The sequence below is a fragment of the Festucalex cinctus genome, chromosome 5 (genome assembly GCF_051991245.1).
Source record: "Festucalex cinctus isolate MCC-2025b chromosome 5, RoL_Fcin_1.0, whole genome shotgun sequence".
In the NCBI taxonomy this organism is placed as follows: domain Eukaryota; kingdom Metazoa; phylum Chordata; class Actinopteri; order Syngnathiformes; family Syngnathidae; genus Festucalex; species Festucalex cinctus.
In genome coordinates, this window is record NC_135415.1 from 26838134 (window position 1) to 26960029 (window position 121896).

General features: G+C 38.5%; 2 protein-coding genes across 4 annotated transcripts; one reads left to right on the top strand and one right to left on the bottom strand.

Moving 5' to 3' along the window:
* Positions 1–52388: 52388 nt before the first annotated feature.
* Positions 52389–84473, top strand: adgrd2 (adhesion G protein-coupled receptor D2). Of its 3 annotated transcripts, none has more exons than XM_077522245.1 (26): positions 52389–52408; positions 53384–53494; positions 53675–53732; positions 53830–54069; positions 54167–54790; positions 56822–56944; positions 57493–57587; positions 59299–59586; positions 63183–63294; positions 65184–65321; positions 65669–65777; positions 66851–66956; positions 67040–67095; positions 67273–67399; positions 67553–67656; positions 68416–68518; positions 69873–70026; positions 71763–71896; positions 73104–73219; positions 76324–76444; positions 80061–80102; positions 80223–80276; positions 81515–81662; positions 82000–82058; positions 82157–82187; positions 83801–84473. In XM_077522245.1, the coding sequence occupies exons 2-26, from the start codon at positions 53450–53452 to the stop codon at positions 83806–83808; spliced, it is 3195 nt and encodes a 1064-aa protein (XP_077378371.1). In that variant the 5' UTR covers positions 52389–52408; positions 53384–53449; the 3' UTR covers positions 83809–84473. The 3 variants fall into 3 exon arrangements, with proteins under 3 accessions (XP_077378371.1, XP_077378370.1, XP_077378369.1); XM_077522244.1 differs by lacking the exon at positions 52389–52408 and adding an exon at positions 52797–52866; XM_077522243.1 differs by lacking the exon at positions 52389–52408 and having other exon boundaries at positions 53036–53494.
* Positions 84474–88115: 3642 nt separating this feature from the next.
* Positions 88116–109703, bottom strand: nr5a1a (nuclear receptor subfamily 5, group A, member 1a). The gene is made up of 7 exons (XM_077522620.1): positions 109527–109703; positions 108665–108783; positions 108081–108222; positions 106740–107389; positions 94977–95096; positions 93853–94000; positions 88116–90464 (listed from the first exon to the last, which is right to left on the bottom strand). Exons 1-7 carry the CDS (start codon positions 109624–109626, stop codon positions 90211–90213), a joined length of 1533 nt encoding a protein of 510 aa, XP_077378746.1. The 5' UTR covers positions 109627–109703; the 3' UTR covers positions 88116–90210.
* Positions 109704–121896: the final 12193 nt, after the last annotated feature.

A 121896-nucleotide genomic window follows, 5' to 3' on the forward strand; every position in this document is an offset into this window, starting at 1 on the left:
TACGTTTTAAATATGGTCACAAACAACTGTGCAATCTAGATCTGATGGTGTCCCAAACTATAAAAGAGCAGCACAGATATATGTTATGATGGTTTAATAGAGCATGCAGCACGAAGTCTGTAATGACCAGAACCGAAAAAAAAACAAAAACAAACTACCGTATACCCCTCGAGCTTCCAATATAGACAATCAGCAGATATGTAAATTATGTATGATTTAGCAATAACTTTTTATTCATCATCCACACTAAAATGTAATTTTTTAAAAACATTTTTGGTAATGAATTAATTTAACTCGTTCACTCCCAAAAACGTATTTATACGTTTTGTGTTTTGTTTTTTAGGTTTTTGTATGCTAGAGTTTTTGTATGAAGGTTTTGATGCAGTTTCTGACCTGAAGCGGCCGCTTAAAGCGATGGTACTTATTATAAAAAACAAAAACAAAAAAAACAAAAAAAAAAACGGCCAGCAGGTGGCAGCAAAGTATAAGAGATCAACCAGGTCCATGTTGCAACAAGCTCTTTTTCCCAGTATTTTCAACAGGATTGTGAATAATGATGAAACTTAGCTAATTCTAATGCTAATTGATACAAAACATAAAAACAGATAAAAATATACCGTACTTTTTTTTTTTTTCTCTCCCTCCTGATGAAAGAAGATACACATTTTTCTTTTGGTAGGTTCCATGTTTTGATAGCAATATAGCATGAAAATGGCTGGGAGTGAATGAATTAAACACATTTTACCGTGTAATAAACCAATTCCTCTACTTGAGAAAGGTTCTTGGTGATTCAACTGTCACTCATGAGCGGCCAAAGGCTTGGTGAAAGGCTCTGTGCCGGCTGAGTGGGGAGCGTCTCTGAGGCCCGAGCGGGAGGAGAAGAAAAGCCTTTGTTCAGGGCTTCCCTCTCTACTAGGCTTGGTTTTTGGCTCTCTGGAAATGGGGCCACAGTAAACAAACAATACATCCTGATGAATGGATAATGATGCGCATGTTTACTGAGTGGGATTTCAGCGGTGCATTCTCTTTTCACTCAGCAAAAAAACAAAAAAAGTGGTGTACAGATCAGAGATGCTTCAATTCATTCATCTTTTGTTTGTTTAAAAGAGGAAATTAAGGTTTAAATCAACATAGTTTAGTAGTGTTGTTCCGATACCGTTTTTTGGCCCCCAATACCGATTCCGATACCCAGCTTTGCAGTATCGGCCGATACCGATACCATACCGATACCTAAGGTTTTTTTTTTCCTTAAAATGAAAGAGCTGTCCTGCCATTGGTTCAGAGCATTCAAGGGCCAATAGGATATCTTAGATCGGCATGGAGTGAACGTGTCACATATTAGTGAATGTCGTGCACGAGCAAGACACAAGATGCTGCATCCAAAATTCTATATTAGTGTTGGAATTAATGGTATCGGCATGTTACTTGTGAGTACTCACCGATACCGATACCACTGTTTTAATGCAGTATCGGTATCGGAACAACACTATAGTTTAGTAAAGGGTTAACTTCTACTCTTCATTATTACGATCATTATTAGCATTGCTGCTGCTACTACTATCACCACCTCGGTAATATTTTTATGTCACTGTGAGGCGTGACATCATTGACAGACACCAGTAGCATGTAGTCAGTTCTTTGGGGGGGTCAGAATAAGGGAAGTTCCCAGTTTATTGGGTGTATCAAAATACAGACAACATACGTAGACTTTGATGGACAAAAAGACAATTCCATTTGTCTCAGACAGGCTGGAAAAAAAAAAAAAAAAAAGTAGCGTTGGTTGTAACGTCCTATGGGTAGTACTTTGGGATGCTGTGGGTCTTTGGCATGCCAGAAGAGGGACTCGAAACAAAAGCTGTGCTCAAATCCCACTCTTCACATCACAAGGACCCCTATCTGACATTCCCATGCCAGAGAAGTTTTGGGCTCTCGGGGCAGCCCATCAAAGTCACTTGACTCAGGAGAGCCTCTCTCACAGCAGTTGGGGGCAATATCCTCTCTGGAGCTATTGAGCACAAGCACCACACAGGGTACTTGCTCCAGTTTTGAAGCACTCTGTCAGCTCGTTAAATTCTGGCCTCCCTACAATTCTTCTCATTCAATAACTAGAAACATTTCTTTTCCAGAGGAAAGGCTATCTCTGATGCTAAAAAAAAAAAAAAAAAAAAAGACCAAATCTTGGGCCAGTGATTCAATGCAAATTCAACAAAGGCAAAATCAAAAATGTTTACAACAGACATAAGGGAAAACAGCAAACCTAAGCTGACAAATACACCTACCAATCAGTTGTGAATGCATCATTGTTATATATGTACAGTACTTAAACTTAAGAGCACGCCTTTATACAAACCCTTTTGGGAGATTTGAAGTTTGAAGTTTATTGAACATGTAAACATAACATATAAACATAAACAAATAGCTAGATTAGATTTAAATGGATATCACATATACTTTTAAAGCTCAATAAAATTGTGGCATAGATTCAAAGTTCATAAAATTGTATTTGATTAATGTAACAATGGGGGAAAGTTATTTCCACAACAGAAATTTTATTTTGTGGCATAATGTCAGCTTTTGTAATAGCATGACAGAGTGTCACCAGCCAAAAACATAACAATATCTACCTATCTATCTATCTATCTATCTATCTATCTATCTATCTATCTATCTATCTATCTATCTATCTATCTATCTATCTATCTATATATATATATATATATATATATATATATATATATATATATATATATATATATATATATATATATATATATATATATATATATATATATATATATATATATCCTTTTTGTTTTTTGAGTTTTCAGGATTTTCTGAATGTCTAAAATGTCAGAATTGTGCCAGAAAACAAATAATTACAACAAAATTATTACAAATAATTTGAATAAATTAAACAGAAAAGTCTGCGATTGGCTGGCAACCAGTCCAGGGTGTCCCCCGCCTACTGCCCAGAGCCAGCTGAGATAGGCGCCAGCACCCCCCGCGACCCTTGTGAGTAATAAGCGGTCAAGAAAATGGATGGATAAACAGAAAAGTTTTTTGCATTAAGTTGTCTTTTATACATTGGAAAGTACCCAAAAATAGTTGTGCTACAATGACCAAAGCTTAATTAATACAACCTAAATATACTCAACTAAAACAATAAAATAAAAAAATCATATTACCGATGGGTCAAATTAATTGCTCCATGTTGTGTTGTTATTTATTGTCCAATATGCCCCATTCATGATATTGTGTCAAACCCGATAGAAGCTGGGGAGTGCGCCACTATGGGGTGTGGGTATATTATTCACGTGAAAACACAGTATCACAGAAACAATTTAATCTACCTGAGCTTCTCCCAAAGGGTATGAATTATGAAGGCATTTATGGCGCCCCATATAGCTGTGTTTATTCTCAATTTATGGCTGACAGAATTGTGAGCAGAAAAGCCACTTTGAAACCCTTAAAAAAAGGCCTGTATTTTATTGTGCCACCTCCACTGAGCAGTTACAGTCGGCGCACAAATGACTCCCTATGGACTTGCCTCCACAGCCCTCCATACATTCTTAATTTCTCAGGCATAATTCTTTTGAGGAAGACTCAGCTGCAAAAGAAGACCATGTTTGTAAAAAATGTGATGAATTACCCTCATAACGGTAGCCCTATTTCTCTCAGTGAAGACAGAGGCTGGAAATGCCTGTTTTCAAATGAAGAGTATACCTGGAATATGCATTAATATGCTGGAGGGAAGGAGGAATATTTCAAATGAAATGTACACAGTGAGTTGCATATATGTTATATAAGAGAAAATATGCATTATTGTCATGGTTCTTGTATACAAAACAATTGTGACATCAGCTCTTGTAGACGTATACAAGATTATTATTATCATTATTATTATTATTATAAATTCAACTCAACTTTATTGCAGTGAGCAACAAAAGGGACCCGATTGTTGCCTTGTGCGCAAAAATCCAGAAAAGTGTCATAATTTTCATTCTTTTCTCCTGCATCTTCTCTTTTCATGACAATTTCAAGTCCTTTGTGGTACCTGCTGATCTTGCAATTAACTCATTTGCTCCCAATAACATGTAAATAAGTTTTTTTTAATGTTCTAAAAGACGCTCCCAAAGACGTATTTATACGTTTTTCTTTGGTTTGTTTTTTTATGCTAAAGCATACAGAAGGCTTTGATTCAGCCTCTCAACTGCAAAGAAGGGTTGCAGAAATGGTAGTTATTACACAAACGGCCAGCAGGTGGTAGCACAGCAAAGGAGATCAACCAGGGCCATGTAGAAAAAAAAGCTCAATTACTTACAATTTTAAACAGATTTGTGAAAAGTGATGAAACTTAGCTCTCTTCTAATTGCTGCAAAATGGAAACAGATAGAAACATACTTATTAAGAAGAGACTTTAATCTGTCTTTTGATAGGTTCCATGCTTTTATAGCAATAGAACACAATATTCTGTGGGCCTTGCAAAATCAGTCAAAATCCAGTAAAACAGCTGGTAGCGAACGGGATTGCTTCTGTGAAAATGGCTGGGAGTGAATGAGTTAAAGTCATCCATGACCAAGAAGATATTTTTCATGATAATTTACACTCCTGCCGCTACTTACAGGCAGACCAACGAACTCTACATTGACTTTGTGAGCAAAGACAACTTGACTTCGACCCCTGAGAACCAGGATGTCCATTATACTTGCCCTTTGTCCTTCCACTAGAGTCGAGGGGGTGCTTGAGCATATTCTAACAGACTTTGGGTAGTAGATGGGGTACTCCCTGAACTGGTTGCCAGTCAATCGTGGGCCACACATAGATGCATCCTTTTTTAATCGGCTGTAATTTAAGATCCATTGTGATGATATGTAAAATACTGGATCTAACTGCATTTCACTGGTGTCTTGACCGAAACCTGGTACCTCCAAAATGGTCACTTTTCACGAAACCCCAAAAATGGCATGCTTGTTCAACCGTTAACATTAATTAAAACAAGCCATTTTCAACCCTACATTAACTGCCAGCCCAGCAAAAAAAAATTATCATTTGACGTCTTTTTCCGTCAATGGCAGTGAATGAGTTAAATTGGTCAGTAATTTGTCAAAATAAGACCCACACGTTGACTGACCAATAGCATACATCTTTGAAAAATATAACATTTGCCTAATTGTGACTTATGAGCTTTCGGCCTGACGCTATAGCACTGTTACTTGATGCATCATGTACAATAGCTGCAGGTAATGTGCAACAATCTGTGATAAATTTTTCATTGCATGTGCGCTTCAGAACTGGTCTGTGTCTTCACCATGGGGAACACTGTTTTTCTCCACAATTCACTTTCTATCATAGATGACTTCAGTTCTCCTGGGGAATAAGAGCACAGAGACACCCTTTGGAGAAAATTTGCGGCTTCTTTGCTGTGATTTAAGAGAGTAGTTGAGAAGATCAAAGCTTCTTTCACAGTGATTTTTTTTTTCTTCTGTTTTGGGGGAGTCGAAGGTTGGGAGGCTGAGAGTTTGATGATGATGGTGATGATGATAATCCCAGGCAATTGCCTAATAAATATATAGCAGTGCTCTCAAATATACACTTTGCTCATAACTTCACATACCCCTGGAAGTATTTGTGAAATATTGGCACTCATGTATATATATATATTTTTTTTTTTTATTGCTCCAGTTTATTTGATGATTGTGCTATTCTGAAATGCCTAGTTTATATGGCTCCCATTAAAATAATATAAATGGGCTTTGCCTGATCACTCATGTATTTTAAAGAATGGTGCACATTTTATGAATTACGCGCAGAAGATCCCGCCAACTTGGATCGCTAGCTAATAGTAATACTTTACCTCAGAGAAAATAATAGAACAGCTGTTTTTTTTCCATTTTGGGAGTGAATGGAGTTGTCAGAAAGCTAGTTTTTAATCTATTAATAAAGTTTGACTGACCTATCTGACTGTTTTGTTGACATTCCCTTTAGCGCAGCACCATCTAATGGATGCATAGCGTAACCCCAGCCTCTACTATTTCGCCATATATATGGAAAAAGTTTTAAAATATGTCATTGTTTGAACGTGTGCCTTATAATGCGGAAAATGTTAATGCATCTTCATTATTCCTGAGGGGTCAATTTGTAGTCATTCGCTGTGCTATTATGCAGCATATTTTTATATATTTGTTTTAGGCCTACTGCTGAATTAAAATGTTTCAATAATTGTTGTATCATATTTTTCATTTTGCTTTAAAAAAAAATGTACAAAATATTTTAGTCAGATGAATAATTACACTGTACTAGTTACCTCAACCTAATGTAATATTGTGATTACCCTCGTTTTTTTAAATCGGACTTCCTCCCTTGCGATGCCGTGTGATTACAAAAAGCAGCAAAGAGTCAAGGTTGTTGGCCTAGCAACAATAACTAGCCCGTTGGCCTTCTCACTGGTGGATAGAAACGAATCAGATACAGCCTTCAGTGGATGGAGACTGACGGTGCCTGATGATTGTGTGTGCATAGTGTAGTAACGCGTACAACATTTTTTTTTTTTTTTTTTTTTAAGTCGGGTTTTCCCTTAGAAGTATAGTGGTATAAAATTTAATGCAGAGGTCTTGGGGAGTAAATATTGAATAAGTGCAGCTCAATGGAGCTGAAAATCAAAAGCACCTCCTCGGGAGTCGTTGGCTTCCAAAAGCCTTGCACTTGTTTGCTGACCTCCGCATTAGCATTATTTTAACAAAGATGCGATGGGAGGTTTGTCGGGAGAAGAGCGGAAGGGTTGATGATGGGCGCGTTGTGAACACTAACAGACAGGAGCAAACTCTGCAATGTGGAGGTCCTTCTACTCTGCTGCAAAGATTAGGAAGGGTGAGTAGCATCAGCCGCCATCAGGACTGCCAAGGCCTCAGGCCATGATGAGCAGATACACAGAGTAAACCTTGACTCCATGCACTAAGCCCACACTCTGGATGGATTACTTGACCTACAACAATTATTTGGCAGAGTTCTGGTTTTAGTTAGAATGCTTTTTGCACCTTTAACCCTGTACACATGGCTTTCAACTTTAGATACCACTCTTAAAGATACTATGCTCAAAGTGCATGGTTTTCCATATCACATTTCTGTCATCATCAATTAATGACCAGAAAACCGCGTTTGTCCTGAAGGCAAGTTATGCCAAATAATAACATTCATTTTGTGATTTATTACTTTTCTGTTGTGTGATTCTTATACAGTACACCGAAGCCCATGCAAATGTCAGTTTGAGTTAAATTTGCTATCATTTAGCAAAAACTGTGAAGTTTGGATTATGAATTTGGACCTGGCTTCACATTCGCACTGGGTTTTAGGGATGTCACGATAAGGGCAATATCGTGATATCGTGATATTAAAACTGACACAATATCGTCGTCGTCATGTTCACAATATTTAAAAGGAACACATCTGTCAAAAAAGTCAGGTTGATTTCCATTTGTGCAGTTCTAGCACCCTCTAGTGGCTATTTTATTAGTGCAATTTAATTTTGATTAGGCATGTTTTGGCCTTCTATGTTTAAAATTACGCTAATTGTCAGATGAAGGGGAACCAGATTTGCTTGTGAAGCGATCAATGTGTGCTTGCATTAGCAAATAAGTGCCTCCATATTATTAGAGATTGTAGGTGGCCATTGTATGTTTATTTTTCTCTAACCACCAATTTTGTTCACATGTATGCTGAGGCCAATTGAGAGATGGGGTGTGTGCGTGTGTGTGTGTGTGTGTGTGTGTGTGTGTGTGTGTGTGATGGCGGTTCAATGTTCAAGTTTTGACTTTTAAGGAATATTTTGCCAGAAATACTTGGTCGAATTCCATGTTTATAGTGTTTGAGGCATTCATTTTGACTCTCCTCTGTTATAGTTATGTTTCTGTAACCTTTTTGCTAAAAAGGGCAAATCATTTCAGTTAAAAGTGTGTCTGTGGATTTGCACTATAAAGTGTAGTAAAACATGGCTATGAGTTTCATCAACTTGGAGGGTGGTCCTGCACTGATCATGCTGGTCATTTCATTCATGCACAGAAGCGGCCATGTTTTAATTAGCCAAAGAAGGATAGTTCCTTTAAAACAGATGAAAGGAGAGCTATGCAAGACTGTTTAAAATTTCATGGTGGATTTATAGACTTAGGCCTTTTCTTTCATGTATTAATAAACCTACTGAACATCTGAGCTGAGATATTATGGACTGAAATCAGTCTAAATGTGAATAAGTCAGCTGGTGTTAAAATGATTTGGATCTCTGCTTTTCATCTTCTTAAGTGTTACAGCAGGAGTGAAGGGATCATTATAGTTACTGGGCAATGTGCTTTTGCTATTTCAATCAAACCCCCCTCCTGGCTTCTGTTTTATAAGTCCTGACAATCATTTACATGGCAGAAGAAAGTAGATTTCTATTTTTCTGTCAGTTTTTTTGCATTATTACACACACCTGGAGCAAGCAGCAAAGGTTTGAGTAAGAATGATCAGTGTTGACAACAGTAGCAATGGCGTCAGGACTGGCCAAAGCGATGACGAAGACTTAAAGCTGTACTGCTTTTCTTTCTACGGAAAAACAGAAAAGTTTCACTGTTTCAAAATTTTTCTTTCAAGGCCCTAAACAACACTCAAAATGACAATTTGGTGAAAATTACGTGTCAGCGTGGCACAGTGGACATGCACCGACAAGGGAAATGTGAGACCCCTTCAAAATCTCTACGTGGAAGAACTTTCATAATCGCAGGGTGGTCAAATATTTATTAACTCATTCACTCCCAGCCATCTTCATTGAAGCAACTCCCTTCACTCCCGGCCGTTTGACTGGATTTTGACTGATTTTGCAAGGCCCACAGAATTTTGTGTTCTACTGCTATAAAAACATGGAACCATGGAACATAGAAAGATTAAAGTGTCTTCTTTCGTCAGAAAAAAAAGTAAATTTCTATTTGTTTCCGTTTTGCAGCACAGTTTCATCATTATTCACAAATCTATTTAGAATTTTGAATAATTGAGATTTTTTTTTATCATGACCCTGGTTGAGCTCTTTTACTCTGCTGCCACCTGCTGGCCGTTTGTGTAATAACTACCATTGAGAGGCTGCATCAAAACCTTCTGTAAGCTCTAGTATAAAAAACATTTTAAAAAACAAAACAAAAACGTATAAATACGTCTTCGGTACACGTAAAACATTTAACACAGAACGTATTTATACGTTTTTGGGAGCAAATGAGTTAACCTTACTGTGCATGTGTGTTTTCCCGAGTTAAATACCAATGTGGGGACCGACCAACTTGTCCTTGTAGGGACATTTTGGTGGGCCCCTTTTTGAGGGTCAAGACTTGGTTTTAGAGTTTAGCTTTGAATTGGATTCTGGCTGTGGTTAAGGTTAGGCAGTCAGTTGTGATGGTTAAAGTTAGGGTCAGGTTGCTAGCTAATGCATTATGTCAATGGGAAGTCCCAACTAAGATACAAAGACAAACGTGTGTGTGTGCGTTAACATTCATGAGGACACAGGTTATGCTAAAATTCTCAAAATTATGTCAAGTTTGGCCACTTTTTATTCAAAAGTATGGAAGATGAGCGTTTCTAAAAATCCCCCATAATGTTGGTTAAAGCTTTACTAAGATTCTTGCTTCCGTTGCAGGGCAGGAACTTCAACAACAACAGCAACAACAACAACCTTGTGGATCGATAATGAAAGTGTTGGTCGATGAGCGAATCTGACAGTCAATCGCAGTCTTTTGAGAATGCTCCAGACCCACACATGTACAGTATGTACTCTCTCATTTAACACACCCTATTGGGACTACAAACTGAGCGATGGAGTTTGAATTCCTGAATAGCCGCCAGTCAGTCAGTAAGCACTACGTAAACTTGTGCGGTAATTCGTTTTGATTGTGTGCGATTCGGCAAACCTTGTTGTGGGTACTTTTCAAATGCCCCGTCATCCCTGAAGGAATTCTTATGCAACCTCACTTCACCCCATATCTTCAATAGTCCTACCAAGTCCCACAGGAGGCTTCTGTTGGACATGAACAGCGATAGCGATTTCATTCATGGATCTGAGTGGTGTTAAATGGAGAGAGCGCCTCTGGCTCAATTACTGTTAAATAGAAAGTGGATGAGTCATAATTGAAAGTGACACAAGCAAGCTGTGTGCACTTGGCTGTGGAGGAGAATCACGCAGTCAGAAAACAGATCTGGTTGAGGTGTTATCTACTCATCCGTCCGTGTGCTGTCAAAACAACTCCCCGTGCTTACGATCCCGTCTCTGGCTGTTTTGTATCGGGCATGATTGGAACCACGCTCCAATTACAGTTGCAACACAACAACAAAAGTCTATTTGAATCAATGCATAGTATAAAATAAAAGTGATGAATGACTGCTTTCACTGCGGCAGGTGTCGGTCTGACAGCTGTTTGATGAGATGAGCCCGGCATTGAGCTCGCCTAAGCCCAGTGACTGGCCTCACTCTCTATCCCATAAGATGCTCGGGGTCTTCCAGAGTGATCCGGAGTCCCCCACCAGCCTGCGCCTTTGACTGAACTAGCAGCTTGAATACTAAATACGGAATAACTCTGTCCCTCATAAATTGTGCTCCTTGCCATCCATGCATATTTGATGTCTTTCACAACTTTAGGCATAATTCAACCCTTGAAATAAAATATTGGTATCCCATTATATGGGCGGCACGGTTGGTGAGTGGTTAGCACGTCCGCCTCCCAGTTCTGAGGACTCGGGTTCGAGTCCAGGCTCCAGCCTTCCTGGGTGGAGTTTGCATGTTCTCCCCGTGCCTGTGTGGGTCTTCTCCGGGTACTCCGGTCTCCTCCCACATTTCAAGGACATGCATGGCAGGTTAATTGCAAATTTAAACAAATGTAACGGTGTCTTTTCCACAACACTTATCCATCGACAGCAACAGCAGTTTCTTTCCGACGCTCTGTAAAGCAAGTATATGCAGTTCTCCTTTAGAGAATAAATTAGCCCTCAACCCCAATTACACCTCTGTACACTTGTGGCTATGTGTATGCAAAGCACAGCATATCTTTTGGCGCGTTCTAACAATAAGAAAATGCTGCATTCACAGTCTGAACAATAGCAGGGAACATAGTGAGTTTGAGAAATGTTTATTCAGCATCTAAACGTAATGAGTAGCCTCCTCCAATGACTGAGACCACATTACTAGCATGCTGTTAGTTAAAGCAGACTCCCGCTCAGGTTTAATAGGTTACTTGAGCAAACATAAACAACATCATAATGAGCCAAGAAAGTATTTTCCACATTTTCCGTCTGAAACAAAAATATCTCTGGTAAGCAAAATTAGCTCCTTCCATCTCGAGGCAAAATATGTACACATTGCTTATGCACACGCACAAAACATTCATTGCATATAATTAGAATCTTTACCAAAAATAATTAACATCTCAATGAATGCACATGTTGTCACTTCTTTCCACTTTTGTAATTTGTTCCCCTCCAGTTTTGGAAGTAGTATATAAAGGGAAGTGGGGCTTAAGTGATGCTCATGTGATGATTCTATTTACTGCATAATAATATAAAAGTTAACAAGGATCAACTTGTATCAGCATTATATGCACTGCCAAGAAAGAAGCATTTTTTCTAAGATGTACGTAGCAATTATTGTCACGGTGTGTTTGAGAATAGCGCGTAAAATTCCCAGCCTCCTGCTAGAAAATGTGATAAACTTGACATATAAACGCAAAGATTTACTGATGAGCATTTTTTATTTGTTTACCACTAGACAGGACCGGAGTCTGACTGGAGAGATCTGCTCCAGGAATCAGCAGCCGTAAGAAAAATGCCATTTTCGATGCTTGACCAATTTATCATGTAATGACACTTGGTCATATCCACTTTGCAGTAATTCATTCACTGCTGATGGCCTGATGCTGTTTGTAAATTAGATGACATCTCCTTATTCAGCTACCAGTGGTGTCCAAACTCAGCCCTCGAGGGCCGGAGTCCAGCAGGTTTTGGATTTTTCTCTTCTCCAACACACCTGAAGCTCATCACCAAGCTCTGCATAAGCCTGATCATGATCCTGTTCATTGAAACAGGTGCTTTGGAGCAGGGAAAGATCCAAAACCTGCAGGACTCCAGAGTTTGGACACCACTAATAAGCCGATGTGCCACAGCTTACTTTTTCTTCATAACACAAGTAAATAACCTGCTGTCAATGTCAGCTGAGGAGAATGCAATGGGGAAAAAGTGACACGAGTGACACTTTTTATCATATAGATGGGTGTATGAAAGGGTTCATCATTTGACGTCTTTTTCCGTCAATGGCAGTGAATGAGTTAATTCTGATCACTTCCAATAAGAGTTGAGATGATTCAATTGTTACATAATACTCGAAAATGATTTACAATACGCTATGCAGGTCAGTAAATAGAATTTTTCCAAATTCTCTTTTTAGTTAATAATCAAAATTAATACTTAACATTTTTGGGCATAAATATTCGCTGGACAGGGGAAAGGAGAACGTTACACTATGCCATACTGTCAATGTTTAGGTCTCATATTGTGCTGAGAACAAAGTTAAAATAAAAACTGACAATTGCACAAAATAATTTTCTCCGACAATTGACTGAACAATGAAATTAAAGTCAAAAACAAGATCTTAAAAAAAAAAAAAATGCATGTCATTGGTTTTGAAAATGAGCTTTTTAATTAATCTTTCACCTACTTTGCTGCCATTGTCAAGTCAGTGAGCAATCATATTGAGATGGTACACAAACACCCAGCGAGCTTGCTCAGGTCTCAGCGACACGCCGGACAACCGTTACTTTTAACGGGGCTTGCCTAATCAGTGTTGATGGAGTGTGAGGAAGGATGCTAATCTGGGTCATTGCATATGTAAATGCACAGCTGGGATCTTCGCAGTGCCAAAACACATCAGCCAGGGTGTCTGAGTGTCACCCAACATTAGCTCCAACACGGCGGGTGGAATGGAGTGATCTGCACACCCAACAGTGTGCTGAGGGGGGATTTGCGCGATCACCACTGGTGTCAATATCAAACTTGCCATCAGCCTCACTCAACTAAAATGGGAGCAGCATTTACTGTGTACATATTTTAGTTTAGTAAATTCCCTCCAATGGTAGATATGTTCAAGTTTTTATATTGAGAGGAACAGGAATGTAATCACGATGTATATCGCCATGAACGTTAAGTGACGTCAACTACGTTTCTTTCTTTAAAAAAAATCAATAAATCAACCAATGGGCAGTGCAAGGTCAATGCGCTGCCTGGTCAATGGGTTGTGGAATCAAAAACAGCGACCAACTATGGCCAGCAGATGGCAGCATTGTATCTCTTTTCAATGGGGTGCCTGTGTATGAAATTACAATGAAACATTGTAAATCTGATGAAATAGAATGTTTTCCAGGATGATATGAATGATCAAAGCCTTTGACCTATTAAGTTTTTTTTTTGGTAGCGTGTGGCAGTGAAAGAGTTAAGAAGTTATAGTTTAAATGGGCGGCATGGCACGGTGCTCGAGTGGTTAGCACGTTCGCCTCCCAATACTGAGGACGGAAGATCGAGTCCAAGCTCCGGCCTTCCTGGATGGAGTTTGCATGTTCTCCCTGTGGCCGCGTGGGTCTTCTCCGGGTGCTCCGGTCTCCTCCCACATTCCAAAGACATGCATGGCAGGTTAATTGGGCGCTCAGAATTGTCCCGAGGTGTGCTTGTGAGTGTGGATGGTTGTTCTTCTCTGTGTGCCCTGTGATTGGCTGGCAACCAGTCCAGGGTGTCCCCCGATCCTGAGATAGGCGCCAGCACCCCCCGCGACCCTTGTAAGAAATAAGCGGTCAAGAAAATGGATGGATGGATGGTGTGAGTGGGTGTTCCCTTCTGTGCCGCATCTGTGCTGCATCTCTAATCAAGGACTTTAAAAGGGACTGCTGAGTCAACACACCTTGTCTGATTAGTTCTTGCTCGCTGTTCAGCCTCAAGTTGTTTTCTCGACCTTCTTGTTCCACAGCCACGAAGTATTGTCAAGTCCTGTTCTGTGTTGATGGCGTATAAGTTTTTCCCACGTCATTTTTGGTTCTACTTTGATGTTTGTTTCCTGCGCTTCATAGCCAGCGATCTCGTTTTAATTTCGGTTTTATTTGCATGTTGCAAGCTCTTTATGTTATACGTTTTTTTTTTTTCCCTGGCTTTCTGTTCCAGCGATTTGAGTTGTGAATTTCTTACATTTTTGTGTAAATAAATTGGTGTACTTATCTTTATCTCGGTCTGCATTTTTGGGATTCACCCCTCATCCGCGACAAGCTATACATCTATTAGTGGCTTTTATCTAAGCATCCATCCATTTTTCTGTTTTTTAGGGCTGGGTCAAAGGGAAAGAAGGGATCTTGTGGGTGAATGCCAAGTCACCGAAACGAAGCCACCAAGCCCCCTGGCTCGAGGGTGGGCCTAATCCCCAATGTCCTGGTGGCGCATACTTCCATTGTGATGTAATATTAATAGGGGTCTAGAGGGTCGGGGTGTTCAGTAGTACATAAATACTACTTGAAGCCAAATTGGCAATTAATGCAATTATATCTTTAACTCCAACCTTTCACTCTAACCTGCACTCCGTCCTCTCTCCTACACACCCCAGAGTTTTACGTCCTTTCAGTCCCATACTCTGACAGCGTGGATCTGTCTAGTTGATGACGGAACGTCGGGTGATGATCAGAGCCAGTGTTGCCCTTTACTTCTGATCGCACATTACTTTGTAACAGGCCAGTGTCAGAACAGCAATACGGCCGAGATCTCCACAAAGGCCAGTGTCAATCAAATGGGCAACTGCAGCTGCTGTCTGACAGCGGTATGTACAGGGTGGCCACAGTCAGGAAAAATATGCCTATACTGTTCTAAATGGCTTACAAATATTTTTTTTTTTAATAAATGAATGAATAACTAATTAAAGCAAAGGGGAAATAAATGTCTCCACACAGTGCGAAGGTGGGTTTCAAATAAGTCCATAGAGGATCTTGAACTACCAAGCAGGTGTAAATAAGGAATCCAATACAAAGAAGACTATACAGGACTGTCTCAGAAAATTAGAATATTGTGGTAAAGTCCATTATTATTATTATGGCATTTTTTTTACTTGGTCTGAGGAAATATTCTAATATTTTGAGATAAGATATTTGGCTGAAAATGCCATAATCAGCAATATTAAAACAATAAAATGCTAGCAATATTTCAGTTGATTAGTAATGAATCCAGAATGTATGGCATTTTTTCTTATTTAATTGCATTACAGAAAATAATGGACTTTACCACAATATTCTGATTTTCTGAGAGAGTCCTGTATAGTCTGTGCTCAAACGCAACAATTACCTTGTAACATATTGCTCTCTGGTCTTCCTAGTATTAAAAGTCTACAGTTAGTACAAAATTCTGCAGCTAGACTCCCAAATGGCATTGGTTACTGGTCCACTTGAGATGTGATGTTAAAATTATGTTACTTATATACATATACAAATATTACACATCTTCCCATTTTGTAGATTTAGTGGCCGTGTATGTTCCGACCCGAAACCTTCATTTACAACACGCTGGTCTTTTGGTGGTCCCGACAGCCGAAAAGTAGTCTGCAGGTTCTAGAGCTTCGTGTTCTTCAGTTCTCTTCGTGATCCAGTGCCTGAAATGTCCTACCAACAGAAATCACAGCTCTACCTCATTAGAAATGTTTAAATCTCACCTTGACCTATTTTTTATACTCTTACATTTGGTTGAATTATATAGACCTGCTTGACTGCTGCTTCTCCTCTTTTTCCGAAAGGGGGTTAGGTGGCAATGACCCAACTGGATGTTGCTGTACCGAATTTGCACCAACGTACCGGGATAAGATGTCAGGTAGGCCACCACCTCGTTGCCACTGCTAAGATTTCCACATTGACCAACCGGGCCAAGTTTGGAGGAGGACCCACTTCTCCAAAAGGTGTCTTCTTTCTCCGGTGTTTCATTCTATAAGACCCTCACAGTAGTTTAGCACTACATTATGTGTAAATTTCTGCCCACTCAGCACGCAGCTTTTACAATAATGTCATGGAAGTGAGATTCCCTCGGCACCATCCCAAGGTTTCTTATTTTTGCCAGCTGTTTTTTTTTTTTTTTTTTTTTTTTCCCTTGTGCACCTGGAAGGTTAAGACCAATGGATGTTAACTCATTCACTCCCAGCCGTTTTCACAGAAATGATCTCGTTCGCTCCCGGCTGTTTTATTGGATTTTGACTGATTTTGCAAGTCCCACAGAATATTGTGCATGGAACCTATCAAAAGAAAGATTAAAGTCTCTTCTTTCATCAGGAAAAAAAAGTATGTTTCCATCTGTTTCCGTTTTGCTGCAATTAGCATTAGAAGAGAGCTAAGTTACATCAGTTTTCACAAATCTATTTAAAATTGTAAGTAATTGAGCTTTTTTTCTAGATGGCCCTGGTTGATCTCCTGTGCTCTGCTGCCACCTGCTGGCCGTTTGTGTAATAACTACCATTTCTGCAACCGTTCTTTGCAGTTGAGAGGCTGCATCAAAGCCTTCTGTATGCTCGAGCATAAAAAAAAACAAAAAAAACGTAAAAATACGTCTTTGGGACACTTAGAACATAAAAAACGTATTTATACGTTATTGGGAGCAAATTAGTTAATATTGCCAACAGTGGGTGTATTAAACCATTTGAGACTCTTTTGTAATTATGGCTATATAAATAAATGTGACTTGACTTGAGTTCCTGTATCGGTACTGTATACTAGAAAGCAGTTACAAAATTACCTGCAATTTGGCAATGCAAAGATGTGTGGAACCAGGACTTACAGTAAAGCTCTCCTCATCGAGCGAGAACCCCCAGTTGCTCCTGATGCTTTGTCATCAGTAGGTGAAAGACTTATAAGGTAGGAACGTGCATTTACCATTGATAGCCAAATCCAATAATTTGCTGTTGTTGTCCGGCCCCTTAAACACACTATCAATTCAAACCCAATCCAAAAATATTTTTATTAACAGTAATGATCCTATTTATGTCATATGTCAACATTTGCAAGAACCTCTCAAGCCAAATGCAAGTATGAGTAAGGTGTAGTTCGAGGAATATTGCTGGTGTTGTTTAGATGATGGGAGAGGAAGCAGTTTTACTAGTGAAAATAGTACAACTGTTCTAACAGTAGCAGGTTGTGGTGAGAGCGAAGCTTCGGGGGCCTCATGCTGTGTATCTGTACATCAACTGTCAAAGATAATTTTCCTTGCCTCCCACTGCACAACTAAGATGGGGGGGGAGGAACAGTATGATCCATGAACCTGTGTGAAAATCAATGTGGGCAGTCCAAACATGAAATCAATGCAATCAGCTGGCAAAGGCAGAAGTGGAAGCTGAAGAGGAAGACGAGAAGGGTGGGAGTTGCACGGAGGAAAATAGATGGTTCAGACGAGCTCACTGATGCAGGGTGTACTTGATGATGTATGGATGATCCTCCTAAGCTAAAAGGCTGCATGGAGGAGTTAAGGTCATGGCAATGTAGGCGTGGAAACCGTGCTTTAAGTGTGTGGATGTCATAATGGAGACGTGCCACGGCGAGGTCAATCGGTTTGATTTATTTATTTATTAATTTGCTTCTGCAAATGCAATCATTACTGCATATTTTACATTAAACCCTACTAAAAAAAATAGTTCCAACAAACTGTGGCCCTCCAACAAGTTCAGTTTGTTTTCTATAAATATCACCTTTGGTGCAGAACAGTTCATATGTGAAGTTTTGGCCTCATTTTTTTGATACCAGAAGACTTTGAGCGGTAGGATACACTGAACTGTGTCACCAGCCAATCGCAGGGCACATATAGACAAACAACAATTCACACTTACATTTGCACCTACAGACAATTCGGAGCCTTTGATGAGCCTACCAAGAAGGTTTCTGGAAAGTTAGAGTGAATCTGTGCACCCACGCAGGCACAGGGAAAACATAAAAATTAGTGTTGTTCCGATACCGATACTGGTATCGGCAGATGTGCCGATATTGCATTAAAACAGCGGTATCGGTATCGGTGACTACTCACAGGTAACATGCCGATACCATTAATTCCAACACTAATATAGGATTTTAGATGCAGCATCTTGTGTCTTGCTCGTGCACGATGTTCACTGGTATGTGACATGTTCACTACATGTTCATCTAAGATATCCTATTGGCCCTTGAATGCTTTGAACCAATAGCAGGACAGCTTTTTCATGTTGAGGAGGGAAAAAAACTATCGGTATGGTATCGGTATCGGCCGATACTGCAACGCTGGGTATCGGTATCGGTATTGGGTGCCAAAAAACGGTATCGGAACAACACTAATAAAAATACCACACAGGAAGGCCAGACCCTGGATTTGAACCCACAACCTCAGAACTGTTAGGCGAACGTGCTAGCCAGTTTGCCACTGTGTCATCAGTATTTTGTAAATGTGTTATGACTTTTAGAAATTATTTAAGCTATTTCAGAGACCATTGATGATGTTTCTTTTGTTAAGGGTAAAGCAACCATTCAGTGATTAACTTCATATATTTTGACATTTTCTGCTGAAGCCCCCGAGTCTTACTTTCTCTAGGCTAAAAATCACACATTTATGACACTTCACTGCTGTTATATTTTCCATTGCTGTTGTGCATAGCATCCAGACAAGCCAGCAGCTGGTTGGTATTCAGCGTGGCTTCTTTGCACAAAGTGTCTGGAGCGTACAGTGGTCGGGGCATCCTCCGGGTCAGAGCAGGGGTAAGGGGGTTTGCTAGAAGCGTTGCCCCAAGCAGACTGAGGCCTCAGTGGACACATCTCTCTGATCCTCTCCCCCCCCCTCCCTCTTTCCTTAGCAAGACAATGCCATAGTATTGAAACTCATGTCTGCTCTTACTTTTTATTGTTAAAATGTTTTTTTGCTAAGTTGGAATATATCAGAGCGAGTTTATGTTTTTCACGAGAGTTTGCTAATGCCAAATTTAATTAATATGGTTAGTTATGCATGCGTGAAAAGTACGACAAACACAAGTTTAGTTTTGCCACTTCTTACTACTTGAGGAAAATTCCATTTTGGGTGAAGGCTTTAAAAGGTTATAAAAGTTGGAGCTCTGTTTTTGTCCAGGAGGTGTGTTTATTTTGTTTGGCGCAGAGGTGAGCTGTATCTGCCCCAATCATCATCATCAGGATGTGGCTACCTCACCCAAGGATATGCTCACTGAGGCAAGGAGACAAAAATAGGGAGGGAAGTGAAGGTCTTGAGTCTTCTCGAGGCACTAATCCGTATTTTAGACTCTGGTTCCGTTTCGCTTACTGTTGAAGTTGTGCCATATATTTTTTGGTATTATTATTTTAGCTCATAGTGTAAATCAAAATCCCACCAACCACTGTTGTCATTGTCGAGACCTCTGATTTAGAGAAATGAGACATAAGGCGTGTTACTGTTAATGCTTGACTTTTTTTTGCTGGTTGAGTTCAAGGAAAACAGGACTCTCACTCAACATAGGGACGGGGGCGGGGCATGTGTGGAAAGATGAGACCAGACACTTGCAGTTGTGTCCTTCAGGGTGATGGAGGACAATGTCTGAGCTTTGATCATGGTCAAGCCACGTCCATCTGGGTGCCCTGATGCCAGGGGCACTTTGCCAGCCTACTTACTACATTGGTGTGTCTCATTTTCAACTGGGGACATGTCAGCAAGACATGGAGTTGATTGGGGCAGAGTAACCTTAAACACTGTTGGCTTCTGCTGTCTGACCCTCCGACCGAGAACCAAATGATCCTGAACTCTTTATGAAGGACAGGTTGTATTATAAATGAGATTTGGCGACTTATTTCTCCCCATGCCCAAATGAAGGCCTATATTCTGGAAATCGGGGTGCATCTTGCATCTTCAAAAGGGCAGCACAAATGAGCCATCCTGCCCTTTACTACTATTAAATGAGAGGCCTAATGAAGACCGCCAGCAGCACAACTATAAATACAAACAACAAATAGGACGTTAAGCAAGCTGCGGGTGCAGATTTGGAGCAGTATGTGGCGCTGTTAGTGGACGCAGCACATTCTTAGTGGATTTGGCCCTCAATGTTGCTATGCTTGCTTTAATCCACTAAAAAATCCACTTAAAAAATAGCATTGTGGCCATGATACGATAGTTTTAGTCCCACTATGGGGACATTTGCTTAGTTTCAGCACCAACAGTGATATGGAAAATACAAAGGGCACGTAAAAGAAGATATTCATACTAGAAGCACATTGCACAAATTAAAAACACAAAGGGGTATATTCACTAAGAATGCGCTGCATCCGGTAATAGCTATTGCACCACAACTGCACCCGCAGTCTGCGCCCAGTTAGCCACCGATTCACTAAGGATATTGCTCTAATCATATACCGGCGCAAACACGCCCACAAAACTGACAGCTTGGCGCAAATTTGCACCTGATTTACCACACATGGCAATGGATTTGCGCCAAGAACATGGTTGTTATAGTAACAGTTGCGAGAAAGATGACATTATCAGAAAGCGAGGTTGGACCGAGAGTAAGCGTTTAGAGCGCCATTAAGCTGGACAGAGCAGAGAGGACGACAATGATGTCATTCATTTATAAAGTACAAATTATTGGTGCGATCGTTTTTTAGAAATATATTTTCAGATGTTGGCGTGGCCGTACAGTATGCATCTGGCACGTAAAAATGATCGTAAAACGCCTCTCCGCCATTGCCGATCAGCCCGGGTTATGTTATGTGTCCTAAACCAACATTGAGGAATCTCCCCTTCTCTCTCTCTCTCTCTCTCTCTCTCTCTCTCTCTCTCCCCTTCTCTGTCTCTGTCTCGAGCGATGGTGCACCGTGCCATGCACTGCTGTCATGATCCTGGGATCGAGGTTGTACCAGGTTAATACATACTTTCCAAAAACGTTATTTGCGTCACGCAAACTCTGTGTGGCTATTTGCGCTGGCGTTAGTGAATTAGACGCTGCATATCAATGAGTCTCATTTGCATCGGGGTGGGCATATTTTGCGTCAAATGTATGCAAATGACCTCATTTACATACGCGCAAATAACGTGGCGCAATCTGGTTGGCCACGCACTTAGTGACGGATTTCCCCATCTGCTCGTGTTTAGTGAATTAGGCGCTCCCGGATTGCTCCATTTTTAACGGTTAGCGCTGAGTAAGAATTTCAACGTTTACTAGTTTTCAGCTGAGATCCATGGTCTCCAATTGCAAACTGCTTGTAAGTTTGAAGATCACTTTAAACTTGTCAAATTAATATACTGTACTACCTTACCAATTTAGTACAGCCATAGTGTAAGTTCAACATAAATGTAATGTTATGTATACAGTAGGGATAGACCGATTATCGGCCGGGCCGATTATCGGTGCCGATATTTGACTTGTTGACAAATATCGGCATCGGCCGTTTTACGAATTTGAAGGGCAATAAAGCTGGAATCAAGTTATGTCATTAAATAATTTAAATTAAAAAAAAATTAGAAATGATGTTGAAATTTTGTAAAACTTTATTTACTGTAGAAAACTTAAGAAAACACATTTATTTATGTATGTATGTATTTATTTATTTATTTATTTATTCACTGCAAACACTGGGAAGTCCCAACACTTTTTAATTCACTAAAAATAATAATAAAAAAAAAAAATTGAAATTATGTTGACATTTTGGAAAACTATTTACAGTAGAAAAATTTAGAAAATTATTTATTTATTTATTCACTGCAAAGTCCCAACACTTTTTAATTTATATAAAAATAATAATAATAATAATAATAATAAACAAATACATTTAGAAATCATGTTGAAATTTTGGAAAACTTTATTTACAGTAGAAAACTATTTAGTTATTTATTTATTTGCTTGCTTAGTTTTGAGTTTAGCTTAACACATTGCTGATGACCCTGGAAGTTCCCTACATTTTCTACAATTTCTGTTAAAATTTTTAATTAATCAAAAACTGTCTATTATTTATATGTTTTAAAATTAAAAAGGTTCATTTTATTTTTTTTTACACAATTATTTCCTCTTTTACTGCAAATGATATCGGCTTGAAATATCGGTTATCGGCCTCCTTGACGACGAATAATCGGTATCGCATCTGCCCTGAAAAAAACGTATCGGTCTATCACTAGTATACAGTATATTTATTGGTATCATGTTGTGCATGCTGTACATGCTGTCACGGTTAAGGTAAGCAGCCATCCCAGCAAGTGGTTTCTTGCTCTGTCTGTATTCACACATTCACGCAGCAGTTGTGCATGCACATTGTCATGCAGGGCGTTGTCTTTTGCCTGTTGCATTATGCATAAGGCTCAGGGGAGTTGGGCCAGTGGTGTGCGAGAGACACGCTGAACGCAAGCCACATTGTCGGACACATGTCTTTGCAGTCACACCACCTCTCTGTGGACACTAAACATACACACATGACACACTTTCACAAATCACTCAATGGCCTGACAAATCTGTTCACATGTACAGTCACCCATTAATCTAGGCTTTTATAATTGATATTGAACCATGTTACCATGCACTTTCAGAAAACAGGGGTCCATTTTTGTTCTGAAAGGTAAACATTTTGGTGACGTACCGAGTATGGTTCACAAATGAACCCCCTTAGGTATAAATACAGCTTGAAAGTTTTCATACCCAAGGGGTATGTAAACGTATGAGCAGACCGCACACTGAGGCAAATGCTTAATTCCCATAATATCCAAAATACAGTGTTCCCTCGTTTATCGTTCATCTTTCGCGGCCATCAGGGGAAAAATGAGACAAACTGCAGATGTTGTAATTCCACTTCCAGGACTGACAAGGCTGCAATGGATGCCGAATGGGCAACATAGTTTGTGATACTAAACAATAGAAACTACAATAGTGCAAAGAGTGGCTAGCAGGAGTTAGTCTGGAATAGCCTATAGGCTGGAATTGCTAACAAGAGCAGCTAGCGAGAGAAGCTAGTAAAAAAAAAAAAAAAAAAGCTCGTAAAACCTTGCACTAGATGCACTATATATACTAGATGCAAGCACCACAAGGGCTAACTATGTTTGCAAAGTTATACTTTGGACATCTGTAGCAGGAAGATGACAACGAAACATGTCAGCCTTTTGTAAGGTGAGGCTCCAGCCATGTAATATGATTAGTGGTTATTATGCTACGTACTGAACCGAAAATATTGCGACGCCACGCTGGTCTCACGCGTGTTTGTTCGCGGGGTTCCCGATGGAATTTGTTTGGCTCCACGCCGCAACGGAGGAAGAGGACGGATTTCCACTTCGGTAGATGGTGCCAACTTTATTGTAGCATTGCTAGCTTGATTCACACTTCAGCAATGAAACAAGCAAACTCACCAGATAAGCCGACGTTCATGTTTCTTCCTTCAAGCAATTCCTCCTTTTTGGCCCGGTCGGTCCCGGTACACGTAGAACGCCATGTCGTACTTGCTCTGGGTGCCTGCAAACCGCGACGATCAAGCTAGCCTCCATTCCTATGCTACACATTCTGCACACAACCGCTTCCTGTGTTTTGTCTGCTGTGTGACGTATTTGGTGATATGGACAGATATGGACTATCTCGACACCGATTGGTTGTCTGGTGTCCGCCTCCCAGTACTGAGGACGCAAGATCGAGTCCAGGCTTCGGCCTTCCTGGGAGGAGTTTGCATGTTCTCCCCGTGCCTACGTGGGTCTTCTCCGGGTACTGCGGTCTCCTCCCACATTCCAAAGACAGGTGATTTGAACACTCTGAATTGTCCCTAGGCGTGACTGTGAGAGTGGATGGTTGTTCGTCTCTGTGTGCCCTGCGATTGGTTGGCATCAGTTCAGGATATACCCACGCCTACTGCCTGAAGCCAGCTGGGATAGGCTCCAGCACCCCCGCGACCCTTGTGAGGAGCAAGCGGTTCAGAAAATGGATGGATGGACGTTACTGTGAGACACAATCAGTATTTGCTTTTACATGATAAAATCAAATCAGATCTTTGTTTGAATGAAGCTGATAATCCAATTAAATATTTTATAGCAAGGATGGACAATTCTAAAACCAGCTAGAAAATGTCACTGTCATGAAAAATGTCTTACCATGAACGCAGAAACTAGGGATGCACACATACACTGTTCTGTCAAGCAGTAGAACATTTGTCAGATGCTGCAATTAACACACCAAAATCATCACGTTGTACAACCAAGTTCGAACTAATTCATAGAATTTCTTGAGAGAGAGAGCGAGAGAGAGAGAAACAGAGAGGCTGGTGGATAGCTAAAGTCTCAGGGGGCTGGATTACCCCTCTGCTTGCTCCAGGCCAAACAGCTCTTGAGGGGATTAGTGTAAAACCTGCACCCTGGCTGGATTAGAGCACTGGACCTCATTTCCATGTCCTTATTTACCTCAGTCCACCAGAGGAAACGCTCAGCTGCACAAAAACATGCTAATTGATGCCACAGAGAGGTGCAACATTCACGCATGGAAGCTCGAGTTTCAACAAGATATTTTTTTCAGTTTGTTGTAAACTATTGTCAAGATTTCAAGGGGTATGTTCCAGATGTTTGACGCAAATGTTTGTTTTCTTTTATTACTGTTTCTTTAAACATGTAACATGCCTTTTTCAGTCGTTTTTGTATGCCGTTGTGTACTCTGTGAGTTTGTGTTTATGTGTGTGTTGCAACATGTGTGCGCTTGGGCATCATAGTCGAGGTCCTCATTACTTGGCAGGGTCACTTACAGACATGGCCGCAGCATGATAAGGACAGTTGGCGGACCCATTCCTATTCCTGCAGTTCCTTAACGAGCTAGTGATGGGAAGAACAGGTTAGTTGCCTCAGCAACGGGTTTGAACTCTTCCCTCACAGGTTGGCGACCTGTATATATTAGGATCATAGCCGTATGCAAATGAACTGCCAGTCCTCTTTCTCCTTCTCTTCTTCTGCCACAATGTCCTTCTTGTTCCATCCTGGACTTGACGTGTGTGCTAACAGCGCCCTTGCTCTGAAGGGCAAAGTGCGGCTTGCATATAACACAGATTTATGCCTTGGTCGGACTACAAGAAAATAGCCCAATTTTGGCCTGACAGACGGACAAACGGGGCATTTCGTGAACGATTTTGAGTTGTCTTGACGCGGCTTCGCCACGTGTACAAGTAGTGTGACACGTTGAACGATTGGTCGCCTCGTGTCTAGGACGGAAGTCTAGCACGTCACAAATTGTGCTCGTCTTGTCGCACAATGTGACATACCAACGTCGTCGTCCTTTCTGTTCCGCATGGATTGACCAATAGCGAGAGCGAGCGATACGTCAGTCAAACACTGACCAGCACGTTATAGCTCTTTTTTATTTATTTATTTTTTTATTTACCGTATTTTCACGACTAAAAGGCGCACCCTCAATGAATGACATATTTTAAAACTTTTTCCATATATAAGGCGCTACAGTAGAGGCTGGGGTTACGTTATGCATCCATTAGATGGTGCTGCGCTAAAGGGAATGTCAACAAAACAGTCAGATAGGTCAGTCAAACTTTATTAATAGATTACAAACCAGCTTTCTGACAACTCCATTCACACCCAAAATGAATAAACAGCTGTTTTATTACCTTCATTCAACCTTCATTTTAATGACTGATTCAATGAGGTTCTCATCTTTTATCATGATAAAATTAGCAAAAATAGATGTGGTGCTCCGCAGGCTTGACTCTAAATTAATGTAAATATTAAATTTGAGTCTCCTTCAATTAATGAGTCAATTGATTATTAATTTAATAATTAACAATTATTGATTTAACAATTAATTGAACCGATTTCCCTTACAGTAGCGTTAACAATTAATTGTCCTCTCTTTTACAACTCATTATTTGTCAGCTTCCATGCATTTATTTATTTTTATTTTTTTCACATGAACAGAATTCGGTAAAGTCCATCTTTCCCATATCACACGAGTGCAGGGTTAATACAGGTGTTGATAATTTACAAAAAACAAAACAAAACAAAAAACCTTAATGATAAGACAAAATCATCATCAAAGTCGTCAATGTGAATGTGTCCAAATTTGATACAATGACCTTTTAACATCATTACGAATGCAAAGCCGCGCTGATAATGAAATATTTCCATGATGCTCATCCTTAGATAAATAGTTGTGCCGTTTTGTCATGTCTCACCGCAGCTGCAGCCTTTTCTGACTGGCACTACCTGATCACCCTAATGAGGCTCAGGCACAAACCAGGGCAAGAGGGCACTGCCATTATCTGGTGTCTCTCCCATTAAAATCACCTCCGATGTCCGTGACCATCCAACACATCACCCTCCAGTACAATTAACTGGGGAAAAAATATGCAAATGTAAAGGAAAATCTCTGTTGTGAGGATATGAACATGGAGACTTGAAAGGGGAGGGAGGTGAAGTGAAGGAGAACCAGGGAGGAAAGTTGTCCAGAGGGCAGCGATGATTAGTGACACCAACCTATCCATCTTCACACGATGATGTTGTTAGGGTGAGGATGGTGGGGTGACAGAGTGACAGGGATAATTACTTAGGAAAGGTCAGCCTGGGGTGATGGGGGTGAGCCAACACTGCTGGGAGACTGCAGGGTCCCATGTCACTGACAGTAACCTGCACAACTCTGCCCTGCCCCGCTACAGAGAGGTCGCTGTACAAACTATGCAGTACACAGCACAACACAGTTAAATAGATCACATACACCACAGAAATCACTTTTTTTTTTTTTACTTAATTATAATCAATAGTCCATCTAGTAATTCTAATACCTAATCAACTAGCTAGCCTTCCAATCCTCCGTTCTATTTCTGCTAAAATGACAAACAAGATTCATATAATAAATGTATGATTGTTTGGCCCAAATCACATCTAAAATAAATATTTGAAGAAAAATATAATTGAATATGCCTTTTTTTTTTTTTTTTCATTTTTAAATTGCACTTGGATAAATTGTATGGAAACTTGATAGAGTATCAGAAAAATGACTTTTTCATAAGATATGGCAGGAAAATTAAGGATTTGTGGCGATCAAAAGCAAGATTTTTAAAGAATAACGTATTTTCCGCACTATAAGACGCACCACATTATAAGGCGCGACTTCAATGAATGACATATTTTAAAACCTTTTCCATACATAAGGCTGGGGTTACATTATGCATCCATTAGATGGTGCTGCGCTAAAGGGAATGTCAACAAAACAGTCAGATAGGTCAGTCAAACTTGATTAATAGATTACAAACCAGCTTTCTGACAACTCCATTCACACCCAAAATGAATAAACAGCTGTTTTATTATTTTCTCTGAGGTAAAGTATTAGTATTAGCTAGCGATTCAAGATGGCGGCATTTTCTGCGCATGCGCGTCACCAATCGTGCAGGGTCACCGATAGCGTCTTGACAGCGAGACCTGTTGCGGCTCAATATTGATCCATATATAAGGCGCACTGGATTATAAGGCGCATGGTCAGCTTTTGGAAAAATTGAAGGCTTTTAGGTGCGCCTTATAGTGCGGAAAATACGGTACTTTTGTTAAATTATTAAATTATAAAATACATAGATTTCACAAGATACAGAAAAGAAACATCCACACAGCATGAAATAACATGGGAGATCAGAGGAGTCGATTGACTTCTCACAACACCAACACATTTTCTTGGTCACCATGAGCAGAGAAAGTGCTCGCACGGTTTAAACATAATGTTTGTTTGTTTAGTTTTTGTCAAGTCTCATATTGTGTGTTTGTGACGTTGACCTACAGTTCATAGTAGGGGTGTGAATTCCCTAGTAACTGACGATTCGATTCGTATCACGATTCACGGGTCACGATTCGATTCGATTCGATACCGATTAATCCCGATACGAATTTATAAGTCGGTTGTTGCGATTTTTTTCACTCTAATTTAGAAAATCCTAATCAGTAAACTTGTAGAGTGTAAGATATGTATAAAAATTTATCGTTTATTAATCTGAAACTTCAGTCTTATACAGGTTGTAATCTGTTTTATGTTTGAATAGTATTAAAATAAAATATGAAGGCTTAATGTTCCGTTCATATAACATTCTTCCATGCTTAAGGTGTGAACCCTAACCAGAAGTAAGACGTTTTCCATTAAAAATGGAAGTTTAAAAATCGATTCATCCGCCTATTGAATCGATTCGAGAATTGTGCGATGTAGTATCGCGATATATTGCCGAATCGATTTTTTTTTAACACCCCTAGTACATAGTAATGGTGTGGGAATCATCGAGGTAAATTTTTATCCCGGCCCTCCACTGTGGCTTTTTCTTGTGTAAACCATCCTCGGCAGAACAAAATAATGATGGGTGGGAAATCAAGAAGTCATAGTGGTAAAGGAGACAGTGTGAATAATGCATGAACGTGAACAATCAAAATCTGTGTATGGAGGAAGTGGGTTTGTATGAAGGGATATAGCAATGTGCATGCCAATAAAAACAGAGACGACATCTGAAAGGAAGTGACAACCACCGGAAGTGTTGCACAGTGTGCTGTGAGTACAAGTGATCTCTCACACTCTCTCTAGCTTTTTTTTTCCTCAGTGCTTTCTGTCATTATGCTCTTCTCTTCTTCACTTAAATGAAGTCATGGCAGGGGGAGGATGGGAGCGCAGCACTCGCAAACATTCAGGAGATAGGCCAGAAAGCCTGGCTCCGCCTTTTGCGATTCCTTTGATGTTGGCCTATTGATTGTTGTATGTACTGCGGCTGCCGCTTCCTAATATTCACGTCAAACCTTGTTATGGGGTTGGGGCTTTTCTGTCTGGCAGAAATTGAACAGCTTCAGAGCTTCTCCCGATGTATTAAAGTATATTTCTGTGATATCCTCCTACTCTGTCTGTTGTCGCTTCAAAACACCATCCAGCAATACTTTTTCTCTCAGTCCAACAAAGTTCTTTATTTACATAAATCTCAGCATAAAAAGCACAAAAAAGATTGATGACATGGGTGCTTGACTGCTTCCATGTTTTGGCTATTATGATCCCAGTGACATCCCAGAATGGTGACTTTTTTTTTTTTTCACTCAAAACAATACCTTGTTTTTTTTTTTGTTATTGTTTTTTTATCCAGGGATATGAAATTAGCTTGAATTTTCAGTTTTATCAATTTGTTTTGTTGAAATCAGTAAAAAATAAATAAATAAATAATAATAATAATAATAATAATAATAATAATAATAATAATAATAATAATAATACAAATTCTTGCAACACCTCTTTTTCCTTGAATTGTGGTGTGACGTCAGGAGAGAAACTTTTCACTGAATGCACATTGCTTACTATCATGTCATCTTGGATCGCTAGCTCATACTAATACTTTACCTCAGAGAAAATAATTAAACAGCTGTTTATTCATTTTGGGAGTGAATGGAGTTGTCAGAAAGCTGGTTTGTAATCTATGAATAAAGTTTGACTGACCTATCTGACTGTTTTGTTGACATTCCCTTTAGCGCAGCACCATCTAATGGATGCATAACGTAACCCCAGCCTCTACTGTAACGCCTTATATATGGAAAAAGTTTGAAAATATGTCATTATATTGAAGGTGCGCCTTATAATGCGGAAAATACGGTACTTTGTATAAGAGAATGGTAAATTGAGCAACTTACTTTCATTTTCTCTCACACCTGATCTCTTTTTCTTTATGAATAATATTAATAAATGAAATTTGTCAAACAATTTCACTTAAGTGTTGAAAAATGAGAAAGGCTCCAGTCGCCAGAGGACCAGAATTGTGCCTATAGGGTGCACTCACTATGTAGTGCTTGCCGGTTGGCTGCAAAAGCTGCAACTGGAAATTAATTACCAAAGACTAAAATGAAGGACATGTTTGCTATAATTATAGTTAGTTTTATTTTATTTAGTTTTGTAAACATAAAATGTAGTTTGTTAGTTTTCTTTTTTTTCAAAGCATCTTCCTTTTTTATTTTATTTCGTAAATGAAATTGTTTTTTGAATTTTAGTTTTTTCGTTAGTTTTAGTTAACTAAAATAACCTTTAATAGCACCTGTGTTTTTCGACACCTTCGCTTCTTACTTTGACCATCTCCAAACATTTTTGTTTTTATTTTATTTGAACTGAGTCAAATGCCATTTTTAGCATATGTCGCGGGCCACTAAAAAAATGGACGGCGGGCCGCAAATGTTTGTAGTTTGGACACCCCTGTCATAAGAGCACATTACATGGATGACAAAAGTTTCCAATTTCCATAATTCAGACTGGACGGCCTGTTTCTACAACACTTATAAAAGACTTTGAAAGTCAAGTAAATATTTAATGTGTGGCGTATATATTTTCTCCGACACAAACGCAAACCATTCTGTCCTGGGCCGACAGCGCAAGACAGATAAACTTAACCCTCCCTTCAACCTCTCAGTTGATGCATTCATCCGTGCAAACTCCCTCCTTTGCGCTCCCTCTAATCCAGTCACTCTCAGCTCTGCCCATTAAGTTCAATTAATGTGATGGTTCATCAGTGGTGGATGACTGTCACGGGCCATACACTATTACTTACTTGATTACTCTTAATGGGAGAAAATACGATAAACAAATTCAATTATCCGTGACCTATTTCCAATGGTGGGGACATGGGATTAATATTCATGTCATCTGTGAAGTATGAATATGAAGAGATCTAATTACCTCGGTGTCACGTTATAGATGGACAGGGTATGTAAATATATTTCATATTCATGGTGATGAACTACTCGGCTTGGTAAAGGCCAGAGAGGGAATGAGAGATACTGAAGATGAATACCCCCTGTTGTGTCCTCAGTAAACATCAATTCTTCACAGAAAGCAACCTTCAGCCACCCATATTGATGACCAGGCTGTTGTGGATTCCTGTAGCAAGCACACAAATGATGAAGACAGAGTTGATGTAGATTTAATTAAATCCAGACCTGACTATATGAAGATTGAGGATGGTAACTGAAGATGGATGCTCTTCTGCCAGCAGTACTTTTTTTCTTCTCTTTAAATTTATATTTTTATTTTTTTATCCCCTTTTATTTATTTAACTATTTTAATCTATCTTGTCTTGTAGCTTTGTTTTTATTTTTTTATTTTTTTTATTTTTTGTTTACCTGTTTTCTTTTAGTGTTTAAATGTTCTTATTTGGTAGTTATTACATTTTAAGCTCCAGTGTTTTCTCATGGGGGAGCTTCCACAGTGAGAGGGATGCTTGGTCTTCATCCATCTCACTGTGGATGAACTCCTCCTGGGTGCCTTTCCTTACAGGGTACTTCTGTGCCCCGCCATGTTGTGGTTTTCATGTGTTTGTTGGGTTTTGGGTGTGTCTGTCTTTCTTTTATTTTATTGTATTATGGATGTCCAGCACTTTGAGTTGCATTTTAAATGTATGAAAGGTGCTATATAAATAAAGTTAGTTGATTGATTGATTGATTGATTGATTGATTGATTGATTGATTGATTGATTGATTGATTGATTGATTGATTGATTGATTGATATAAAGAACATATATGCAGCATGTTTTTTTTTCTCTTAAATGTTTTTGCCATATAAAGTGGCATTATCTTTATGTGTTTTAATATTTGAGAACAAGGGACAATTCCATGGTTCCACCAAGTAAAACCTGTTGACTTGTTTAAAGAAACCGTAAAGCACACATGTTTTGGAACAATGTCAGATCATGTTAATTGTTCATTTGAAAATGCAGTTGATCGGAAGATTACAATTAATGAAACATGGGTTGTCCCGATCTAATGCAGATCACTTGATTTCCATCGGCAAAGATTGAATATTTAAATTTGCCTAATTTCTAAAGTCAAGAATGTTTTCGTTATCTTTTTTTTTTTTTTTTTACCACTGCTGATTTACAGCCATAGAAAATGTATCATCTTTGAATAACTTTGTTAAAACAAAAAGAAAAAGGTAATTCAGACAATCTGCACGTGTTCTTGTTTTTCCTCCTCACTACACTGCATTGCAGAAGTATTGGATCAGGACTCGGTATCAGCAGATATTCAAAATCAAGGTGCTTGGACTAAGATGCAAAAAAAATGTGATTGGGACGTCCCTAGTAATGATCATGAAAATATTAATTAATAGCAATAAAATGGGGGGGATGGGGTCTTCAAGGGATCTCAAGTTCATCAAATGATCTGTGTAAACTCAAATGTTATTTGAGCTTTAAGTACACAACACTATATCCATGTTTTATAGTCACATATGCAGATATGGGGGAGGCGGCACATGAAATATTTCATACAAGAGCAAGTGATGAATGTAGAAAACTAGATTAAGGTCAAATGACCAATCCATGACGAGTTGAAATGACACGTTATTGTGAGTTGTGTATTACATGTATATCATTCAGGTTACATTCTTTCTGTGTTCCTAATTATATATTTATAAATAATCGGAAATCTCTACTAATTTTTACATGTCAGCAAATTCAGCAATGACATGAAGCACAGCACATATAATTAAATTAATGTATGCATCATGAAGGAATGACATTGCAATTATTAAGACATTATTCTCACATGCCTTCCCTTCTAGGTATGGTCTGAAAAAACATATACAGCATTACAATATTGCTCCCACAGTCCATCACCAAATCTTACCAGGTAGGACCTTTGAATATTAAAATGTGAGACATGAGTAGAGTTAAGATCAATTATTTTGGTCTTCATATTTAGATGTAACCCAATAACTAATGTCAAATTAATGCTAACATATTTTGTTGTTGTTGTTTTGTATGTGACTGTTGCAAGCTTGTTATAATTGCACCGAACCAAACTTAAATATTTTATAATACACTAAAATAAGTAGTAGTAATAGTAGCTGTTTGGGTGTTTGTAATCTGTAATGTGCACACCTGGTTCTTGTTAAACACATGAAGAAAGCAATCTCCATGAATTAAAAATATCTTCTCAATTCCCTACATAATTCAAAGTATAAAGACGAGAAAAGTGTTCACATATAGTCAATATGTGAACAGTTCCTTGTAGCTATCAAGCATCAGATTTTAAGATAAAAACGGATTAAGGCGTACTGACGACATTACGAAAACAACCTTCATGTTGTAAACTCAAGTTTGTTTCCACTTCACTTCATAGTTGCTGTTGAATATCTTTCCGTTATCTTTTTATAAATGCAATTTGATGTGTTATCAGCAGATTCTGCCTGTTTATAATGCTTGAATTATGTTTTCAATTGTTGCGGTCCAGTATAAACAAAAAGTGTTAATCCTCCATACACGTTTGAATAATTTGCCATTTGATAGGAGGCGCTTTAGTGTGGTTTCTTATCTGTGGAATAGCTTGGGCTCCCTCTGTTGGCCACCACGTAGAAGTAATGATGCCGTTAAAATGGTTGCAAAGGATAAAAGGGGGGAACCAGAAGGTTTCAGACTCGTCTTCATCCAAAAGAACTTCTTAGATTCTGTTGATTTAATCACTATGGGAAGCAGTGACTATTTACCAGGTCAGTTTACATTAAACTCTTAATGTTAGTGTTTAAACCCTTTGGTGCCTGCTTTTCTTGTGTCCAATTTTTCATTTCTCTTGCACACGCTCCCTTTACAGACACACTATGCGTCTGTACTTGTGTGTGTGTGAGTGAGTGTTTCTCTCTCTGTCTTGGAATACTGGGAGTTCACTGACTCTAAAGGATCGATGAGAAGGAGAGATTCAGAGCCAATTATTTTCAGCTTAATGGTCCCAAGGGTACCGGGGAGAGCAACAACAAAACGTCTTCAAGAGACATCAATTCTGGACAAGCCACTGCTTCCATTTCTGCAACACCACATTGTGGACATCCTCTCGCTGTTCAGATGGAGCAGAATGGCGCTCTCGCATCACACCCATGGACCTAAATGCACTCATGCACAAACGCAGACAAAAACACGCACGCACACACACGCATACCTACAGGCGTAACGGTGGTTATGTCCTCTAATTGAAGCAATTTTATTCCAAAAAACAGAGCACCAACTTCTGCTTTTCAGAGTAATTTTTTTTGGACCTCTGAACTCCAAATGACTTGGTGCAGACCTGTATATATGACTGGATAGCCGATAGCTCATACACGCCAGTGCAAGCGGTTGAAGTCACAGGGCGGCCATCTTGTTACTCCCATGTCGCGAGCAGACTACTGTATAAACTATACGGTACATGTACAGGTGAGACATATACAGCTTGTAGGCAGTTAGTATGAGGCCGGAGGCGGGGTGGTCACTAAGATGGCCGCCCTGTGACTTCAAAGGCTTGCACTGGTGCGTATGGGCTTTCGGCTATCCAGTCATAAATACAGGTCAGTGGTCTACTCTGAAACAAGTCACTTGGAGTTCAGAGGTCCAAAAAAACAAAATTACTCCGAAAAACAGAGCACCGACTTCTGTTTTTCGGAGTATTTTTTTTTTCTGTTTTTTGGAATATTTTTTTTTTTCTGTTTTTTGGAATATTTTTTTTTCTGTTTTTGTTTTTTGTTTTTTTTTAACTCTTTGACTGCCAAAGACGTTTCATGATGATTAGTAAAATTCCAATGAATGGAATGCGATCTTTTATTTCGTAGCCACATTGTATATGTAGTAAAGGCAAACGTTAAACGAAGTCAACTAGGATTTTTTTTATTTTATATTTATTTATTTTTTTTTAAATCAATAGGCAGTGCAATTTCTAAGTGCACCGCTACCTGGTCAATGGGTTCTGGATTCAAATTTTATTTTCAATGGGCTGCCGGTGTATGAAATTACAATGAAACATGACAAAATCTGATAAAATAGAACGTTTTCAAGGATGACGTAAATGATCAAAGCCTTTGTCATATTAAAGTTTTATTTTTTTTGATAACGTGTGGCAGTAAATTAGTTAAAAGGCTAACTATATACACATTGCTTGAGATTCCTTTATTATTAATTGAATAATTAAATACATTGTTGTTTAACAGATTACCGTTTAATCTAACATCATTGCTAATAATAATTTAATATCTGGACCTACGACTCATAAGCAAAAGTTGGACAAAATAACATGGACAGAATATGTTAAAAAGAAATGGATGAAGAACACAAATACAACACCTGTCAAGTCAGACTCATCTCTTTCAACTTGGGTGGTTGATCACCAATCGAGCAAACTATAACAGTATTATAACACAGGTGATGAATTAAATAATTACTTGATTGCATCACTGACTGTCCCATTCATTTTTCTCCAATCTTTGAAGAAAACAAACCACCGTTGTTTCTTTTGATAATCATCGTCAACGTTTGGGGAGGCGGAAAAACTTGCTGATCTCCGAGCGTCTTTCCTTCCCTGGTTGCCAAGCAGCAGGACGCCAGGTTGTTTAAAGCAGTCCCGCAGGACGCCTCCGAAGCGGTATTCAATGAGCCGCCGCCGGCGACAATTTCCCCCAACAGCTTAGTGCTCATCAACTATTTAGATATGCACTTAACGCTCTTGGAGAAGCTTAAGTCTAGCTGCTGGCAAGCACTGGGAGAGGAAACCCTCGTCAACGTGAAGATGAGCGAATGGGGGGGAGAAAGCGATAATTCTTTTGTTGTGAAAATCCCACCTGATTAACTCATTCACTCCCAGCCACTTTCACAGAAGCAATCCCGTTCGCTCCCGGTTGTTTTACTAGATTTTGACTGATTTTGCAAGGCCCACAGAATAAAATTGTGTTCTATTGAAATAAAAGCATGGAATCTATCAAAAGAAAGATTAAAATCTCTTCTTTCATCAGGAAAAAAAAAAGTATGTGTCTATCTGTTTCTGTTTTGCAGCAATTAGCATTAGAAGAGAGCTAGATTTCATCAGTTTTCACAAATCTATTTAAAATTGTAAGTAATTGAGCTTTTTTTTCTAGATGGCCCTGGTTGATCTCCTTTGCTCTGCTGCCACCTGCTGGCCGTTTGTGTAATAACTACCATTTCTGCAACCGTTCTTTGCAGTTGAGAGGCTGCATCAAAGCCTTATGTATGCTCTAGCATAAAAAATAAAACAAAACAAAAACGTATAAATACGTCTTTGGGACACTTAAAACGTTACAAAAAAACGTATTTACACGTTATTGGGAGAAGATGAGTTAAAAACTATGGGGTGGTAGCTGGGAAGGTTCCTCCGTCATGTGTAGGGGGACCTCAGGTGTTGCCTCCCTCCCCTAAGTCTTCCTCCAAGTCAGTCCCCAGGCACACAGCTAGTAGGTGTCTCCCTCTTTCATGGGGCCACAATCCTCAAACCCATGCAGGCTCTCACACGGTACTGTAAAACAGCCGACAACACACCGGCACACGCACACCAAAACACAAGGCCACCACCAGCAAATCTTCAGCCTCCATCGCAGGCTCCCCACCTCCCCCAAGGATCCCACAAGCAACTCCAAGAGGGGGGTCGCATGATGAATGAGGTGACAGTCAGCAGGACCTCCGTATGCATGTGTAGGGGGGGGGGGGAGCTTCCCTGTCCATGCAACCCTGCGCGTGTTGGCCGGAGAGTGATGACCGCAAGCGCCTGGGTGATCACAGAGGGATTCATTACGGCGACAGACAGAGGCGCCTCCATACCTTGGGCTGTGTGCGCGATGCGTGTTTCTTGACAGGCCCTCCGCTAAAATGGTGTCTGAGGATTATACGCCGGCTGAGCTGGAATAAACAGTGCTGTGTGTGTAGGTTTGATAAATTATTTACATCAATGAGGAAGCGGCGTTGACACTGTTTATGCCCACACCTGCTCTTCTTAGTACTTAAAAGATGATTTATGTGTTATGGTCACGGTGGATTTCAGGCAACTATTGGTCCGCCGTCTTTTGGGAGGAAAAAGTGGTGGATACAAACTACTGTTGGCTCATTTGGGAAGGGGCATAGTGTGAGAAGAGCAACATCATATAACTGGACCAGGAAAACACCTGTCCAGAGAGCTGTTAAAGCACTTTGTTTGCACTTACACTCAAATGAGTTATGGACACACTAAGGCAGTGGTGTACAAACTAAGGCCCGGGGGCCAATTGCGGCCCGTCGTTCATTTTTTAGTGGCCCGCGACATATGCTGAAAATGGCATTTGACTCAGTTCAAATAAAATCAACAAAACAAAAATGTTTTCAGATGGTCAAAGTAAGAAGGGAGGGTGTCGAAAAAACACAGGTACTATTAAAGGTTATTTTAGTTAACGAAACTAACGAAAAAATTAAAATTCAAAAAACAATTTTGTTACCGAAATAAAATAAAAACGAAGATGCTTTTTTTTTAAAAAAATAAAAATAAAAATAAAAAAGAAAACTATCTGAAACTTCATTTTATGTTTACAAAACTAACTATAATTATAGCAAAAATGTCCTTCGTTTTATTCTTTGGTAATTAATTTAATGCATGAGGCTTTGGGGATGATTTTAAATGTGATTTTTAGTACGTTTATTTGGATATGAACCGGAATAATTACGTCACTCCCATGGTGTTTTTTAAATATTGCGCACAAGTAATACACGCAAAAAACTAAAACTAATACTGAAACTAACTAAACTAAAACTAAGCATTTATTAAAGAACTAAAACTCGTACAAAAACTAACAGAACCGCCCTGAAAACTAACTAAATTTAAAAAAAAGAAAACTCAAAACAAAATAAAAACTAAAATGAAAAATTCCAAAACTATAATAACCTGACTGCCATATTACAAATAAATTGGTTTATATACTATAGCATTTTTCTAAATATGCAAAAGCACAAATAAATTATTTGTACAATTTATAGGACTAAACACAATTTCTCTTCATAACATTATGTGGCCCTTGGGTCCTTCTGATTTTCTGTATGTGGCCCTCAAATGAAAAAGTTTGGACACCCCTGCACTAAGGGAAAGATGGCTGACAACACTCACTGTTGTTGTTATTTCCTAAAATAGTTTGAACTTTTGGACTTGTCACACCACAGCACACTTTTCCACTTTGTCTACGTCGATCTCAGATGAACTCGGCGGCATTTTGGTGTTGATGTCACATGGCTTTCGATGTGCACGTTCCAGTTTTAAGATGCATTTTGAAGATGACAAACTGTGCTGACGGTGGTTTGTATTCTTTGTAAACAGAATTTATGTGAAGTTGAACATCAAATGATGACCTCATAAAAAATATGCCAATAATGATATTTTATAAAAGGGCATTTCTGAATTAAATGTAATTTATGCTTTTCGAGTGTTTGTTTAATCAAAATGAAGGCTTCCAAGCCAACTTGTCTCAGAACTGAAAGTTTCATCGACTTGAACATCTCCTAATAATATTTGCATTCACATGATTTTTCACACAAACATTGCAGAGTTGCAGAGAGTGAGCTGCAAGTTGTCGAGGGTGTCTTAGCATCACATTGCATCATTGTCCCTTTAGCATATCCCAACATGTCCCAGATATCAGTCTCCCACTGTAGACCGGGTGTCACAGCCAAATTTACATAGCAGCAACACAGACATCCAGCAGTACCACAACACTACACACCAACTCAATATTTTATAGTCGTATGAAATATGCCCGAATGAGTGCATGGCATCTGCCATCGTTGTGCTTTGCAGGCCCCAGGAGGCCCGTTTGATCTGTAATTGGGAAGTGTGCTGAATTAATCAGCAGTTTATCCACTTTTTAATTGAAATAACACTTTTAAAAACCATAGACGCCACAGAAAACAGCAGCCCTGTTTTTTTTTTTTTTCATTCTGTGCACACTAATGGCCTGCTGCGACCCCCCCCAAAAAATTGGCATGACATGAATCACATATAAAGATAATAGAATATCTGGATTTTGCAATATTGTCTGAATACTCCATGTGATGTTTTGATTTGTATTCATTTGTCAGTCCTCTTTAAACCTCATGAACCATATTATGCTTATATAGTAAGTAGAAGAGCTTCCCTGTCCCATTGTTCCCTGCATGTGAAGGAGTAAAAAAAAAAAAAAAAAAAAAAAAACTAATACAGTTACATTCCATTTTTTTGCATTTGTTAGTTCGTCTGAGCTTTGTATTTACTTTCTTTAGTAATCTAATAACATCACAAATCTGTTTAAAATAGTGGGGAAAAGAGCTTTTTGGTCTCTTATACTCTACTGCCATCTGCTGGCCGTTTTTGTCATAACTACCATTGCATCAAGCATTCTCTTCAGTTCAGAGGTTGCATCACAGCCAAAACGTATAATTACATCTTTGGGAGCATGGTAATATTTAAAATAGAACGTATTTATACGTTTTTGGGAGTAAATGAGTTAAGTGACCGTACTGACTATTAAACAAATGCATCCCCCCCTGACGATAGTAAAGGTGGTGCATCATATCGGTATGATATATTGTTACAGTGAATCAATGTATGTGGGAAGAGGCAAGGGAGAAAAGGAGCATCTTTCATTGTTCCTGCACTCTGTATTGCCACTCTTTAGGGTGGATCCCAGGTTACCCATATGACGAATGAATACCATTCTAGAGTCGCTGTTTGGTACTTGGCATCACGGAGGGCTGGGAGTCCGGGGCCATCAGGTCTGAGACGGTGTCTGTCCCGAGTGCATGCTAGGCAGGGCACCTGGGGGCCAAAGCTCTGCTTAGATGGAAAGGAGGAGCCATAAATCAGCCCGTCTGGGGGGCTGTGCTCATTGTTTCGATCCATCTCTGCCCCTGTTGGGGAAGAAAGGAAAAGAAGGGGTTGTGAGGCTGAGGGTGTAATGGGTTCACATACCTGGGGAGAAAGAAGAAAAGCTACAGATACACAGGGCAATCTTGGTTGATCCTGTAACCAATGGATCTTGGCGATAAATGCTGTGAGGTGAGGAATCACTCTCAATCCAATTAACCAAAATTGTACACTACGCGCCATTACGGTAGTTAGACTTGAATCCAGTAGGCATGACGTCCAGGCTGCTTTCAACTACCAGATTATTAGGAGCATCGGGCGCATGACAAAGGCAACATTCTCGGTAGGCCGGTACACACTCGATGAATATAGAAGCCAGAGTGTGAATGTACGCAGCATTGATTGTGGATAACTGCTGAGTGAGTGATGTGCGAGTCTAGACTTTTGCGGGTCCGAGCTTCCAGTCGGATGACCACTGAGGGGAGGCACCCCCCTACCTCTCACCTAACTCTAGGGAATTATTTGCATGACATTTTTGTGAAATACGTCAATTTCAACACGTCTAACAAACTAGCTCATGAGAGCGCAAAAGCTTTTTTGTGATATTTGAGTTTTGTTTTTTTTTTTGTTTTTTTTCCGAAAATCATGTTTCCATTACCAGCTTGCTTTTGCGCAAAACTGAGGGGAATGGAAACGCACCTAATTATACATGTTTTAAGCCCTGTAAAACCCCTTATCACTCACTTCATTCACTTTTCTCAGACAGGCATTAACATTTTCTCACATTTCTATCTTAACCCATTATCATACGAGCAATTTTGCCGAAAATGCTTTAAAAAAAAGTTGCATTCAAAGTAAGTTTGAAGCTGTTCCTGAACCATTTAGAGCAGGGGGGGGCAAACTGCGGTCCTCGAGGGCCAGAGTCCTACAGGTTTTATAGATTTCCCTACTCGAAGTGCAGCTGATTCCAATCAACAGGCTCGTTAGCAGGCTTCTGCAGAGCTTGCTGATGAGCTGATCATGAATCAGCTGCGTTGAAGAAGGGAAATATCCAAAACCTGCAGGACTGCGGCCCTCGAGGACCGGATCTCGCCACCCCTGATTTAGAGTATTGGCATAGTTTATATATATTTTTTTTAAGAATGTTTGCCCACCAGAGACCATCCGAATTTTAAGGGGTTAAACGCTCTCAATGTTCAAACCTTCACAGATAAAAAAAAAAAAAGTAAAAAGTACACTACAGTTAAAAAAAAAAAAAAAAAAAAGCGGGGAAAGCATGCAAAATTGCACAAAAAAACATCAGCAAAACAGCAAGGCAGCGAAGGTGAACCACATTTTAGCAAGGGAGCGATGTTTATAAACATCAAATGTATTTTCAATTAGTTATTTTCATTTTTTTTTTTTCATTTTCATTTTATTGTGTTAACAAAAATGTTTATTTATTTTCCGCTTCAATTTCTATTTATTCCATATTTCGTTTACTATAATAACGAACATTGATATGTTTTCTGGACAATCCTGTTTTTCCACTGTTTTCCATGAAATGTTCTCGGTTGTGATATTGCTATACTGTTATTATGTCAAATGATGACTATAGCTAAGAGGCAACAAAGCATGCCTATTTATCAAAGGGTACCAAGAGGAAGCTGAAACTGTTCGGGTGTATGAGTGAGAGTTGACGTGTGAATGTGCACATCTACCGTATGTAGCGAGAGCAGTGCATACAAGGCTTTTTCTGCACATCTTCAAAGAGTAACATGGCTCTGTACAGCAGGGCCCTGCAGACGGTGGCATTGCCAGGGGCCGCTGGGGTGTCTGAGAGGACTAACGCAGCTTCAAACAAGAAAGACAACTTTAGGGCAGACTTTCTGATCTAAGAATCCGCTCCACCCCCTCGACCGTGGAAACAAGAAGGGGAGAAATCGAGATACCATGATAGCCCATAGACCCTACTGCCATCTGCCCTTCTCGAAGTGGAAAGCCAGCAATTTCCTGAACTGCATGTACATTGATCACTATAAATTGATCGCATCAGTCTTATCTGTAACAGTGAGATCATATTATTACAGACACTTCTGCTATACTAGTGACTCCCCCATCTCCACTTTACAATGGGGTACTGCACGAATGCTATTTTTAGACCTCAAAGCCATGTGACTTCAGCAGCTTGAACCGGAAGGGGTTCAAAATACAAGGGCGCTAGCAGAAGAGCCATGTTGGCATTGTTTGTTTCGTTCTTGTTTATCTAAAAAAATAATAATAATAAAAAAAAAAATGTGTTGCGTCAACACTGCTGTTATGGAATTTGCAGAAAAATACTACTATTTTTATATTGTCTTTTCTTTCTTTTACAATTTAATGAAATAAATGATTGAAATTGAACAAATTGAAATAAACAAAAATCAATAGAGCTCCACCAAATAACCTCCACCCATCTGTCTCAGAAAAAAACAATAGAGGGGCTTTAGCTACTCAAAACAGCGAGTAATAATCATATTAGGCGATTACGGGATTGCCAGAGAGCCAGCCGACAAAATGATTTCTCTGGGAGATCAAGTTGTAGAATTCTGGTAATCCGTTAAGAAATATTGATGCATCTTAATGACAAAATGCATACACACACAAAAAAAAAAAGGAACTTTATTGTGATGGCGATTTGATCGCATATCATGACACAGAATGCTGATCAAGCCAGCGATCAGCCAAGACTGATAAAACAAAAGAATATGGTGACAAGTGAAACCCAAACATTTTTGACTTCAGCACTGCCATTGCTTTCATTACAGACCCCCTACTTACCATTAATTAGCCTCCTCGAGCTCATTTGCAAGTCAAACTGCGGCTGTAGGACCAGAGGCTTTGAGGAGCACCCTTGTGATCTCTGGGTCCTACAGCCCCTCCAACCCTCACACATTGGTTACGAGCCGCCTTCCAGACAATTAATACCAAAAAAAAAAAAAAAAAAAACATTCACCCTCAGAATAGCCAATCCATTATTCATATTTCCACTCACTTAAATAAATCATTATGTTCTTGAGGGTTTTGCTTAAACAACATACTTTCCGTCCTCTTTCCAAACTATCTCTTTGCTAACATACAACTGAAACGTGCCTGCATTGACCTTGCACCATATTTGGTTGATCCTAAGAGAGGCAAGTAAACCCCATTCAGCCCTCATCATAATCATAACAAAGAAAAGCACAGTTTTGTCTTTTTTTTACAGCGCTGTCAAGCATTTATTTTTTTTTAAATCAGATTAATCACATCTTAGAATTTTGATTAATCATAATTCATGATTTATCACTTATTTATTTAGGCTTTTTAGTGCTGTTAAAGTTAGAGTTAATTCATCGATTAATCACAAATATTTTCACATTAATCATGTATTAATGCAGATTAATCACACTATTAATTTTTGACCCCAGATAATCTTGCATCTTGACAGAAGACGGTTACGTTAAAGGTAGCACAGGTTGCGTTAACGTAGCCATCCACTCGACAAAATTAATGGTGTGATTAATCTGCGTTAATGCATGATTAATGCAATTTTTTTTTTTGCGATTAATCAATGAGTTAACGCTTTAACTTTGACAGTACTACTAATACTCACCTAATTTGAACATCTTATTTGGCTTTGAATGCATCTAATGTCCTCTGCATTGCAATCGTGGTCTGCTGGACCAGCAAGAAAAATAAATACAAATTAGACAGAAAATAGGTGCTTTTTTTTTTTTTTTTTTTTATATTATTAATCTTTGTTGAGACAGTCAATTTCTAACTAAGTGGGGTTCCTTATTGAAAAAAGTACTTACATTATAATTCAAAAGTTTAGTTAAACGTTACTTCTGCAATTAATGAGGTGTCCAAACTTTTTGACTGTTTCTGTTTTCACTTAGCAACTTGTTCTACAGGTCCTATTGATGTGTATGATTGTGCACTGATTTGGTAAAATGTCTACGAAGTGCACATATTTTTGCATTGGCAACTTTAGTTTGTCTTTCCTTTTTACTGAAGTTGGTAAATTAAGACAGATGTTGCCATTTTTCCTGCTACCTTATCTCAGTTATTTTCCATCATTGCTTGTCAAAAACAGCTCACACAGCTTAGTGCTCTTCAATATATTGTACGTCTTCCTCAGAAGTTACTCAGCTTCACGTTGGTGGTTGAGTGTGGATAGTCAAAAAAACAAAAACAAAAAAAAACCTGTCACTTGAGATGGCAGGTAGCACAATTACCCAGTTAGCACATTCATTGCCAGACCAGCAAAAAAAATGCATCATTTGACGTCTTTTTCCGTCAATGGCAGTGAATGAGTTAAACATGGTAAAAATCAATGAAGCAATTATAAATTGTTGATATATTGTACAGCAGGGGTGTCCAAACTTTTTCCTCTGAGGGCCACATACAGAAAAATAGAAAGCTGCAAGGGCCACTTTGATATTTTTTTTAAAGTTATTTATTAACACATTCATTGCCAGACCAGAAAAAAAAATGCATCATTTGACGTCTTTTTCCGTCAATGGCAGTGAATGAGTTAACATGATCATCTGTCAGCCCAAAGACATGACGACAAAGACGGCAGCAAGAGTGTGGCAATATCCCATCTGTGTACAATCTATTAGATTATTTCACAGCACAAGAAAGCTCTCACAAGCACAAAGGGTGGGCGGGAGTGCCACTCTTTCCTTCCCTCGCCCCCTACTCTTGCCAATTAGCAGAGGAGTCCCCTTTTCCGGCATCTATTATACCTATTAAGTATTCTGTGTGCTGCTATCAGTTTTCCATAACTAGCTCGCACAAAGACCAAAATGCTCCGTTTGGTGTGATTTGTTGCCCCGCTTGACCGCTTCTTTGTCCCAGGCCAGACTGGCTAAGAGCTGTTCAATGGGCCCCCCCCCCCCCCCGCTGTTTATCAAGTCGAGCGAATCTGTAATGAAATAAGTGGGCTTGACAATATGACAGCGGAGCAGAGGTATAAGCAACACACAGCCTTATTTGAATCATTTAAGCAAGACGCAATTACAGCTGCACTCGCCATAGAGGAAAGCGCCGATTTAAAGGAAAACACAAATCAATGCGCAGCGATGCTGATGTGTGTGACAGAAAGTGCCTGTTAGTGGTACACAACTGCTCTCGAGCATCATTACACTCAGTGAAGACGATATATTGCTGCCTAAAGAGGAATGAAAACAAAAAAGTTGTGGAGGAGGGAGAGGGGGGGGGGCTCATGGGCCTTGGATAGTCACTTAAGGATGGAAAATTGCAGCCAATTTTAACATCTTCAACGACTCTTCACACTTTTCCAAGCTTCAAAGAAGTTTGACTTCCTTTGGGTATAATTTGAACTTAATATGATGGCATCGAAGAAGTCTTCATCAAAAGTCATGTTATGACTTCCACTATTTTTGTTGGAGCCATTATCTCCAAAGGGAGCTGGAATTAAGAAGTGATGGAATAGTTTAAGATTAGTTAAATTGAATAAAAGCAAGTATAGAAGTTAAAACATTTGTGTTAGTTCTGCTTTGTTTTTTAAGTCTTGACCATATTGTGGTTATTTATGTTTACCATGCCACAATATCGTCGTCGACATGTTCACAATATTTAAAAGGAACACATTTGTTCAAAAAGTCAGGTTGATTTCCATTTGTGCAGTTCTAGCCCCCTCTAGTGGCTAGTTTATTAGTGCAATTTAATTTTCATTAGGGATATTTTGGCCTTCTATGTTTAATCCATCCAACCATCCATTTCCTTGACCGCTTATTCCTCACAAGGGTCGCGGGGGGTGCTGGCGCCTATCTCAGCTGGCTCTGGGCAGTAGGCGGGGGACACCCTGGACTGGTTGCCAGCCAATCGCAGGGCACACAGAGACGGACAACCATCCACACTCACACGCACACCTAGGGACAATTCGGAGCGCCCAATTAACCTGCCATGCATGTCTGTGGAATGTGGGAGGAGACCGGAGTACCCGGAGAAGACCCACGCAGGCACGGGGAGAACATGCAAACTCCACCCAGGAATGGCCGAAGCCTGGACTCGAACCGGAGTCCTCAGAACTGGGAGGCGACGTGCTAACCAGTCGACCACCGTGCCTTCTATGTTTAAAATCTAAGCTAATTGTCAGATGAAGGGGAACCGAATTAGCTTGTGAAGCGATCAATGTGTGCTTTCATCAGCAAGTAAGTGCTTATAGATGAGATTGAGATTGTAGATCAGAGGTGTCCAAACTACAGCCCGGGGGCTATTTGCGGCCCACCGTCCACTTTTTAGTGGCCCGAGACATATGCTAAAAATGGCATTTGACTCAGTTCAAATGAAATAAAAACAAAAATGTTTGGAGATGGTCAAAGTAAGAAGGGAAGGTGTCGAAAAACACAAGTGCTATTAAAGTTTATTTTACTTAAATAAAACAAAAACAAAAAAACTAGAATTCAAAAAACAACAAAATAAAAATAAAAACGAAGATGCTTTTTAAAAAAAGAAAACTAACTGAAACTACATTTTATGTTTACAAAACTAACAAAAATAAAACAAACAAAATAAATGCACAAGTAATGCACATTTTAAAAAAAACTAAAACTAATACTGAAACTAACTAAACTTAAACTAATCATTTATTAAAGAACTAAAACTAATTACAAAAAAACAAACTAACAGAACCACCCTGAAAACTAATTAAAACTAACAAAATTAAAAAAAAACAAAAAAAACTCAAAATTAAATAAAAACTAAAATGAAAAATTCCACAACTATAATAACCCTACTGCCATATTAGAAATAAATTGGTTTGTATACTGTAGCACTTTTCTAAATATGCAAAAGCACAAATGATTTTTTTTGTAAAATTTTTATTACTAAACACAATTTCTCTTCATTACATTATGTGGCCCTTGCGTCCTTCTGATTTGATTGATGTTGTAGATGGTTGATGTGTTGCTGTAATGTACAAAAGCACAATATTGTGCATTTTGTTTTAGTATGAGCTCTCTTTTTTACAATACTGTGATCTTTTTAAAATATCACCAACGCCCCCACAATAACGTGATAATTATCGTATCGTGACCTTCATATTGTGAAAAATCCTATCGTCATGTTTGGATATCGTTACATCCCTAATGCCCACCACTGGCCAGGTATGGCTACTACATTTGGATTAGTTCAGTTGAAAAATACGTTAACATTTGAAAACGTCTACTGATGTGTAAAAATGTAGTATGCACTTAAGTTACAATAATAATGACTAAAAGATTATTTTACAGCGCTGGAAGACAGCTGGGCTCGGCTCCAGCATGCCCGGGACCCTCGTGAGGATAAGCGGCTCAGATAATGGATAGATGGAATCGGTTTTTGTGTGTGCTATAGATACAGAAGAATAAAAGTGAGCAAGTGCAGGTTCTTTGGATTGGCGAGCAAATGTGAAATAATATGTTTTGGACGTTGTTGTTTTTTCCCTCCTAGCCTTTGCCCCAGTAATCTCCAGCCCTGCACCTGGACCTTAGACTCAACAACGGTAAAATGTATGTCTCGAAGATAACCCCTATATTCACTTTATTTTTTTATTTTTTTTCCCCCAGGGCGAGACTTGACTATGCCTATTGCCCCTCACTCGCTACTATGACTCTCTGTAGAGGATTTTGCGGGTCCACCCCTCATCTATCAGTGACACAATCAGCTGACAGAGCACTTATTCACACTCACTCATGAATATTCAATTTACTCCCACTTCAAGGGTACATAAGACATATCTATACACAGGAGATAAGAACACTATCGCACCTACTGTGTCATATCGTTTCACCACCTCCCCCATTTTCATCTTCCAAGGTTTTCAACAACCTAAACATTAGTAACCGATATGCAGACATTAATTTCAAGCACACGTTTCAGTAGGTGTCGACCAGGAGACATTTTTTTCCCTGACACTTTGTGCAAGGCAACACGATCCTGCACACTTTGCGCAACGGGAAAATCCCATTTGTCCTTTGTCAGCACAAACGCTTTAATTTGAGGCTTTTTCGCTCCTGAGTAAGCAGTGAATCTCCTCAGGAGCCAAGTGAGACACAGGAAATACATGCACACGTCTCCCTCATCAACAGGGACACTTCACTCTGAGCTCGCTATTCTTTCAGGTCAGAAAGGTTTAAAAAACAAACAAATAAAAAACTCACTTTAGTTATGTTGTTAAACTGGATGTAAATGGCACACTTGAACGGTTGGAAAAAAAAAAATGCTCAGGGCAAATGCAAAAGCTCAGGGCAACTCCCACCAGTTTCCCAAACCAGAATGAACAGTAGGACTACCCACCATATTTGGTCACATTATACAACTGATTTATTAGAAATTGTTTGTGAAAAGTAACGTGTATATTAGGGATGTAACGATATCCAAACATCACAATACGATATTATCACAATATGAAGGTCACGATACGATAATTCTCACGATATTGTGGGGGCATTGGTGATATTTAAAAAAGATCACAATATTGTAAAAAAGAGAGCTCATACTAAAAAAAAGCACAACATTGTACTTTTGTACATAACAGCAAAGCATATAAACCACCTACAATCTCTAATAACAATATTGAGTCACTTACTTGCTAATGCAAGCACACATTGATCGCTTCACAAGCAAATTACATTCCCCTAAATCTGACAATTAGCATAGTTTTTAAACATAGAAGGCCAAAACATCCCTAATAAAAATTAAATAGCACTTACAAACTAGCCACTAGAGGGTGCTAGAACTGCACAAATGGAAATCAACCTGACTTTTTGAACAAATGTGTTCCCTTTAAATATTGTGAACATGACGACGACGATATTGTGGCAGTTTTAATATCGCGATATCACGATATTGCCCTTATCGTGACATCCCTAGTGTATATACACTTTTTACTAAGGGTCATTGAAGACTATGGATTTAAATGCAGGTGAGTCATCCAATAAATAACCAACCAATAATTTTGACACAAATGACTAAAATACATACATACATATATATATATATATATATATATATATATATATATATATATATATATATATATATATGCGTGTGTGTGTTGAGAAGTGAAGTAGTTGCCTCTGTGTCAGTTTCTGTGATGGTTATTGTGGAAGGCTGAAAGCAATGAGAGAGCTAAATACAAATCCTTGTTACATTAATTGTTACATCTGTTCCCCATTGCCTGCGCCTGTAATTTCCTCCACCTCAGGTGACTGTAGGTGAATCAGGACGGGCAAACCCGTTTGCTCTCTGATCAGTGCTGACATGCAGGGACAACTGAGGCAGATGTTTGGAAATGTTCACCAGGTAGTACACACAGTCCCGTGCAGAGGGTGGTGAGATCACACAAGGCTTGAACACCACCCAGTGGTCAAAGGAAGAAAAGCAGACTCAATTCCTGGGCAGTTTTCACAACGCATTTGCTACACTGCACAGAAACCCAATGATATGCACATTCACCTCCTAGTTTCTGAATTTAAATATGTATTGGCTTGAGCCTTGCACACACGCGCACACGATCCATCAAATCCACCTCCATCAAAAGCACCAAAATTGTGTTATAGATCGCCTGCACTTCAAAATAGACCTGCTTTTAGGCAGTCTAGATTTAGTCTACTTTTTGTGAACAAATGCACTGTTATATATATATATATATATATATATATATATATATATATATATATATATATATATATATATATATATATATATATATATATATATATATATATATATATATATATAAACCGCTTGTGCTATTTTGTTTTTCCAATTGTTTCAAACTGATCTTTTTTTCAATCTGAACCATTACATTTTATCTGAAATGACAGCTCCTCTGGTTATTGTACGCAATCGACGACACAGTTCCAAAATTTGAAACAGCGTCGCGGAACCTCCGTTGAATGCGCTGCTCTTGACGCCATTGACGGAAAAAGACGTCAAATGATGCATTTTTTTTTTTTTGGTTGGTCTGGCAATGAATGTGTTAATAAATAACTTAAAAAAAATAATCAATGTGGCCCTTGCAGCTTTCTATTTTCCTGTACGTGGCCCTCAGAGGAAAAAGTTTGGACACCCCTGCTCTAAGCTGTCCCTCTCTAAAAAGCAGCATTGTCTTCCTGAAACTGAGGCCTAATTCTGTTTAAAGACAGCTCACACAGGACCAGCCCAATCCCATCTCCCTCTGTCACTTTTTCTTTGTGTCATGCCAAAAGCCTATATCATTTATATGGCTACTTTTAAATGCGGTTTCTGTGGCGACAGCCGTGACCCCTGTTGCAGTCGACAGGGCCCTGAGTAGCTGGGCTGATTGATGGTGCAGAGGTAGCTATAAAGGCTATCTGCTGCTGCCAGATTAGGACAGGCAAACATGGCCCCTGAATGCTGACCAGCCAAGAATGTTACTTCACAAGGCAGCATTCCGCCATTTTCTATCCTCGGGTTTACAGGCGTACTGTATATTCCGTGAGCATGGAAACTTTCAGTACGTATTGCTAGCTGTGGTGTCAGAGTGTAATAGGAGGTTTCAAAGAATTGACAAAATTAATGGTGGTACTCAATGGTGTGTACCATATAGCCAAGAAAAAAGCATGCGCAGTAGCAAGAGGACAATCCCACATAATTAATTATAATGTATCATGTCAAAAAAATCCCCTTGTTAGTACTGTGTGGGATCAAATAGACCCGAGTTCTGCTGGGCAGTTTTCAACGCTGCAGTAGAGGCTGAAATAAGTTGGTGGGGGTGATTGTATTTCTGTTCTGTTCTCTGCTTGGCCATTCTGGGAAAAAGCCTCCATTCTTGCTCCGCACGTCGGTCACTGGTCTTTTGTGTGCAACGATGCAAGCCCACCAAGTGTTTGACGTTTCCATACCGTCCTTACAATTGCCAGGTTGTCATGGAAATACACTGGGTGGCAGCGGCAGCAGAGTTACAGTGGAGGGAAGAGAGAAGCAAAGGGAGGGAGGTCAATTAGTCTCTTCTTCCTTTGTCAGCTCTGGCTCGATGCAGCTAAGTCTGTTGATTAAATAGCTCTGACTAAAGTTTGTTGACTTCAGGTTAAAAAGCGGGACAGATTACTCAAATGACCGGGAAAAACCACATAGGACCCTGGTTTAAAAACGCTTGCATGTGGTAAAACACATGGGTTGAAAGTTGTTAGATTTATGTGACTTTACTAAGTGTTGTGAACAGTCCCCTGATCTAATGCCTGTTGAAGACAGTCGATCTAATGGACATAAGTGGGCTTAAAGAAGTATAAAGTGAAAGTGCTCTTGAACTGCTGAAAGCACTCCAAACTTGGGGCTCGTAAGCCGATGGTATAAAAATATATGTACTATTTCTGGACATACAAGTGTGAACATATGATAGAGCAGTGGTGCATTTTGGGTGGCTCAAGGACAAGGGCAGGCATCAGTTTACAGTTTACAATAGATCTTCATACGTCTTCCAAATCCTTTTAAAGGGGATGTATCTCGGTATTAAGCCCTTCCACAGTTAACTATAGGCATATATTGATTAAATCTTACCTGTAATGTATTTTTTTAGGAAATATTAGGTATTTTGCTGGCTATTTTTCTAACGCGGAAGTAAAACGCCCGGTTCAGTAAAACCCCGCCTCTCCGCGCGGCGCTTGTCCTGCACGCCCCGCCCACAAAACTCCGGCCAGTCCTTGCAGTACAATTGCATCTTCTTTAAATGTGGAAATTGGATGGATGTTCAATTCTTCAATAAACATTTGAAACAAAATGGCTCCTGTGCCGCAGGAGGAGGGGAAGAAGAGGGAAAAGGAAAAAAAAATCCTAAGTGGGACGTGAATTAAAATTACCACGCAATATTTCAAAAAGTAAAAACAATAGAAAACTCTAGCTTGGACACATGTTGTACGTACCTTCAAATTTTTATTTCACGTTTTACAAGTACAAATTTTAACTTATGAGGGTGATTAAAAAAAATAAAAAAAAGGCACCAAAATTATCACGCAATATTTCAAAAATTAAAAACAATAGAAAACTCTAGCTTGGACACATGTTGTACGTACCTTCAAATTTATTTATTTCACGTTTTACAAGTGGCCAGTGTGGCTATCTATTTCTATTTTGAGTTTTGATTTTAGTCTTGACTTTTTTTTTTTACTGATTCTTTTTTTTTAATTGACTTCTTTGTCATTGCGAAACCTTCTTAATTCTGTATACAGTATTCTACATTAAACAATTGAGGTAAGTGCAGTCATTTAGCACATTTTTTAGTGTTTTTGAACACTTTGTTTTTGGGAATTTTTTAAAAAGTCATTATATGATAATGTGAACTTTGGCAGATATGTAATTAATCCATCCATACATTTTCTTGACCGCTTATTCCTCACAAGGGTCGCTGGGAGGCGGACGTGCTAACCACTCGGCCACCGTGCCGCCCATGTAATTAATCAGTATTGCATATTGATATTTATCTGTTTCCTAATTATTGTGAAAAATCATTAACACGATCAGTGTCCTCTCATATAATTATTTTTAAGATTGCGAGGGAACGCAATCTTTGCGAGAGAACGCAGTTGTTTTGCGAGGGAACGCAAAGTTGTTGTTTTTTCGACAACCATGTGACCTTAGCTGCGCCGTAAACACTTCCGGGTCATCTTCCATATGAACAAAAGCGACGAGGATGGAACGTTTGTAAACATGAAACAAAACAGTGGGAAAGCTTTCCCAAAGCGACTAGGATGGAGCATGTATTTTTCCACTGCTTTATTTACACGTCGCTTTTGTTCACATGGAAGATGACCCGGAAGTGTTTACGGCGCAGCGAAGGTAACAGGGGCTCCGTACAAAACAACTTTGCGTTCTCTCGCCAAGATTGCGTTCCGCAAAGTTGTTTTGCGAGAGAACGCAAAATGTTTTTGCGAGAGAACGCAAAGTTTTGTTTTTTTCTACCATGTCACCTTAGGGGCTCCGTACAATTAATGGCATTTTGAACACATTTGTTATTTTAGAAGTGTGTCTCAAATTGGTAGCCCTTTGCGTAAATCAGTGTCCAGTATGAAGCTCTCATTTTCAAAAAGATAAGATGACTGTTGTTTATCAATTAATAAAAATGCAATCCCTCAAATTGTTAAGTAATAATCTTCTATCCACTATAAAGGATAAACCAGATGTTTTGATGAACTTTGAGTCCTATAGAAGAAATAAATAAGTGCTATGTGGTAAAAATGTCCACTCCCCTGCTGCTCTTGATGAACTCACTTTGCCAAATGCTTGACACTGCTTGCGTAAGTGAGGTTCTTTTTTCTTTTTTTTTCCCTTTTTTTTTGGGTGGTGGTGGGGGGGCTACTGCATTTACATGACAAAGCTAGATAGCTTCAGGGTGCAAGAGAAGGAAGGGTATGGTGTCTGGAGAGAGGGAGGTGGAAGGAGGGAAGAGAGAAGAGGGAGAATAGATGTCCCTCTTGCACACACGGTGGGATTGCTGATTGTCTGCCAGTCTTGAGACCTCTGCTGGATATGTTGGACATCGAGGCAGAGGTTCTTGATGACGAGTCTGGATGGATTTACCTTCAGTTGTCCTACACGTCTGGATTTTGCTTCCAAATTACTTAGGGAATGACGTTCCGCTGTTTTTGCTGAAAAACAGGGGTTCGAGCTTTCTTATGACCACATTTTTCAAAGCAACCTGTTGTTCTTGGTTTGCTTTGGCCCTGTCACGAGATTAAACATTTTGACTGGCTTTTCGAATACACCTTTTTTAAGCAGTGTATTGAAACAACACTTTTTTTTCCCCCCCTTCAGGATTCTTGAACTTGGACCAAGTTGGACCAATATTTTGTTTGAACTGGATATTAGACTGATATAGAGATGACTGGAGCATTGCATACTGGACTAATACTATTTTCTGTTGTGGTAATTAAGTTTCTAATACTACTCCACATTATATAAAAGCTTTATTCAAAGATTGTTTCTCTTATCATGTAATCATGAATATGTATTTTGAACGAGTGACAAAAGTCAGGACTTTTACAATGATCAGTGATAGCTCAACATAAATTACAAGTGTCACATCAACTTGACTTCTTCCTGTAGGTTGTGTGTGAGACTGAGCCAACGCATGTTGGGACTGACAGAGCGAGCGATTCACATGGTAAGTCGCTGTTTATCAAATCCTTCAATCCAACCTCATGTCTTGCAAACCATCTTGATATGTGTGAATGTATAAGCCAAAAATCTCGACTCCTCAGGCCAGTCCAAATTGGTTCACTTGTCCTCACGTTGGGCGTTAGTGCTGGTCAATGAGTCGCTAGACTTTTCCAGGGCTGAGAGCTCCTGCAGAAGTCACTTCAGCTCACTTGCCACCTTGGCCCACTCGGAGGTCCGGGAAGGGGCATTGGAGTTGCTGCGTCAGGCCGGACACCAGTCACATGTCTGGATCAACAATCCCTCCAAATTGCCATCCAAACCCTTGCCCCGGTCCAAGCAGTGTGAGTGAGATCAGTGGCACAGTACAAATCAGTATACCTGCTGCACATTGACAAACCCTGTAAAACTGATTTATTATTCCTGTGTGCCTTTGTTTAGATGTACAGTTCTCAGCTCTAAACTTTCCAAAAACATCCAGAGAAGGCTTTGCTCGCATCAATAGGCCCTTCCCTGCTCTGTCATCGGTCAGCGTGTGTGTTCGTATTCAGTGGGATCCAGAATGGAACGAAGTGTCCACCATCTTCTCCTATGCTGCTCGCATGTTTACCAATGAATTCCTGCTACGAGGTCAGGGTGACATGCAGGGACGGGTCCTCCTGGCACTCATTGTCCATGGGAAACATCTTCCATATAAAGCATCTTTCCCTAACGATGGCGGATGGCATCACATCTGTGTCACTTGGAGCAGCAGCCTCTGGGCCATCTATGTGGATGGTGAAAGGAAGGACATGGGATCTGGCTCAGACACTTTGAGAGATATCTATGCTGATGGGATCCTTATTCTGGGTCAGGACCAAGACTCATTTGGAGGGAATTTCACTGAACCCTTTTTTGGAAATATCACCGACTTAAATGTTTGGAATATATCTCTGGAAAGCCGCCACGTCCGCGCTTTGAATGGATGTGCAGCCATGAATCAGGTCATGCTTTTCAGATGGAACCTAGACCATCTGATCAATCACCCAGCTGTCAAGGAGGTCCAGGCCCTTCTGTTTTGTCCAGGTATGATCACAGTCCAGCTGCATGAATTTTCATGTCTTTTCATGGACTGCACTTTTTCATAACTTTTTTATTTTTATTTTTATTTTTTATTGTGGTGTACTCGCTGTTCAAAGACTGAGTTCATAGTAGGGCTTAATTCAGACTTCCAAAATTGACTTGATTCCATTCAGAAGGGCTTGATTCGATTCATGATTCACATTAATTTTACTTTACTAAATAACAAACTATGGGTAGTATTCACATGATGTCACTGAACTATGCCCATCGAGCCGGTGACCCATATTGTGCCGCTCACGGGTGCGTAGAATGTCAACTGTCGAATGTGAACAAACAAATGAACTAAGAGTCTGGAGAAGAAATACATGGACTGCAAGCATAAATCAAAAAAGACTTCCAACAGACAAACTCGACCAAATTGCCTTCTGACCATTTTGATTAAGGTCAGCATTATTGTAATATTGTTAACATTAGAGCAGTCAAACGATTACATTTTGGCGTATCATTTGAGAGCAGAATAACCTGCTCAAGTTACCTCCATCGGGCCTCGCAAAACAACCCTTCTGAAGTGTCCGTTTTGATCATTTTAACAGTTGTATTTTACAGGCAAATTATTCTATTTAAGGATCGAGGAAAGCTATTAGAACAGTCTTTGATTCTAAATATATTTTCTATTTGATAATTTCACATTAATTTCAAGATTTTGCTCAAGTAAATTTCTGTTAGAAGGTTTGAAGAACTGCGATTGGCTGCAACCAGTCCAGGGAGTTCCCCCGCCTACTGCCCAGAGCCAGCTGAGATAGGCGCCAGCACCCCCCGCGACCCTTGTGAGGAATAAGCGGTCAAGAAAATGGATGGATGGAAGGTTTGAAGAAGAAAGTAGAAGCAGAAGTAGATAAATGTGATTAATTATGGAAAATAGTGCAATTATCCATCCATCCATTTTCTTGACCGCTTATTCCTCACAAGGGTCGTGTGGGGTGCTGGCGCCTATCTCAGCTGGCTCTGGGCAGGAGGCAGGGGACACCCTGGACTGGTTGCCAGCCAATCGCAGGGCACACAGAGACGAACAACCATCCACACGCACAAGCACACCTAGGGACAATTTGGAGCACCCAATTAACCTGCCATGCATGTCTTTGGAATGTGGGAGGAGACCGGAGTACCCGGAGAAGACCCACACGGGCACAGGGAGAACATGCAAACTCCACCCAGGAAGGCCGGAGCCTGGACTCGAACCCGAGTCCCCAGAACTGGGAGGCGGACGTGCTAACCATTAACACACCGTGCCGCCTGAGAACAGATAATAAAATAAAAAATAATTCAATCAATCAATAAATAAGGTTATTACACCAGAGATTTAATTAATAATAATAATACCAATAATAATAATAATAATAATAATAATAATAATAAAAGGAAAAATAAAAATTCAATCAATCAATAAATAAGGTTATTACACCAGAGATTGAATTAATAATAATAATGATAATGATAATGATAATAATAATAATAATAATAATAATAATAATAATAATAATAAGACGTGGGCCTAATTAGACAGATTTTAAAAGTTATGTTGTTAAATGCATCTATTAGTAGGCAACTGGATTGAGTTTCATAGAGGTGAAAATGAAGTATCAATACATTGCAAAATATTCCACTGCAGTATTCCAATCCTTACGAAATGTTAATTTATTTATTTTCTTTATTTTATTTATTTTATTATTATTATTATTATTATTATTATTATTATTATTATTAATTTATTTATTTATTTATTTATTTATTTTAAGGAATGTTCTTTCAGCAAGGTACTCTATGTTGGACATTTTGACTGAAGTGTGAGCATACCTTGTTCACCATAAAATGAGTCTTTCTCATGAGCATCCCATTCTTTTCAAGATGAATTGCATATTTTGACTTTGTTTACCCTGTTCCTCTCATTGTGATTAATTTACTTCACATTTTGTTGCAAACTCTTGTCTTTTCAATCTGACCGTGTCATTTGGCACTGGTGTGACATGTGGGCAGAAAAGCACCAGAAGATGGCGCTGCAAGGCTGCAGAGCGCTGCAGATCCAGACAGATCAGCACCCACTAATGAGTCTGATAGACTGCGCTGAGCCACTGCCATTTATCTGCATGAGTAGCAGAGGTAGGTCTCATTTTATTTGAACAAGTTATTGCAATTCCATTGGTAGATGCAGATAGTAAAATATAAACTACCAGTTTATCAACAGCCAGTCCCAAATATTCTTTACTTTTCATTCAATAATTTGAACTGTCTAGGTAAAATCTCTTCAATTTACGCTTGATTACTAATACATACTAAAATGGAGAAAAATCACAAGTGGCAGTTTCAAGAAATGTTGTACAGAGAAGGTGGAGAAGAGAAGAGAAATAGTTGGAGTTGTGAACATGTTTGAAGCAAATGCAAACAAAGCAATGCAAATGAAGAAAAAACATATTTTATTTTAAAGTATGCAAAATGATCAATTCCTGCATATGAAGCTAATGATATATTTATTTACTGTATTTGTATGTCATCTGCGAAGCCTTATTATTGCCATTTAATTTTGAATCCACTTGATGTAAATACAGTCAAAATATGGAATAAAATGCATCATTTACACAGCACATCACTGAACTAACACCATGCTTTGGTATTGTTTTGTTTTTGTTTTTGTTTTTTTTTCAAACCAGAACGCTACCTGAAGATCAAACAGATTAGTGACTCCCAAAGCGCTCAACCCACTGCCTTTATGAATCATCTGATGAAGCTTTCCAATCACAGCCAGGTAGACAGTCCAGACATTTTTACCTATTCATACTCATTCTTCTCTTTATCCTTCCATGAGTTGATATTTATCTATTATTATTCCCAAGCGTTCCGCATTCGACTACAAACTTCAATTCCAATAAAGTTGGGATGCTGTGTAAAACATAAATAAAAATGCAATCTGTATTCAGTTGAATTCAAGATATTGTTTAAAATGTGAAAACGGAAAAATGTTCATATTCTCTCATTTCGAGAGCACACCAAAATTACTCAATCAAACAATTGCATCTATTGTTTATATTTTAATGTGTTATTTATTTATTTATTTATCTATGTATTTATTTATTTTCGAAAAACTGCTACATGAACAACTTTATACAATGCAAATAGTTTAGGTTTTACAAGATTTTGGGGTGGTAGAGGACCTGTTATTGTAACCTATCAGAATATATTAGCAGCTGAATCCCAATTTCTACATTCAGAAACAAAACAGGAGCAATCTATCATAAGATGACCATTTTTAAATTTGTTACTTGGGAATCGTTTGTGTGATATGTTCACAATATTTGCACCTTGCCAGAGTCGAAAGTGGAGAAAACCATTTTTGTTTATAAGAAATAATTATGTTTATTCATCACAGTGTTCTTACACAGTCACTTATTTAATTGTAAAAAAAAATGCTAATTTGCGTCTTTGGACATTTAAAAACGCTCGACAGTACATAAAACAATTCTAGTAGGAGCAGATTACATTTATTTTTTTATTATATGCTGAGGGCTGCTAAAACTGGATGGCATGGGTAGTGCAATTCTTCAATTATTGCCATTTTCAACAGATTGGTCAATAATTTATAATAAATAAATAAATAAAATAACAGAGACTGTGTGGACTGACTGAATAGTAGGCCTATAGATTTTTATTTTTTTTTTGTGACTGGTTTTGGCTCGATGTACAGTGTTCCCTCGTTTTCCGCTGGGGTTAGGTTCCAAAAAATACCCGCAATAAATGAAATCCGCGAAGTAGTTAGCTTTATGTTTTACAATTCTTATAAATGTTTTAAGGCTCTAAAATCCCCTACCACACAATTTAGACACTTTTCTCATCGAGGCATTTACATGTTCTCACATTTCTCTCTTGTTCAAACATTGATAATGTTCAAAACTTCATAAATTTTATAAAATGGGTATATTACTGCAAAAAAATATGCAAAATTGCACTTAAATAAAAATCCGCGATACAGCGAGACTGCGAAACGTGAACCGCGTTATAGCGAGGGAAGACTGTACTACAGTCCAGTGGTGGCCAAGTTGGGTCCTCAAGAGCCCCTATCCAGCCTGTTTTCCATGTCTCCCTCCTTCAGCGCAGCTGAATATAATGATCAGCTAATCAGCGAGCTTTGCACAAGCCTGATAACGATCCTGATCATTAATCAGGTGTGTTGGTGGAGAGAAACATGGAAAATAGGCTGGATAGGGGCTCTCGGGGACCTAACTTGGCCACCCCCGTACGACACTATATCCTGTGAATGTGTTTGTGTGTGTCTATAAAGGATATACGATTATGATAAACAAATAATTGATTGTGTATATTAACATCCTGTGTCAACAGAATCTGAAATTTACATCTGGGAGTTAGTGAAAAATAGCATAGATGTCTCAGTGCAGTCTATCGTGTAGTGTTGTTATTGTAAATGATCTGGAAGAATACAGCCGGTCTGTGTGTACTCTCAGGCGGTACTGGGACAGCAGTCATCAGGGCTGAGCAGCCTGGCCGAAGCTTCCGCCCTGCTGGACGTGTCTGTCCAGGCTCTGCACGACACAAGGCAGGAGGGACTCCAGCCAACAGACATGGTTTCCCTCATTCAGTTGCTGTCTCTGGCTGCTGATGTTCCCCCACAGCTTTCCGATTCAACCAATCACACCAAGGAGAGCGCCCAGGAGCTAAGCCAGCACTTCATCAGTGTGGCCGACAGCGTCATCAGCCAGGAAAATGCCTTCAAGTGGCAGGTCATCAAAGAGGTAGCGTCCACTGCGTTGTACCTTCGTATCGTCGCTTTGTCTTGCTGCACTTTTTTGCTCTGCTTTTGACCGTTTTAGGTGATCATTCATGGCTGCTTTTAAGAAACAGAAAACTTTTTGCAGAAACATGCATATGCAGAAAACAAACCCTATACACAATAGGGATGTAACGATAAGGGCAATATCGTGATATCGTGATATTAAAGCTGCCACAATATCGTCGTCGTCATGTCCACAATATTTAAGAGGAACACATCTGTTAAAAAAGTCATGTTGATTTCAATATGTGCAGTTCTAGCACCCTCTAGTGGCTAGTTTATTAGTGCAATTTAATTTTCATTGGGGATGTTTTGGCCTTCTATGTTTAAAATCTATGCTAATTGTCAGATGAAGGGGAACCTAAATTGCTTGTGCTTATGTACAAAATCACAATATTGTGCTTTTTTGAGTATGAGTATCTATTTATTTATTTTTTACAATATTGTGATCTTATTTAATTATTGCCAACCCCACCCACAATATTGTAATAATTATCGTATCGTGACGTTTGGATATCGTTACATCCCAAATGCACAACCTTACAATTGGATACATAAACTTTTCAACTTTCAACATGGCAGACGGCGCCAAAGGATTCGGGAATAGAAAGAAATATTAACGTTTTATCATTATCGTCTGCTACCACAAATTGGCTTATTTACAGAATTTTAAAAGTTACCTCAATATTTACAGCACTTACCGTCTGCATGTTGATCCTTCCTCATCATGTCTGCTATGTTGTATTTTTTTCACTACAAGCATTAATCACGTCTCATCTGTGTTCAGAAGCTGAGCAATTATTATATGTTATCTGAGCCCAAGCAACTGTGACATCATTTTCAGTTGACGGCAAGTGGCAAAAAGGCCGCCTCATGAGATGGATAAAAACTGGTGGATTTTGCTGCTTAACTCAGAATCCACAAATACAATATTAATCAGAATTCACAGTTCAGGTTGAGCTCCCCTTTCACCAAAGTATTTTCTCAAAACATTATATTTTTCAGTATCCTAAAAAGAGAAATGTTAACCATAGAGGCCATACATTATATGATCATTGCAGTCACTTCTTCAGGCATTTGAAAAGAGTGGGTAGGTTTTCGCCCCTCGCCACTAGAGGGCAATGCGTGTGTGTGTGTGTGTGTGTGTGTGTGTGGGTGTGTGTGTGTGTGTGTGTGTGTGTGTGTGTGTGTGTGTGTGTGTGTGTGTGTGTGTGTGTGTGTGTTTTTTCCCTCCATAAATTGATGTACTGTGAGGTTATCAGGGACAAGTGAACAGTACCATCAATTACGTTATCAAGCTTCTTATTTCTGGATGAAAGCATTTCCTAACTCACACTATTTTCACACATCCAGCTTTTGCATTTCTCTCCATTGAACCTACAAGCTCAGAGTACATTATATACTGCACAGAAACTTCCATTTAGACAGATTTAATAGAAGGAATGAAGACATAACTAGGTTTAATTTTTCAATGTGATAGAAAGTATTATATAATTATTGCAGAGAATCCATCCACTTTCTACATATTTTGTTCTCATTAGTTTAACCAGAAATTGGAATCTATCTTAACTGCAAGGGTATGCCCTGGAATGGCCAATCACAGGGCACATAGACAAACAACTGTTCATATTCACACTTATTGTCAGTTTAAGACAGGTCTTCAATTTATCAAACTTGCATGTTTTGGGAAAATGGTCGGAAGCCAGGAGAACCTGAAGAAAAAAAATCTATGCACAGGGAGAACATGCAAACTACATACTGTGAGGCACTCACCACTATTCTGGGCTGACTTTCAATAATAATAATAATAATAATAATAATAATAATTCTGATGATTATGATAATAATAATAACAACAACAACAACAACAACAACAACAACAACAATAATAATAATAATAATAATAATAATGATGATGATGATGATGATGATGATAATTATTATTATTATTATTATTACTTTAGGGCGGCACAGTGTGGTTAACTGGTTAGCACGTCCGCTTCCCAGTACTGAGGACTGGGTGGAGTTTGCATGTTCTCCCCGTGCCCGCGTGGGTCTTCTCCGGGTACTCCGGTCTCCTCCCACATTCCAAAGACATGCATGGCAGGTTAATTGGGCGCTCCGAATTGACCCTAGGTGTGCTTCTGTGAATGTGTTTCTGGCAACCGGTTCAGGGTGTCCCCCGCCTACCGCCCAAAGCCAGCTGAGATAGGCTCCAGCGCCCTCCGCGACCCTTGTGAGGAATAAGCAGTCAAGAAGATGGACGGATGGATGGATAATAATAATAATAATAATAATAATAACAATAATGATTATATACCGTATTTTCACGACTATAAGGCGCACCACATTATAAGGCGCATTTTCAATGAATGACATATTTTAAAACTTTTTCCATATAAAGTCGCTAAAGTAGAGGCTGGGGTTACGTTATGCATCCATTAGATGGTGCTGCGCTAAAGGGAATGTCAACAAAACAGTCAAGATAGGTCAGTCAAACTTTATTAATAGATTACAAACCAGCTTTCTGACAACTCCATTCGCTCCCAAAATGAATAAACAGCTGTTTTATTATTTTCTCTGAGGTAAAGTATTAGTATTAGCTAGCGATCCAAGATGGCGGGATCTTCGTTACTGATCGTGCATAGTCACCGATAGCGTCTTGACAGCGAGACCTGTTGCGGCTCAATATTGATCCATATATAAGGCGCATGGTCAGCTTTTGAAAAAAATTGAAAGCTATTAAGTGTGCCTTATAGTCATGAAAATACGGTAAGTATTATAAAAACAACTACTAATAATAATGATGATGATGATGGTGATTCATCTTCTTCGTCTTCTTCTTCTTCTTCTTATTATTATTATTATTGGTCCTCACATCAGCCTCAATCGCACCTTTTTCTAAATCTCTTGTTCCACTACGCTAGTGATGTGCTTGTGGATCCATATGGAAGGCAACTCATGGAAAATGTGTTCGTATGAACGCTCGCCTCCCTTCCCCCCTGGCCTCTCAATACTCCAAGGCCATCTCGGCCCAGATTCAATGGATGAGCATCTCTTTCACAAACTGTTGCCATGCTCTTGCGCTAACCGCCTCCTTGCCACACTGCCCCTGCTTGTATCCAAGGCTCAGCTCTCCTGAATATTGTGTTCAGAATGAGAGGTTTCAAAGCTGACAATGGAAAAAATCCATGATTACCCCTGCATTATAGAATTGAACATTGGACTTTGTGAGTGTTATACAGCCAAAGTGTATTTAGGCTCTGGAAACTGTAAAGAATGCTGAACACATTTTTTGGATTGGCACAGAGTAGGCTAAAATGATTGAAACAACTGTGTATTAATAAACCAGGTCCTCAGTTCTCTTTTGAATATTAATTGTCAATGTCATATAATGTTGTTATAAGCGGAGAACAACTCCATATTGTGGTCCATAATCAGTTGATGAAATTGTCTGGTATCAGAATATTTTGTGTATCTGCATGCTTTTGTAGCTGATCTGCTATAGAAGGGAGGGTGGTTGGTAACGTGCCAGTGTTGCCTGTACTATCTATATAGGTGGTGAATGGTCCCATGGATGTGGTGAAGAGTATTGACCGGATGGTGACCAACTTGAGCCCCAGGTTGATGGCAGAGAGAGATCACCTGACATTTCACAGCCCCAACATCAGTGAGTATCACACAGAAAACAACAACTTAATACTGTCACCAATTATTTATTGACTTCACTTAATATGTTAAAATACGCCTAAAAAAAATAAACGTTCAATATGGTGTGTCATTAGATTTGTTTTTGAAAGAAAATTACATTTTGTCTATGCCAGAGATATACTCGATGTGATGTGATGTCATGCTGAAAAAACAAACAAAAACAAAACAAAACTATGAGTTACTTAGTCGAAGGTGCGAGAAAATGATAATAATTCCCAGGGCCCTTAACCAATTAGCTACATTGAAGTGGTGGGGCCCCAAGTGGGATTTCAACCCCCCCGTAGGGCTTGAAACAAAAACACGTGTTAATCGTGTTTCACTCCACAATGTATATGATTTTTTTTCTTTTCAGTCAGCAATAGTGTGACTCAGATTAAGTCTTGTCAAAAGAAGCACAGTGAATGCTTTGGTGCTATCTGAAATTTAGTTGACTGGGGTGATTTTTTTTTTTTTTTTTTTTTTTGGTTACAGAAGTAGAAAACAGCACAGGTCGCTGCATACCTGAAGTGCACATTCTTTCACCTAAGATTTTCTTCTTTTCACATTGGCAATTACCTAAATTTCTCCAAGAAAAATATAAATGTTTTGGGGTTTTGCATTCTTTCCACATTTCCACATTCCACCACAGAAAGTATATGTACACGACTCCTACAATGTTAATCAGTCTTAATTACAATCCAAAGTAATTATCGGAGTGCATCTTACACCTCTATTTGGCACATATTATTTTGAATGACTAATTTAAAAATGTTGAGTTATTCATTCCATACCAACGCCTCCCCCAGAGCTCGGTGCTCGGGGTACAGAGCCTTCACAGTCTCTCCACCCACTCTTGAATTTGCGCCCAATCCCAACCCTTGAAGACCCCTAAGATCTCTACACCATCAAATCACTCCTAATGCCCACTTTTTCCAAACAGATTTTAATACTCAAATATGTCTTGTTTTATTCCAGTTTTTCATTGTTTTTTCTATCTCAGTATTTTATTTGTAGGGCATCTTTGAGTATGCATTACAGGTCCTCTACGAAAGCATATTTATTATTATTATTATTATTATTATTATTATTATTATTATTATTATTATTATTATTATGGGAATATCTTGCTTCTCTGAATCAGTTTCCGTCGTCATTAACTCATTTACTCCCAAAAACGTATACATACGTTCTATTTTAAATATTATCATGCTCCCAAAGATGTATTGACACGTTTTGGCTTTGATGCAGCCTCTGAACTGAAGAGAATGCTTGACGTAATGGTAGTTATTACAAAAACGGCCAGCAGGTAGCAGCAGAGTATAAGAGATCAAAAAGCTCTTTCCCCCACTATTTTCAACAGATTTGTGAATAATGATGAAACTTAGCCATATTCTAATGCTAATTGATGCAAAATAGAAACAGATAGAAATATGCTTTTTTTTTTCCTGATGAAAGAAGAGGCTCTAATCTTTCTTTTGGTAGATTCCATGTTTTTATAGCAATAGGACACAATATTCTATGGGCCTTGCAAAATCCTGGGAGTGAATGAGTTAATGCTGAAATAAATGAAACTAATAATCCAGTGGTCAGAAAAAGTCCCAATCAAAATATGTGGTTGTACATCTTAAACGGCATCTGTCAGACATATCTTTTAGTTCCTGATCCAAAAGGGTGACCAATACAGCTATCGGCCACCGTCGCAAGTACAGATACCTTGAAATTATGCCGGGTGCATTCGCCCATGCATCTTTACTCAAAAGTATTCAGAAAAATTTGTAAATTATTTCAGTACAATAAAGTGTTTCCATAGTATGTCCTCTTGAAGCAAAGTCCCACCTTAAATCTGCTTTTATCTCTTGTTATTTACAGAATTAGCCGTGCAGCAGCAGAGGCTTCAGCAATCATCAACTAAAGGAATAAGTTTCTGTGGGCCTGAGACTGAGAAACAATCCGCCTCAGACTGCATTTCAGTGCCACATCAAAAGATCCAGGATCTCCTTAACAAAGGTGGACTCAACACTCCAAGAACCAATTGTTTTCTTTCTCACTTATACATTCACTTAAATCAGTTGCATAGTTACAGTATTTTTCACAACGCAGTCACATCACTTTGCTTGCAAAGGAGACGCGTTCAGTCATGCGGGTGAATGCAACGACGGACAGGCGAGAATGTGTAGTATGCATTCAGATTTTTTCCTTCCAAGGTCATGTAATAAAGTGCAAATGGAGGCTCACTGTTGGGGTTTGCAACAACACTTTATCCTGAACAATAAGTGATCCTAAATTAGCACCTTCTCTGTATTGTTTCATTCATACGGACATCTTGTTAATCTTTAGTTGTGCCTAATGTACAGGATTCCATAAGCTTACCCTGGTCAACACATGGTATGGTTCTCTGCGGCCTCTTTTCAATCCTGAAGAAAACATCAGTATGGTTCCGACCGTCACAGATGGCAGCCAAAGGTATTGGACAAGAATTACAGTTTCCTTTACTTTTATATTTTACATCAAGTCCAATATCTTGATGAAGCCAACAGCACCACATCATCTGCAAAAAGCAGAGATGCAATGCTGAGGCCACCAAACCGGACCCCCTCAACGCCTCGGCTGCGTCTAGAAATTCTGTCCATAAAAGTTATGAACAGAATCGGTGAGAAAGGGCAGCCTTGGCGGAGTCCAACCCTCACTGGAAACGAATCCGACTTACTGCCGGGCAAGGGAAACGTCCGTCCATTTATTTTACTCGTTATAAGGGATCAGTGAGCCGTGCTTTGTCTGACGGTGACCCCTCACCTAGGACCTGATTGCCATGGGTGAACCTGCTAGGTGCATTAAAGCCCCAGACAACATAGCTTCTAGGATCATTGACACACACAAAACCCTCCACCACGGTAAGGTGGAGGGGGAGAGTATATTTTACATACCGTATTTTCCGCACTATAAGGCGCACCTAAAAGCCTTCAATTTTTTCAAAAGCTGACCATGCGCCTTATAAATGGATCAATATAGAGCCGCAACAGGTCTCGCTGTCAAGACGCTATCGGTGACCCTGCTCATGCGCAGAAGATCCCGCCATCTTGGATCGCTAACTAATACTAATACTTTACCTCAGAGAAAATAATAAAACAGCTGTTTATTCATTTTGGGAGTGAATGGAGTTGTCAGAAAGCTGGTTTGTAATCTATTAATAAATTTGACTGACCTATCTGACTGTTTTGTTGACATTCCCTTTAGCACAGCACCATCTAATGGATGCATAACGTAACCCCAGCCTCTACTGTAGCGCCTTATATATGGAAAAAGTTTTAAAATATGTCATTCATTGACGGTGTGCTTTATAATGCCTTATAGTGCGGAAAATATGGTAATATAATTAGTGATATAGATTATACTTTATTCAGAAATGATACTTATTAGTCAATACAGTATTTTCCATCTAAAATTTTATTTTGTACTGATTATATGTATTTGTATTTGTAGGTGGAAGCAATAGAGCAATATTATTGAGAGGTATAAAATGAACGTATGCACTTTAGGTATTTGGGTACGATCCTGGGCTCCTCTGTCATATCCACCACAGTGCTGGGCGACAACCAACACGTCAGTACAGCTGTTCACTTTCAACTCCATCACAAAGTGCAGGTAGGGAAGCACATTTGAGTACAGTATTCACAATTATCCTTTCAATCATACCATTTATTCTATTGGCGCTATGTGTCTAATAGAATCCGGCTGGTGCTGTCTATGATCCAGTGTGCGCCTTCTGGGATTTTAATCTCACGTAAGAACACTTTGGAACAGAACAATTTGAGATTTTGCATGCCTTTCAAATACCAACGTTATCTGACTGTAAGATCAAAACAAATGACAATGCCCCAAACTGTTCAAGATGTTGGAATATTTCCATTCTTCCCATTCCTGTATGGGGTGAGATAAATACATATCTGTTTCTATCTAGTCCAGAGGCTGGTGGCTGGTGGAATACCAAAGGGTGTGAGGTCGTTTCCAAACAATATGGTTACACTGTGTGCTACTGCAATCACACCACCAATTTTGCATTGCTACTACAGGTCTATGAAGCCCAGGTAACCTTCGCTCGCTTTATTCAGGCTTATTTTTTCCCGTCAGTGTTTGCTGCTATTTACTCACCGCTCATAGGTTCATTATGTACTTACTATACCGTACGTGGGGTGTGCGTTGGTTGTGCGCGCGCCCGTGTGCATTTGTGTGTGTTTTAGCCGAGCCCAGAAAACAAAAAAGCTTTGCAGGTGCTGACGTTCATTGGCTGTGGAGTGTCTCTGTGTGGCCTCCTCTTCACCTTCATCCTCTTCATTGCTGTGGGGTGAGTCACGAATATCACAGAGCACACCCTTTAAAGCACTGAGGTTGAAAAGCATTTCAAAAACCACTAGCAGATTCACATCAGGGAGAAAAAAAATAGACAGGTTTGTTGAAGAGCATCAGAGAATTTCCTTTTAAAATACTCCTATGGAGGTTCGATTATCTTTGATGGCAATGTTATATTGTACTTAAAGTCTCAAAGTAATATTAACTCATTCACTCCCAGCCATTTTCACAGAAGCAATCCCGTTCGCTCCCGGCTGTTTTACTGGATTTTGACTGATTTTGCAAGGCCCACAGAATATTGTGTTCTATTGCTATAAAAGCATGGAACCTATCAAAAGAAAGATTAAAGTCTCTTCTTTCATCAAGAAAAAAAAGTATGTTTCTATCTCTTTCCATTTTGCAGCAATTAGGATTAGAATATAGCTAAGTTTCATCAATTTTCACAAATCTATTTAAAATTCTAAGTAATTGAGCTTTTTTTCTACATGGCCCTGGTTCATTACCTTTGCTCTGCTGCCACCTGCTGGCTGTTTGTGTAATAACTACCATTTCTGCAACCGTTCTTTGCAGTTGAGAGGCTGCGTCAAAGCAGTCTGTGTGCTCTAGCATAAAAAAAAAGAAAAAGGAAAAAAAACAAACGTATAAATACGTCTTTGGGACACTTAAATCATAAAAAAAATGTATTTACACGTTATTGGGAGCAAATGAGGAGTTAATATTTCTTCATCATGTTCATTTGTTTGCCTTTTTATAGGGTTCCTAAATCAGACCGCACCACTGTCCATAAGAACCTGATTGTTGCTCTCAGCACTGCTGAGTTACTGTTAATGTGCAGTGACTGGGCGTCGGCCAATGAGGTGAGAATACATACATAATGTTTCTGTCACAAAATGCAGTGCAAGTAACACAAGGTTGGCAACAACTGAATACTTGGAGTTTGTTGAAAAAGAAGCCAGCATGCACAAAGGAAATCAAACATGTTTTTAGGAGGAGGTCCTGTCTTCAGAAAATGAGCCGTTTTTTTCAGCATCGCCTCTGTTGCGAGGCCGATGTCAAGCACGGCCTCTGCCATGACCGCAGCAAAAAGTGGTTGTGATCTACAGTATATAAGAACCTGGACTCACAATCGCCATCTGAGGGTAGCCATCTTGTGTTGACACTGTTATTGTATGTTCGTCTACAGCGTTTATGTGTGAATATTCGTTATTTGAAGGAATATCACTCACGATGTCGATGCTAATTTTCCTGTTAGCATTCCAATGCGATCCTCCAGTTACTGTAGCATTAACGCTAGCGATATTTAATCAACAAATCACGTTTTGTTTAAATCTACAACGTGTTAATTCTTTTTGTTGTGCATTTGGTTTTACAGTAATCTCCAACGGTGAAGTTATTAACCCTTTCTCGGATAGTCCACTATAGTGGACAGCTATTAAAACATTGTTTTCTCCTATAGAAATGAATCTTTTTGCCACAGTTGGCCATTAGCTAGTAGACACTACGTAGTCTTGACAACAAGATGACCAACAGAAGTTCAGATGTAACATGCAAAGAAGTAATAAGTGTCTATTCCTTCTATTCCAGGAGGCCCTTGCCTCCATGAGGTTTTTTTTATCTTATATGAAAACATTTAAACACATTCTTCATGGTGAAATGTGCACGTAGCGCTTGACCACACACAACACTCTGTGGCATTTTTGCTGCAGAGAAAGAAAATAACATCAAAATGATGTGACAAAATCGATGTATTCAAGTTTGGAGCGCTTCGCAAATGGCAACACAAGATGGCCGCCGGTGGCTTCACTCCTTACTGTGGTCTGCATCAGCAGTGCAGGTTCTAGTATACCCCTGTGTTGTGACAAGGCAAGAGGGAGTGTTAAAAAAGTGAGTCCCCTTAAAAGCATTGGTTGCTTTTTCATTCGCAGCAACAGCACTTGATCATAAGCCGCTGAATGACATTTTATCAATGGGTGTAGCATCTAGGAATGGGACAATACAACCATGTTGTATGTGTTCTGCATGCTTGTTGCACATTTATTCACTCAGTTGTTACTGGCTTCAAAGCACAACTCAGAGTAAAACGCAGTAAAGCGTAAAATCACTTGCACAAGTGGATGATTTGGGGAAAAAAAGAATATAGAATAACCAAAGTCAGAGTATAAGCACCTATTGTATCAAGATCATTATTTTTCTATACTTCAACTTCTGCAGGCTGCCTGTTTTGTGGTGACTGCACTGCTCCATCTCTTCTTCATGGCCTCTTTTTCCTGGATGCTGGTTGAAGGTTTGCTGTTGTGGAGCAAAGTTGTGTCTGTCAACATCAGTGAGGACCGCAGAATGAAATTGTACTATATCATTGGCTGGGGTAAGTTTAAAGGGCCAGTCTGCCGGTTTCACTCACGAAAAGGCCCCTTTTAAATACAGGATTTAAACAGACAAACTTCTTCTCAGTTTACAGCTCTGGGATTCTCTTTATGTCTGGTGGTGATTTTGTACTAAAGCCCCCCAAAGCCTGTATTTTGCCATTTTGTGTTTGTTTTGTAAACATCGGGACGTTTCTGTGGAAAGACAGTGTTTACAACCCTCCAGCCAATCGCAGAGCGGGGGGTGGCGTGTTGCAAACGGGGCCGGGCGAACGTGTCAGCTGCGTGACGTCACTCCCTCGGCAATTTGAGCGCACGGATTATTATTATTTTTTTTTTTTTCAGTCACTTACTCACTCACAGAAGCTTACGTGTGTGAATGAGTGAGTGAAAAAAAAAATCTGTGCGTACTGTCAAATTGCCGCGGGAGTAACATCACACTGCTGTGGTGTTTTGTTTTTGTTTTTGCGTTTTGTTTTTTTTCTTTCGGTTTGGGTTTTTTTGATTTGCAGTCGTGTTTAGTTTTTTGTTTTTGCGTTTTGCACTTCAGGGCCACCGTAATTAAGTGCACAAGACTGCATTAGGGCAAAGCCTGACCATGCTTGACTTGGAACTATTCCAGAGTCCAATTAGTGGAAAGTATTTTCCTCCACAGCAGGCTGAGTTAAGGCTGAGTACCGTATTTTCCGAACTATAAGGCCCACCGCATTATAAGGCGCACCTTCAATGAATGACATATTTTAAACCCTTTTCCATATATAAAGGCGCTACAATAGAGGCTGGGGTTACGTTATGCATCCATTAGATGGTGCTGCGCTAAAGGGAATGTCAACAAAACAGTCAGATAGGTCAGTCAAACTTTATTGATAGATTACAAACCAGCTTTCTGACAACTCCATTCACTCCCAAAATGAATAAACAGCTGTTTTATTATTTTCTCTGAGGTAAAGTATTAGTATTAGCTAGCGATCCAAGATGGCGGGATCTTCTGCCAATCGTGCAGGGTCACCGATAGCGTATTGACAGCGAGACCTGTTGCGGCTTAGTATTAATCCATATATAAGGCGCACTGGATTATAAAGCGTATGGTCAGCTTTTGAAAAAATTAAAGGCTTTTAGGTGCGCCTTATAGTGCGGAAAATACGGTATAATGTGAGGAACTTGATCATTCAGGACAGAGTCAGAAGAAAGCTGCTCCTCTGCTTTAGCATACTCGTACATTGCAATTTGTAGCTTTTGTAGTGCATACACACACGCATGCACCCCCCCCCCCCCACCCCACCCCCCACACACACACAGCTACCATAAAACGTACAGCACAAAGCGAGTGTCATATTGTTATCGAGTGTATTATTTCAAAAGTCATCATGCTTTGTTGAAATTAAGGAGAAGAATTATTGTGTTTAACCTTAACCCAGTCTGTAGCATTTCTAAAACATCCTGCAGCTGCCCATGTTCATGTCCCTAATTGTGTCACTGCGTGTTATATCGCATAAGGAGCTGAGAACAGAATGTGAATCAGCACAACAATATCGAAATGTTTCCTGTAACTCTCCATGCAGATGTGCCGAGTTGTTAGACAAAATAGGCTTGGCGTCGAAGTACAGACAAAATAGTCGGATCATGAGATGCCGAAGCAGTCGCTGTTCTGTAAATATGTCTTCAACCATGTTGCATATTTTAATCTAGCACCATAAGCGTGCTTAATATGCTTTTTTTTTATTAAATTGTTTTGCAGGACTACCTGTTCTAATCGTTGTCGTAACATTGGCAGCGACGGTGAATGAGTACAAGGCCGACGGTCACTGCTGGCTCAATCTGAAAACTGGAACAATCTGGTCTTTTGTGGGACCCGTGATATTTGTTTTGGCGGTATGTGGTTCCATTTAATCCCTAAGAATGACTGTCTTTCTAGTTGTGTGTGCGTGTTTGTTTCTTTTTCTATGCAAGGTTATGTGTGTTTTGGAATACTTTAATTATATATATAATATAGGTTAGTTTTCCTTTGTATTGCATGCAAGAGGGTGACAGATAGGGCTGGGTATTGCCTCCATCCTCACGATACGATACGTATCACGATACGATACGTATCCGATACATATGTATCCGAATACATGATCTTCAAGGCGATACGTATCCCGATATTTTACATTAATTTACTTGCATTTTATAATAACAGTCATATGTATACCTAAAGGATATGTTTATATGCTGGATGACAAAAATGTTTTTTTTTTGTTAGTAGCTCTTCTGGTTTACCACCAAGCGGCATACCTGGTCGAAATGTGTACGCACTGCAAAGCACGGAGCAGTTTTCACAGACACACCGGGAAAATTTATTAATAGGCATGAGCAAAAATGAGCAAAAATATCAAAGTATTAAAATTACAGCTCTAAAAATGTGCTTATTTGAAATATTCGGGGAAATAAAAACAGCATTTTTTTCATGTAACATTCCATTTTGTTTTTTAAATAAAATATAGGAAAATTGGGACATTAAGACACAAGTTTATTAAGTAAATAAATGTTGATATTCTTCCTCTGCTTTAATTTTTCTTAGCAAGACACAGTGTCCAATCACTGGTGAGCTATTTTTGCATTAATTGAAGGCAATTAACTTCAAAGACGCTGCTGGTTTTTATTTTTTAGGTACAATGCAAGCTGCAAAGGCAAACGTTAACTGCCTATTTAAACTTAACGAGCGATATTGATTCCGATGCCTGCGTATCGATACGTGTATCGTAATGAGGCTCGCAACGATATATTGCCGTATCGATTTTTTGAGCACACCTCTACAGATGGTGGTCAGGGTGATTTATATTGCTCAACGATTCTTTGCTTTTGACCCATAATGCAAAATCTTTTTAGGAGTGAGCTTCTGGTCTATTAGAGATTGATATTGATATATAAAAAAAGAGTTTATGCAAAAAAAAAAAAAAAAAAAGTTTTGAAGTATTCATGAGGAGGAGAGGCTTCTCGCGTCTCTCAAAGACAGTCAGGCCAACCGCAGCAACTCTTAATGTGAGCTGGAGGCCAAGTGGAGTTTGTTTGAAATGCTGACGATGTCCTCCACTTACAGGTCAATTCAGTTGTGTTGTGCCGGGTTGTCATGGTGACCGTTTCCAGCGCCCGTCGTCGTACCAAGATGCTCAGTCCAAGCTCAGCATCAAAAATGCCGACCTTTGACCTCACTTGGTAAGCTACAATGGAAATGCTATTCATCCCCCTGACATTATTTTTCTTGTTCCAGTTTTGTTTGCACGATGTGTATGTCTTTCTTCCAGTGAAAAACAAACCCTTACACACACACACACACAAAAAATGATGCCTCCTTGTTGTTCCAGCAAACTATGGTCAATAGAGACAGTGGAGAGATTAAAAGCTGCGGTTCGGGAGTCTTCTGTGGGAGTTGTTTGACCTTATCAGTTTAACACCTGGTCCCAGTACAACATACTCTTGGTGTATAACGATCAACAATAACTGTATTATTTATATAAGGGCCAACCAAATACACACAAACAATGTCTTAACTCTATCTTAGGAGGCAAACGGTGAATAGAAAGGTCAAGTAATTGTCAGAACTTGAATGTTACTCATGTATTTCGTGTATTTTTGGTAGTTTATGAAGACAGAAGCTTTTTATTACATTGGAATTGAGCATTTCTCTGGATTTAGACATAATTCGTTTTTGTCTTGTCTTTGTCTTGACGTGACATCAAGAGAAACAACAAGGAAACATACCCTACATATTTGTTTTATTTATAATTGTTCGCCTTTTGCAGCTGTGTTTTAGACTCATTTCAGTTACATGGTAACAGTACAATCTAGGGATTCTTACAAGATTGTTACTCTTTTGTGACAAATGTAACATTTCGGGGGCTACATGTGATGCATTTCTGGAAAGCAAACATTCAGATTGAATTTATTTTTATAGCCATATTTAATACAAATTGACTGAAAAAAAAATCTGATTCATTCAATTCAAATAGTACAGTTATGCTGTTGTAGACTGGACATCAACTGTAAATATACAGTATAAACATCCATCCATCCATTTTCTTGACCACCTATTCCTCACAAGGGTCGCGGGGGGTGCTGGCGCCTATTTAATCTCAGCTAGCTCTGGGCAGTAGGCGGGGGACACCCTGGACTGGTTGCCAGCCAATCGCAGGTTTTAGATTCTAGTTTCTTCAAAAATATCCACCCTTTGCTCTGTTTTGCACACTCTTGGCATTCTCACCTCTGGGAACTCCTTCAATACTGTTGCAAAACCATTTCAGGTGACTACTTCAGGTGAAGCTCATCGAGGGAATGCTAAGAGTGTGCAAAAGAAAAAAAAAGAATCACCAGAGGAAAGAGTGACTATTTTGAAGAAACTAGAGTAAAACATTTTTCAGTTATTTTGCCTTTTTTAAGTGCATTAGACTACTCCACGTGTTCATCCATAATTTTGATTCCGTGAGAATTAAAGAAAATGCATTGCATGAGAGGGTGTTATTTACTTCCTGTTATGGCCGATAACCGACCGCCAAACTAAGATGTACAAACACCCTAGTTTTACTTTCAGTTTTACTTTATACTTTTTGGAAAAATGTCAAAGTAATTGTCTATGAGGAAAAAAAAATGGCCTGTAAAGCTGAGTCAATTTTGATCTCTTTTTTTTATTTATTTTTATTTTTATTTTTATGTAATTTTTTTGGGCAGGAGAAGTATTCTATTCAAGGATTAAAAAAAAAAAAAAAAAGCTTTTGGAACAGTCTTTGATGCCAAATATGCTTTCTATTTGATGATTTTACATTACGGTAATTACAAGATTTTATTCAAGTAAATTTATGTTATAAGATTTGAAGAAATAAGTAGAACCAGAAGTAGAAAAATGTGATTAATTGAAATTAATTGTGAGAAATTGTGTGATTAATTAGTAAAAAAAAAAAAATAAAATCACTACATATATTTATTTTTATTTTTGTTCTGTAAACTATATGAACCACTAAATGATCTACAAAACGTTTTTCTTTTTGTGTTTTGGGATAGCAAGATCTCTAAAGGCATGCTTGGAAGGAGTTTGGTGTGTAATTACCGACTTATCAAGCCTACCCGTAGCCTGATGTTCTTATTTTTGCATATAACTCGGGACATATTGCTAAGTCTAATGGGTGTGGAGACATTATATTCTGTTCCCTCATTCAGCCAAACGCCCTTCAATCTCAGCATGAAACATACCACGACACCATCCCCGCTATTATTGTGTCTCTTCATTCCATCACAAACAGGCTAGAAGTCTGTGCCAGCGCGAGAGTGTTACGCGCACCCTGGAGATGGAAACGAATTTTGAACATAAAAGAGAGTAAAGTGAGTTCTGGCTTTGTCCTTGCAGATACAGCACGATCGGAAAACGCAATCTCTTCCCCAGGTGCAGCAGCATGACAACAATTGTGGTTTGAACAAAAGAAACAGTTTTTGCCACATCCCTTAAAAAAGGTTAGGGGATGTATAAGCACAATGATTATTGGAAAACTGATTGCAAAAGAATTGCTCAGGGCATGAGGACGGGTAACTGTTCAGAGAAGATTCTGAGGGTTTAAAGAGTTTTATTTTTGATTTATTTATTTATTTTTTACAAAGAGAAGTTCCAAATACCTCAGACACATTTGGAGTCGCTGTTTCTACACAGATGGCCTAAACTGGTAAACGAGCAGAAATCATCATAAGAACTAAGGAGTTTTGAAAGGTCGGGATGTAACGATATCAAAACTTCACGATACGATATTATAACGATATGAAGGTCATGATACGATAATTATCACGATATTGTGGGGGCCTTGGCGATATTTAAAAAAAGATCACAATATTGTAAAAAAGAGAGCTCATACTAAAGAAAATCACAATATTTTGCTTTTGTACATAACAAGCAATGCATATGAACCACCTACAATCTCGAATAAAAATATTGAGGCACTTACTTGCTAATGCAAGCACACATTGACCGCTTCACAAGCAAATTGGGTTCCCCTTCATATGACAATTAGCATAGATTTTAAACATAGAAGGCCAAAACATCCCTAATGAAATTTAAATTGCATTAATAAACTAGCCACTAGAGGGGGCTTAAACTGCACAAATGGAAATCAACGACTTTTTTTAACAAATGTGTTCCTTTTAAATATTGTGAACATGACAACGACGATATTGTGGCAGTTTTAATATCACGATATTGGCCTTATCGTGACATCCCTATTGAAAGGTATATTAGACCTCTTTTTAGTTGATAATTAGTGCACATTCTACCTTGTTTGCAGGGCTGTGACTCGACCTGTTCTCATCCTCCTACCTGTTTTGGGCCTAACCTGGCTGTGTGGCGTACTGGTCCACTTGTCTGTTGTAATTGCATACATCTTCAGTGCTCTCAATGCCTTCCAAGTAAGCAAAGTTTTGTTTTTCTTTTATTATTATTATTATTATTATTATGGTTTTGTTCTTCAATCTGCAAATTGATTGCCTGTGTCATCCTAAACATTGCAAATATAGTTTGCAATATCATAAATAGAATGCCAATATTCTTGTTTTGTGATTGACAGGAGACTACATATAGTATTAAGTCTATTAGTCATTATTTTTCACATCGAAGCAGGACAAATTCAGCTGTGACGTTTCAAATCGCGTTATTTCGCAGCATAAAACTGCATTAACAAATTGAGTATGTAGTCCTACTGCAACCAATTTTAATATCAATAATGCTAAACGTTGTTTAAACTACAATACAAAGTCTGTTTTATTATCATGGACGGGGGAAAAAAAAATCCATCAAGCTCAGACAAAACAATAATTGACAACACTGAAACGGGGGATGGAACAAAGTCACGTGGCAGCAAGAATTTGGCTTAGCACAGCACGTGACCATCAATGTAAATAGACCATTCAAAAAACAATACATTTGAGATATTTTGCGGCTTGATGTATGAACATTTAATGCATCAATGTGGTTGGGGTCTTTTCATTGCTCAGTAGAGCTTTGTGTATAAACATGTGATAAAATCATGCAACTACTTTGGTTGTGTGGTGACAGTCCTTAAAGGCCCAGTCTGCCGGTTTCACTCAGGAAAATGCACTTTTTAAATACAGGATTTAAACAAACTAACTACTTCTCAATTTATAGATATGGGCTTTTCATAACATGTGGGGGTGATTTTGTCCTAAACCCACACACCCCCAGCCTGTATTTTGCCATTTTGTGTTTGTTTTGTAAACAGCGGGACGTTTCTGTGGAAAGACAGTGTTTACGCCCCTCCGGCCAATCGCAGAGCGGGGGGTGGTGTGTCGCAAACGGGGCCGACCGAACGTGTCTGCTGCGTGAACGTCACTCCCGCGGCAATTTGAAAGTACGCACGCTGTTTTTTGTTGTTGTTTTTTTTCACTCACTCACTCATTCACTCACTCACTCACAGAAGCTTACATGTGTGAATGAGTGAGTGAAAAAAAAATAAATACGTGCACGTTTTCAAATTGCCGCGGGCCCCGTTTGCGACACGCCCCCTACCCCACCCCACCCCACTCTGCAATTGGCTGGAGGGGTGTAAACACTGTCTTTCCCCAGAAACGTCCCGCTGTTTACAAAACAAACACAAAATGGCAAAATACAGGCTGGGGGGTGTGGGGGTTTAGGACAAAATCACCCCCACACGTTATGAAAAGCCCATATCTATAAATTGAGAAGTAGTTAGTTTGTTTTAAATCCTGTATTTAAAAGGTGCATTTTCCTGAGTGAAACCGGCAGACAGCCCCTTTAATGACACTTCTAACACTTTTGGATTAGATGTATGGTATGACTCCATGAGATGAGTCCCCCCCGCCCCGCCTCATAACATTTGTTCCAGCACATCACTGCAACTCTGCAAGAAGTTTATGTGCATTATGCATACGTATGTGTATGAGTGTGTGGGAGAGTCTAGTAAGCTCTTACCATATCTACCTTTTATAGCGCTCCTCCCCTGATTACATAGCAGCCACTTCCTTTCTCTTTTCACTCAAAAGTTGTTTTTTTTCTTCAGTGCCCCTGTTTTGCTTTTATTTTGCACAATCACTCTCTGTCCGGGCTCGTTTTTCCTTCCCTCAACCACCCGTCCACCCTCCTCTGATCTTTAATTAATCAAAAGCTAGCCCCTACATGACCCCCAGAGAGCTGCTTGTTAATTTAGATTTACGGCATGTGTCCAGCTGAGGGCATGCAACAAGACAGTAGGAGTTCTTCCTCATGTCGGTTGGAGGAGGATGCTCAACCAGTCTGTATTTTCCTTGGAACAAAAACGTTGCAGAGTCATACACCAAGAAAACAATGAATTAGCTCACAGATAATGTGTACTGTGGAGTATTGAAGACAATATCATCCTAAAAAAAAAAAAAAAAAAAAAAGGTTTAACCTTAAGTTTAACAAAAACATGGATGGATGGATGGATGGATGGATTCAAATTCATCAATTGAATTAAATTGAATTTAGAAATTCTGAATTTTGAACAGCCCTGCGAGGCTGCGATTAAGCTTGTTCGCAAGAGCAGCAAAAAAACTCTATTCAACATGGTGCTGCCTGAACCACGAGCTTATGTCCCTTTTAAACCAACAATTGATATGAATGAATTGGTTAAAAAAAATAATAATTACCTATCTAGTAGGTTAAGCTCATATTGGCTTGATTAACCAATAGATTGGTGAGACATTGACAATTCCGGATGCTTACAGTCATACCATTTGTATTGGTTAGGCAAACAACCAATGAAATAGGTTAAAATAGAAAGTAAGTCTAGATAGATCACTTGGAAATATGTTTATTGTATTAATTTATTGTATTCAAAATTTATTTATTAATTATTATGTGATTACAATATTTTATATTAAAAATGTAGTTTAAAAATGGAAATGTGTGCCTATGACCAGCTCCGTGGCCTAGTTGGTAGAGTGTCTATCCTGAGACTGGGAGGTTGTGGGTTCAGAACCTGGCTGGGTCATACCAAAGTCTATAAAAATGGGACCCATTTGCCTCCCTGCTTGACACTCAGCACTATGGGCTGGACTTGGGGGGTAGATCACCGAACGCAACCACCTCTCCCTTAGTGGATGGGTCAACTTTGGAGAGCTAATTTCACCCCGCTTTGGTGGCTGTGACAATCGGTGGTACTTTTGTTCTTCCTCTAACACAGATTAAACAATCTCTTGGTCAGAATAACCCATTTTTATCGGTAGGCCCAATTACCAATATATATTGGTTGAAAACACCTACCATTCTAGAGTGGCTGTTTTAACCAAAGGATATGTCGGACACATAACAACCAGCTAGATTGGTCAAATGTAACTATTTTTTGGTAGATTTGACCAATCTGTTTTTAGAGTGCATCTAAGTATCTTATGCAAGGGGTATTACCGTAATTCACCACACGTGCACATTATAGGGCTACTGCAAGCTGAAGAGCTATAGAAGTCTGGAAAAGGTGCATACTATACTGTATGTAGGGGTGTGAATTGCCTCGTACCAGACGATTCGATCCGTATCACGATTCATAGGTCACGATTCGATTCGATACCGATTAATCCCAATATGAATTTAGAAGTCGATTGTTGCGATTTTTTTTTTACTCAAATTTGGAAAATACCATTCAGTAAATCTATACATGTACACTGTAAGATTTGTATGAAAATGTATTATTTATTGATCTGAAACATATAAGTCTTATAAGTGTAAGTCACTGTATTTAACAAACAGGTTGTAACATTTTTCATGTTTGAACAGCATTGAAATAAAATTGTAAGGCTTAATGTTCCATTAATATAACATTCTTCCATGCTTAAGGTGTGAAAGTTAGACGTTTTGTTGGATATTTTTCCATCAAAAATGGATGTTAAAAAATCGATTCGGCTGCCTATTGAATCGATTCGAGAATTGCGCGCTGTAGTATCGCGATATATTGCCGAATTGATCTTTTTTAACACCCCTAACTGTATGTGATCTTTTTTTCCCTTCCTTAATCGTGTATTTAATCTTCCACAGGGCCTGTATATTTTCTTAGTTTACGCTGTTTACAACAGTGAGGTAGGTTGACAGTCAATTCATGTTACCGTCACTGTCAAGTTACTGCAGCAGATGATTAAATTGAATTGTTTGATTTATGAAGGCTTGCCAACTTTTGATTTAAACCGTTTTCACATTTAGGTGAGGAATGCCATAAAGAGGATCAAGGAAAAGAGAAAAGCCTTATCTTTCACAGTAAGTGCCTAAAATGTAGCATGTAGTGATGATCACGTCAGAATTGCATAAACAACTTTAAAAAAAAAAAAAAATTAAAAAAAAAGAAATAAAAAAATAAAAAATAAAAAAAGAATTGCATAAACATATTGTACATTGAGTCTTGTAATTGTGGTACCATTACACATGTCGTTCAACATTTTTGATACCCTTCTCTTAAAGAAATCAAAAGGTCACAATAATTGGCTAAAATAAGTGGGAGGTCACATCAGCGGTATGTCTGCAGATGAAAAAAACAAATCACATAATTAAAAGTGCACATCCTGTGAAACATGGAGGCTCAGTTATGTTGTTGGATTGCTTTGCTTCATCCAGCATAGGTGCTGGCATGTGGTTGTGGCTGCAGTTCATGTCAGATCAACAGTCCAAAACACAAAAAAAGAAGACAAATAAAAATAGAAAAAAAACAGAATGGCTCAGATGGAAAAATCTGACTATTCTGATAAGCCCGAAACACGAAGTCTTGTCTGTAGAAGTCATCCTTTAAATCTGCAACAGATATTATGCAGATATGAGGAGTGAGGCCAAAATAGCCGTGGACAGGAGTGGAAGACTCGTTGAGAATAACAAAAATGTTTTTGTTTTTGTTTTTTTTAGTGCTGTCAAAGTTAAAGCGTTAACTAATTAATTAATCACAAAAAAATTATCGCATTAATCACACGATTAATTTTGACGGCAGATGATCCTTTTTAGCCGACAGTGGATGGTTACATTAAAGGTAGCTGTTGGAGTTTGAGCAATAAACATAACTACATGCATAAAAGTAAAGCATTTAATAAATGTTTACATATGCCGTAGGTCATTTTTCCCCCATTTTAAATTGTGCAAATAATTAATTGATTAGAAAAAGAAGGATGAGCGTGTGCAGTGGATATAAATTTTTGAAGACGTCTTCATTACATTAAATGTAAAAAAAACAAAAAAAAACAACACATAACAGGCGCTACAAATTTAGCGGTCAAAATATGTTGGGGAAAAAAAAGCCTTTTTAAGTCAGTGATTAATCATGATGAATCAAAATTCTAAGATGTGATTAATCTGATTAAAAAATGTAATCGTTTGACAGCTCTATTGTTTTTTTCAATGATTGCCTGTTCTGATTCTTTGTGATTGGAAAAAAATAAAAATAAATCACTTATTTTTTGCTCATTTGATTGTTCCGTCAGTTTTGTTTTTTTGTTTTGTATATATTATTGCAGAATTGTTCCCAACCAACCACCTTCATAGCGTCTCAGAAAGCTCCCATCAGGCCTTGGGACCGCAGCCCACCCAACCCATCCAGTCCTGAAACCAGTGAGACCTCTGGACCCCCCAGTTCTAGTTCCACTTCATTAGTTATCAAAAATGGTAGGTTTTCTGGAGCGCTTGACGCTTGAAAGCAATCCCTGTTGATGAGCAGTGATGACCGTTATGATCTAGGCTTTTGCGAAATGGGATCCCTGTTCGAGTCCTTCTACAGTCATAATTGCTAGTTGTTGGAAAGATGCAAGTAGCCCCTTGAGCGACGCACCAGGCCCCGACTTACCGTCTTAGCTCCCCTTGTATGCCTCCATGTCTGCTTCTTTGTGTGGCGCGCAACAAAAATATTCAGCAGAGTTTGATTTGGGGCATTCAAACTAAATGTTTTAAGTGAAAATAAAGTTGAAGAAGAAAATCTAATAGCTGATTTTTTTTGGTCTTTCAGAGAGTTTCAGAAAAGAAAGCTTTGTGAGTTTCTCATTGAACCCAGCACCAGGAAATCAAGTAAGCAACATGTGATAATCCTTAGTTGAGTTTTTCTTTGCTGCTGTTGTTATTTGACTAAATGATTGTCTGTCTATTTTATTTTTATTTTTTTACAGGTAGTGCAACTCACTGCATTTAAACCATCAGGTACAATGTATTTTTCACCATCGTTGAGGAAAAAGTGTATACATGGTTACCAAATGTACTATAAGAGTATCATAAGGTGCGTTTCCATTACCCTCAGTTTTGCGCAAAAGTAAGCTGGTAATGGAAACACCGGATTTGCGAAAAAAAACTCTCAAATATTGCAAAAAAGTTTTTGCGCTCTCATGAGGTGGTTTTTGAGACGTATCGAAAAAGAAGTATTTCGCAAAAGTGTAATGGAAACACTTTTTGCGCATTAGTAGTCATGTGACACCCGACCGGTCACGGAGGAAAAGGAATGTAACACGTTGTTTATGTGTATTTTTTTTTATTAAACTTGCAATTACTATTTGTTTTGAGAATGATTAATTTCGGTTTTGTATTTTTGTATCACATGCTGAAGTGATTTGTATCGGCCACTGCATGTCAAAAGAAGGAGAGGTGTAATCGTGCGAGAGGAGAGCTTGAAATCCTGTCCCGCCATGTCTGATAAATTTAGCAGAAAACATCAGAAACTTTTAACAATTTGTAACCCGCTTTTTACCCAGCTTTTGCATGGGACAACAACATTTTAGGATTACAGGAAGTAGGAAGTACGGGACCACGATTGCTTTCGTGTCGGAACTGCTTGCCGACTGCAGAGGAAAACACACAACAACACGAACACTAAATGCCCGAAACCGCCCGGTGAGGGGTGAGTGTTTTTTTTGTGTTTTTTTTAAACTACACCGGGCGTCCGTCTACCGTAAACATCATGAGCACCTCCTACAGAACAGCGAGGTCTCGCGAGACGGGACATTCCGAGAATTGCGCCTCAGAAGCGAAACTCTCGTCAATGGAAACACCGACAATTCGAAATTGTACTTTATCGAAATAGAACAATATCGCTTTTATTTTTGCGAAAAAGGGGTCATGGAAACGCACCTATAGTAATAAACAAAATGAGCTTTGAGTGGAAAATGGGTCCAGTGCAACTGACCGAAAAGTTTTCTTGGTGGTCCTTGATGAATATTGCTATAGTTTAGTTATACAGAGTAATATCTGGTCTATGTAACCTGAAGCATAAAAATCAAATACAAAATTTGAAAACTGATACAATTATAAAGATTGGAAGCGGGGTTAAAGAAAGCCAAATGTAGTTTTTTTCATCTCCATTCACCTCTTCAGTGCACATCATTAGGCCTGTGTGAAAATTCAGTGTGTATTTTTTGTCTTCTGAATCCGAAGGCACAGACAACAGATGGTGCCGAGGGTTAAGTCACTTTCAATAGCGCCGATTTGCCCATCAGTTGACAAGAACCAAGTTTGAAATTGATTCATTCAATGTTTTAGCGTCTGTGAAGAACGCCTGCTGGATGCTGGAGTGCTTCTGGCTGTTCATTGTTGGGCTAATGAGACAAAGAAGAAGTTCATTCCACTAATCAGCAATGGCCATGTCTGGCTATTCACAGCGTTCGCCATTAACCACTCCAACACCTGCTCTCTCTCTCACTCTGCTTTTCAATCGGCCTCCCTTCTTATTTCCTCTTTTGTATGCAAACACGCGCGCACGCGATACCAAAACATCATATTCGGATGTAGTCGTGGCTAATGCCCTTCTTTGTATTTCATCACAGGTTGTTGAACTGAAAATGGAGTCCCATCCTGATACTCAATACGTCGTAACCTTGGATCACTCTGAAAGAAGGGAGAACTGGACACACAATTTGAGTGCACGGCTACTATTACTACACACACACACAGGTTTGCTGGTATAGATGAATCTCAAAGCATGAAGTGCTGCACATTTGCTTATACGCTGCAGATGTTTGGTTCTCACAACAGACTGTCAGTACTATGATCAGTAGAGGAATAGACGAGATTTAGGTGCACTAACATTCCAATTACGCTCAGAAAATCCAAATGTGATGAGGAAGCAACAATATCAATCAATCAATCAATCAACTTTATTTATATAGCACCTTTCATACATTTAAAATGCAACTCAAAGTGCTGGACATCCATAATACAATAAAATAAAAGAAAGAAAAAGCCTCCCCATCCCCATGATCGTACCCACAGACACACCCAAAACCCAACAAACACATGAAAACCACAACATGGCGGGGCACAGAAGTACCCTGTAAGGAAAAGGCACCCAGGAGGAGTTCATCCACAGTGAGATGGATGAAGACCAAGCATCCCTCTCACTGTGGAGGCTCCCCCATGAGAAAACACTGGAGCAATTTACAATTTAATAACTACCAAATAAGAACATTTAAACACTAAAAGAAAACAGTTAAACACGAAGAAAAAATAAATAAATAAATAAATAAATAAATAAAAACAAAGCTCCAAGACAATATGGATTAAAATAGTTAAATAAATAAAAGGGAATAAAAAATAAAATAATAATAATAATAATAATAATAATAATTAAATAAATAAAAAGATCAATCAAATGCCAAACTACAAAAGTAAGTCTTAAGCCTCCTCTTAAAAACATCAATATTCTCTGCAGACCTGATGCTCTCCGGCAGGCCATTCCAGAGGTGAGGACCGTAGTGGCAAAAGGCATATTGCCTTATGCAGTTTGTATGATTATAAAGTATTACTGTAGTTAGTCAATAAAGTCAAAAATGAATTTGACAGAAGCATAGGAAAATGTCATCTTAAATTTATCACCACTTATTTTCACATTCAATGAAAATGTTGCATAATAGAAGTTTTAAAGAAGTGGAAGCCGAGGACACTCTGTTGTAAGTGTTGATCACATCCTAGCAGATATTTTAAAAGGTAGAAACACAACCGGTAAAAAAAAATAAATATGTCGTGCATTTTACAAGTAACGGAACCTTTAACTCATTCACTCGCCGCCATTTTCACATTTCGCAATCCCGTTCGCTCCCAGCTGTTTTACTGGATTTTGAGTGATTTTGCAAGGCCCACAGAATATTGTGTTCTATTGCTATACAAGCATGGAACCTATCAAAAGAAAGATTAAGGTCTCTTCTTTCATCAGGAAAAAAAAGTATGTTTCTATCTCCTTCCGTTTTGCAGCAATTAGCATTAGAAGAGAGCTAAGTTTCATCAGTTTTCACAAATCTATTTAAAATTGTAAGTAATTGAGCTGTTTTTCTACTTGGCCCTGGTTGATCTCCTTTGCTCTGCCGCCACCTGCTGGCCGTTTGTGTAATAACTACCATTTCTGCAACCGTTCTTTGGAGTTGAGAGGCTGCATCAAAGCCTTCTGTAGTATAAAAAATAATTTAAAAAAAAAACGTATAAATACGTCTTTGGGACACTTAGAACATTTAAAAAAACGTATTTACACGTTATTGGGAGCAAATGAGTTAAGCACCCTATCTGAAAAATATGTATATAATTCCTTAAAGGCAAGAACATAAGTTGTATTTAGGGGTTTTTCGAACATGAGCAGTTTTCATAATAAATACAGCACAGGCCAACAGTTTAGGCACACCTCATTCAATGTGTCAATCGCTTTATTCTCATGACGATTTACATTGTAGATTCTCACTGAAGGCATCGAAACTAAGAATGAACACATGTGGACTTATGTACTTAAAAAAAAACGGTGAAAGCTGAAAACATGTTTTAGATTCTAGTTTCTTCAACAACAAAAAAAAAGCCACCCTTTGCTCTGATTACTGTTTTGCACACTCTTGATATTCTCACCTCTGGGAACTCCTTCAATCCTGTTGCAAAACCATTTCAGGTGGCTACTCTTGAAGCTCATCGAGGGAATGCCAAGAGCGTGCAAAAAAAAAAAAAAAAAAAATCGTCACAGCAAACAGTGACTTTAAAATAAATAAATAAATAAATAAAACCAAAACATGTTTTCAAGTTTTGATGCCTTCAGTGAAAATCTACAATGTAAATCGTCATGAAAATGAAAATGATTTGCATGAGAAAGTGTGTCCAACTTTTTGGCTTATACCGTATATCAAACTCTTGTTCCATAAGAATTAGTAGGATCTGATTCCGATTCTGATTCAATCCTTCAGCTAATCTAGTAATCGTTACTTTTTTCCAGCAATATTTCTCATCAAATTGTGTCCTCTAAGGTGTATAAAAGACATCAAAATGTTGGAAGGTATCATTCTCGGGAAAGTTAAAATCATTTTTAATCCATTAAATACACAATGGTGTCTTGGACAGACCTTCAAAATGAAATAAAAGCATCCACATTCACTATTGATACTGCTGCTGTCTGTTAATAATATCGTCGGATCATGTTGGAAATGCAGTCAAGCAATGAATCAAATAAATACTTTGCTCTTCTTGTACATATAATGTGTAAACTGTATAGCTAAACGTTTTTTTTTTTTTTCTGTTTTAACAATTTGCTGCTCTGCCATCAGCTTTTGTGGATGACAGCCACAAACACAAATAAGAAAGGAGCCAATCGTAACAAAACAGTGACACTAACCTTCGATTAATTAGCCATATAATCGACATCTAATCTTCTCATAATCGATCTCTAATGTGTATCTGGTTGTGTGATATGGTGGTAAGACAACTATTTCTTATATATATTTCTTTCTTACATACATATATATATATATATATATATATATATATATATATATATATATATATATTATATATATATATATATATATATGATGTTTGATACCACTTTTTTCAGACCGATACCGATACTCTGCCGATACCAGTAGTACATTTTGACAAATAAAAAAAAATATCACTAAAAGATATTTTTTAAACAAATATATTTCCTTTAATTTTGACAAAAACAAAACAAAACAGCACAGTCACTCTTCAATAGTCTTAACGCTCAAAATAAAACACAAAATTGCTCTTTTAGTTTAAGATTGACAATTTTGATGTATTGAAAAACCGGTGAAGTTTTGGTGAAAAACTGCTGCAAGCTAGCGCCGCTTAGAGGCAAGGAGGACTCACTTAACTCATTGACTGCCATTGATGGAAAAAGACGTCAAATAATGCATTTTTGCTGGGCTGGCAGTGAATGTGTTAAACACAATGTGCCAATATATTTTGTGATTATATTGCAGCATCCTTTTTTTCCTTTTTTCTTTTTTAAGGCAAATTTTGCTTAAAAATCCGTCAATTTTGGTTACATCTCATCTTAACTCATTGACTGCCATTGACGGAAAAAGACGTCAAATAAGGCATTTTTGCTGGGCTGGCAGTGAATGTGTTAACGTCTTCCCCCTCTGCTATCGGTCGCTTATACTCGTCTGTGTCACGAGTACTCGAGTACTTGAAAAAAGGCGGGTATACATATATATATATATGTATATATATGTATATATCCCAAGCACTCTATTTTATTCATGTTTTAAAGTCTCTGTTGGCTCCAAACTTACTTATTGTTCCTTTTGAAAGACATCTTTCACTCATTGCCACTTATCTATCTTGTCATGAGGTCAAAAGGTTACAACACACAGTACTTAGAATTTGTGTACACACTGGAGGTTCCTGTCTAATCTAACAGCTATTGTATCTTTGTCGCTGGTGTATAATGTGTGTATAAAGGTAATGGGTTTGCGTGAGCTGATATGTTTTAAAGTCCACACACAGTCCCAAATTGTTTTCATCCTCATCATCATTGTCCTACTTTTGATGTTGACAATGTATTTGTTGTGAGACATTTGAGGAGTCAAATTAATTTTATTTCAATTGTCAAAATATGTTCAGGCGTGTTTTTTTGTTTGGGTTTTTTTTTCCAATTTACTGAACATGACTGTTTTAGATGGAGACATGACGATCTGTTATGTATTGTATTGTAACAGCCACACCATGACTGCTGTAATAGTTGTAAATAATATGGACAGGCTCCAGCGCTAGCGCAAACCCCAGTGAGTTTAAGTGGTTCGAAAATGGATGGATGGATGGATGGACGGACGGATGGACAATTCAAAGTGGCAAAAATAGCCAACTCACAAGTGCAGCTTTATTTCATTGACTTTTATTGATGTGATACTATTACAATAAAATTGAAACAAAACAAATGCTTTGGTCAGTCATTGTCTCTTTTGGACGCAAAACCACTTTTAACATGGGACAGACTGTCAACCTACATAAGAAAAAAAAAAAAAAAAAAAGAGTTGAAGGACAAAAACAAAAGCAACATCAAGAGAATCTGTTTCACAACGTCAGCAAATAGCCCTGAAAAAAAAAAAGCTGAGAACTTCTTTAGAGTTAAATGAATGCTAATTTTGTCACTTCACAACATAAATATACACCATGTACACCATGTTAACACCCGCCTGCCTCAAAAGGAAGATCAAGGTGTGTGCTGTTTTGTTTTGTTTTTTTTCTTTGTGTCTGTGGGTGACATTCACATTAAGGCAGACTTCATGATTGTCTATAATATCTTGACATTTCTGGCATGAAAGGAAATATTTCAAATGTCTCCAGTGAGCTGTATGATGTTACAAATACTTTTTCCATCTGTGTCGTTCGTGCACAATGAGCAAAAGTTCACGTCGCTTAAATTGTCGCCTCTGAATGTGGCCATAAGTCACCATTAATTATTATTATGGCGCTATCTCACTATTCGCCAATGACCAAGACGTCATTCTGTTACTCATTCTGATTTTCAAAGTGATTCAAATTGTTGATAGACTTCAAACTGCTCAGTACGAAAGCTGTTAAATGTAAAAATATTATAAGGGACAAACATAAGTCAATAAATATTTAAGCAACGGGACATTGGCATTGTCTGAAACCAACAAACAAGTAACATGAGTGCTACTGTTATGATGTTACTTTGAAAAAGTTGAACATGTTCAATTTGCATGATAGTCTGGTTGTGTGTAAATACGATATACTAATATATCACAGATATGGCGATAGAAATGGACAAAGGCCAATATTTGTATTAAAACCCACCAAATGTTTTGTACTACAGTGCTAAGCCTTTTTGAATTGAAAATGAAAGCATATCCATCCGCTGTTAATTGAATAAGGAATTTATGAATTTCCTCTTTTATTGAAGACAACAGCCTTAAAGCTGATAGCTGACACAAAAAAATATAAAGTTAGATAATGTCGCATTGCTCACTTGTCGTGTTTTCATGTCACTATCCTGACTAAGGCTACTGCCACGATCGTGTGGTAAATTGAATGAGACGCAATTCGCTATCCATAAGAGCTGACGGGGAAATAGGACTCTCAAAAAATATTTCTTTTTCTTTAGGCACACTGTATATCATTACACAAAACTTATTTAGAAATCTAAATTAAATATCGGCATTTCGTAACCTGCGTTGTCTGTTTGGCCAACTGGTGTGTTAAGAAAGACAAAATGGCCACAGCCATTGTTTTTTATTTTTAATACTGGCTTCATCCTACTTTTCTTTCATTTGATCAACGTTGTGGTATCTAAATATATTAATATCTAAATCGAGTGGAATCAAACTATATTGACTATAAAATGTGACCAAATGAAACTGCACATTCTATCAAGAATGTAATATTGAGATCATCATCACCAAAAAACATCAGAATTGATTTCTTTTTAATTTAAAAAAAAAAAAAAAAAAAAAAAAGACTTCGCCAACATTCAATTTCTTAAAAAGAGGTTATAAAATCTCTCGTAAAAAGTGCACAGTTTCTGACCAGGCCATCATTCATAAGATGGTTCCAGGCTAAAGGGGCCATCCTATGTGACAGTTAAGCATACATATTACAATTCAACTTCAATGGAATAGTGCGTTCACCACATGACAACTTTATCATTGTCATTACACGTTTATTTGGCTGTGGTTGTCTTTGCTGAGGTGTAAGCAGGTGGGCACATTGTGTTGGCAATGTGTGATTCATTGGAGTTGGGGGGGGGGAAATGCTTCATTGCCACTAAATTTTGAGAAAACTCAAACAATCTGGAGCACAGATGGGGTTCTATCAAACCCGCAAGAGCCTCTCTCGCTATAAAAAAAATCTCACAAAGATGAGCTCGCGTGTAGTCCACTTTCGTTGCTGACTTTTTTTTTGATCCCACGCGTCCTCTCGCCGAGACGCACGACACTGGCATTCCTCACACGCATGCTCGCTTGGCATGGAGCATCTCGATCAGCAGGTTGTTGCAGGGCACCTCTCCACTCAGATGCATGTAACACAAATAGTCCTCAGCCTGCGTGCTGAGGGAGCGTAGCTCCGGCAGTCGCACCACCAGCTGGCTGAACTTCTCCTGAAATTGAGGGTAGGTGGTCAGGGTGTACTCCAGCAGAGCTCCGTTCACCTGCTCCTGGACGCCTTCCACAAAGGCCTGGTTCTCCAACAGCTTCACATCTGTACACAGGAGCGTTCAGTTGTTTTTACAAATGTCTTTGAAATACAGTGCAAGTAAAACTCCTCAAAACTATCCCGTGGTCCCTCTCCATGGTCTCACCAAATTCCACCTATACTCGAGATTTTGCCTCAGTGACAACTGAAGCATTTTGCTAGGTCTGCCTCTACCCATCGACTGCCTCTGGATAGGCTAAAAAGACCTGAGGACTCCTTCTTCAGCTTGACACCTTGGCGATTGGCTGGCGAGCATTGCAGGGTGTATTATAACAGTCAGCTGGGAAATGCTGCAGCACACCCGCAACCACAGTGAGGATGAGTGGGATGGATGGATGGATGGATGGATGGATGGATGGATGGACGGATGGATGGATGGATGGATGGATGGATGGATGGATGGATGGATGGATGGATGGATGGATGGATGGATGGATGGACAGATACTGGATGGATGGATGGATGAATGGATGGATGGACAGATACTGGATGGATGGATGAATGGATGGACGGATGGATGGATGGACAGATACTGGATGGATGGATGAATGGATGGATGGATGGATGGACGGATGGATGGATGGACGGATGGATGGATGGACAGATACTGGATGGATGGATGGATGGATGGATGGATGGATGGATGGATGGATGGATGGATGGATGGATGGATGGATGGATGGATGGATGGACGGAAGGACGGACGGATGGACGGATGGATGGATGGACGGATGGATGGATGGATGGACGGAAGGACGGATGGATGGATGGATGGATGGATGGACAGATACTGGATGGATGGCTGGCTGGATGGATGGATGGATGGATGGACGGACGGACGGACGGACGGATGGATGGATGGATGGACAGATACTGGATGGATGGATGGATGGATGGATGGATGGATGGATGGATGGATGGATGGATGGATGGATAGATGGATGGACGGATGGATGGATGGATGGATGGATGGATGGATGGATGGATGGATGGATGGATGGATGGATGGATGGATGGATGGATGGATGGATGGATGGATGGATGGATATTTTGAAAGGGATGTTTAATTCTCCCAAATTATTACCAGGTCATCTCTTCCCTGGACTATATAAATAAAGATGACTTGACTTGACTTGACTTGACTTGAGTTGGACTGTGCAAGAAATGATAGTTGCTAACATGAGGACCACGGTTGGTGTTGGCGCTATTCATTAAAAAAATATATATATATAAAATAAAATAAATAGTTACAAATTTTCAATAAATAAAAAACAATGTCAATGCTAGAAATAAAAAAAATAATAAAAAAAAAATTCTCAAAAACTTTTTTGACGCTTGGAGTGGGTGGATTGTAGTCACAAATCAATGGGGGACGATAAAGTGTGGTATGTGTCGAGGGACTACGAAACAAATCATCATCATCATCATCATCATCTCACAGTTGCTGTTAAATTATTGGTGGATCTCATCTCTATGGATGTACGGCACCGACCGCCGTATTTCACTTTTGTCAATTGCAGTCAATTTTGCGCATTTTCAGTTAAATTTGCTTAAAAATTGTGAAACAGTTGGATGGAAACCCAGCTAATATATTTAAGTTGGCAACACCGAAGCCAACTCGCTACTCTTGTACACATGTACATCAAAATAAAAGCAGTGAATATGTGACATTTTACTTTGATTTCCTACATTTGGTGCTCATTTGAGAACCACAGCAAAATGTTATTGTACAATACTCCCTACTAGCGACACAATACTCTGTCGAGTTTTTTTTTTTTCTTTTTGCTACAGATGGATGCAAAAAAATGTTCATCAATTGACAGAATATTTGTTTGTATGCGTGTGTATGTGTGAGGGAGGGAGGTTGGTCGGGAGAACAGCAAAGCCCTCCAGTGGACCCGCATTCAGCATCAGCTGAGCCCATCTTGTAGAATCCATTCACACAGTAATTAAATGTTTTGAATCAATGTTATGAATCGTCCTTTCAAACTGCTTAGGGGCAATTAAATTACCCCTGACAAACCTGACTCTAAGGAGGAGGAGAGTGTGCAAAGAAGACGCCAGTAAAGAGCAAATATTTTCTACCCACGACAAGTGCTCTCCCCATTCAAACGCTCTTTGTTATCATCTTGCCTGCGCGAAACGGCAAACACTTCTGGGAATCTGGGCAACGCGCGTCTATGCTTTTTCCATCTGCGCAAGCCGCTACATGAATGTCAGCCTTTCCATCGAATGATAGAGCCATTACTCGCTTTTAGAATGCCATTAGTGCACAATGGACGAGGTTGTCTTTGTTAACAATCGCTTTTCGCAAGACTAGGTTTTTAATTAAGTGAATTTCTTCGAGGTAAAAGGCCAGTCGTGAAAACCTTATGTACTGCACATTTTCAACAGATGTGGCAATATTTCAGAAAATATAAATGTTACAGTTAAAGGCCTATCCAATAGCAGAATCCTTATGACATGAAGATTAATGTTCCGAGTTTTAATAGGCTGCACAACATACACTGAAAACACAGATGATGGGTGAATGTGACACATTGTAAAGCGCTTTGAGCACCATATAATGTACTAATTGCTATATACGTTTGGTACCATTTAAATGTATTATTATTATTATTATTATTATTATTATTATTATTAGCAGCAACCAGTTCAGGGTGGAACCCGCCTACTGCCCGAAGCCGGCTGGGATAGGCTCCAGCACCCTCACGACCCTTATGAGGAGTAAACGGTTAAGAAAATGGATGAGTGTATTATAATAATAATAATTATTATTATTATTAGTATTATTATTATTATTCTTATTATTATTATTATTATTATTGTTATTATTATTATTATTATTATTAGGGATGTTCGATACCATTTTTTTTCAGACCGATACCGATACTCAGACCCTCAGTACTCACCGATACCGATACCAACTGCCGATACCAGTCGTACATTTTGACAAATAAAAAAAAAAAAACACTAAAAGATATTTTTAAACAAATATATTTCCTTTAATTTTGACCAAAAAAAAAACAGCACAGTCACTCTTCAATGGTCTTAACGCTCAAAATAAAACACAAAAATGCTCTTTTAGTTTAAGATTCACAATTTTGAAGTATTTCCAAACTGGTGAAGTTTTGGTGAAAAACGCCAGTTACAGGCAAGGAGGACTCACTTAACATCTTCCCCCTCTGCCATCGGTCGCTTGTACTTGTCTGCGTCACGAGTACTCGAGTACTTGAAAAAAGGCTGGTATCGGCCCGATACCGACACCTGGTATCGGTACTCGCCCATCCCTAATTATTATTATTCAAAATATAATATATTCTGCTATTAGTTAAGTGTACAGTATTTTTGTCTCGTTTTTACACCAAAAAACAAGAAAAAAGTGTTGACTCACGAGGGTTGAATAGGAGAAGGAATTTAAGACAGGCAATCTCCCTGCGGTCCACCTGCAGGACCCTCAACCTGACGGCGAGGTCCTGTCCTCTTTGGACCAAACTTGACAGAGTTGCCTCGCCTTGAGACAGAACAGAAGACAGCTCGATCTGCAAAACAAAAAGCTACCGATTAATTCCCAATATTGTTATTATAAGATTAGTTACATCAGCTGAGGTATTGGTTACCTAAGACCCCAATGGCGACACAAGCAGTATGGCAAATGGATAGATGGAGGATATGTGTGTTTTGTACTACTATTTTTTGTATTATTGCATCTTACAAACGCCATTCGGGTCTGTGAAAGGCACTAAAAAAACAAAACAAAACAAAAAAACAAGGGATGGATATTTAGTCGTATCAGACTGAACATTTCAAGAGCAAATCAAAATATTAAGAAGGACTGAGAGACTGGCTGTTGATCTGATTAACCTGTCGGGGGTATGAGCAAGTATCCAATCAGTTCCCAGATTTTTAAGTGCCTGCTGCTTCCAAGTAGTTGATTTTGGCTTTTTCCCCAGCAGACTATCAAGTGTCACATTATCGTTACTTGACTCCCATGCACCAAGTGCTGTAATTTTAGAATTAAAAAAATAATAATAATCTTGAAGGTAATTCTGACTACACCTTTTGATTTATTGTAAATTGACATCATTTTGAAAACATATTCAGTGGAATGAAATTAACGTGATAAACCAGGAAGCTTTCTGGCGTACTGCTTTGCATGGTTGCTTGCATGTTACATACACAATGTTATGAGTATATTCACCCGTCAACTGCCAAATTAATATTTCACAATATTACACCCGTTATTCATGAGCTAATGGAATTGAAAGGTTTCCCAGCGTCTGAATATGTGTGGTGGGTCAATCTGCCCCACTGATTTACTCATCCTCAAAGAATGATGTATTCCTTTGTTTTTAGAAATTGTTCGGAATCATGATATATACTCTTTGTGTAAGTTTTTTAAAGAAAACAATCTGACAGAGGAAAGTACAGAAGTTCAGAAACACTGAGTAAAGGTTTTTTTTGTTTTGTTTTTTAAAAATAATGTGCTGGTGGGAAGTTGTGTGGGGGAGTTGTTACCTCCTGGCCAGTCACCAGCAGGATACTGTCTCCCTTTCCATGTTGCACTTGTCTAAAAATGTGATCCAGGACCAAAAGTTCAGACCAGCAGTTGTGCAGCAGCTTCATTTGATCCCCCACCTCCAGGAAAAACAAGACAAACACCGAGACAGTGAGACAAAGACAAGAAGAACAAAAAAAAAAAAGTGAAGCCAAAAATGAGTCCATAGTTTGTTTCCTGCAGTTGAGTATATTTTTTCCAAAACATGTATTCAAAGCTGTGAAAAAGATTAGATTGCCCTTTTTCATCGTAAAATTATCAAAATTAGCAACATTATTTTTATGTATTCCTGTTGTTGTTAACTCATTCACTACCATTGACGGAAAAAGACGTCAAATGATGAATTTTTGCTGGGCTGGCAGTGAATGTGTTAAATTACAGTTGAACGTGTCTCTTTTGGTGAGTCTTAATTTGAATGTTCACTCATATAGAGTACAGTACCAGATACACATTCAACTAATGCATTAACATTACAACTACATGTAGTTATTCAAAGGCTAATAATAATAATAATAATAATAACAACAACAACAACAACAACAACAACAACAACAATAATAATAATAATTATTATTATTATTATTATTATTATTATTATTATTATTATTATTATTATTATTATTATTATAACAAATACAACAAATCTATTATTATTTATGCATTATTAAGAAGCAAAATGTTGTTGTTTTTTGTAACTGTCCCATTACGGAGCTGTATTATTATTGAAATATATAGCCTCATAGTATTACAGTCCAGTATATACAGTATAATGGATTTTTGCAAGCTTTTTGTTGTACTACACATCCCATAAATGAACTCCTAACTTTCAAAGAAAGCCATGTCAATCCAGTACCAAACCACACTATGTCACTCATTACCCACTTAAAATAATGGCCTAAGTTAATTTATTTTATTTTTCAGAAATCATGGAAAACATAACCAAATACTGGTCATAAGTTAGGCTTGTCAGGCGATTAAATGTTTAATTATAATTCATTGCAATACTTCCAATCGTTAACTCAAGATTCATCTCAAATGTTACATCTGCTCTAAATATATAATAAAATGTACAATATTTTTTTGTCCATACTCTTGTTAACATAAAAATGGGGGGGAAAAAGTGTTAAACTAATATAGATATTTTTATTTTTTTTTTAAATGGCTGCATCTTTTAGTCGTTGATACAGTAATTTCATAATAATTCATAAATTTGAGTTAAAATTAAAATAATGTACTGTAGTGTAAAAAATGAGTGGGATATTGATTTGAAATGATTTTTCATTTGTAAGATGTTGGTGACAGTTCAGTGCATTTTTCTTTCCATATTAAGAGCTATGGAATCTTTAACATGAAGTAACTTACAAAATTACAACTTGACCCCAGTTTCCACAAATATATGCATATGCATTATTATTAGATTTATTCCTGCTCAATTTTGATTTTGGATGTGTCTGCTGCATTGTGGTTGGAATTCCCCCAGTACAGGCTTTCCAAGTAAAGGGCGGTTATTACGTAATCACGTGTTAAAAAAATAACAATTAAAAATTAAAAAATAGCGACGTTAAAGGAAATTTTAAGTAATGTAAAATTAACGGACTAATTTTGACACCTCTGTTATAAGTATTAATAATTTAATTTCTAGGCTAGAATTGAATGATCTATTTAACTAAAGAACTCTCAGTTGTCATTGTTGTTGTTTATTACCATTATAAAAAAAAAAAATAATAAAAAATAATAATAATAATTAAAAAAAATAGCGACGTTAAAGGAAATTTCAAGTAATGTAAAATTAACGGACTAATTTTGACACCTCTGTTAATAATTTAATTTCTAGGCTAGAATTGAATGATCTATTTAACTAAAGATGTCGTCAATTTTAGTTGTGAGTAGTAAGTGCTCAGCATCCTGAAGAGATGTACAAGGCAACCCCCCCCCCCCCCCCCCCTCCTTTTTTTTTTTTTCAAAATATGACTTAGGCCAGTATTTTAAGAGGGTGACAACAGGAACCAAAACTAGAATGAAAGAGTAGTTTCCCATTAAAACAAGGTGAGAAGGTGACTAGTCATTGGCGGCTGTGTTAGTGCATCCATGTTTGTATTGATAAACTACTAATATCTTTCCCCAGCTCCGTAGGCGATGTGTGTGCGTGTGTTATTGTCTGCAAAGTGAAGGACACGGCAGACAGTAATTCCGCAGCCGCAGCTCTCAATGGGCTCGGGCGCACATTCATCTGACACGAAGCTGACAGAATTACTGTCCGTCTAAATCAAACGATATATTAGTGGCAGAGGAGAGGGTCCAATCTGGACCCCAACACCCATCAGGAATAAGCGCTGCAGTGGGGGTCTGGACTTCAAGTGATAAAGGAAGGGGTTAAGGAAGTAAGAGAGGTCTCGGCGACCTCCTTTGCTTCCTCTAGAGGAGTTAGACTCTCAGCTGCAGCCAAAAAAAAAAAAAAAAAACGCAGAAAATATGCAGAATATAGAGCAAGTACTTGAGTTGAGAGATGAATTTCTGTTGGCGTTACAGTAAGTGTTTGTATACCTGTTGAGTGTCACCTTCTACCACTTGGGGTGATTTTCTTTAGCATCAAGAAGACATGATGTAAATATTTTTTAGACCTAAGATGAAAGTATTGATTGCATTTCCTGTCACGGATGCCACTGATGTCTGAAAAAGAGTACAAAAAAAAAAATGTGGCAGGGACCAAACTATTAGGTCATGTACAGAACATCAATCCTTTAGTGTACATTATTACCTATGTTTCATTTTGTGGATATTTTATTTAGATAACTCTTGAGCACTTGCTCATAAGAATTGTAAAATTCACATTGTTGCAACTAGGAAAACGCTGATTGTTTTTTTTTGTTGTTGTTTTTTTTTTTTTTTTTTTTTTCCTCAGTCCAGGTCAAGTCTCTTGGTTTTGCAGATACTGTAGGTCAGGGGTGTCCAAACTTTTTCATTTGAGGGCCACATCTAGAAAATCAGAAGGACTCAAGGGCCACATAATGTTATGAAGAGAAATTGTGTTTAGTCCTAAAAAGTGTACAAACAATTTATTTGTGCTTTTGCATATTTAGAAAAATGCTACAGTGTATAAACCAATTTATTTGTAATATGACAGTTGGGTTATTATAGTTTTGGAATTTTTCATTTTAGTTTTTATTTTGTTTTGAGATTATTTTTTTTAAATTTAGTTAGTTTTAATTATTTTTCACGGAGGTTGTGTTAGTTTTGTATTAGTTTTATTTCTTTAATAAATGCTTAGTTTTAGTTTAGTTAGTTTCAGTATTAGTTTTAGTTTTTTTTTTTTTTTTTTTTAAATGTGTATTACTCGTGCGCAACACCATGGGCGCGACGTTATTATTCTGGTTTAATCAAAATAAATCTACTAAAAATCACAATTAAAATCATCCCCAAAGGCTCATGCATTAAATTACCAAAGACTAAAACGAAGGACATTTTTGCTATAATTATAGTTCTCTTTTAGTTAGTTTTGTAAACATAAAATGTAGTTTCAGTTAGTTTTCTTTTTTAAAAAGCATATTCGTTTTTGTTTTATTTCATTAACGAAATTGTTTTTTGAATTTTATTTTTTTTCGTTAGTTTTTGTTAACTAAAATAACGTTTAATGGCATCTGTGTTTTTCGACACCTTCCCTTCTTACTTTGACCATCTCCAAACATTTTTGTTTTTATTTTATTTGAACCCAGTCAAATGACATTTTTAGCATATGTCGCGGGCCACACAAAAAAAAATGGACGGTGGGCCGCAAGTGGCCCCCGGGTCGTAGTTTGGACACCACTGCTCTAGGTCAAGTCAGAGCTGATACCTTATCAAATGTAACCAGTGGGGCAAACGTAATGTAATACTGTAGATTCACACTTGATTGTTTTTGCATTTAAAGGTAATCTGGTTAAATGTGTCAAATTTGCAAACCCGATTCTCTATTAATTCCGACAATGCTGCTCTGCAAGCTGTTTGTCTATACTAGTATGAACAGTGTTCCATCCTGCAGTCTGTGTCGACTCAGTTTAGTTGGAATATCTTTTATCATGCCCTGGCTTATAAGCAAAATGTTTTCATATCTCACACTGCACCTCAATTTCCTTCACAAGCTTTGGACAACTGCGAAAGTTAAAAAGACTATTTTGAACATAAGCTTTGGGTACAAAGGCACGACCCGTTTCAAAGACTCACCAGGCCGTTGAAGCCAGCTCGTTTAATATTTGTATTTCTCTTTTTCTTTTTTTTTTTCCAATTTGAAAATGCGATACCAATCAAATGGAAATGACATGCTCTGCCTCGAGTTCCAATCACATGATTCTCTAGTTACAACTATATGTGCATGTCTAGTTTGGTGTTTTATCACACAAGATTAACAAAACTGGATGCTTATTCATTTTGACATCCATTCAAATTCAACCATAAGCCTTACTCAGTGACTCTATATTGACTGTACATTATGTGCTAGTGTTAATATTTGATTTTCCTTCATCAGGAAAAGAATCAATCCAATGAAAAACAGGGCACAGCAGGTGTTTGAATTTGCTAAATTAAAATTGAAGCTGGAATCCTTAATTATCAGAATGAATATGAAAATGAATGAATAAAGATTCAAAACATACAAACAAAGTGTAAATGCTTTTAAATCCAGGTTTAAAAAAAAAAAAAAACTGTCCCTTTCCCCTACCTATGATTAAGGTCTGTGAAGGTATTTTTAAAATCGTGTTTTTGATAATGCTCCGTAATTATCGTAAGCTACTTTTGATTTATTTGCTGTTCTGTCATTACTTTATAAATCTGTTTGTAACTGCTTTTAAATGCTGTACTTTTATTTACAGTATGTTTGTGTACAGTTATGTTTTGTGTGAAATGCGCTTATAAATCAGTTATCTTTTTTTTTTTTTCCTCCAATCCCTATCTACTTTAGGTACTGGTGAACATCAAAACAACGTGAAATATTTTCATTTCTTATTAAGCCCGCTGTATACCAGCAATACCCCAAAACAAAATTCCTACTCTCACTCTAATTGACCGGTGACCAAAAATGGAGCGTATTAAAAATGTCTTTGAAGTGCATTGCATCAGCCGACAATGATAGTCACTCATGTGCTGCCTTTTAAACAACAGAAATTCATGTCCATCAAATTTGCTTTATGTAAGCTTAGATGAGTGCTGCAGACTTGTCTTTGCATATAAAGTTATAAACTTACAGAATGTACACTTTTAATATTTTTCACTTTTTAGTTCCGGGCAGCAATGGCTGCAAGCTCGTTCAATTGTTCATTAACAGCTGAAAAATCAAATCCTTCCATTTGATGGTTGCATTTAGTCAGCTGAACCTGTCCTTGAAATCATATTTAGGCAACTTGTGTCGCATTGTATATTGATCATGAGCGAATAGTTTTGTGCGTGCGTATTTTGTATTTCTCCTGAAGCAAATGTGACTCGGTTCTCAGTGAGTAACTACACGTTGGCATACTTTTTATTTTCGGGCCTCCATTCCGGTCCAATCCATTCAGAAAATGTTTTGAGAGGCGTAAGCGAGTGACTATTAAAACTCATGCACTCCCAAAAACGTATTTATATGTTGTTGTTTTTTTTTTGTTTTTTTTGTTTTTTGTTTTTTTTTTTATATGCAAGAGCATAGGCTTTGGTGCGGCTTCTGACATGAAGAGGTGGCTTAAAACAATGGTAGTAGTTACTACAAAAAATGTGCAGAAGGTGGCGGCAGAGTGAGATCAGCCAAGGCTATGTTGCAACAAGCTCTTTTTGATAGTGTTTTCACCTGGAATGTGAATATCAAGGAAACCTATCTGTATTCTAATGCTAATTGCTACAAAACGGAAACAGACACAAATCTATTTTTTTTTTCCTGATGAAAGAAAAGACTAATGTTTCTTTTTGAAGGTTCCATGTTTTGATAGCAATAGAACACAATATTCTGTGGGCCTTGTAAAATCAGTCAAAATCCAGTATAACAGCTGGATAGGAGTGAATGAGTTAAACTATTTGATAAAGTTGAAAGCCAGGGTGACAATATTTGACATACAAGTCTTGGATGTAAAGAAAAAATAATGAATGGCATTTCCCATATTATTATTGCAATATAATTTGTTTTTTGGCGACAAATTCTTGAAGATTCTCTTGGCTAAGTCAGTTTTAAATTTGTTCTCTCCAGTTCCTTGCCTTCACGTTGAACCAGTATGATGTTCATATGCAACATCTGCCATTCAACAGGTGATTGGAAGGTCAAATCCAAGACATGACAAAGGCCACCTTTTGAGGAATTGCAGCAATCAATAGCTTGCAATTTAATAACAATGTAGTCGAGTAGAGTGCAGCCCAGTGGAAGGCTGACATTCCCCCGTTATCGTCTGCATGGAATGTAATTATCTAGCGCAGAGAAACAGCTCTTTCTGCACAGCTTTGTTCTCACTGTGCACACTGGCTGCTGAATGGCCATATAACAGTTTGGATTTCACAGAGAAATGCATCACAAACACGTGGCACGAAAAATGATTTGCTTTTCATGGGAGGGGCATTGGGTTTTATTCATATTTCACATTTAAACTGGATTTAACGTGGCAAGAAATAAAAATATTTACAAGCTTTAAAAAAAAAAATGTTGCTTGGGTAAATTTTTACTTACATAAGGTTTAAATATTTGATTTATAACGATAGAAAATGATTACATGAGTGGTTGATGATGTTTGCTCAACCAAAATATTGTCATCTGTCATTTCATTTTGAAAGGTTGTCATGAATAAAATCGTGTGCTCAATGGGAGATGTTAATATTAAAGTTAGAATGCATCGCGGTTGCGTGAGCTGCCACCGCAAATTGCTGAGCGACATTCAGCCTACATAACGAGTTAAGTTCACGTGTCCCATCATCCAGAGATACGGTGTACATTTAGGAATAAATGTTAGCGTATTATTGCACAATCAATGTATTCGTCCATCCTTCCATTGCTAATAATCACTTTGGTGATTGTTTCCCAAATGCAGGTCTGTCTGCTACGTACTGTCAATTCATATTATACGGGTTTGCTGGATCTCAGCTGACTTTTAATGAGTTGGTGTACACCCTGGACTAGACACACACATAAAATGAACAACAATTAACACGCACATTCACACCTATGGGCAATTTTTGTGTCCAGGCAGTCAGCCGCGATGACGTGACTGTGAGGCAGACATGCTAACTACTCGACCGTGCTGTTTATTTTGTTGAACTGAAGTCCCTGACAGTGTAGCATTTTTTATTTTTTTGTGTGTAGCCAGCATTTGTGCTCATTGGCTGTGGCGGTGGTGATGCCGCACCCAGAAACGCAATCGGGGGTAGCATGTGGTGCCCGCTTTGCAGCCGTCAACAACCACAAGTCTTGCCGATGTCCTGCCCGGACCCCGGTGTGTCCATTTCTGCAACGTCAAGCACTGTGTGTGCCTCAACTGCTGTGATTTTAAAAGGTGCAAACATGTTCTTTCAAAAATATCAAAACAAAGACAACCAATGCGCAAAGTTAGACTGCACTTTGCACTAGACTTGCGCTAGGCATGAAAACAGGGCCCCGGGTTCTTCCACCTTCCGCCATGTCTAAACTTTCCATGCGAGATGATTGCGCCACGAATAAGTGGATAGAGAGAATCCGCTTTGATTATGTTGATGCCCAAATGCCGCAGACCACCTCTGTCTCACCGTGCCAGACTTGCCAGGATTTTGTCTTGGCCCCGCCCCTTGCCCGTTTACCTTTGTTGCGGATCTGAGTAATAGACGTGCCCACAAACAGATTGCACTGGGGAACAGAATTTTTATTGAATCGCGTCTGACAGCTGTTTTTAACAAATGTTTGGGTGCTGAATCCAAAACTGAGCTCAGTTTTTCTCTATCATGTCAAGTTTCTGAGCTATAGGATCCCCATTTTATTGTATATGAAATACACGTGTATGTATGTAAATAAAACACTAAGATGGAATAGTTACAGTTTTGAAAAAAAGAAAAAAAAACAGCATAAAACCAAACTAGAACGGTGTAGCCATGGTTACAAGGTTAAAAGAAATGCCAGCACTAATCCACTTAATTCCAATTATAATCAGCACTTCTTACTACTGTCTCACTACATTAAATTAATGGAATGTTGTTTATCTGGAGGCTAAACTGTGGAGAAAAAAAATCATCAATCATTGAATGATTTTTTTTTATTAGAACAATGGCACATTGAGCCTGCAATAGTATTTGGTAAGACAATGTGACATGATGATCATGAGTAAAATTTTGCTCTGCTTATATTTTCATAAAGTATCGCGCAAAAAAAAAAAATCCTTATGAAAAGTATCTCATTTCTATAGCTGCCATTTCTGCTGAACAAAGTCTCCCAAGAAATACTACATATATTAGAACTACAGAAATTGCTATAGAGTTGTTTTGATTTTTGTTTTGTTTTTAAGCTACACATATGTAAAATAAAAAAGAGAATTATCTAAGGTGTTTTAATGAGTTAGCATAAAACTGTTTCGCTAACTATTCAAATAATTCAAAGGAATTATCGAAGCAGTCTAGGGCAGTGGTTCTCAAAGGGTGATTTATTTTGCATACCACCATTGGTACACGCACGGGCTCCTTCTAAATGATACACAAAAGAATCACATCATTTAATAAGTTTTCTTCTTCCCACTCCTTTTTTTTTTTTAGTTGCACATGCTGAGCTTTCTTTATTGCCACTTGTATACATGATGATGTTTTTTTTTTCTTGCCATGATTATTTTCTGATTGTTTGTTAGAATTATTACTATATTTGGCTTTTTGTCATATTATCTGATCTGCTGAAAAACAAATAAATCAAAATCAAATCAATACCTTTAAAAACATTTATACCACTTGCTGTTAACTGAAAATGACATCATGCATGCTCAGAAAACAGCTAACGACCAGTCATGCCTCAGTTAGCTAATGTCACGTGACCAAACCCAGAAAACAGGTCAGCCATGATTGGTCATCACCTGAACTCTGATCACCTGTGATGTCATTTTCAGTTGACAGCAAGTGGCAAGTTGTGTTTTTAAGGTATTAATTGTACGTGAAAAATGCTAAACAGCACATTTTCATTTACTCGTTTAGAGCTGTCCGTTTTCAAATATAAATATAAATAATATCAATATTTGCTTAATTACATTTTCTTGTTAACTTTTGCCACCATTACATGTAAATGATTCATGAGGATAAACAGTTTGGAAAATTTTAAATAAAGTTTCCCTCCACTTACATTATATTTTAGTGTGGTGCTAATGTTCAAATTGTGCATAATGTTACAGCGGCTTCCAATAATAAATATTCATACACCTTTTAGGAATGCAACCTTTACTTGAGATTAAAGAACACTTGGGCCTAGTACACAGCTGTATTTTAATGATGATACTTGGTGATAATGGTGTATGAATTCAGGCGATACTGGGTGTTAAAAAAAAAATAAAAAAAAATAAAAACTTTGAGATAAAACAGCCAGTTAACAGAAGTGCAGAAATGATGTTCTGCAAAAAGCTCTCCAGGTTGAAGACTTGTGACTTATGAATTGAAGCCTGCCAAAACGGCAACGCTGAAAATTTTCACCAGAAGGCCCGGAAGCCAAAAGAGAATTGTTTTCCACCGTGTTGTCACAGCTGCAAAGTAACAAAGCAACAACATGACACACTGAGCGGCACAAACTGGATAATGAAGAAGCTCGAGTGCGTTTTCGACATTTACACAGATATGCAGACCACAATGATAACTGAATCTCGGCGCAAAGAAGAGGAATCAGCTACCCACACAGGAGAGACATTCCCAAAAGTATCGTCAACTTTCAGCTACAGGACTGCTAACACCATCTACAGCTTAGAACTTGAAGAAGAAAGCTTGGTGAACCTGCAGCCAAAAGAGTGCAGCAACTTCACAAATCGAGCGCTCACAAAGTCTCTGAAGGCAAACGGTGATTGACCCAAAAAAAAAAAAGTGCATTGCACATGGACAAAAGGGCTTGGTTTACAGTCCTTGTCATTGTAATGCTGAACGAATCAGTCAGTAAAACCTCTTAGGTCCTCGTCTTTCCATTTGTCCGCTTTGCGTACCACTTGTACTCATCAGGGCCATGCACATCTGAACGAGTTTTCAGTTACCTAACGTGCATATTTGTTGAACGTGGGAAGAATCCAGTGTACTCAAACAAAACCCAAGAAAGCGCACACATGAGAACATGCAAACTCCAAACACAAACTCCAACTGCAACTCGATCCCAAGTCTCCTATTCACCATACAAACGTCACCATGAATTTTGATGGTTAACATTTTGGACAATACTATGCTTCCAACAATTTCTGTACCAGCATGCTTGGTTTAATATGGTGTTTAATTCAGAACTTGACTGCATGTGCCCTAATCTGAGCACCGTCAAACACCTGCAGAATTGACCAAAATGGAGGTTGTGAGCGAGAAGCCCTCGTCCAAACATCAGTGGCATCATGAGCGCACGAGTGTTGCGGATGGCTGAAGAGGCAAACCTTCCCGTAGATGCAGCAAAAGTCTTCCCAGAAGCAATGAAGACCAACCAAAAGACCATGTTTGCTTTTTGTGTATTATAGTGAATAATTCTGAAACACGAGTGTGACTGTTGAATACAATGCAGTAAAAGCTTGTTTGCTGAGGAATGATTCATGTCGTGTCTGATTTTGTGTTGACTCAGGAGAGACCTTTTAAAGGACTCAATTCATTCTGTGAAGCGACGTGCATTTACCATCCAGCATTACAATAGAACACTATTTAATTAGCGGCTTCATACCAATTTTGACCAATGATGAAAATTCACTCAAGCGTGAGAAGGCATTTTCATATTGAAATTTTCTAGTTTCCAAAATGATTGGATTTATTTTATTTTTGTATATATGCGATCGGGGATTGCAACCCAACTCTTATAGAGCTCATAACTCAACTAACAAAAAAAAAAAAGTCATATCAAAAGAAACAACTGTCTTTATTTACATTGCATCAAAAACAATGCAGCATTTTTACTAAAATACAATCCCAATTTTATTTTTTTTCCTCTCCCTCTCTCTCTCTCTCTCTCTCTCTCTCTCCTCTCTCGATAGCTCTCTCTTACAGCTATGCTAGTTACCTTGTGTAAAATTAACTGGTGGCATTATTATTATTATTATTATTATTATTATTATTATTATTATTATTATTATTATTATTGCTACTACTACTACTGCTACTATTATTATTAGTAATAATAATATTTATTATTATTATTATTATTATTATTATTATTATTATTATTATTATTATTATTATTATTATTATTATTAATCTTGTTAGTTATTATGGATATGTTATTGATTCTTATTGTTGTCGTTGGGTTTAATTCTCCACAAGTTGCTGCCAATGTGTGCTGTCTTGGCTAATTGACGCAAAATCATTTTTTCAAAGTTCAGTTTTGATGATTGTTGTTGTTTTTTTTTTTTTAAGGTTTCGATACTCAAAGCTTTTCGGAAAATAGCCTATAGTGACACTGAACATATATAATTTCTGAATTATGGATGTCTTTTGTTTCAAACATATAATGAAAATAATTCAAGGGAATAAGTTGAAATCATCGAATCTGTTCAAATGTCCTTTGACGCATGAGCGAATGCATGAACAATACAGAGCAATTAAGCAAATATCTACTGCGTGGAGAGTAAACTCACCCTGAGCTCCTTGAAAAAGATGCAGCTGCGAGCCCACTCCACGATGGAGAAGAGAGTCTGGTCTGCCATGCGACACATGAGGCTGAAGGCACTGGTGGGCTTCTCCAGCCGGCCTCGGCCGCTCTGCTCCTGCTGCAGATGGGCGACGATCTTGTTCCGGACCACCAGCTCGTCCGGGTCGCAGCGCAGCATCTCCAGCACCAGCGGCGGCAGGCTGGGGGGTTGCGGCGAGGCCGAGGGGTACATTTCTGGGTAGGCGTATCCCGTGAGAGACTCGGGCGAGCTGGTGGTGTAGTCGGGGCACTCCGCTTTGATGACCCTGCCGGGGAAGGCCGCGTACTGGTACTGGCCGCTCAGGGGGACGTGGGACTGCATGCCCAGGGACGGGGGGGCATAAAGGTTCGCCTCGTAGTCTGTGGGGGTGATGGGGCCAGGGGTGGTGATGCTTTTGGGGATGGCCGGCATGCTGTTGAGAGCGCCGCCGAAGCCGTAGTCGGCGTGGAGGGGAGAGGCGGCCGGGGGGGGCGCGCTCTCCAATTTGAAGCCGTTGGATCGTATCAAAGCCTTCTTCTGCTGCTTCAAGGCCCTGTCCCTCTTGTACATGGGCCCGAATTTATTCCTGCCCCCACGCATGCGGTCTGCGCGCACCGCTGTCAAAAAAAAAAGGAAAAAAAAAGAGCCGAGCAAGAAATGAAACATTGTAGCCTCGCATCTCAAATCCAAATGAAAAGTTTAAATTGACTTATAATTGCTACTTCCGTTGTTCCCTATTAATCCTCGATTTAAACATGGAATGAATAACACACATTTTTTTTTTGCTTCCCTTTTTAGGGCTGAGAAGATTCTCCAGTCATCACTCCTCCTTGTAGCCTAAATAGAGCTTTTGATTTAAAACACGGGAGTCTCTGCACACTTTTATCAGTAAGTCCAGAATGTGCTTTTTTTTTCTTTTCTTTTTTTTCTAGCGTGGAAAGAAACAGGTGCTTTCTTGCATGGCTGTCTGGAGATTAATCCCATCTCATGTGAATAGGAAGTGAGAACAGAGCTTCAGCCAACAAATCAAGCGTTGGAGAATCAGGTTGTTTGGTTAAATCAGAATTTAAGACTTCAATTTGGAACAAATGCAAATGTGCTATAAACGCCACATAATCATCAACATAAAAACCTTATGCATAGAAATGCAATAAAGCTTTTTTAATGTTTTTTTTATGAAATCATATAGGCCAACATAAAATTAATTGTGGCTCAAACTGCATTTTAGATCGTCTTTTCCAGCTTTTAGAATAAACAATTTAGCAGTTTACTTTTTATTATGAAATTTAAAAAAAAACTCAAACGTACCTTCGAGTCGCATGCCGACGTTGAGGCATTTTTGAAAGCGGCAGAAAGGACATCTCTTCCTCTGAGTCTTGTCAATCTTGCACTCCTGATTTTCAGCACACGTGTATCTCTTGTTGTTCTGCACTGTCCTTTTGAAAAATCCCTGCAACAAAAGTGAACACTTTTCATTTTCTTTTCAAAAAAAAAAAAAAATCAGATTTGAAAGGCATTATTTTTCCAATTATATTAAATTTTGAAATGTTGAAATTCAGATGAGGCTTTTTTTCGAGTCAAAATATTTTTCATTCCATTTCAACTAATAGGCTAGTCTATAATAAAAATGCACATTTATACAAATAGGCTATATTTCATGAAATAAATAGTGTTTCCGCCAACTAGAGGAATGACATTGTGCTTTAAAAAAAAAAAAAAAAAAAAAACATGTAATAAACGTTTGCATGTTTAGATCAGAATTAACGTTGAGGAAAAATAAGCGTTAAAACGAAACATTTACTGACATCTTCCTCTTTAACGAATAATATTTCCTGCAGCACTTGAGCGGCTGCATGTTTTTTTTTTTTTTTTTTTTTTTTTTTTTTTTTTACCTTGCAGCTTTCACAGGTGAGCAGCCCGTAGTGATACCCGGACACCTTGTCTCCACACACAGGACACAACTCTTCCAGATCGTCATCATACGTGTATTCCATAACCTTCAAAGTCACACCTGTGCACATGCACACACGCGCGCGCACGCGCACAAACACCAAGGGCATCAAAAGCACGCGAGCACAATTTCAAAACTGCGTGTGCACATTTTATTTTGTATTTTTTTGTAGGCTGTATACGTTATCTTTTTTTTTTTTTTTTTTTTTTTTTTGCAGATGCAATGGCGGTGTTGACCACCTAATTAAAAAGCCTACCACACGACGTGTAGTATATAGTTAACGAATGTACGACAAAAATAAAATATTTTCAATGAAATCAATTTAATTTAAAAAAATAAAAACGTAGGCCTCCATTTTAGATGGATTTATGACTCTGTTTTATATTGTAAATCTTATTTCAAACGGGCATGCATGCATTTTATTGGCACTGGTGATATTAAGACCACTATACTTTGTATGTATTTTATATAATATAATCACTAACACAAATGTAAAATCAATCTTTTTTTTTTTTGGTGCTAATTATTGCATGTAACTTCTACCAGCGACTTGATGGAATTTTTTTAAAAAGGCAATGGCAGATGATGGAAAGCTAGTTGCATTACTACGCACTTTTTTATTTTTTTTTAATAATTTAGTTTTACAAACTACATCCGCTTTCGTCTCTTGTGCATGAGCGCGATCGATGCCGTAGCAACAAAATTGGAAATCAAAAATCGTTTCTTTTGGGTGGTTCCTGCATCTATATGCCGGATGCACATCAGCACTGAGGGAATTCGGGGGGAAAGTAAAAGCGCCTTACCGTGAGCCTTGTCTCCCAGCATCTGAAAAGCAGCCTGCAGCCAGTCACTGATTGACTGATTATGAAAATGTGGTCGGAGGCGTTGCTGCAAGCAATGCATATGCAGCTGAGGACAACGGCAAGGAGGAGACCGAGGGGGGCACAAATAAATGGTCTGTAACGGGATTGGTTTGGGTGTCTCCCTCACCCTCCTCGCCCTTTACTGTCTTTCCGTTATCGCAAACTTGTGATGCTCTGCTGCTATTGGTGGACAGACAGTCAGGTGACCGTCGCTTTTGCTGCCTCCTGAAAAAAAATAAATAAAATGCCTGGACCAACGAGAATGCTGCTGATTTAGATGACTCACAATATGAAAGGTTGTTTTTCTTTTTTCAATCTGGAAATAATATTTTGACATTATTTGTACAACAATGTGTCACTTTTATTAGAAGAGAGAGATATTCATGAAAACGATAATTTCTTTTGATAATACTGCAATTGATGAACGCACACATTTTCATTAGGGGTGTGCCAAAAAATCGATTCATAAAAGAATCGAGATTCTCATTTATGAATCGAATCGATATTAATATCCAAAAAAAACTGATTTTATTTTAATTAGAAATGAAGAAGAAGGGGAAAAGGCAGTTGTAGCCCACATGCTGTTTTTGTGGAAAAAGGCACTTACAATAAAAAATTAATAAATGTTAAAAAAAAAAAAAAAAAGGACACTTTAATGTCTCTATTTGTCATTTTGACTTGCCAAGCAGACTGGAGTAGATCATGACAATGTTGTGCATATCTGTAAATTGAAGCAGAAATCATTTGTCAATCAAATCATTTTGAATGGAAAATCGTTTGAATCGAGAATCGAAAATCGATTCGGAATCGATTCGTAGACCCAAAAATCGTAATCGAATCGAATCGTGAGACAGTCAAAGATTCCCAGCCCTAATTTTCATGATTGACCTCTGATGTGTGTATTATGATTTTAAAGTTCCAGTGTGGAGATTGAATGTAAGCACGCATAGAAGAGCCTATACGTAATGTTTTGTACACACATACAATGAATCCATACATGCAGTACATACTAATAATAAAACATTTGTAGTAGTCCTATAGTAGGCTACAAGTAGTATAGTAGTAGTACTAGTAGTAGGGATGTTCGATACCACTTTTTTTCAGACCGATACCGATACCGATACTCAGACCCTCAGTACTCACCGATACCGATATCAACTGCCGATACCAGTAGTACATTTTGAAAAAAAAAAATCACTAAAAGATATTTTTAAACAAATATATTTCCTTTAATTTTGACAAAAAAATAAAATAAAATAAACAGCACAGTCACTCTTCAATAGTCTTAACGCTCAAAATAACACTCTACCACTAGCTGGTTTGGTTTATATGACAAAAAAAAAAAAAAAAAAAGAAGATATATATATATATATATATATATATATATATATATATATATATATATATATATATATATATATATATATATATATATATATATATATATATATATATATATGGCAGGGAGATATTGGAAAAACATGTGATATGCAATATAGTTGTTGAATATCACAATATCGATATCATTGCGATATTCAACATGTACCTAAAGAAATAATATTTTTATTATCAAATGAAAGAACTTTTTTTTTGGTGTGGTAAATGAAGCAAGTTCAATGTGTTCTTAGTTAATTAATTGTATTAATTACCCTCGTTGATGTTCAACTATTGGATGCTGATGCACATTTAAGTTTGTTTGTGATTGGTCAAATTCAGGTAAAAGCAAAAAAATTCCATATAAAAATTATTGCATGTCTTTGCGATAAACATATTGCATAGGCCAATATCGCGATATCGATATTTTTTTCGATATATTGCCCAGCCCTAATATTGTATTGCCTATCTCAAAGTTGCAAAGACACTTGGCCAACAGAGTGCACTCAAACTGTATTTATTAATCTTAAAACATGATAATATGCAACATATGAACTAGAGTCTTTCAAAAGATGTCAGACAACAACAACAACAACAACAACAACAACAACAACAAACAGATTGTCTAACAAGCAAAGCCGGACAAACACGTGGCAACAGACTGACACAATCTGTAAAGAATCAATATCATATCAAAGACTGATTTCTGAAAGCAGTGTTGACCTTCAAACTACCAAATTGTAAACACTCACGCAAATCCCAACAACAGCCTTTTATGGCTACAGATACAGTACCAATCCATTTGCTTTAAAAGTACATTCACTCACACGTAGAAACATGTTCTCCCAGGTGGGGAAGCGAACCCACGCCAGCGGCGGTAACCACACCGACACCCACAGACCATGTACAATAACGCCATGCTAGCACTGATTTTCAATGCACATGTACAAGTCCATGTGACTCAAACGCAATATATTACCTGGAGGGCATGAAGACAAGAAATAGAATTAGAAGGAAATCAAAACCTTTTTTTTTCCTTTGGACGCATTTTTAGTTCCATCGAAATCAAAATTGATGTCTGTCAATGCAAAAGAAATGTTTTTCACAATAAAATCAATACCTTTATCCTGTTTTGAATGGATATTATTATTTTCAATGAAGTGCTGATTGAGTGCATATATATATATATATATATATATATATATATATATATATATATATATATATATATATATATATATATATATATATCCATCCATTTTCTTGACCGCTTATTCCTCACAAGGGTCGCGGGGGCTGCTGGCGCCTATCTCAGCTGGCTCTGGGCAGTAGGCGGGGGACACCCTGGACTGGTTGCCAACCAATCGCAGGGCACACAGAGACGAACAACCATCCACACTTATATATATATATATATATATATATATATATATATATATATATATATATATATATATATATATATATATATATATATATATATATATATATATATACACACCGTCTTCTGTAATCCAGTTCAAGTTCAAAGATTGGACCTTTCATTGAATAAAAGATATTAAAAAAACATAAATGAGAAAGAAATATTCAAATATCTGTCATCGCATTCTGTTTCTGCTTAACCATGCGTTCATATCTGTAACCTCTGAAGGGCATATTTGAAGCTATTGTACGTTTAAATAAATCATTAAACCAAAATCTGACCTTTGCATCAAACTATGATAACATAAGTCAACTTATTACCGTGAGAATTTCCATCATCTTTGTTGAAAAAGTGAACATGAAAATTAAAACGTTTTTTTTTTTTTTTTTTTTTTGGTGATTTCAGTTTCATTTGATAAGGATCCCAAACATGATAGGCGATTCAGGAAATGGATGGATAATAAAACACAAACCATAATCTTATTACCCGAACTGCAATAAGTGGTTTTGTCCATGGTTCAACGTCATGAACTGATATAACGTTGTACAAGTCCTGTTCTTATGTCAAGTAAAAGAAATGGAGTGAAAGCATAATAGTATTTTGTAGTTTTCATCAGCCAGATGATAATTTCTACAGCAAAATTACATGACAAATTGCCATCCATTTATTTTCTCTACCGCAGTGCTTCTCAATTATTTTCTGTCACGCCCCCCCCCCCCCCCTTGCGACTATAAATAGTATCATTTGTCTACAAAATTGTTATAAGCACACCTCTGCATAACACTGTATCCCTATTGACGTACAGTATAAGAGAATAAAAAGAGAAAGAAATATGGAGCTTTATTAACTGTAACAGAAAAGATTTAAAGTGCATCTGAAATTCAAAAATTTAATTAAATCCTTAATTAAACTATAAACATTTTTTGACTGACCATGTCAAACCATATGATACGGAAAAATAAAATTACATAAAATCAATAAATAATAATGCATTCAAACTGATCACCATCATTAACTCAGGAGCACAATATTAAAAAAAAAACAAAAAAAAAACTTGAACCCGCAAAACAAAAATAAATAAAATAATTTGTGCTGATTTTTTTTCTTTCTTTTTTTTCTGTGTGCAAAGCGCGCATGCTCAGTGCAAACAAAACCCCTACACCACCGAGCGGATGGTCCCTGCGCACACTCTGCCAATAATGAGAGCGCCACTGCCCCCTAATGTAGTGGAGGTGCAATTGCGCTTTATTTTAGGACAGTAAAAAAAACATCAAAATAAAAAAATTAAAAAAACATGTTCCCCAAGGTCAACATACCACCAGGGGGGGTCCAAACTTTTTCATTTGAGGGCCACATACAGAAAATCAGAAGGATGCAATTTAAGGACCACATAATGTTATGAAGAGAAAATGAGTATAAGGCCTAAAAATTGGACAAATAATTTATTTGTGCTTTTGCATATTTAGAAGCCTTTAATAGCACCTGTGTTTTTCGACACCTTCCCTTCTTACTTTGACCATCTCCAAACATTTTTGTTTTTATTTTATTTGAACTGAGTCAAATGCCATTTTTACCATATGTCGCGGGCCACTAAAAAGTGGACGGCGGGCCGCAAATGGCCCCCGGGCCGTAGTTTGGACACCATTGATGTAGATGATATCTTTTTTTTTTTTCAGGTTTAAGCCATTTTTTTTTTAGGTTCAAGACATTTACAAAAAACAAAAATTCCGGTTGGATGAATGTTAAATCCTCCCTCCTCCCAACACCCCCATAATAACACTGCTTGCTCATCAGACTGTTGCTTCAGCAGAAGTTGCACAAAGGCAGATGAGGTGAGAGAAGTTGCATCTATCAATCTCACTCACCCCTGACCTCCCCGAGTCACAACAACGTCCTCGATTAGTCTGAATCTGCACCTCCAGTTAATCGGGATCACAGGCCAGAAAACAAGTTTGGCTGACCAGAGGGGGGGGGGGGGGGGCTCACACTAAGTCGAGCCCTCTGTCACTGGGGCCAAGAATGATGGCCTATCTGTTGTTTGTCCCGAGCATGATTTTGTTTTGCAAGTGTGCTGTGGCTAGGTCAGCGGAGCCCCAACATCAGACAAGCTCTGTCTCTGTCTCCAAGATATATTTGTACAATAAATAAAGGGAAGGGATAAGGCCAAGCTCATATTTTGACTTTGTCGTTTGTATTTTGTTCAATGTACCCCCCACACACCCCCTCACTAACCACCCCAACCGCTCATAGCCAATCTGCTGGTTGCGAAAGCTTGATGTATGCGGATAAAAGATAAATCGTGTCTATCGCACTGGGTGAAAGCGACAGCCAAATGAGTTTGTATCTATTAAAGATAATCGTCGGGATTAAAAAAAATTTGAAACTCTTTCATGTGAACAATATGAAAAGTTGCATAAGCACGAACGAGGCTCGATAAAAGAAATGTATACAAAACTTCGATAATTATGCGACAAATCACAGATGCTGATGTGTTGACTGACTAAACGGTACTTGTCAAAAACAAAATAAAGATGGTTGTTGCGTTTGTGATATTTACTGGACAACGATTATTGCAACTTGCTTTTGGACAGATATTTATTCTGCTTCTTGAGTGCTGATCAGGTGCCACTGAGCAAGGCACCAAAACATTCTCACCTCACTTTTCTTCAATCTGTCCTATGTGGTCGGCTTCTTTGTGTGGTTTCATATTGTATGAGAGATAGAAAATAAAATGTACTTTAATGGAGTACAATGTGTATAATAAATATACTAGGGATGTTCGATACCACTTTTTTTTTTTTCAGACCTATACCGATACCGATACTCATACCCTAAGTACTCACCGATACCGATACCAACTGCCGATTCCAGTAGTATCCATCCATCCATCCATTTTCTTGACCGCTTATTCCTCACATGGGTCGCGGGGGGTGCTGGCGCCTATCTCAGCTGGCTCTGGGCAGTAGGCGGGGGACACCCTAGAGACGAACAACCATCCACATGCACAAGCACACCTAGGAACAATTCGGAGCACCCAATTAACCTGCCATGCATGTCTGTGGAACGTGGGAGGAGACCGGAGTACCCGGAGAAGACCCACGCGGGCACAGGGAGAACATGCAAACTCCACCCAGGAAGCCTGGACTCGAACCCGAGAATTTCAGAAAAGGGATGCGGACATGCTAACCAGTCAACCACCGTGCCGCAACTGTGCTTTAGTGATAAATAATTTTTATGCTCCAAAGTTGTTGTTGTATATGTGACTGCTTGGGTCTGTTAACCGCCATAACCGTCCTTGCTGTGTAGTTGTGGTGATTTTATGTACTAGTAGTATCAGTATCTGGTATCGGTATTGGCGACTACTCAAAAGTTGTGTATTGGTATCGGTCTGAACAAATGTGGTATCGACCATTCCCTATTCGTGATATCGTCCACTTCTGATGTGCACTGTCAAAACTTTTCAATAGTCGCAAGTCACAACCCCAACTCATTGAGCCAAATCAGAGAGAACTGCAAACATTTCAAAGAATGATATTGACTCGTTCCAGAATAAGTAGAATATTGGCGAAATGGTTTGGTAAACAGTCAGCATTCAACTGTGCTTCTGGACTGCCCTTAGCAAAACGGCCTCAACCTCAACCACTTGGAAAAGGAAATTAAATAGAATACCCAAACAATATGCGGAGAAAGCATTTGAGGGTTTTTCCTTACAATCATTTAAGTAAAAAAAAAAACAATAATAAAACAAAAACAAACCTCATAACACACAACTGCGCTTTCTCTAAATTAAAGCTATACAAGACTTATAACTCATTTTCCAGTATTGGATTAGGAATTGTGTATAAAGAACAAAAGTGCAAAAATCTCTGGCATCTTATTCATTGAATTTTCTTTTTAAACCGATTAAGTATCAAAATAAAACATACCGTGGTGAATGCCACTATCGCTCACGTAATCGTGATGACGTTTCCTGTGCTTAAATGACAGCGGTCGGTTTGTTGACGTAATGGGCAAGAAAAAGACCGCCTTTTTTCCCAAATACGGCGCCAATTCTGATCAGACTAAAATCCTCAGCACGTTCGATTTCATTTTATGTCATTCCGTGTCGGTGGGGCGGTGGGGGGGCTTCAGGGAAGAGTTGAAACGAACCATTTCACATAATAGCTGGTTAGTTTTTCACAAGTCAAATCAAGTTTAGTCTCAAAGGGCTTCACATGCCCACAGTTGATCCCTTTAAACAATAATCTGCATGAGCTATAACTGTAAATCAAAGGTTGTCTGATGGACTCCTGCCCCCTGCTGGTATGGTAAGCGTGTGCGCGTGGGAGTGTGCGCGTGTGTCCTTATTGTATATGAAGAGCTTTAAATACTGTTTGAAATAATTGTGAGGAAAAAATTCCTCTATTCAAGCCTTCCATTTTTACAAGCATCATTTCAAACAAGAGAATCTACACAATGAATATATAATGAATAATGTGTGTATCATGTTCCTCGCAAAACTAAACAACAGGTCTACCTTTTTCTTCACAAAACTGTAATAATAAGTCTCTTTCAAACATATGCCAATTAAAATGAAAACAAAATTGGGTGTATTGTGAAACAATAGCAAAAAAAAAAGGCTTGATTAGTTACTCAGCCTTGGTCAGTTTAACTGCAAAAATAGATTCAAGGACATCATTTTATGCATTAATGTGTTATATAACTCTTTCAAATATCACACAGTCACTAATATCAAGTATGGCCACCCCGGCGCTACATCATTTTCTGCATACTGTCCACGAGTTTGTTGATGTTTTCATATCGCTGGCGTCGGGCCAAAATCTCATTAGTCCCAATTTGGTAAAAGTCATATTAATATTATTTTTTTAAATCTATACTATTGGTCATTACACATATATAAGTGTTATTTTGGCAAATGATTTACCAATCTAAAGTGTTGAAAAGGTTGCAATATGGTTGAACAAACATGCCATTATTTTTCAGTAATCTTGTTGTCATGAACATCTTTGCCAATTAAAAATACACAAAGTGCTTCTCGCTGTTGAAAAAAGGAAACTGCGGGAAATTCTGCGAGAACAGAATTAATGGACCCTATTAGGGATGTTCGATACCACATTTTTTTCAGACCGATACCGATGCCGATACTCAGACCCTCAGTATTCACCGATACCGATACCAACTGCCGATACCAGTAGTACATTTTGACAAATAAAAAAAAATCACTAAAATATATTTTTAAACAAATATATTTCCTTTAATTTTGACAACAACAAAAAAACAGCACAGTCACTGTTCAATAGTCTTAACGCTCGAAATAAAACACAAAAATGTTCTTTTAGTTTAAGATTCACAATTTTGAAGTATTTCCAAACCGGTGAAGTTTTGGTGAAAAACTGCTGCAAGCTATAGCGCCACTTACAGGCAAGGAGGACTCACTTAACGTCTTCCCCCTCTGCCATCGCTCGCTTGTACTCGTCTGCGTCACGAGTACTCGAGTACTTGAAAAAAGGCTGATATCGACCCGATACCGATACCTGGTATTGGTACTCGCCCATCCCTAGACACTATGCACGCATCATTTCCATATTTCTGGTACGGAGGCGTGCTAACTTTTGGTCGCTAGTCTAACGCATAGCGATACCATCAAAATCAATAATGTGAAACTACCATAAGTAACTTATTGCTTTATTAATTGTTCAATATATCGAAATGTCAAAGAACCATATCCGATTTATGAGCTACATGTACAGTACAGTGTGAACGCAAACTTTCTTTATAGCGCACAAAGACAATCGCAAAATAGAATAGAAAGCATTTTATTGTCACGTTCTGCTGTGCAGACAAACTGCCTTCATCGATTTGATGCTGCGATACTTGTAGTTAAACTGTCTCGGCAATTGTGTCAACTTTTTATCTCCTTTGTAGAACTGACTCACTGTCAAGCATGTTCAAATGCAAAACTGACATGGTGGCGTACCACAGAGTTGCCCGTCTTGTTTGTGGAAATATGGTTACAGACGTTCTTGCCTTTTGTATGTCCTACAATGAACTGGTACAGATGTCTCTGTTTATTTCCGCAGTGTAGATACGGCGCATGCAATATCGTCGAAAACTTTCAGCATTAATATCACAACAAACTGTGCCAAATATCCGTCCCTGAAACCGTCCTTGACCGTCGCACCCCTGAAAATACTTGGAGAAAGATCTTAAAACTTTTTTTTTCCATACATTTCATAAGAATTCGAATTGGGAGGAACATCTGTCTCGCTAGTTTCCAGTCACACCAGGTACTCACCAGGCTTATCACCAATTTTTTGCCTTATATAATTTTTTCTTACACCGTGGGTCGGGTGCAAAGAATGTTTTTATTGTGCAGACACCAGATGTTCAAGTATAGATTTATGCCAAAATCTCATTCACTCTCAAGGCTACAGGAGGCGAGTTGATAATTAGGCGTTTATAAAAGGAGCCTTTACAAAACACTGAACACCACACGAGAGAATGAAAAACAGAAGAGGAAAAAAGGCTGAAAACATTAACTTTCAAAACATGGTGGGAAAATGTGAAACCAATTAAAGTAATCGTTGTACCTTTTCTTGGCCCGGTTGGCCAAACAATTAATGTGGCGTCAATGAATATCAACGGTTTTCAAAATGACTTGCCTGAAAGTTTAAAAAAAAAAATGCTTTGGGAATGTAATGTGGAGACAAAATGTAGCGACCATCTGATGTCAGACGCTTACGTCCCTCGACATCGACACTGTCAGAAACAGGTGTTAAATTGGCACCTTTAAATAGAGTACATTTTGGTACCCTTATGATATGTACGTTTGATATGATCATATGATCAGTTTTGAAGTTGTACTTGGACACGTTTACCTCCATTAGAGAAGAAAATCAAGCTAATAACGACCATGTCAACATACAAATGATTAAACTTCACTAGTAGGGTTGCCAACTGTCCCGTATTAGGATGCACCATATTTTGGGCTAAATTGTTATGTTCTGGCGGCAGGGTGGGTGACTGGTTAGCATGTCCGCCTCCCAGTTCTGAGGACTCCGGTTCGAGTCCAGGCTCCGGCCTTGCTGGGTGGAGTTTGCATGTTCTCCCCGTACCCGCGTGGGTCTTCTCCGGGTACTCAGGTCTCCTCCCACATTCCAAAGACATGCATGGCAGGTTAATTGGGTGCTCCGAAGTGTCCCTAGGTGTGCTTGTGAGTGTGGATGGTTGTTTGTCTCTGTGTGCCCTGCGATTGGCTGGCAACCAGTCCAGGGTGTCCCTCGCCTACTGCCCAGAGCCAGCTGAGATAGGCGCTAGCACCCCCTGTATGTATGTTATGTCCTGTACGGTACCTCAAAAGTCCCGTTAAATAATTCTCAATTCTTACACGAAATGTAGCAAATGGCAAATTGTGGTTTCGTTGAGGTTTAGTATGAGGTTACATAATGATGGCCTGCAGTAAGGATTAAAGGGAATGTACAAACTTTGTGTATTTTGAATCTAATCAGAATATGCACGGATTTTACGCATCATGCTCACACCACCATGACACCGTGTCGTGCACCTGTCCTTTGTTTCGGGATGAGAAAGTTGGCAAAGCTATTCACTACTGACATACAAAATCTAGCAGAGCAATGTAGCTCAATGCATCAATGCATTTCTGTTGTTCCTCTACATGACATGCGATTTAAATTATGCAAGTTGGTCACTTGGTGTATCTGAGAAAAAAACAAAACAAAAAAAGACTCTCTTTTGAATTGACCAATAGCGCATTGACAACAGCATTGTCAACGCTAATTTCAAAGTGGACTTTTGTAAAAACGTCATGGATTGGCAATTAAAAATGAGCTGAAGCAGACTGAACGAGTCAAGGGCCGGGAGCACTCCAAAAAATGGCCGAACAGGCATCAGAGAAATATAAGGGAACAAGGTCTTCCCCCTTCTGGAAGTGTGTCAGTTGGCAAGGGGTGAGGAATGGTGGGCCGTTATCAGCAGCTCGGTCGCGGCGTGTCAGGGTCAAGGGGAACGAGATGAGAGGGATGAGGAGCGGAAGAGGTGGGGGTGTCAGGCGGGAGGAGGACCACACCAGGTGAAGGCACGCTTGCGGAGCGTGCTGAGCGCACTCGCTTGCAAACGTGAGCCAGCAAAAGCCAAAGAGGAAGGGTTTAGGCAGGCAGCGCTGCCAATTCGTTGCGTCCTTGACGCGAGCACAGTAGACCAAAACCAAACCAAGTGCAGCTTACAGGTTATACTGTAAGCGGTGGGAGGGGGTGGAAGACCAACACAACAAAGGTTTGTTTGGATGTCTATCAGCTTACACTTCTACAATATTTATACATTTATGGTGCCTTATAGGCGAGCTTATCTAAAAACACGAGAAAATGTTTACAACTAAAACACTTACAAATGTCTCTTCGTAACGGCGAATGAGGATAATTCTCTTCGGAAGCAAAACAAAGTCTGTTGTGTGAACAAATCACAGTAACCATCCTGCTTTGAAAACGGTCAGATTATGCCAGATTGTTCTTGATTTGGCTCTGAATGTGATTTGGCTGTCGCTCAGTACAGGGGCGGATCTATTTTCGAGAGAAAAGGGCTGACGACCACCCCAAAATTGTAAAAACAAAACAAAATCTAAACCGTCTTTGCACATCAATATTTGGTTTTCGCATTTTGACAAATTTAATTCAAAGAGTTTAAATGTGCTCTTGGAAGGAGAAGCTCAGACACACCTGCTCTAATAGCTGTTGATGTGAGTGGTTCGGTCCGGTAGTCTCTATTCACCCTACGATTGACTGATAGCTGATCCCGGGCATCCAATCAACCAGCAGGTCAACAATTTTCTTACCAATTGGTCAAGCAGAACCTCCTGTGACTAAAGACAAACTGTGGCAGGGTTTTTACTTTCTGGACCTGAATTACCCACCTCTGATCACGATATGGAAAATGGATGGATGGATGGATGGATGGATGGAAGGATGGATGGATGGATGGATGGATGGATGGATGGATGGATGGATGGATGGATGGATGGATGGATGGATGGATGGATGGATGCATGGATGGATGGATGGATGGAAGGATGGATGGATGGATGGATGGATGGATGGATGGATGTATGGATGGATGGATGGATGGAAGGATGGAAGGATGGATGGATGGATGGATGGATGGATGGACGGACGGATGGATGGATGGATGGATGGAAGGATGGATGGATGGATGGATGGATGGATGGATGGATGGATGGATGCATGGATGGATGGATGGATGCATGGATGGATGGATGGATGGATGGATGGACAGATACTGGATGTACGGCCGGACGGACGGACGAAGTTTTGGCTTAAGCAAAGTTTTTGCAATGTCACAGCAGGTTGTATCTCTGCACTGCGGTACAAATTATTCTTTAAACAAACCACTGAAGTCGAGGTTAATCCGCTGACCGAGTCAAGTTTGCAAAAATGATGTCAGAACTGCTCCATTACACATGAGCGATAAAATATATTTTCT

Coding starts and splice junctions, on each gene's coding strand:
- adgrd2 (XM_077522245.1), top strand. CDS start 53,450: ATGACTGGAGCATTGCATACTGGACTAATACTATTTTCTGTTGTG. Junction 54,070..54,166: donor CTTGCCCCGGTCCAAGCAGT/GTGAGTGAGATC, acceptor GCCTTTGTTTAG/ATGTACAGTTCTCAGCTCTA. Junction 73,220..76,323: donor CCGACCTTTGACCTCACTTG/GTAAGCTACAAT, acceptor CCTTGTTTGCAG/GGCTGTGACTCGACCTGTTC.
- nr5a1a (XM_077522620.1), bottom strand. CDS start 109,626: ATGCATTGCTTGCAGCAACGCCTCCGACCACATTTTCATAATCAGTCA. Junction 94,001..94,976: donor TGCTGGTGACTGGCCAGGAG/GTAACAACTCCC, acceptor TTTGTTTTGCAG/ATCGAGCTGTCTTCTGTTCT. Junction 90,465..93,852: donor CCTTCTCCTATTCAACCCTC/GTGAGTCAACAC, acceptor TCCTGTGTACAG/ATGTGAAGCTGTTGGAGAAC.